Source organism: Lygodium microphyllum, chromosome 19, assembly GCF_053477565.2.
Source record: "Lygodium microphyllum isolate KBCC chromosome 19, Lygodium_microphyllum_v1.1.10, whole genome shotgun sequence".
NCBI lineage: Eukaryota > Viridiplantae > Streptophyta > Polypodiopsida > Schizaeales > Lygodiaceae > Lygodium > Lygodium microphyllum.
In genome coordinates, this window is record NC_141153.1 from 1,387,978 (window position 1) to 1,532,156 (window position 144,179).

General features: G+C 41.1%; 1 protein-coding gene across 2 annotated transcripts; it reads left to right on the forward strand.

Annotated features, from left to right (window-relative positions):
* The first annotated feature begins 4,531 nt into the window (after positions 1 to 4,531).
* RAD50 (DNA repair-recombination protein (RAD50)) lies at positions 4,532 to 100,682 on the forward strand. Of its 2 annotated transcripts, XM_087700970.1 has the most exons (26): positions 4,532 to 4,895; positions 30,564 to 30,818; positions 30,993 to 31,168; positions 33,589 to 33,703; positions 33,807 to 34,035; positions 34,147 to 34,325; positions 34,416 to 34,583; positions 34,686 to 34,790; positions 34,874 to 34,975; positions 35,083 to 35,294; positions 35,390 to 35,482; positions 35,995 to 36,122; positions 42,920 to 43,034; positions 43,523 to 43,652; positions 43,734 to 43,943; positions 45,832 to 46,040; positions 81,770 to 81,971; positions 82,211 to 82,380; positions 85,793 to 86,117; positions 97,808 to 97,933; positions 98,044 to 98,096; positions 98,301 to 98,451; positions 99,280 to 99,342; positions 99,437 to 99,570; positions 99,660 to 99,788; positions 99,865 to 100,682. In XM_087700970.1, the coding sequence occupies exons 1-26, from the start codon at positions 4,773 to 4,775 to the stop codon at positions 99,902 to 99,904; spliced, it is 3,942 nt and encodes a 1,313-aa protein (XP_087557096.1). In that variant the 5' UTR covers positions 4,532 to 4,772; the 3' UTR covers positions 99,905 to 100,682. The 2 variants fall into 2 exon arrangements, with proteins under 2 accessions (XP_087557096.1, XP_087557097.1); XM_087700971.1 differs by lacking the exons at positions 30,564 to 30,818; positions 30,993 to 31,168 and having other exon boundaries at positions 4,534 to 4,895; positions 99,865 to 100,679.
* Positions 100,683 to 144,179: the final 43,497 nt, after the last annotated feature.

A 144,179-nucleotide genomic window follows, 5' to 3' on the forward strand; every position in this document is an offset into this window, starting at 1 on the left:
TAGACTTGACTACTTGCTTCACAATGCGCTCTTCTTTAGTGGAAAAAACCCAAGGAGCACAAGGTAGCTCCACGCAACCATTAGTACTCGACTGCGGCCAAAGCGCCTCTATCTTGCCTACCTCCTTCAAATCCATTCGTGCCCCTATAGTGTCTCTCTTTCCTATGATGTGGTCCCATAGCAAGCTGCCCACATTCTTGAAAATATTCATGGGATCCAACAAAGTGGTTGATCTGTAAGTGGGTCCAATATGGTAACTCATAGAAAACTGAGAACCATCGCATTCCGTTTGGATGTGACTCCGCGTGGACCATTTTCAGCTCGTACGAGCTTGCGGCATTCATACGTGTTGGAGCTCGTCCGAGAAAACTTTTCCTGAGTTCATGACCCTCTAGTAGCAAGAAAGTGGTGTGTCCTTGATATACCATCTTCTTCATGGCTCGTGACCTTTGGGAGTCTAACTGTGGCTCCGCACAATGGACATGCATGATAACCTGAGGTAACTATACATGTTTCAACAACTCTATCCAGTGAATACAAACTTGAACAAGATAAAATTTAGATATTACCAACAAGAATGGAAGCCTATTTACATGAGTACTCTCTAAATCCCGGAAAGTCATGCATCGTCCACATGAGAATGGCTCGAATATTGGCGGACCGTCGACCATCGCACTTACTCATATCTTGCACGGTGACCCCCTCCTTCCACAAAATCTTAAGCTCATCGACTAATAGACAGATATACGTCCATATTTTTGACTTTGTAGCGGCTCGGGACGAGTAAGCTAAGAATGAGATGTCCTTTCTTCGTAGAAAGCCATGGAGGGATATTGTAGTTGATAAGGACTATAGGCCACACACTGTAAGAAGTTGAGCGTAGGCCGGCGAATGGGTTCACACCATCCATTGCAAGACCGAGCCGAAGATTCCTTGGCTCTTGGACAAAGCCTGGAAAGGTAGAGTCAATGTGGCTCCATGCGCGTGAATTCGCTAATATTCGTTGAACTCCATATGTGGACCTATTCTGCGCATGCGACGTTGTCAAGCTCGCCATGCTGGACGTACGAAACACGTGGTTTATGTGGGGATAAGCGAAAAGTGTCTAAGAACTTTTTGAGAGATGGTTTGTCCTTGCAAGTTCTGTCGATACCTGTGAGCACCACACTTTGGACATGTCTCCATAGTCTCGTATTCTCCTCGAAACAGTATGCAATTGTTGATACATGTATGGATGCTGTTGTAGTCCATGCCAAGCTTTCGTAAAATATGTCGTGCATTATCACGAGACTCAGGCATGGTATTTGCAGGTGGTAATATATGATATTTCTGTAACCTGAAAAAAAATCATAAAATACCTTAAAAAAGCACAAATGTTTTTAATGATAGTGCTGAAAAGAAATCAACGAAGCATACGTACAAGATACCTAAACAACTTGGTCACACTCGCATCGCTCCACCCATATTTTGCTTGCACACTTAGGAATGCAAGCAGTGTCTTCAGGCGAGATACTCGGTACCCATTATATAATGGTATGGATGCTTCCTCTGTAAGCGGATCAAAAGTCTCGACATCCATGGGAATCAATGCATCGATCATTGCCTCCATCTCAGGCTCCAAGATTGTAGGTAGGTCTGGAAGGTTGCTCGTCTCCTCTGGTATTGACAGTATAGATTGGGTAATACCTTCCAAATGGTGGATTGGCTCAGGCACTCCATCCATCGCACGCCCATGAACTCTTTAAATTGATCTCGCAAAGGGTGCACTTCTCCTTGGGATAAGACGTCACCTCCCTGGATAGAAAATTTGCCAGCTACACCCAATCTTCTTGTATATGGTATTCAATTAGCTTGCGAGTACAATGCATGATTGATATTAACTTTTCTTACTGTTTGCTGAAAATCCAAGATCGCATGATCAATGATCTCAAATTGAAAAGCGTCGTACATGTTCTATAAACAATTGACGTTTTCGTCTAATTGCCAGCTTGCATTAAGAGCAAGGACATGGGACACGCTGATTAAGATACGCCTCGCAATCTTGAACAACAAGACCTTCATCATTTTCCATTTTGTCTATATTACGACAAACAATTTGTTTTTATTATCATTCTTTTTTTCTTTCTTAAATTATTTGAGAAGGGATTTCTTCTCTTGTAACTTAGCAAAAATTAACGTATGTAAAGTCTCCACCCATCCACCCACAGATTAACATATATATGTCGGAGTGTTTTCCGTCTCGTGGTGTTGCACTGAACCTCGCCACCACTCTCTCTTTGTTTTTTATCAATTAATTATCTCCTCTCCTTCCACCTCTCTCTCTTTTTCTCTTTGATGTATGTTTATTCCCTCTCTCTCGTTCCTTCTTCTTTTTTCTCTTCCTCCCCCTCTCTCATTTTCTCACCCTTACCCTCTCTTTCTCTCTTTCCCTATCATGTTTAATGTTTTTTCTCTCTTTTTCTCTCTCCTCTCCCTCTCTCATTTCCTTTTCTCTCTTTCTCTCCCTCTCTCATTTCCTCTCCCTCCCTCTCTTTCTCTCTTTCCCTATTAGGTTTAATGTTTTTTCTTTCTTTTTCTCTTTCCTCTCCCTCTCTCATTTTTTTCTCTCTCCTCCCTCTCTCTCATTTGCTTTTCTCTCTTTCTCTCCCTCTCTCGTTTCCTCTCCCTCCCTCACCCTCTCCCTCTCTTTCTCTCTTTCCCTATTAAGTATATGGGTTTTTCTCTCTTTTCTCTCTCCTCTTCCTCTCTCTTTTTTTTTTTCTCTCTTTCTCTCATTTTTTTCTCTCTTTCTCTCCCTCCCTCACCCTCTCCCTCTCTTTCTCTCTTTCCCTATTGTATTTAATGTTTTTTCTCTCTCCTCTCCCTCTCTCATTTCCTTTTCTCTCTTTCTCTCCCTCTCTCACTTGCTCTCCCTGCCTCACTCTCACCCTCTCTTTCTCTCTTTCCCTATTAGGTTTAATGTTTTTTCTCTCTTTTTCTCTCTTTTTCTCTCTCCTCTCCCTCTCTCATTTCTTTTTCTCTCTTCCTCTCCCTCTCTCATTTCCTCTCTCTCCCTCACCCTCACCCTCACCCTCTCTTTCTCTCTTTCCCTATTATGTTTAACATATTTTCTCTCTCCTCTCCCTCTCTCATTTTTTCTCTCTCCTCTCCCTCCCTCACCCTCACCCTTTCTTTCTCTCTTTCCCTATTATGTTTAACATCTTTTCTCTCTTTTTCTCTCTCCTCTCCCTCTCTCATTTCCTTTTGCTCTCTTCCTCTCCCTCTCTCATTTCTTCTCCCTCCCTCACCCTCTCCCTCTCTTTCTCTCTTTCCCTATTATGTTTAATGTTTTTTCTCTCTTTTCCTCTCCCTCCCTCCCTCTCTCTTTCTCTCTCCCTCCCTCTCCCTCTCCCATTTCCCTATTATGTTTAATGTCTTCCTCCCTCTCCCTCTCCCTCTCCCTCTTCTCTCTCATTTCCTCTTCCTCTCTCAATACACACAAATTATACCAAAAATAAGTGAAAGAGAGAGAGAAAACTTACTCTCCCTCTCTTATTTTCTCTCCCTCCCCCTCCCCCTCTCCCTTTCTTTCTCTCTCCCTCCCTCTCCCTCTCCCTCCCCCTCCCATTTCCTCCATCTCCCTCTTCCTCTCTCATTTCCTCTCCCTCCCTCTCCCTCTCCCTCTCTCAATACATACGAATTATACAAAAAACAAGTAAAAGAGAGAGTGAAAACACAAAAGCAAAGCAAGAATGGACAATGCACTCACCGTAAAGGCTCGAAGAAGGGTTTGGCGGCTCCTCTTCACGATGGCGGCTCCTCTTCGCCCTTTGTACACCTCCTCCTCTTTTTCGCGAACGGCGGCGGCGGCGGCGGCGAGAAGCCTTCTTTCTCCTTCTTTCTCTCTTTCTTTCCCTCTCAGCAAGATGCTCGCTCTCCCTCTCGTTCCCCCTTTTACTCTCTCTTTCATGAATGGGCGAAAAATGACGCGCTCGGGTTTTGGCCGGCTTTTTTTTCCTCTGGGTACCGTCGCTATTTCTTGTCGCTAATGGACGTCACTATACCCTCATATCCTTGTAATGTAACACAATATATTTTGGGTTATTTGAGAAATTGCAAATGCAATGTGAATTTGCTTAAGATAACCTATGTGCTTTGAAGGTTGGTTACACACCATGTGATGGACAATAACTTTGTAAGATATTAACAAATCAAAGTGTTTAATTAGGGGCTAGGTACACGTTCTCCTTTACACATTGAAGAGGACATGACCTATTATGGACGTGCTAACCCAAAAAATTCCTTGCCTACTTTTGGATGGGGGAGTCTTCCTTGTGTCTATGTTTTGAAAAAGTGCATGCCCACAGTGTTGATAGGAGTTGTGCATTTGCACTTAAGGTGCAACTAGCCTAAGCAAAATCTATGTAACTCAAGTCAAATGATGTTCTTTTTGCTCTTTCATCCTACGAGGATGCATCTTTCCTTAACGGAGCTGTAAGTATCTTACCCTATGGTTGATCATACAAGTTCAGAATTTTACGTGCAAAGGAAGCCTTAGTAGTTGCCTTTCCTACATCCCTTACATTCATTCCTTGCATTTTCCATGCAAATGACCTTACGACTTGTCCTCTCTTACATTCCTTTACATTTATTTCGATGAGAACACTTAAAGCTCGAAGACTTTTGCTGGACCAAGCTTGGTGACGGTACTCTCTCTCTCTCTCTCGGGCGAGGAGTCCGGACCTTCTTCTCGGTGTCCGTCGTCGTCATCATCAGTGTCAGGAGCAGCCAAGATGAGCACGGTGGACAAGATGCTGATCAAGGGAATCCGGAGCTTCAGCCCCGACAACACGCATGTCATCACCTTCGACAAGCCGCTCACCCTCATCGTCGGTCCCAACGGTGCTGGCAAAACCGTAAGGAGAAATTAAAAAGTTTAGGTTTTAGTCTTGTGGCTCAATCAGAATACAGGTATTTTCATATTTTTGACAGTCGCCAATGGCAGGCTGAGCGGGATTCTCAAGACATCTTAGCAATCTAGCTAGGCTTTGTTAAACTTTATCCAGCCCATCAAACAAACAAGGCGTTACACTCAAGGTGGCTTGGCTTGTCTTGCCATTTCACATGCCTTGTTACTAGGAACGAGTGAAGTGACATCGTAATTACTGCATTTAATTGAATCAAGTAGCTGAACTTTGTCTTTATTGCCATTTCAAACAATTGTTTTCTTTAGAAACGAAGGGGCTGAAGAGCGAGTTCAATCCTTATATCTAACACTTCCAACCGGCACTTTTGATTGAAGCCGGAATACATGCAATCTTACAAAAGGATGTAAGAAGAAGGCCCAAGTTGTAAACCTGCTCCTAATTCCTATAAACCTCAAGCACACCCATGGTCTATCTAGCCAAGCTAATACTGATGGGCTGAGAGGGTCTTGTGTGCCAGCACCTTCTCCTATCCTACTCGTGGTTTCCTAGATGACACATTAGGTGCCTAGATGACTCACATGTAATGTGGTTTACGGACAGCTCTTGTAGTTAGCACCTTTCATTGCACCTTAAGGCATGGCTGACCAGTCTACCGAACCACATATGAACTTAGGCATCAAAGGTCATTTCACTGGTTCAATTTGTTTGATGACTTGGATGAGGAGTCTATTCATACTTTCTTAGATAGACGTTGTGATTGTTACAAGGATGAATGGGCACCATCTTCTAACAGGTCTCAAAGATCAAAGTAGCCTTCTCCTTTCTCCTCTCTCCATGTTTCACATAGAGTCTGTCTTGCTAGCCGTAGGCTACCTATGATGGCACCATATGTTCAAGTGCTTGTTCTTGTTAGTAGATTAGTGAGTTCATGGTTGAGTCTGTGCATGTGGTACTACAGGCTGGGCACCAGATATATTTTAGGCATTTTATTTGCCAGCATTTATTGTAAATTTGCATTAGTTGCAGCCAATTGGCCAGCATTTAATGCTGACCGACTTGTCATATTTAATGGTATTTATTTGGCCTATATATTCTTAGGCTCCCTCCTCCACATTCATTCATCAAGTGACAGTTCTTGAGGAGAGGGAGCAAGTTCCAATGTCCCCATAGCCGGTGACTCACATTGCTTCTGTACTGTCTTATGTCTTGGTATATGGATTCCATTTCCCGAGCATACATTTGAGTTCTCATCTATATTGTGTTTTTTCTTTCCCTTTCTCTTTTGTCTTGTGTTGAACAATTTATTTTAGCACATGTTTATGCTTCCATTGTTACACCACTTTTGACATGGTATCAGAGCTCAAGATCGGTGCTCTTGCTGTGTTTTCTTATTGATTTCACGATTGTTTTCACCCTTGTTGATCAGGTGATTGCTGCTCCAACCAGGCGACGTGTTTTACCTGCGTTTTTTGTTGACGTTAGCATCGTATAACTTGCGTGTCTATTTCAGCTTGTGTTTTGGTGCCTCTACATCTCCTCTTGCCTGGGCACTTGCATTATTAGGCTGTTTTTACTGTTTTTGTCAATTTTTGACTTTTTCCAGCAGCTTTTGTTTTATTTTGGTGAGATTTTGGGTTATATTGTATGTGAACTCTTGCTTTTTGCAATCTGTGCTTGTGTTTTGGCTGTGTTCCCTCTCCAAATACCTTATTTTCTCTTCTTCTCTTCTAAATTCTCTATAGATGGCTTCTCCATGCACATCCATTGATGACAAGCTCCATGGACTTGATTATGATATGTGAAGTGCGGTGATGAAGGCCCGGTTCATCCAGAAGCGGTTATGGTACGTGGTTTGCGGAGCTATTGCACATCCTCATCGACCTTCTTCTATTCTAGGTGATTTTGATGAAGACAACCATGAGAAAGTAGTGCTTACATGGGATTCAGATGATGCCCATGCTTACTCAGCCTTACTTCGGTGTATTTCCAAAGAAGTTCTATCGGCGGTAACCTCTTGCAAGATAGCTTTAGACGTATGGTCGAAGTTGCAGTTGATATATAAGGTTCCTTTCACCATGAGAGCAATTACAAGGTTCCTTTCACCATGAGTTGTGAATGCTTTACGGACGCAGACATCTATGACTTCTGTCGGTTTTCTTCACATGTGCTCGATGCTGTTTAAGCATGAGGCGACTTTGCGACTACAGGGGTGGCTTTTGTCACATTACGGAGGTTCAGGCGAGGCTCTTGTAGCTTCAGAGAGGGGTTTGAAGACGAAGAAGTTGAAGGCCTAGTATTACCATTGTGGCAAGAAGGGCCATTTGCGGAAGGACTGCAAAGAGTTAGTGGCTTCAAGGAAGCAAAAGGAGCAGAAGATGTCGGGGGATGTGGACTCCTTTGACAAGTCATCATCTGTCTCAGATTTCGACTCAGATTCTCTGGCCAAGGCGAAGTCTAAGGCGCGGAAGGGATTCTTTTCTTCGGATTGTGGGAAGGGCTTGGTGGCCCCTTTCTTAGCTACTTTCTAGTGGTTATGATGAGGTCATCTCTCACTTTTTCCTTGTGCTAGAGAGGGAGTGTGAGAGGGTGATGTGATGGGGCAATTTGGCCTTATCTATACTTCTATATAGTGCATAGGATCCAGAGAGGGTTTCCTTGATACATCGACCGAAGTCTGGCAGGTACAAATTAGATGGGATTGACATCCAGGTTCATGATGAGTTGTTCCTTTCTTGACAAAGTTGTGGTGGCTTTTGTTTGGAGCTCACATGAGGGGATACTTTGGTGGTTTGGCCAAAGGAGGGGAATTCATGGTCATTTATGTGTTGTGGCATTGGTGATAGGATGATCACGTGTGCTACATTAAAGGCATCGTTGATGGATATGAGAGCTACTATGATTCTTCTCTATTTTCAGGAGCTAGTACGATCAATATCAACATTAGGTTCTCTCCAAGGCACCTTGGTAGTGGCTTGCGCACCCACTACTTGGGTATCCATGGTTCTACTTTGATGGCCATTGTTGTATGTACTATGATGAGACATTATCATTGTATATTGTATTGTCTTAGATCACTCATGATCTGAGAGAGGGTATTACGAGACTGATAGTATTATGGGATTGTCTTTCTGCAGACGCCCCCTCTCACTCCTGTTGACTTCCTTGAGAGTATTACGAGACTGACAGTATTATGGGACTGTCTTTCTGCAGACGCCCCCTCTCACTCTTGTCAACTCCCTTGATGTGAAGCACGAGAACATCCATTCGCCACTCAGCCACGCTCAAGAAGATGCTGGAGAAACCCGACGTCTCTCTCGTGCCAGCCGCCGTTTTGTAGTGAGTTTTACTAATTTTATGACTCACTCACTTCCTAAGCTCCCCTTGTACGGGCTCCTAAGGCTCCCAGACGGTCATCTCTAGTGCTTGTTTTGCAATAAGTTACATTTATTGAGGTAACATTTCCTTCCCCTTAAGAATCGGTTTCGTTCTCGAAAACGATACTTGGAAGGTCCAACTGTAAATTGGGAAACCTTTTTCTTAAAGTGCTTACTCGCTCCCATGTTGAGCTTTCTTCTAAACAGTCTTTCCATTTTACCAGACATTCTTGATAAATAGTATACCTTGTTCGTCTATTACGAACATTTAAAATTCTTTTTGGTTCATGTGGAATAGATTGGTCATTGGATAGCTCCTCAATCTTATCATTTAAGACTAGATTATCCATATCACCCAACTTCTTTCTTAGCTTGCTTACATGGAAAACTGGATGTGTTTTACTACCAACAGGTAGTTGGAGCTTGTAAGTCTGTTTCCCTACCCTCTTAAGTATTGTGAAAGGACCACAATATTTTGGTGAAAGCTTTGGACATCGTCCCATTTTCATGGTTTTAATTTGTCTAGGCACTTTAAGATAGACCAATTCCCCTTCCTCAAAGGAGATGTCTCTTCGGTGAGGATCTGCATAAGCTCTAGCTCGGTCTTGAGCTCTCTTAATATTTTCTTGAGCAAATTTTAATATACTATTCATATCCTCCAAAAAATCCTTTGCTTCTTGAACCTTTTACTTATGTAGTCCTACTGCATGAGGAGCTCTGGGTTGAAACCCAACATTAGCATAAATGGACTATACCCAGTGGAAGAGTGTTTGGCACTATTATATGCAAAAACTATGCTATCGGTAAATACTCTTCCTAATTAGTTTGCCTTTTATTTACATATGCTCTCAACATATCTTCAAGGATTTGGTTAACCCTTTCAATTTTCCCATTTGTTTGCGGGTGCTCCGCCGTGCTCATGCTAAGTTTAGTATCCAACTTCCTAAATACAATACGCCAAAATTAACTATCAAATTTTCTATCCCGATCAAAAACTATATTTGCTGGAAGGCCATACAATCGGTATATGTTCTCTATGAACAATCTAGCCAATTCTGGTGTTTTAACATCAGTTGAAGTTGGAATAAACCTAGCCATTTTGGTTAACCTATCCATAATCACCCACACAGAGTCGTATCCCCTTTGTGTCCTGGGTAAAGCGACAATAAAGTCCATGGAGATACTCTCCCATTTTTCCGAAGGAATCTCTAATGGGTGGAGAAGTCCTCCCATTTTCGATCTTTCAGCTTTACTAACTTAACAGTTATTACATTTGACCACATAGTCAAGGACGTCCTTATTCATTCCAGGCCAATAGAACTGTCTTTTAATAAGACTATAAGTCTTATTAACTCCTGGATGTCCTGCACTAGGGGTATCATGACACTCAAAGAGTATCTGGCGTCTTATTCCTTCATCTTTCAGCACACATATCCTACCCTTGTAGAGTAAATAACCATTATCAATGGTAAAATTCTTCCACTTGAATCCCATTTGAGCAACCCTTGATGCTCCATTTCCTTGTTGAACATCCTCAGATGTTCCTTCCTTAGTGGAGGCTCTTCCATTTGGATCCCCATTTTCTATTGCCTCCCATATGTTGGAATATGCTGGATCAACTTGGCATTTCCCTTTTAAGGATTCAAGCAAATTGGAAGTGAACTGAGTAAAACTCAATTAATTTATGATGGGCATTCTGCTGAGCGCATTAGCCACTATATTGTACTTTCCTTTCTATACCTTATCTCATAGTCGAACTCTTGGAGGAGTTCGGTCCATCTGGCTTTACGCCCTTCTAGATCCGGTTGGTCATTAAGCCACTTAATGCTTTCATGATCCGACAAGATAAAAAATTTGGCACCATACAAATAGTGTCTCCATTTCTTCATTGAATGTACTATTGCATATGGCTCCCTCTCATAAACGGAATAATTCCGTTTTGCACGGTCTAATTTCTTGCTTTCAAAAGCAACCGGTCGACCCTATCTGGTGGAAGGCCACTAGGTAAGTCAGAAGGAAATACATCTTTGAATTCATCTAACAAACCACTTAATTCATTATTTACATTCAACTCACAAACATAAGAAAATTGTTGCTTTATATTACAAGAAGTAAAAGTGTCCTTTACAGGAAGGGACCATAACATATATACCTCACAAAGCTTCCTTCTTTATTAGCTTCTGAACTTCAAGGGAACACATCAAAGGGTTATCAGATACTTCGTGTTCACCTTGAATCACAAAAGTCTTACCATCCCTTTCAAATTCCAATGTATTATGATGATAACTACGCTTTAAGGATGGTTCCAATCCCCATAGCCACTTCCTCCCTAAAGCAATATCGGCTCTTTCCATATTCATAATCTGGAAATCAAGCTTATCTTTATATCCTTGGATCTCGATTTCCAAATTGGATACCATTGTATCCCATATTTTGTTATCGTGACCTTGCATCATGCGAACAATGTATTGATGCTTACTCTTTTGTTGGGGAAGTTTCAACTTTTTGACAAGTGCATAACTTATGAAATTGTGGGTGGCAGAGTTATCAATCATGACTCTAACTCTCTTTCCACCTATTAATCCATGCACTCTAACTAAATCATGTGGCCCGAAGGTAGGTTGCCACATAGAAGTTGACATACAACACCTGTGTTATACATCCTTGTGCAAGTCTCTCCGTCCCTTTTTTTTCTCTTGCCCTTTCTCCTAATTTTCCTTTTTTTATTCTCTCTCTCTCTCTCTCTCTTTTAAATTTTATCTTTACAGTGTGTGAGAGGTTGGAAACAAGCGCCAGACTGTTGTAGACAGCAATGGCCAGCTTGGACCGCAATGTCCTCTGTGTTTGGGGTGTGGGCAGCAAGCTGAAATACCTGAAATCTGCAAAAATGAGATTGTTTTCTGAATGGAGAGTGATCAACAACAGTCGCTCTGCTGTAAATAGCTGCAAACTGCGGGTGGAAGGCTAGAAATAGGTGCCAGACTGTAGATGACAGCAAGGGACAGCTGAGACTGCAATGTCCTCCGTGAAAGGGGTGTGGGCAGCAAGCTGAAAATACTTGAAACCTGCAAAAACGAGATGTTGGTGCAGCGGAAGAAGAAGAGAAGTGGATGCCGAACCCGCCCACCGGTCTTTGCCTTCACTGGAGCAGAGGATCTTTGTCGCTGTTTGAGCAGATCCAGCTCTGATACCATGTCAAAAGATGACGTACCAACGAGACAGTAGGGTTTGCGGGGAGGAACACGGAGTGAACTCGGCAAACACGGAGAAGAGAAGAGAAGAGAGAAGAAACTCTGATGAATGGAATGATGAAGATTTGAATCATGGAGTGAATGTGATACAAGGGAACAAGGGTGCCATAGCACAAGGAAGATGATGATGACAGCCACGAACCACGAACTGCAATATCCTCCTAAAGGGGTGTGAGGGTAGTGGAGAGGCTGGAGAGAAGAGGTGATGGACTGAATGAATCAGCCGTAAGGAATGGATGAGAGAGTGGCCTATAAATAGGCATAGTTAGTCTAGGATGGCACCCCTTTTTGGGGCTGCAAACCCTAAATGCAAAACGCAAAAACGCAAACTGCGAGTGAAGGGTTTCTCAATAGACCAGTCATATTTTATGGCATTTATTTGGCCTATATATTCTTAGGCTACCTCCTCCACATTCATTCATCATCTAACAATTCTTGGGGGGAGGGAGTAGGTGCTAGTGCCCCCACAGCCGGTGACTCACATTGCTTCTGTACTATCTCATGTCTTGGTATATGGATTCCATTTTCCGAGCATACATTTGAGTTCTCATCTGTATTGTGTTCTTCCTTTCCCTTTCTCTTTCGTCTTGTGTTCAACAGTTTATTTTAGCACATGTTTATGCTTCCATTGCTGCACCACTTCTGACAGTTTTGCCCTCCCTACCTAAAGAAGATTTGTTGGATGGATCTAATTACTCCCTTTAGTCATGTAAAGTGGATCGTATCCTTAACACGTTCGATTTTTGGGCCTTTGTTACTACCCCTATTCCTTGTCAATGGAGGATCCCACAGTTGGATTGACTATGGATCGTGCAACTCTTTGGGATTGGCTTAGCTTACGAGCTTAGCCCTTTTTCTTTATGAGACTATAGGATTTTGTCCTTGTCCATGTATGGGGTTGCAGACAACGACAAAAGTGTAGACAAAGCTTTCTTCCCTTTAGTATCAAAAGACTTTTTCCCACCATATGATCTTGAAGGAGAAGCTTTTGATGCTCTCCGTTGATGACTCTCCTTCTATGAAGGATCACATCAGCAAAATGAAGGATATGAGATATGAGCTTACATCCCTTGGTCAGATGATATTTTCAGAGGATATGGTGATGGTTTCTATACCCAATTGCCGTCTCCTAGGTATGATTTTTCTATAGTAGCCTTCTTATATTGAGAGTATGTGAGACTCTTCTTTGGGAGGAGCTACCGGCTTGTCTAGGAGCATGACAAAAGAGATGAGAGCTAGTGGATCCGGCTCTACCAAAGCATTTATTGTAGGTGCAGGAGGGGGAAACAGAAGGCAAACACCAACAAGAAATAGGATGACAAGAAGGATGAGAAGAAGGACAAGAAGAAGTTCAAAGCCCAAGTGTCCACAGTATGGGAAAGGTACTCATCAAGAGAAGTGTTGGCTGAAGTATCCCCATTTGGAGCCAAATGAAGGTTCGAAGGATTCAAAGGTCACCCTTGCTACTATAGAGTTTGTCTTTGTTTATTTGTTTGAGGTTGAAGCTACAACACTTGCTTCTTCCATCGAGGAGAAGCCATGGCTCATTGATAGTGGGGTCTCTTCACATGCGACTTACCGATAGGATTGGCTTTAGGATCTACATTTTGGAGGGGTTTTTGTCACAATTGATGATAACTCTTTTGTACCAGTTTGTGGAGTGGGGACTATTCCTCTTTTGCTAGGTAGATAGGCTTTATCCGCCAAAGTTCTTTATGTACCAGGTTTTAGCCTTTTTTTTTGTCCATGGTTTGACATAGTTAGGTACGCGTGTGGCCTTCACCTAGGATGCTATGACCACTGAGGACTCTTCTACAGGTTATATTCTTTGGACATGTACTTAGGAGGGTGGATCGTACAAGCTCACCGCCCTTGCTGTGTGGACTTCCCATGAGCTTGGGGCTCTTTTGCATGCCCGTTGTGCAAACCTATGGGTACAGTCTCCATTCAGAAGGCCAAATATCTAATGCTTATTGTTGATGACTTTAGTAGGTATGTGTGGTTGTATTTTTTGGAGTACAAGGGTGAGACATACTCTTAACTTTTGTGATCGAAAGGTGTTTGCAAAAACTTTAACTTATTTTAAAGTTTGTGGTGTAAGAGCAGATCATGGTAGAGAGTTTTACCCCAAGGTTTTTGACAGGTTTTCCAAAGAGCACAGTATTCGAATGTACTTTTATCCACTGAGGGGGAGTCCCTATCCTAGACCAGTGCATTATAGGTACGGAAGGCCTCTCGGTCCCCATTATAGCAAGATGAGCCCATTGTTATTCCTTGGTTGTACAGATAGCTTATGTAGGATGGGGGTGTTCCTCATTTTCCTGCAACATTGATGGGCCCATGTAGATCAGCCAGGATATATGCCCGGCAAGGTAGGACACTTTGTGTGAACTATGCCCTTATGTCTTGTATTTTATAGGATCATGAGCCTACTACTATTGATGAGGCTCTTGCATAGGATGTATAGCACGGGGTTGTGTAGGAGCTCGATTCCATGGAGCATAATCAAAATTGGGAGTTGGTTTCGCATCCACAGAAGTGGAAGGTGATAGGTGTGAAGTGGGTTTATAAGACCAAATATTTGGCCGATGACGCCCTAGACAAGTACAAAGCTTGGCTTATAGCCAAGGAATTTGCATAGAGGGCAGGCTTGGACTATTTTGAGACATTTTCACGTACTATTTGTATGTCTACTATTTGGGTTGTTTTGACTCTTATAGCCCATCACTGTTGGCTAGTTTACTAGATGGATGTAAAGTTTGCCTTCTTGAATGGGATCTTAAAGGGGGAGATTGATGTTGATCTACCTCTTCGTTTTTGTGTGCGGGGAAAGGAGGATCATACCTACAGGTTGGAAGGCCCTTTATTGCCTAAAGTAAGCTCCTAGGGCTTGGTATCAATGGATGGATCGGTTCTGTCTCTAGAGTGGCTTTCATCGTTCCAACGATGGCTCCTACCTTTATTATAAGGTTGAGGGTGACGTGTACTTTGTACATCTTATATGTGGACGACTTGATTATTACAAGGAGTGACTCACAGTAGGTGGATTGGACATGGGAGATTTTGCAGCAGGAGTTGACATGATGGACCTTGGTATCCTACATTTCTTCCTTGGTCTTGAGATTTATCAGCTGACACATGGCATTTTTATCTCCCATTGTGCTGTTTCTCTCCTCTTTCCTCTATGTACTCGTGTTTCTCTTCCGTTGTGCACTCTCACAAACTCTTGCTTGAAAGATATCCAAATTTTTGGTGCTTTTCCCTTGAAGGAAAATTTTTTTCCACCACTATTGCGAATTCCCTTTGAGGAAAGTAGATGCCTTGCATATCTTGGACTATTTAATACACTTTCCACTTGAATAAGCTACACCAAACTATTGGATGAAAGATGGCTTTCATCTTATCTTGCATTCATCAAAGATCTTGAATTTTACTAATTGTCAATATAGCAAAAGTAGGATTCTTCATAAGTTGGGCAAAAGTCTGTATTGCATTAAGCAGTTGTGCTTTGAATAGACTATCATCATTGCATTAGTCCTCCTAGGCTCCTTAGACTCTAAAGTAACATGGAGGGCCAAACTCCAATCTCTTCTATACGTCATTAGCATACTAAGATACATCTTGTCCAGGGTATCTTAAGTTGTGCGAAAAAAATCTTTGCTTCATTCCTTGTGAGAAATCCCTACTGAATGCTTTTTCTGTTTAGCTGAACTTAAGATTCAAGTGCTAATCATGGACTCACCCTCTTAGAGGAAGTTGGCAATGTCCCAGCAATGGACATGAAGTCAGCCTTTTGTGAATCAAACGGTAGTAATCTTTAACTTAATCTAAAGAACAAAAAATTTAGGAAATTTAGGAATGGAAAAATGAGAATGTGGAGCTAGAATGCTCCTATACCTGAAATAAAGAAAGATTGCCCCCAAAGCATTGCAAGATTGCCCCCAAAGCCTTGTGCCCCTTGCAATGCTTTTTTAATCATTACTAAATCACTTGTACAGCTATTACTACTGCAAAAAGCTTTGTTCACTGGCTTCCCAAACTCAGCCTTCAATAGCCCAATCTAGTATATTTACTTATGGATCTGCAGAGCGAAATTACCTATCTCCAGTTCCTCTCACCAGCCAAGACTAAGAAGAACAAAATTGAGTAAAACAACAATGTTTTCATGGAGGCATAAGAAGACGAATCTGTCTAACATAGAATCTTGCCAGAACAACCCAATTTGACAAAATTTGTAACGACAAATCTCTAGAATGCTCTGAACCACAACAGTTAAGCACAACACAGCTCCAAGACCACTTGGGAAGTTTCAGATTATCATCGCCCAGCCTGGAATAGCATCAAAATACTTAAATCAGCTTTTGCCTTGATTTGGACAGCCATTGGGCAGCTTTGGACTGCTTCTTTAGACATGGATTTGCCTGGAAACAGCAATATCAGGCTTGGGACAGCTCCGCTGTGCCTTGGAACAGCTTCACTAGCAGTTGTGGGAACAACATGATCAACAATAGAAACTCCATGATCAGCAATGGTAGGTGACTGACGTCTCCTCCCAGCTACGATCTGCCCATATATTGGCCGCATGGTGGAGAAAAGCTATGTTTTCATGGCTTTCATGCATTTCTCCTGCTTTCCCTGTGTTTTGTTAGCTTTTCACTGGAATAATTAACTTAATCTTAAAATTTAATTATCTGGGCATTAATTAAGTATCTCGCCTGAAATTTTGTCCACACCCAAATTTATCAATTAAATGAAACTTTAAGGAAGGTTTCATTCAAACTAAATTTCAAACTAAATTAAATGAATGTATGCCCAAACTTACACACGATTCAATTCATTTTTTAAAACCGATATTAATTAATGTCATATTAACTTAAATTAATTGAATGTGTGCAAAAACTTAGAAATGGTCCAACATCTATGAACTCCCAAGTTGAGATCTCCCACTAGTAACCTGCAAAAACTTGCTAAGGTCAGGCAGTCACAAGAAAGGTGGGGATTTTTCCCCAATGGGCAACATAGCAAGCAATCTCTAAGCTGATCTAGATGAACAACATGCTGCAGGAGTAATCCAAGTTGAAATGACAGTTATTCAGAAAATTACAGCCATGAACATATAAAAGAGATGGAGACAAGTTGAGGGTTGAAGATGGGCTAACAAAATAGAAGAGATGGAGGCATATGTACTACTAACAAATTAGGGGTCGCATCATGCATGTCTTTCCTTAGGACCGGAGTATTTTGGTCGGCCATGATTTTAAAGAATGATTTGTCCCCTAGGCCACCTTCTTTTTGAAAGAAGATAATATTTTATGCTTTGGGACCAATGGACTTTGGCAAGGGTGCATGAAAACTATTTAACACTTAATTGCACTAAATCAACAAACTAAAAGGAAAATATCTTCACAATAGAGACGTGAGAAGAAGGCCCTAAGGTTGGAAGGGTTCGAATTTCATCCCCCTCATTAGCAAGAGAATTTGATGAGAATGATCCTTTCCAGCAAGCTCTACTTCAGTGGTATATCCTTCTCAGAAGAAACCTCAGAATAAAAAATGCTAGAACAAATCAGGGTTAAGCAATCCCTGATGGCTGAGAATGCAGAAATCAGCCACACAATAGCTTTATGAAAATTTGTCTCAAAGAACTAAAGCTAAACAGCCTTGGCTTGAAGAAAGTGAAGATGGGAAAGCCTCTTCTGATTAAAAATAAAATAAAAATCAAGAATAGTCTTTGTTGGTAAAATGTGGAGTAGGCGGTCTTGATCGAAGAAATCAAGCTGTTGAAGAAGTTTCCAGCGATAAATAACAATGCAAAGGGTTTTTTCATGATGGTGATGGTAGCACAGGGCTTTGAGGAGATTTTGGAGCTTCAATTTTCCAGCAAACATGATGAATGCTTTTGGATGATTTACCCTCTTTTACGTTTCTTTATTCCCAACTTTCACCTTTCAGCTTTGGTCTTTGAGATTTTCAGCTTCTTGGCATTTTTTGTTGGGTATTTCACTTACGCCTACGCTCACATAGGAGTGTCGGTGATTAGTAGGACATTGGGGCACTTTTTACTCTCGGTAGGAGAGGTTTTTTCCCCTAGACTTATGGTATTATTTTGTATGTGCTTATGACACACACTTACGGGCACTTATTGTGTTCGGGTGTGAACACCCCCTACAACCCTAAGGTTTAAGGGTTGTACCTTGTACTTTCAGCTTACTCTTTCAGTCGATTGCATTGGGTGTCGTGCTTAACTCTCATACTGTCTATTGATTTTTGTGATGAGCTTCGATCCTGCCTTCTTCTCACATTTGGTATCAGAGCAGCATTGGCTCTATTCAGCTGAAGCTCAGGTTCTCCTCAGCTCCACTCAGCCTTTGGGAGCTTGTGGCTCAGTTCAACTCTGCCTCGTCAGATTCGCCACAACCTGCAGCAGCTCGACTTGCTTCTTGCGCCACACACCAGACTACCTCCTGTCCGCCCCTGTGCTGCACGCCGCGTCAGTTGCCTCGCCAGTCCAATCTAAAGCGCTAGCAGAACGTCTTGCCAGTCCCATCTAAAGTGCCAGCTCCCGCCAGTCTAGTCCAAAGCGCCTCTTGACTCCCGCCTGGTGAGCATTGCGCCGCTTGCATGTGGCCAATGCCACCCGTCTGTGTGCAACGCCGACTTTGTAGCTCCACGCTTGAGAATTGCCCATCAGTGCCCGCCCATCGTCAGAGTGTTGCCCGCTTACTGAGCGCTGTTCACCTGGCTGTCAGCCTGTGCCGCCCGTTAGCACCACAGTGACCACCCCTTTGACTTGACACCATCCACTTGTGGCCTATGAAGTCCAACTCGATTGCCTTGCTTGCCTGCGACCTGAGCAGCGTCTGCCCTCTCCATGTCAGGTATTTTAAAAAAATTTTCATTCTTTTATTCCAGAATAAATTTTTGGAAGAGGGGGTTCCTATGCAAGTAGGCACAAACTTTTGGATACGTGTCTAGGACACATAGATGCAAATTTTTGGCACATTCATAAATTTTTTTGGGGCTTTTATGTTTTTTGAGGACATTGGCACATGCACTGCAGTTACATTCATTGATAGACTGCTTTGAATAAATTTGGGGCAAGAAATTTTGGGGATTTTGCTGATACAGTGTTGCTGAATATTGATTGCACCTTGGATTGCATGCATTAAAGATAGTTTTGATAGAGTGCACCTCTATATAATAGTTGCAGAAAGTTATTTCCTACAATTTCTAGAGATTTCCAGTTTGGACCTGCTTCGACATTGCTCTTTTGCCTCTTTTGGTAATTGATTATCATGGCAAATCGGGGAGGAGATGTCTTCACCTATGTATCCAAGGAGGGCAGATTGGATGGAAATAACTATTCACTTTGGTCCTTCATGATGAAGAATGTACTTGTGGCGAAAAATCTTTGGGATTATGTTAGTGAAGAAGAAGCTAGACGTGGAGTTGTGGCTCCAGCTACTTCTTCTCCAGGAGGACGTGCACAACGGGCACCTCAGTTTGCTCCACTTCAACCACTTCCACAAAGATCAGCAGCTCAAAAAGCATGGGATACACGGGATGCACAGGTGTTGTTGCTGATTGCATTGGTAGTTCAGCGGTCAATCATCCCCCACATCCATTCAGCAGCTTCTTCACAAGAAGCTTGGCTAACTTTGGAGCAAATGTTTGCAGGCAAGAATGAGACTTGCATCTCTTTCTTAAAGAAAGAGCGAGACATTGAAAATGGATGAAGGTGATTCTATTTAGGATCACTTGAACAAAATTCACGACTTGTGTGAGCAACTCACGAATGTCGATGAGTACTATTCGGTTGCACAGATGATATCTACCACTTTGAACTCATTACCTCCTTCGTACTTGGCTTTTCATACGGCCTTAAATCTCACCATGAGGATTGCCGCACAGCCAATCACTTTTCTTCAGTTAGTCAGTTTGCTTCTAGAGGAGGAGCAAACAAGAAGAAATAGTGGTGTGGATGCCATAGCCTCTGAGTAGGCTTTATGGCTAGACAGAAAGGCAAAGGCAGTCAAGTAAAGAATGCTCCGCAAAGTTTTGGGCATAGTGACAGGAAATGGCCAGAACGCCCCCCCGGCACGTGGAATCGCCGTCCCCGGAATGTATCCGTCATGGACCGCGTTTCCAAATGATGGAACGTTCCCTCTCCCGTTTCAGATAGGCTGCGTCCCCTATCTGAAACGGGACAGGGAACGCCACGTGGCAAAACTTACCTGCGCCCGGTCGCGTCCTGCTCCCGCCTGCATCCTGCCCCCAGCCACCTTCATTCTCTTCCTTCTTCTTCTTTCTTCTCTTCCTTCTCTTCCCTCTCTTCCTTCTTCTTTCTCTTCTTTCTCCTCCCACCTCCAACCTCTTTCTTCTCTTCCTTCTTCTTCTTTCTCTTCTTTCTCTTTCTTCTCTTCCTTCTCTAGGTTTGGCGTTCCCGTTCCTACTTACTTCATGAATTTTGATTTTTTAAATGCCGTTCCCATTCCCACGTCCCCGTTCCCTAGCTTTGGCGTTCCCTTCCCCGTCCGCGTCCGCGTCCCCGTTCCCCGTTCCCGTTCCCCGTTTCATGTTTCTATGGTTTTGGGACTTTTGGCACATCACAGGCAAGTAAAAAACAAGGGGACATGCAAGCCAAAAAGGGCAAATGCCATTAATGCAAGAACCAATGCCACTACATCATTGAGTGCAGAAAGTGCATCGCCTAGGAGGAGGAGTCAGGATGTCTGTTTCTGATGCTCCTTCCATTGCTACTGAGTCTGCGTCCTTTGTTGCAGACAGGGACTATTGCTTTTACACATGCAGTTATGACACTTCTTGGGCTGATCGAGCATTTAGCTCTACTGAGGATGCAAGCACTTGGTTTTTTGACAGTGATGGTTTTAGACATATCACATATTGCAGAGATTTATTTGCTTCTGTTGGTGCAGCTCTAGTTGGCAAGTCTGTACAATGTGCCAAAAATGCATTATACCTTGTTAGAGTTATTGGGGAGATTGTGCTCACAGCCATTGATGGCTCCATTCTCCGCCTACAGGATGCTTTGTTTGTGTCAAGCATAAAGAAGAATTTGCTTTCTATTTCTTCTTTAGCACGTTGTGGATTGCAGATCACATTTGATAATGACAGATGCATGGTGAGAGACAAAGAACACATGACTTTGGTCTTGACAGGCACTTTATGTCATTGGTTATACGAGTTGGATGCTCTTTCAGTTGATCAGTCAGCGTACTTGGCATCCACTCTTACTCCTGCTATGATACAGGCGGAGTTATGCCATGCTAGGATAGGGCATGTGAACTTTGGTAGCTTGATGCTCTTACAGCGTACATAGATGCTAGATGAATTACCTCTACCGGAAAGACCTCTCGAGCACTTGTGCGAAGGATGTATTTTGGGAAAAATGCATCATTTTTTGTTTCCTTGTGATATTGCTTTTAAAGCAACAGCCAGATTGCAGTTAGTGCATTCAGATGTATGTGGGCATATGCAGACAAAGTCATTGGGAGGATGCTACTATTTTGTGACTTTTATTGATGACTTTACTCAAATTTTCTGGGTCTATTTTTTGGTCAAAAAGTCAGAAGTGTATGATGCATTCTTGGCTTTTATTGCACTTGTTGAAAACCAGTCTAGTTGTAAGATTAAGACTCTCCGTTCAGACCGAGGGGGGGAATACATATCCTCTATGCTGAATCATTTTTTAAAGCAAAAGGGCATTGTCCATCAGTACACTGCTACTTATACTCCACAACAGAATGGGGTTGCAGAGAGGAAGAATCGGTCACTCATGGAGATGGCCAGATGTATGCTGAAAGCAAAGAGCTTGCCACATAGTTTTTGAATGGAAGCCGTCGGGTGTGCTTGCCATGTTTTAAATAGATGCTCCACCAAAGCATTGAAGAAAATTACACCTTTTGAGGCTCGGAACAGTTGGAAACCTTTTGTTAGACACTTTCGTACCTTTGGGTGCCTTGCATATGCACACATTCCATAGGTACTCAGAAAAAAGTTGGATAACAAGGCTGTCAAATGCATTTTTGTGGGATATAGCAGTGAGAGCAAAGGCTATAGACTCTATGATCCTGTTTCTAAAAAGGTGTTTGTCAGTAGGGATGTACTATTTGATGAAAAATCAGAATTGTTCGTGACTGGTTTAGACACATATCAAGCTGCCCTTGATGTATTTGAAGGGCTGCTGCCCATTACATTTGGTGATTCAACTGGAGTTTCAGCAAGTGAACTCAATGTTCAGCTAGTTGCTCCTTTGGAAAATGCAGAAAATTAGCCATTGGCTGATTTGAATATTCAGCAAAGTGCTGAAACTGAAATTCAGCAAGAGCTTATGCACAGTTAGGAGGCAAGACAAATGCCTAGATGGTATTTACAGACTATGAAAGATAGTCATCTGGATGCACCCATGGCTGGTTGTACTAGAAGGCAAGCTCGTATGCATGCATAACAGAGTGTGTATTGGATGGCAGCAATGCAAGCTAAATTGGATTCTATCACTAAGAATCAAACATGGGATTTAATGTCTTTGCCATTTGGGAAGAAAGCCATTGGAACAAAATGGGTCTACAAACTGAAACGGAATGCAGATGGATCCATTGACAAATATAAGGCAAGGCTTGTAGCTAAAGGCTATGCACAGAAGAAAGGCATTGACTATGAGGAGACATTTGCTCCTACTTCCCGCATGACGATCATTAGGTCTATGGTTGCTTTGGCTGCTCATTATGCATGGACTGTGTATCGGTTGGATATTAAAACTGCATTTTTTACGCGGGGAACTTCATGAGGAAGTATATGTACAGCAGCCCGTTGGTTTTGCAGTTAAGGGATCGGAACATTTGGTTTGCAAGCGGAAAAAGCTTTATATGGTTTAAAACAAGCTCCTAAAGCTTGGTATGCAAAGATAGATGCTTTCTTGCTTAGCCAAGGGTTCATCAAGGATTCATAAACAGCTCATCTGAGTCTACCCTTTACGTATGTAAAGAGGGGGGATCCATGCTGATCATTTGTCAATATGTTGATGATCTCTTGTGTGACATTAATGTGACATTAAAAGTAATATTTAATGTTACATTAAGGTCATAAGTGTGAAATGTGACATTAATAGGGATATTTAATGTTACATTAAGGTAAATTTAGGGGAACATGCACGAGAATGACCGTCCGGGCTCTTGGGCGCCCGAACGGGGTCAAGGGGAGCCTAGAGAGTAAGGGAGTCCAGAAATAGTAGGACTCCAGCTAGTTGACGGCTGGCAAAGAGATAAGTTTGAAGGCCAGCACTTATCTAGGCGTGGCTGGGAGGTGAAGGAGACTCGTGCTTCCATGAGATTCAAGAAATCTGTTCCCGTAATCTAACGTTGGTATCAGAGCCTATGTTTCTGATCATTTAAAAAAACAAGAATCCGTCAGGTCGTCAGTTTTTGGTCATATCGCGTGAGCAGCCGGAATCAGGAACTGTGAAGACGTGAAGTGATTCATCACGGAAATAATTGCTGGGGTTTCTAGTCATCAAGACGTCGATAATAGTCGACGGATCGTCAGTCAGAAAACGGGCCGTGAAGAACCGTCTCGTCGCGTGGGAATCGACGGACCGTGAGGAAAACGGAGAAGACTTATTACATTAGTAATACAGCGCCACGTTACGTAAGTGACCTTTATCATTGGTCTAACGTTACGGGACCCGTGGCAGAAAACGTAACGGGCAGAATAAAAAAAAAAAACGTAAGGATCATGATCGTGAAGACCAGTGCGAAGACCAACTAGACCAAGCGTGGAGCTGTCAGCATTCGTGAAGACCAACCAGATCTGATGTGAAGCTGCCAGCATCCGCGAGAACTAGATCAGAGGGGAGCCGCCAGTATCAGATTGCTGAGTCAGATTGGACTGCGACTGCTGTGAGACAGGCAGAAAAACTTCATACATAACTGAAGCCACAGCTTGCCATAAAAAATCAGGGAAGTATTTTATCTTGTATGCAAATTTCTTATTTTTGCTTTCCAATTCCAGTGTATTAATGGCAGAAAAAGGGAAAGAAAGGGTAATGGAAAGTTCTAGCTCCGGGGATCAACCTATGGTAGATCCCCATGAACCAGACATACAAGAAGAACAATGGGAAGAATTTTTTGCCACGAGAGAGCAATTTGATGATCTTTCTGCTCGTGTGCAAACTCAAGGGGTTCAAATGGAGTTTTTAATTCAAACACTTACTGAAATAAAATCTCAGCTAACTTTATTGTTGGAAAAAGATAAAAATAAGATAGAAATCTCAGATGTCCCATCTTCATCGAAAGATTTAGATGCGACCATTCGAGATTCTAAAGAACCCCAAACCTATCATAAATTGAGGGATAATCTGGTTTTAAAAGATATGAAACCACCTCAATTTTACGGGGAGGAAAAAGATAGGAATAAAGATACAATCTTTAATTTCCTCCAAAAATGGGAAGATTTACATAAATTAAAAAATACACCACCACATCTCCAAGCATTGGAGGCCAGTTTAACTTTGGGACCCAAAGCATATAAGTGGTGGCGAACTTTAAAGGAGGCGAATAAAATACCTGAAACTTGGGCTCAATTTGAATCTTTCTTTTTAAAAGAATTTCTTCCTGAAAATGAAATGGAAAGAAATTGGGAAGATTGGGATTATGTTAGACAAAAAGGACGGCCCCTACTGACATATCTGGAGGAATATCGTGAGATAATCCTCAAACTAGAAGGAATTGATGAATTCCAAAAAACAAGAGGATTCATTAGGGGACTGGATAAAGCCTGTAAAAAGGAAGTAAAACGGAGTTTACCTAAGACGCTTGAAGAGGCAATTAAATTTGCATTAATTTATGAAGATAGTACGCGTCCAGGTACACTCACCAGTCTCACTGATATGGAGCCCAAGTCTAAGGAATTAGAAACCTCAAAATTTGTGGGCAAATTTAAAAGAAAAATGCAATTTTTCAAAGGTAAAAAACAACCCTTTGAAAAGAAACCATATATGAGGCCAAAGCTAAGTCCTGATGACTTTGATAAGGCCAAAAAACAAAAATTGTGTTTTAATTGCCTATCCCCTAACCATGCTGCTTGGAATTGCCCTCAAAAGAAAAAGGGGGAAGACAAAGAAAAGGACAAGGGCAAGGGAAAAGAAAAACAAATCCATGTAGTGCAGACCTTAGAATTAAAGGGCCATGAAAAATATAAATCTTTAAAGGTCTTGCACATGGATGTACAACATAAGTGTTGTATGTCAACTTCTTTGTGGCAGCCTACTTTTGGGCCACATGATTTACTTAGAGTACATGGATTGATAGCTGGAAAACGGGTTAGAGTCATGATTGATGACTCTGCCACACATAATTTTATAAATTATGCACTTGTCAAAAAATTAAAACTTCCCCAACAAAACAGTGAGCATCAATATGTTGTGCGTATGATGCAAGGTCAAGACAATAAAATATGGGATACAATGATATCCAATTTGGAAATCGAGATTCAAGGATATAAAGATAAGCTTGATTTCCAAATAATGAACATGGAAAGAGCTGACATTGCTCTAGGGAGGGAGTGGCTATGGGGATTGGAACCATCCTTAAAACGTAGTTATCACCATAATACACTGGAATTTGAAAGGGATGGTAAGACTTTTGTCATTCAAGGTGAACATGAAGTATCTGATAATCCTTTGCTGTGTTCTACTGAAGTTCAGAAGCTGATAAAGAAGGAAGTTTGTGAGGTATATATGCTATGGTCTCTTCCTGTACAGAATACTTTTACTTCCTGTAATATAAAGCAACAATTTTCTTATGTTTGCGAATTGAATGTAAATAATGAATTGAACAGTTTGTTAGATGATTTTAAAGATGTGTTTCCTTCTGATTTAGCTAGTGGCCTTCCACCAGATAGGGGTGAAATAAATCACCCAATTGATATAAATAAGGATACACACCCAATTTCAAAACCACCATATAGGTTAAGTGAAACACAGCATCAAGAAGTTGAGAGACAAATTAAGGATTACCTGGATAAAGGGTTTATTCAACCCAGTAATTCACCTTGGGCTTCACCAATTTTATTGGTAAAGAAAAAAGATGGTTCTATGCGACTTTGTGTTGACTATAGAGCACTTAATAAAATAACGGTGAAGAATAAATTTCCTATGCCCAGAATGGAAGATCTTTTTGATCAATTGCAAGGGGCAAAATTCTTCACAAAGATAGACTTAAGATCAGGTTATCACCAAATAAGAATTAAGGCACAAGATATTTCCAAAACGGCATTTCGTACTAGATACGGGCATTATGATTTCTTGGTGATGCCTTTTGGTCTCACTAATGCACCAGCTACCTTTATGAAGCTGATGAATAGTGTTTTACGACCCTATCTAGGACATTTTGTAGTAGTCTTTTTGGATGATATCTTGATCTTTAGTAAATCAAGAGAAGAACATTTGGAACACTTACAATTAGTATTCCAACTGTTAAGAACACATTCCCTTTATGCGAAGAAAACTAAATGTGAATTCTTTGCATAAGAGGTCAAATATTTAGGGCATATAATCTCGAAAGAGGGAATCAACATGGATCCAGAAAAAGTAAGGGCAATTATTGAATGGCCACCTCCACGGAACCTGGAAGAGCTGCAGATCTTCCTAGGTTTATCTGGATTTTATCGTAGATTCATTCGAGATTATGCCAAAATAGCTGTTCCAATGACAGACCAACTTAAAGGGAAAGGGAAAAGTTTTAATTGGGGAATAGACCAAAATGAAAGTTTTCAAAAACTTAAGGTAGCTATTGCTACAGCTCCAATATTATTAATAGTGGATCCCAATAAACCATTTGTGGTTGAAGCTGATGCCAGTGACAAGGCAATAGGCGCGGTCTTATTACAAGAAGGTCGACCAATTGCTTTTGAAAGCAAGAAATTAGATCGTGCAAAACAGAATTATTCTGTTTATGAGAGGGAGCTGTATGCAATAGTACATGCAATGAAGAAATGGAGGCACTATTTGTATGGTGCCAAACTTTTGATCTTATCGGATCATGAAAGCATTAAGTGACTTAATGATCAACCAGATTTACATGGGCGTAAAGCCAGATGGGCCGAACTCCTCCAAGAGTTCGACTATGAAATAAGATATAGGAAAGGAAAGTATAATATAGTAGCTGATGCACTCAGCAGAATGCCCATCATTAATGAATTGAGTTTTACTCAGTTCACTTCCAATTTGCTTGAATCTTTAAAAGGGAAATGTCAAGTTGATCCGGCATATTCCAACATATGGGAAGCAATAAAAAATGGGGATTCAAATGAAAGTGCTTCTACTGAGGAAGGAATATCTGAGGATGTTCAACTAGGAAATGGAGCATCAGGGGTTGCTCAAACTGGATTCAAGTGGAAGAATTTTACCATTGATAATGGTTATTTACTCTACAAGGGTAGGGTATGTGTCTCGAAAGATATAGAAATAAGGCGCCAGATACTCTTTGAGTGTCATGATACCCCTAGTGCGGGACATCCAGGAGTTAATAAGACTTATAGTCTTATTAAAAGGCAGTTCTATTGGCCTGGAATGAATACGGACGTCCTTGACTATATGGTCAAATGTAATAAATGCCAGGTTAATAAAGCTGAAAAATTAAAAATGGGAGGACTTTTCCATCCATTAGAAATTCCTTCGGGAAAATGGGAGAGTATCTCCATGGATTTTATTGTTGCTCTACCTAGAACACAGAGGGGGCACGACTCTGTGTGGGTAATTGTGGATAGGTTAACCAAAATGGCTAGGTTTATTCCAACTTCAACTGATGTTAAAACACCAGAATTGGCTAGATTGTTCGTAGAGAACATATACCGATTGTATGGCCTTCCGGCAAATATAGTTTCTGATCGGGATAGAAAATTTGATAGCCATTTTTGGCGTGCGGTATTTAGGAAATTGGATACTAAACTTAGCATGAGTACGGCGGATCACCCGCAAACAGATGGGCAAACTGAAAGGGTTAACCAAATTCTTGAAGATATGCTTAGGGCATATGTAAGTAAAAGGCAAACTAATTGGGAAGAGTATTTACCGATAGCAGAGTTTGCATATAACAGTGCCAAACACTCTTCCACTAGATATAGTCCATTTATGTTGATGTATGGGTTTCAGCCCTAAGGTTCAGGCAGCTAAAGACTTTTTGGAGGATATGAATAGTATGTTAAAATTTGCTCAAGAAAATATTAAAAAAGCTCAAAATCGAGCTAGAGCATATGCAGATCCTCACCGTAGAGACATCTCCTTTGAAGAAGGAGAATTGGTCTATCTTAAGGTGCCTGAACAAACTAAAACTATGAAAAAGGGACATTGTCCAAAGCTTTCACCAAGGTATTGTGGTCCTTTCATAATACTTAAAAGGGTGGGAGAATTGGCTTACAAGCTCCAACTACCTATTGGTAGTAAAATACATCCAGTTTTTCATGTAAGCAAATTAAGGAAGAAGCTGGGTGATTTGGATAATTTAGTTTTAAATGATGATATTGAGGAGTTATTCTATGACCAATCTAATCCACATGAACCAGAAAAAATATTAAATGTTCGTAATAGACGAACGAGGAATACTATTTATCAAGAATATTTGGTTAAGTGGAAAGATTGTTCAGAAGAAAGCTCAACATGGGAGCGAGTAAGTACTTTAAAGAAAAGGTTTCCCGATTTACAGTTAGACCTTCCAAATATCGTTTTCGAGGACGAAACCGATTCTTAAGGGGAAGGAAATGTGACATTAATGTGACATTAAAAGTAATATTTAATGTTACATTAAGGTCATAAGTGTGAAATGTGACATTAATAGGGATATTTAATGTTACATTAAGGTAAATTTAGGGGAACATGCACGAGAATGACCGTCCGGGCTCTTGGGCGCCCGAACGGGGTCAAGGGGAGCCTAGAGAGTAAGGGAGTCCAGAAATAGTAGGACTCCAGCTAGTTGACGGCTGGCAAAGAGATAAGTTTGAAGGCCAGCACTTATCTAGGCGTGGCTGGGAGGTGAAGGAGACTCGTGCTTCCATGAGATTCAAGAAATCTGTTCCCGTAATCTAACATCTTGCTTACAGGGACACATGCTGATCAGATTTCAGCATTTAAACAAAATTTGCAGCGAACTTTTAATATGTTAGACTTGGGGTCTTTGCATTATTACTTGGACATTCAGTTTATACATGATGCTAGAGGTATTGGTTTATCACAGTCAAGATACATCGGTAAACTTCTTGAGAAGTTTGGCTTACAGGATTACACCAATGGAACTTGGACTAAAGTTGTCATTGCATGATGAGAGTGATTTTTTTGATGTACAGACATATGCTCCAGCAGTTGGATGTCTTATTTACCTATGTAACACTAGGTTGGACATACAGTTTGCAGTTTCAACCCTAAGCATATATATGCATCAGCCACACATGTCACATTGGCAAGCTGTTAAGTGTGTCTTCCGTTACTTGCAGGGTACTAGATCTCTTTGATTGCTTTATGCCAAGGGGGGACCACTGCAGATTACATGCTTATAGTGATTCTGATTGGGCTGGTGATAATGATTCACGTCACTCCACTAGTGGCAATTGTTTCTTTCTTGGTTCATCTTGCATATCTTGGCTTAGCAAGAAACAGTCCACTGTTGCCACATCATCATGTGAAGCTGAATACAAGGCAGCGTTCACTACCACAGTTGAATGCGTATGGATTAGACGCTTGCTAGCTGATCTGGATGTATCTATTACGGAGCCTACTCCTTTGTTCATTGACAGTTAGAGTGCCATTGCAGTGGCACGGAACCCAATGTTTCATCATGTATGAAACACATTGAGATACATTATCACTTTGTCAGAGAGAGGCTACATGTAGGTGATATCAGCCTTGTCTATTGTCCTACCACCAGTAATGTGGCAAACATCTTCACCAAAGCTCTTCCTCATGACAAATTTGAAGCATTTCGCAATGTTTTAAAAGTTGATTTCCTTTGGTGGCGGATGATCCTTGGACTCTTGATCACTCTTCACTCCAGGGGGGTTTGTTGGGTATTTCACTTACGCCTACGCTCACATAGGAGTGTCTGTGATCAGCAAGACACTGGGGCACTTTTTACTCTCGGTAGGAGAGGTTTTTTTCCCCAGACTTATGGTATTATTTCGTATGTGCTAATGACACACACTTATGGGCACTTATTGTGTTCGGGTGTGAACACCCCCTACAACCCTAAGGTTTAAGGGTTGTACCTTGTACTTTCAGCTTACACTCTTTCAGTCTATTGCAGTGGGTGTCGTGCTTCACTCTCATACTGTCTACTGATTTTTGTGCTGAGCTTCGATCCTGCCTTCTTCTCACATTTTTCTTGGCATTTATGGTGTTTTTTCCAGCCTTTCATGAAACTAAACTGAAATATTTCTTAATGTTTGCAGGTACATATTAGGTTATGGTACAAGCACCTGCAATTTGTTGCTATGGGCTTAGATATCTGTATTTCTGTGATCTTGGTTTTGGCATGTCACTTTCTTGCCAATATAGAGACTTGGCACTTCCTTCCTCTAGTAATTTAGCTGTGTTAGGATGGATTGAAATTTCCAATTCTGAGTGAAAAAACACCGAGATTTAGATGTCAATCTCAATCTTCTTCCTCCAAAAGCTTTCATTGGCATGGCAGATTTTTTGAATAGCTTCATGGTTGTGAAAGAGCACTTCTGGCAGGACTCTTCCAATACAAAAATATCACATTTAAAAGTTTGGAACAAAAACTCTCACTTCATTACTCTGTTTGACAATATCCACTATGGTGATCTGGATGCATAGGACCTGTTGAAGGAACCACGTTCCTCCTGTAGGTTTGTCCATCCTGATTAGAAGAAGGCAAAGGTTTTTAATATACCTGATGAATCTTCTACTATGCATTTGCATTGGGTGATTCCAATATCTGATAAGCATGTGATGTATCTTGTCTTAGCACAGAATGCTTTCTAAAGTACACATTTCTTTGTTTCAGACAATTATTGAAGCATTGAAGCATGCATGCACGGGAGAATTACCACCAAATGCTCGGTCAGGCCAAAGCTTTGTACATGATCCAAAGGTTGCCGGAGAGACAGAGGTTAAAGGGCAGATTAAGCTCAGATTTAAAACTGCTGCTGGAAAGGATGTGGTTTGCATTCGTTCATTTCAGTTAACTCAAAAGGGGATCAAGCTAGAGTACAAAGCAATTGAGAGTGTGCTGCAGACAATCAATCCACACACAGGAGAAGTAAGATATTTCACGCTAAAATACTTCTTCATGGGATGAAGAGATTGTTATTATAGCAGCTTGTTTTTGTTGCATGCTCAAATGTTGGAAAAGGGGAGAAGCTTCTAGATGGTTTAGAGAAAATGCAATTTGAACACATTCAGAGCTTTTAACGAATGGCAGTTGCTGTTGCAGAAAGTTTGCTTGAGTTATAGATGTGCTGATATGGACAGGGAGGTTCCAGCTCTGATGGGAGTGTCAAAGGCTATTCTGGAAAATGTGATCTTTGTTCATCAGGATGAAGCAAACTGGCCCTTAGCAGAGGGTTCAATTCTGAAGAAAAAGTTTGACGACATATTTTCTGCCACCAAGTGCGTCCCATGTAGTCATCTCTGTTTCTGAGCTTTCATCCATATGTATCACACTGGATTGAATCAAGTAAAAAACAATCTAAATATCAAGTAGCTGTTCTCATATATGGCTTAGTTTGAGACTAACATGTTCCAGATTATGTTCCGGACTTCTGAGCTTTGCTGTATCACACTCTGCACTGAACGAAGATAAAAATAATCTAAAAATCAACTAGCTATTTTCAGATACGGCTTAGTTCAAGACTAACATGTTGCAGACTATGTTCTTGATGCTCAAATGGCATAGAGGACTGTAACATATCAGTCTTGAAGAGCCATGATGGAAGGAGAGGGGAATGATGGCAATGACTCAAAAGGTGAGACCTTGGTGATTCAGGCTGAGGAGATGTGGGTTGTGGAAGCCACTGTACCCGAAAGTGGGTAGGGGAAACCTCCACGCGGTGGGGTGGTTTCCAGGAGGGCTTATCGCCTCGTAAGGTCTTAGAGTCTTCGTGTGCTCGAAAGGACTTAGTGCGTGTTGGTTGCGGCTTATTGCCTTGAGCATAACACTCCGATAGTTGATGCAGAACGATCTTTGTGGCCCGGAAAGGAGAGGTGGCACTAGGAGTGCGTGGTGGAAGACGCATATACTTCGGAGGGGTGGGGGGGAGCAAAGGTCAATATTGACAGTCATCGGTGGAATGACCGTTCTTGCGGTAGTAGGAACACCCAGTAGATTGGTCATTTGTTGGGGAAGAAGCCATGGGTACCAGTGTGCCATCATTAGTTAGTCCAAGGTTGCTCTGATTAACCTAGTGTTGATGGTGAGTTGGGTGTCTTTAGGTCGTTGTTTTGATACCATGTGAAGAAACACTAGGGTTTACAGAGAAAACAGAGTGTGTACAGCAACTCATGACTAACAAATGAACTCAAACAGTGGGGTCAAGAGAGAAGTACCAACTCCTCAAAGAACAAACTGATAGTATAATGAATCAAGCACAACCAGTGAATTCAATGGAGCAGAAGGCTGTCCAACAGCCATTGTTTTGGGATCGGGCTGAAGGATGCTAAGGAGTGTGTTGTCCTGCGAATGGATCCCAAACTCAGCAGACCACCATCTCTCAATGCTGAGGAAGAAGGGTGATGTCTCCAAGGATGAGGGAATGCAGCAATGACTACAGAATGCAGCAAATCTTTAGGGATATGTGACTGAAAACCGCAACTGCAGCAACTTGAAAGCAGCCCATGAGCAGGAGGAGAGGCTCGGCTGCCAAATGCAGTGTCAAGGGGCTGTAGAAGAGGGCAGCTGTTGGTAATAATTACCTGTTATACAGCAACAACAACGATGTAACAGCAAAATGGAGATGACCTGCTGATAGAGAAAATGACTTGCTTTTAGTGAAAACAACCTGCTTTAGATGATGATGACAGCCTGGCTGAAGTGTTGGCAGGTAGTAGCCGGTAGTAACATGCTGTCACGATGGGCTGAAGGTGAAGCAACCAGCAGCCAGGCATGGACTGGAGATGGGCTGGAGTGTGACAATTGAAAGTTGAAAGCAAAGGAGGTGGATTTAAAGGATACGCATTATAGAGCCTTTTTAACGTCACAAATGTTGTATTGTGTTTTATTAATTAGTTGATCAAGATAATGTCTTGGGGCTGTTCAAGAACCAATTAAAATAAGCCAATAAAAATGTATTGCTAATGCTAATTATGTTGCTTAACAGAGTGTCCTGACATGTAACTTGAACTTCTCTTTCTCTACTGTCGTGCCTTGTTGTAGGCCCTTTATGGTTTTCTTTTTCCAAGGTATTATAAGAAATCGTAACGTGCAATGCATATGTGCACAAAGAAACCATGTCTTTTTTTGCATGTTAAAACAAGATCTTTAAAGGATGTCAACCAGGTACAATGATTTAGCCAGATCACTTTTGCAGAAACTAGATGCTTTAGTAGTCTCACAAAGGGCACAAGGTTGGCATCGTCCTGCAGCTGTTTATATATGTTGGTGTGGAAGCTTAAGGCCTCAAAATGTGAAGAAGGCATAACTATGGGTTTGCTACATTTAATTGATAACCATTTCTTTGCTACATCTAATGAGCAGGTATATTGTATCTCAATGAACTTTTAAATGTCAGTAAGTGGAGCATGATGTCTCATCCAAGAGCTTTTGGCAGGGGGTTAGGTGTTAACAAGACCTTATGCCTAAGGTTAAATCAATGATTTACAGGGCCTGCTCACATCTTAGCAGCGTTTTGTACTTTCCTGGGCATTTGCCGCCTTTCAGATGTGTGGATCCATATTAGGCACTTGGAGTTTGCATTTGTTTTCTATGTGTTTTAATGTGACAGTTTATACAAGACACCATTTGCTTTCTTTGTGTTAAACCTGTGCCTGTTTTTTGACATGACCATACTTCCTTTTGACCTTTTTGTTAACAGGTATACAAAAGCTTTGGAAGTGATTAAAAAACTCCATAAGGAACAGGCTCAGGAAATCAAGATGCAGAAACTCAAGTTGGAGAATCTACAAACTTTAAGAGATGCTGCTTACAAGGTACTTCTGTGGTATCTAAGGTCAGCTTGGTAGTGTCCACGTAATGAAGAAATAATGGTCTCTCCTTCTTACACTTGGGTTGTGTGTTCTTTTTTTTTTCCAGCTCCAAGAGAGCATAGATTCTGATAATGAAAGTTATAAAAAAGTAAAGTTCCAAATTCAAAAGCTGGAAAAGGATGTATCAGAAATTCAATATAGAATCAATGCACATGAGAAAACCATTGTTGAGTTAAGGAGATTGCATGAAGAAGTTCGGCTTTTGGATACCCGGAGAAGCACGCTGTTCACACTTCAAGAGCAGCAATATTCTAAGCTTACTGAGGAAAATGAAGGTTTCCTTCATTTTAATTTAGAATTTGGAAGCATGTTTCATTTGTGTAAAGATCGCCTGTCTGATTTGGCTTTGGCTTTTGTGCATCTGAAGACGTTTTGTGGCTGAACAGACACTGATGAGGAACTGAAGGAGTGGCAAGAGAAGTTTGAACAAAATCTTGGCGCTTTGAGGATCAAGATCAGCAAAGGAGAAAGGGAACTTGCAGATCATACAACACAAATAGACATACTTAACAAGAAATACAATCAAGAGTGTGTCAATATAGGCAAACAACAAGCGGAGGCGGATGTACTTGCCTTTATCTTTGATAGTGAGGAGTTTTGTCTGAGTTGTATTAAATCCATGAGGACACAAAGCCTGAGTGTCTCTTTTTTGTAGGCGCACAGACTGGTAGAAAGGGAACGGGATGCAAAAATTCAGACATTATTTCATGACTATAATCTTGGGAGTGTGGGAACTCCTTTGAGCCATGAAGGTGCAATACAAATGACAAATCGGGCAGAGCAGCGCTTGAAAGAGCTGGCAAAAGACATTGAAGAAAAAAAGGTGTTCTTTCTTGTGTTCACTTAAGATCTATGAACTAAAAAGATCCACAGCTTTATACAGAAGAAAACATCAAGGGTGGTTGTAACCAAGCTTGTCATGCAGCATGCAGGTGAGATGGAAGTCTCCAAAGTCTGGAAACTGGTGGAAGCAAATAGTAAAAGGCTCAGTGAGATGCAAGGCCAACTTGAGGCAAAACGCAAAACTCAGGTAAGGGTCATCAACATTAGTAAACTTTGTGGTTTTGAAAATACGTATTGTCAGAGCCTGAAGGAGATGAAATCATTGTGCAGGAAGAGAATGAAAAACGTATCGAGGAGATTGATGCAGAGCTTGAAGATCTTTCTCATGCCAATTTTGATGTTGCTGGGTTGGATGAAAAAGAGAAACAGATGGTACAGCTTTGATGCGATCTTCTAGTAGAATTGTTACTTGTACGAATGTCATAGTGCTGTATTTCTCATTGAAAGCTGTAGTGTTTGATAGGTGGTGAACTTTGCAGGAAGATGAAGTCAACAGACAAAGCAGCAAGCTCAATGAAAAAAATTTTGAAACTGAAATCGACAATCTGAGAGTAGAAATCTACCGTTTGGAGCAAAGAATGAAGACTCTTCACCGTGAGAAAGATGGAATTGCTAAGGAATCAGTGGACCGTGTGCAATTAAATCTCAAAAAGGAGGATCTAGCAGACAAAGAGAGAAAGCTGAAAAAAATGTGTGTCTTGCATAATGCAGGCCTTGGAAGTTAGAATATGCAGGTTGAACCGTTTAATCTGAAACTGATCTCAGTTCTTTCTTGCGATGTTTCAGTGTAGATGATAACAAGGAAAACATCAAGAAGATACTCAAGGGGCGCTTGCCAGCTGTTGAACATTGGAAGAAAGATGTTGGAGACATCCTAAGGTGATGGTTACTGTTGTGCTACATCACAATGTCTGTGTTTAGATGCTGATAAGATAAATTAGATTGATTTTGAAGGTACTGCAGTCGGCTATTACATATACAAGAGGTAGTGCCCAAACTCTCAAAACCTTGGAAAATAATCTGTGCGCATATTTGCAAGTTTAATACTAGTGAAAAAGGTTTCAGGGAGTTTGTAATGGCATTCCAAAGAGGTCATTTAGCTGTCTACATTACCATCATAATTGATCATTTAATGCTTCTAAAAATTCATGAAGTACTAGAAACAGCCAGATTGGATGGAGATGATACAGCTTCACATAGACAAGACATTACTGTACTAGTATAGTAACATGGTTATAAGAGCTTTAGAGCGATCTTGCTGTAATAAGTGTTTGTATAGTGTCTGTTCAACCTCCTGGAACCTCCTGGTCTCAAACTTTACTTTTGTCTTGTTAATGCTTCATTGTTTATGTTCCAAATTTTCTGATTTTGACTAGATCTGCTATGTCCAGGTCTACCTCAGATGAATACAAATCTCTGAGTGAGAAAGCCTTGGTAGCAAAACAAGAATTTGATTTGGTTGCACTAAAGTTGCAAGATGTGCGAGCTGAACTTTCATCTTCTCAAAGAGATAGAGATGGTTTGTGAGATTTCTGACCTTTCTATGAGGAAGTTACTCCTGTTATTTGAATGCTTAATTAGGAATATGCATAGGGAGCAAAGCTAACCAGAGATGTTATATACTTGCAGTTCATTCTTCTGCAGTTTTGAGACTTTTGTTTTCAATTTTAAGACAAGTAGAAGAGAAATCTTACCAGGTCTCTGACATACAGATTCTGAGAAGGATCATTGTTTCTTTCCTTTCTTGTTGAAGGAAGTCTAAACTTCCTACTTCCAATTGTTAAGTTGATCCAGACACTTGATTTAACATTCTATATGTACAATAGATCCCTCAAGAGTCCAAAATCTTTGCTTTGGGAGAGTATTCAGTGAAGTTGGGCCTTTGATGAGCATTTGACCTTACAGCAGTTGTATAAAGCATATTTCTCAGCTACCAAGGCATTACTGTAATGCAGATGCAGTAGGGCCTATTGGACAGGTGTTGTCTTTTCGTTGAGGGTCAGATGTGATGGAAACTGGGTTTGCATAACAGGCATGGGAGGTTTCCAGGATGATGTGCTTGCTAGTGGATGTCAGTATCAGCAGTTGTGGTTGATTTTTCAGTGGGCGTCCAGCCTTCTCCAGTAATGGTAGATAGTGGTGGGGCTATCTCATTATTGGACTTCAGATGCAGCCAGCTTCTTCGGGGGTCCTGTTCCAAACGCTAGGCTTGAGAGTTCACAGTTTTGTACTTGATTTGAGTGTTGATTGAGAACTGGGGCTTTTGCTTGAAATTTTGTGATTTGGACATTAATAATAGCCCTAGATAGTTGTTTCGATGGTTAATAAATTGTGAGATTTGGCTGATTGTGTAACTCAGGAGTTTTTGACCCATCAACCCACATATCTGTTCGTTCCAATGTGTTATTTGATTCATTTGGTTGGGTCTTTTCTATCTCTCTAGCCTTTCTTTGGTTGGTTGGAGGCCTGGTGCACTGTAGTTCCTCCATCCTTATATGCATAAGTGTGCCACGGCTGGGGGCCCCACTTAGAATTGAGCATTATCTTAGAATTCAATTTTGTGAGAAATTTTGTGAGCAAAAGATGAATTCTCCATGTAGTCATAGTCTTGTATATTCAAGCTTGTTGTACTTGGATCCCTTCTATATTTTGGGAGGCTTCTACCCACCCATAATTGGCAGAGTCTGTCTGGTCACTGGAGATTCCCATGAACCCAGGCCATGACTAGCATCCATTGACCAATCACTTACACATGCCATGCTGCCCATCATACTGTCATGCCTAGCCATGTGTCATGTGTATGCCATATACAAGTTGCACCACAGTTTGCTTCCCTTGTAAAGTGTTCTTGTCCACGAAAACAAAAGGAGGATACTACTATTGATCATGCTCATTGCATCAAAGTACAGCTGCCCTTCAGTTTTTGCTCATATGGTTCTTAAAACTCAAAAAATTGGTGTCATCTCCCAATTTGCATAGGTGAACCTTCTGGAAGCACCACCTTGTAAGCTACTGATTCAAACTGATTATGTACTGGAGTATTGCTGTAACTAAGTGTCCTATGCAACTCAATCACACCGCAACTTCATGATCATTGGATGCTACTTGACTGTCCTATTTCTAATGGTTTAGCACTCACTATTTGATTTACATCTCAAACCAAGAAATCTTCCAACAACTTGATAGTGTATTCCCTTCCATGGGCTCATGTGACGGTTTGATGCCGCCATCACTTAAAACTTAGGCTAATATTATGCTAGCTCCACATAGCATTGCCAATAATTAGAGTTTTTTAATTATAGGCCTCTTTAAATAATTTAGGCAAGAATGTGATAGCTCCAGATAGCAGAGTCAATCTCTAGAGCTTTCCTTACACGCCTCTTCATATCCCTGATGTGTTGCATGATACATTAGTGCTAGATTTTCTGGGGGTGTGGTTATTGCATTAAGTCATATAATCTATTATAGACTTAGAAGATATAGGGTAAATAAAACTAGGGGTTTTCCCCCTTCCTTCACAAACAGGGCCTCATAATCTGACCTAACTTTAATAACTTGCAAACTTTGGTTGTCTATGCCTAATGTCTAGTTGCCTTCAATCTTTCCCTTGACTTCTCTATTACCTTTTTTCTTTTGGAAAGACCTGTAACGTGCCCTCCTATGGACTATCCAGACACGTTTTTAGTGGTCCATCGAGAGGAGAATCTAAGCGATGCTGCCTGGGACTCCCATGGAATGTTACGGGGTTTGTCGCCTAGGGTTTCTCGAGTCCGTCTCGCAACGGAACGTTCGCGGCCGAACCCACTAGGATTGACGTGAAATTAGGGTTCTTAGTGGACAAGGTCTCCTGACAGCATTCTAGCGTCGGGACGTGGATATCCTACTTTACACAGAGATACCCAAGCCGAAGCAAACCCATGCCTCACTTGGTTCAAAGAGAATGGGAAACGAGAGGGATGCGTTGCTCAACCTCTGTGTCCGTAGGGCATAGTCCCATTCCGGTACCCTAAAATGGCATGAATCGGGTTCTAACCTAACAATACCTAAATGTCGTACGACTGTAGAACCTTGTGAGAAGTCTCCCAGTCCTTTGGGACCACCCTTCCGTAGGACGGACCCGTCGGGGGTTCTGCCTACTTGTTTCCCTTAATAGGCGTTTTTTAGTTATCTAATTAGGTCCTATCACATTTATGTGTGACATTTAAAATCAACTTCTTTAATTAAGCCTTTTAAGGAACAGGGTTCGTTCACGTAACTTGTGGCATTGACATGAAAACATTTCAGACAGGTTCCTTGGAAGTAAACTTTATATTAGCATTTTAACTGAGGTATAAGTCTTGTCCAAAAAGGACGATTCCCGCAATCTGAGAGGATATGTCTTATGTTCTCTAAGTTTCTGCCGTTACACTAGTAACAGGGCCTCGAGAATCCATCTCGAGTCATGTAAATCGTTTGAGTAGGACTTGGAGGTAGGGAATTTACAGCCAGAGCCCCTCCTGGCATCCAAGCGTCCTCCTACGTTCAAACTAATCCACAAAGAAACCTCTCGTGGCGGGTTTGGTCCACGTTCCCGTCATGGTTATTTAGAACCCCCTCGGATAGGGTTGGCGGCTAGCTGGGGGTGGTTTGGCGCGTCCTCCATGAATTTAACATGATTCATTGTTTCAATTTCTTTTGTGAGTTTGGGATCATACAATCCTTTCATAGACGGTGTTTCTAAATTTACAAGCACAAACAATAATGAAGGCGAGTGCTCGGCACATTTGCTAAGGTGGAGTTCCTGTTTTTGAACGCTTAGCATTCACCTTTCTTGGGTCTTTCTTGCCTTGATGTCACTTGCCATGACCTTCTGAGGACTAGAGAGCGCCCTCATTCCGACCTCATTCCTATGTGATGTTAATTCCTTTCGCAAGTCAAGAGTAAACTAAGCCCTTTTGCAATCCTTAAATAGTTATGAGCATCAAATGTCACGTGGCAAATGGTTATTCTTTCTTGTGGATACGACATTTGAGTTTTCTTGTATTGGCTTCGAGTTGTATCATAATTTAAAATGATATCTCCAAGGGAGTTTTGGACTTATCATGGCTAGTTGTTAGGATGGAGACCAATGAGCGTGTTTACTTGACAAGGCAACATATGATCGTAACAATAATTTGACTTATTTACAATTAAATCCTAATTGAGTCGAATTAAACCCTAGCCTTACTTATCATATAGGGTTTCATTTACCGAACTGCCTCTTGCAATTAAGTTTAGCAATTCACATGTGCATCTTAAATCTATCTTTTAAGATGAATCCCTATTATGTAGTGTAACCGAAACTGTCCATGATGCCACACAAATCTAGATATGTAAGTCTTTCCTGAGTTGATGATATGATGTGGGATTCCCATTCATGAAAATCCCTTCTAGTGAATTTATGCAAATCATCAAGTGTGACCTATGTATTTAAGTGCGAGTGTACATGAGTTCATCATACCTAATGTAAATGCGAGTTAATTCACTCTAATGGTTTATAGGATGTAATCGACTTACACAGTATATCTATATATATTGGCAACCTAAGATGCACTTGCAAAAATTCGTGCATAATAATTCAGCTTAGTGATGCAACAACGCATAGATGCCTAATTGATTCGAGGAAAATCATGATCATGATGAACTTGATTCAAGCCTTTACAACTACCTCTCCAGTTATGCAAATTGCGCATTGCAAAAGTATGATTTCTTCTATGATGATTATGCTTTATTGTTCCGTTCATAGGGCTAGACATTGTAACGGTCCCTAATTTTGGAGTGTTGAATGAGCGTTTACACCCGATAACCCATTCGTGTTAGTGGTGGCATCTTTGCCCGATCCTTCTTCCGTGGGTGCAGCCTTTTCAATTACTTGGGAGAGTTTGCACTTCGGGGCCATTTCGGAGCTTGGAAGGTGGGCCTCCTCTTCTCTTGGAGCACTCCTTTGTGCCGGAGTTTTCTACGCTTTGCCTTGACTTCTGCAATCTTTTTGCCAACTAGAGGTAGTTGATGGAGAGATCTCGGAAATAGCGATGGGGAGAGAGGGTACTTCAAACTCCTTCCAAGAGACAAAATTCCCTTGACGCTCTTCTCTCTCTCTCTTTCTGTCTTTCTCTCTTGTTGTGAGGTTCCCCTTCCCCCCTCTCTCTCTCTCTCTCCTTTTACAATTTGGCAGTTGGGGGGGGGGGGGGGGGGGAGAATAGGGTGCTCTCTCTTGTTTAAGGAGGGGGGATTTTTATAGGGAGGGGGATATAGTTATTATTGGGGGGAAAGGCATTGTGATAAGGAGGCCTTAGCTCCACTCCACGGCCATTGTGATTGTCGCCATGCGGCCCTACTAAGGGAAAAAGAAGGGATTGTGGGGGGGTGTCACATTTCCTTCCCCTTAAGAATCGGTTTCGTCCTCGAAAACGATACTTGGAAGGTCTAAATGACAGATGACTCTGAGAAGACCATAAAGCCAGAGAAAGTAGTTGGGATGAATGAGCACGAGTGATCCTTTTTTCCTCCCAGCCTTGCCTAGTATATTGCTGGCCAGACCATCGTGATCCGATTGCCAGCCGTCAAACCTTGGTGAGTCCTTAAATATCACATTAATGTCACAGGGGGTTACTAAGATTACTAAGAAAGTGATTGTCACAAAAATTACATAATCTAACAGCATAATCACTATGCAGAAAAAAGAAACCAGAAACTGTTCTAGCGAAAGGAATCGACTGGATAATACTCCATATGAAAAGTAGTAAAGAAAACTAGTTTCTTGTGTACGCCAGATAACACAATAGTGAATACACATATGGTATGCTATTTTGCATCAAGAACCTGAATACTCCAAATGAGCACTAACTCTTGCAGCTCCACCAAAGAAACAAGCGAGGAATTTAGTACACCATGTTCCTATGAAGTTGGTATTGTACACCCTTCATATGTCGAAATCACATGTGTCATGTTGATGACTACAAACCAGAGTTGGTCCTTGACCATCATCCACTTGCTTGATAAATAGTACATCACAGCTCCATATCCATTGGTTGAAAGGTCAGTCCTTGAATGGAGCCACGCAATGGGACTAAGTTATTTAGAGCAAAATTAGGCGCTTCTCCCCACACAGCTCAGTCTGGCAGATTGATGGTTGCTTAATGTTCTGATGTCTGCTGTCCATGCTAAAATAGAGAAGTCTGTTGTACAAGCACTCAAACTCTGAAGTTATGTGAAACAACATTTGGATGAATCACAGACTGATCAAAATCTTGGATGGAAAGAACAGGCACAATTTTTGCTCTAGATGCAAAAAGCAGCACTCTTTTTTGATATAGAACACTTTGCTGTCTGACAGCATAGCTTTGCATGCATTTTGGGGTATTCCATTGATAAACTACTTCCACCTGCACTCATCACTGCTATTTTTAACTTGGTTTTTTAGAGTGTGGTTCACCAACAACTTCAGAATAGCAAGAGCTGGTAGATGTCTGAACACTGTATGCAAACACTGCTCTTGGTGAAAAATGTAAGTAGATTTCAGCCCTTTTCAACTTAGCTGCATCAAGCTCCAAGTCCTTCAACAGGCTTCAAGTTGTCACACACCACTTGCTATACTTGGAACCCACTCCATCTGGGAGGCAGTTGCCCAAGTGGCACTGACTTTTTGGCAGCTAAGACTGCCCTGAATCCAGCTTGTGCCTGGTGGAATCATTTAATACAGGGAATTACAGGCAGTCTTCAAGCCGCATGTTGTGGTGTAATGGGTAAACAACACCATCTTTGAGCTCTCTAAGGCATTGGACACTGTGTGCTATACTTGGAACCCACTCCATCTCAGAGGTGTTGTCCACCCATTGGTGGTACTGGCCATTTGGTTACCTTAGACTGCCCTGAACTCAGCTCATACCTGGCCTGGACCACTCATCCAGTGTACGTTCCTTCATTGATCAATCACTCACACAGGCCATCTTGCCACGATTGGTCTCATCTATGTGTAGGCATGTGTCATCTATGTACACTGTGTTACAGACTATGTGAGGAGTTTATTCTCTGTTTTCTTCCTTTTGTAAGTTTCATGTACCGTTCTTCCTTAGGCATGTATAAAGTATTGTATTTTTGTAAGACTTGTTGTTATCTAGGTGCTATGTCAAGGAAGAAAGTCCTTTTTCTTGTATTCTGGTGAACACTTTGTGTCCATAGGTGCTCGAAGCCTTTCATGAAGAAAAGACAGTTCCAACACTAATTTACTGCTTAAGCTCACTAATTTCAATGTTTGTGTAATGAAATGTGGCTTATGGGTTGCATCTTCTTATACAGCCAAACAGAAGGTGCTTCTGTCAAGACTCAGCACTTTGTGGGATGTCCAAGTGGATATCAATGCATTTTCCTCAATCTTGCAAGATGCTGTTGAGAAAAAAGAGGTTCGCAAAAGGTAAGCCTTCTTGAGAAATTTAATAATGTATGAGTATGATTAGGTGAAATCTTAGCTTAAATAATATTCTGAAGAACATGCTTTTGCAAATAAGTGTTCAACACAGATTTGACAGGGTGCTAGGGTATAATTCTGGAGTACATTGAACATCTTAAATTGCTGGTTTTGTGGTACACATGATAAATTGACAGGTGGATTTGGAAATGTGTCTTTGCTATGGTGCTTTTGTTGATATGCAGTGCAAGACTTATGTCAAGCTGCAATTATATTTGGTGTGTATTTTAAGAGGATTAAAGTTCTTGTTAAGGACATCTTGTGATGAAAGCATACATGCATATTGTAAGAGAGTTGTCCTCTTGGCAAGTAAGGCTTTTGGGGTTCCTGTTTGTGTACCTGAGTTTGTCCAAAGTGCCTTGTTTTGTTTTTAAGCAAATGAGATCATCACATTGTCTACATTTCTGATTTTGGCTGATATGTTTTTTTGGCAGCCAGCATGATATGGCTGATGGAATGAGGCGCATGTTTGAACCATTTGAAAAAGTAGCAAGAGCAAATCATGTATGCCCCTGCTGTGAACGTCCATTTACACCTCAAGAGGAGGACGACTTTGTGAAAAAGGTATGCCTTTGGATTTTGTTATTCATGACCTTTTTGTAAACTGCAAAACTTGATGATGATGTAGCGTTTCCATACTTGCAGCAAAGAGTTAAAAGTTCAAGTACAGCAGAACGACTGCGAGAACTAGCTGCAAATTATTCTCAAGCAGAAGCTAAAGTGCAGCAGCTTGAGAAACTGCGGCCAGTCTATGAGGATTATGTGAAGTTGGTTGTGAGCTCTATACCTGCTACTGAAAAACAAATAGGAGAGCTCATGCAGGAACATGAAAGCAAAAGCCATGCTCTTGATGATGTATGATTTACTGGTAACATGATACATGCAATTGTGAGAAAAGTTACGTCCTAGTCCAGTTTTCAGTAGGTCTATAAATTTGGACAGTGAAATATTGTCTTTAACACTTTTGCCATGGCTAACTGATGCCTTCTTGAGTACAGAATCCTTTCCATGTGCACTTTCAGATGCATAAAACAAGACTGAACTGAGCTGCCCTATCACTACAATTAAATCTGCTGTCTGATGTTCAAAGCTGTCTGATGTCTGATGTTCAATTATGATACTTGGCTGGTTCTATTATGAACTGAGCTGCCCTATCACTACAATTAAATCTGCTGTCTGATGTTCAAAGCTGTCCTATGTTGGGCATGATACTCGACCAGTCTGTGATTACATACTAAGGCTGAAAGGGAAACATTGTCTTGGTTTAGTGTCCATGCATGCTAAACGCCTTTGTCAAGTGCGCTGCATAGTCCATTGCATGACCAGGTAACTTGAGATTTCGTCCTAACACTTATAAAGCAGCATGGGCTTTCAATTCAAGAGAGTGATAGAAATGAGTGCCTTCAAATGGATTGGAACACATGGAAGTCAACTTCTTTTTAAGCAGACATTTGAAGGTTCAATCATGTTATACTACTTGATCCTGGTCCGTTATGCCTCTGAATTGTCAAAGTGGGCAAACTGTCTGGTGGAACAGGTTTTTGAAAGCAGGAATGGGCTCTCAGACTGAGTACTTTACTTGACCAGGCTGTAGGGTAGAAAATGCAAGTTTCAAGAAAGGCAAAGCACTCAACTATTGTGTGTGCATATGCTTCAAGTGTGTTTATTCTGTGTGTATATGTTTTTAAATCAGCACACTAGTGTGTGGAAGCTTTGGTCATGCATATGTTTCAGACCAACTCTGGTGAAAGAAATGACCCATTCTATATTAAACATTTTGGAGCTCATGGTCTGTAAGCAATCATGGGGTTCTTGCAATGAAGGTTGATTTTATCCACAAGAAAGATCATCTGTGAGCTGTAGTGCTTATAGTTGGCAGTCTGCTAAGTCCTCAAAGAGTTAGAGAAGTTGTTTTATGTGTTGAGATAACTTTGAGAAGCTGCCGCTAGTCCAATCAATGGTATGCACAGAATTCATAATTTTGGTTGTAGGTGAGCCTGTAACCCTGATCCTCTGGGTTCTAGAGTTTTCATCCCTGTGGCAGGACAAGATGTTTATGTATAAACAGTCAATTGAATACTTTACCTTACCATCGGGATACATTCCTGCCAAAAGGTGGTTCTTAGATAATTTTCCTTCTGTCACATTTTCTGTTACACTTCTCAAAGTCACCTTTAATGTTATTACTGTGTTTGCTATATGTTACAATTTTTATTGCTTTCCTGGGTGTCACCTTGCAAAGATATTAGTGCATTTCCTGGTATAATGTCTTGAATAGGGTCTATCGGCAGACAATTTTTCCTAGCGAGTGTGTAGGGTAGCACTCCTTTTTATGGGTTTCCTAAAGTAGCTTTCTAAATTTTGTTTTGGTTGAGGCTGAGGCTCCTTTTATTGTGAAAAGATGGAAGAAGATAACTAGGAAGAATCTTTTAGCATTTGTGGATGTGTGGACCCAGTATTTTCATTCTTGTACATAGACTAGAATGTTCGAAGATGATGAAAGTATAACAATAACAGTTGGAATCTGCACCATCAATACTGCCTGCTTTGCCCTACCCTTCCCTCAAGAAGTTATTTAGTTTATCCTTCTTTGGAAGTTTTCTTGTCTAAGAACTATCTGCATGTTGTTCGTACCCATGCCATTAATGCACTGCTACAGCTAAGATTATTAGACACAACTGCTCGAAACTGTTTCTCAAGCTACTTTTAAGGACATCAATGTGGGCCTCTGTTTCTATTGCAGCTTAATGACTTGACAGTACATGCCAAGTCAGAGAGAGATCAAGTAGAGAAAATGCATCAAGCAGCAGAAGCAGCCGACAAAATGAGTCAGGAGGTTAAGGCTGTAAAGGTGCAGATTGGAGATCTGGAGTACAAGCTCAATGTCTCTTCTCAAGGATTGCGTTCTGTTGATGAGATTCAATCTGAACTAAGGAGTTCCGATGATCTGCGGTACTATATGGTTCTCTGTTCCACATTTACAGTTTTTGTTCTCACAGAGGCCCTTTCCCTGTATACTTTCTCAACAATAGATGGGCTGTCTCTGCATGTGCAACATGTAATAGTTCACATTTTTGAGATGCATGTTGTAAATGGATGATCAACCTGCAATATGCTATGAAATTACTTTTTTTCACATAATGAAAGGGCTGGCAATAACCCCAAAAATTTGTTTGTCCTTAGTTCCTTGTTATGGAACCACTTTCTCTATCTGAATGTTAGATGCATAAAGTAAAATTCTTGCCACAATCTACTCAAGCAGAAGGCATATCTAGATGTGTGATCTAGATTTACAAAGAGTTTGTGGCTCTCCTGCTATCCTTGAATCTCCAGCATTGTATTGTGATAGATAGATGTCAATATGTATCTGGTAGCATCTATTAAAGTGAGTCTCAAGAATATCTTATGGTGGCGGGTTGCAAGGGATCCTTGTGTAGTCACATAGATATCGCCTGGTGCTAAGCAGACAATTTTACTTGGCGCTGCAAAACTTTGTGGCTCTAAAATGATCAAGCCAAGTGCCCCAAGCATCTCTTGTGTGGGAATGCCATGATCCAGTTTGGGGGGGACCAAACAGGTGATGGTAGTGACCTTGTATTGCAAAGCAGGCAGGGAGGTGCTAATTTGCACAAGTTAGTACATGGTTTATGGAGTTGCATGTCGACCAAGATGGACATCATCACCAAGATAGACATTGGGATGACATTGCTTGAATTAGAGCACCACCAAGATGAACATGACATTAGATAAGGAACCTCTCCTCCAGCTTGAGGGTGGCCTCGTTATCTAGGATATATGGATGTGCATATGTCATTTGGGTGTGATCTGAGAGCACCACCAAGTTGAAGATGACATTGTAGAAGCAACCTCTTCTCCAGCTCAAGAAGGGTGGCCTCATTGTTGACTAAGATACATGGATGTGCACACATCATTTGGATGTGATGTGCCATAGAGATGTTCGATGGAGGTGCAAAAACAGTGTCTCCTTCAGTTAGGAATTGCAACATGCCAGATGTGTTGGCTTAACTCCTGTAGTCTACGGATAGAAGAGCATCAACCATCATAGTGGGGTATGTTTCAGCCTTGTGTACGTTTGGCAAGATATGTCTGGCTATGTGTTTGTAAACCCTAAACCTAACCCTAATGAATGTACATATGGCAAGATGTCTCTGGTTTTTGGCTTGTAAATCCTAAGCCCTAACTCTAATGGATCTGGGTGGTGAGAGTGGGTTCAATGAGCATTGTGCATGGTTAACAGTGTGGGTGACATTAGTTGGATGCAATTTTCTATGAACAAGTACTTAAGAATTTAGATCTGTGGGAATTTTATTACAGGTAAACACTTCATTGAGCTGTGTGCAGGTGTTGTGCAGCCCTGGTGCATAGAGTTTCACCTTGGTGGCCACATTTTGATTTTCCCTTTTTGTCAGGGAGTTAATTGTACAAGTTAATAAAGCCATGTTTTTGTATTTGTAAAATAGAAAGTGTAATAAATCTTTTGTATATCAATTGCTACCAAGACATATTGACTCAATGATTCCAAATTAATTTGAAGCTCATGTACTTTGAAAGAAGATTTATATTATTTGAGTGTTTCAAAATATGATTAAATGTTCTCATCTTTCTATTTAAGGGTGACAGATAGCCAAAACGCCCTATAATTATACTTGGGCTGTCATTGACGAGATGCTCAAGAGAATTTAAAAGTTTAGTCGGGTGGTTAGATTGACCAGAAAGCTCAGATGACTAATACTTTTACACTCAGATAGTCACATTGACTAGAAGTCCATATAATGAGTGAAACAGATGCCCATGATCGAAGAACAAACCATGAATTGCTGACCTATATAATGAAGCCCTCTAGAATCTAAATTTAGTATCTCCTAAAATTTAGGAGGTTACTATTTTTGAAAGTTGCTTAAATGGAAATTGTATTCACGACAAAGGCTCCGGAATTTTGTAAGAAACAAATTTGTCTTCAATAATTGTCTCAAATTCTTAACCATTTAAGAGATTTTTAGAGTAGAAGGTTTAGAAGCTTCTTTCTCTAGAAAGTAACATGTGGCATTTAAAAGAGAACATATGTCATTTTGAAGAGACAAGTGTTTTTATACTTGTCATTTTTAGCAAGCACTTGTCATTTGTAACCTCTACTTTTCACTTTTGAGCATCCAAGCCCATACCTATATATTGAAGATCTCTCTTTTTATTTGGAATAAGCTCTCATGTTGAAATTTCCACCACATGCTTTGTATTCTCCTATCTCTCTCTTATCCAAGAAGCATTTTCTACTTATTTTGATCTAACTAAGCATTAAATAAAAAAATCAGCTTGTGGGTGAAGTTTGCACAAATTAGGGTTTCTCTTCTATATTTTACTAACTGCTAATATGTTAGCTTCATTTTGGATGGCAAAGGTGTTCTACCTTCATTCTTATGCTTTGGTTCTTGTTTATTTGACTTAACAGCTCGTTGTACTATTGGATATAATCCATGGATAAAATTTCTCATCTCCATATTGGAAGGAACTTTATTAATAGATGTAAATTTGAGAGAAACAACTGCAAACCTATTAATATAGGTGTCAACATTATCTCCTTGGCTTTGCTTTAGCTCATCCCATTCTTATTGCATATCAGCTTCAAAGGATAAATACAAAAACTTCTTATTAAACATCTTCTTAAACTCTTTCCAAGACTTGGATTCCTTTTCCTTATGAACAACTTTGAGCCATCAATTTAAAGCAACATGTTTCAGATGCATTTTAACCATCCTAATTTTTTATTTTTCTATATAATCTTTACTATTAAAAGTAGCATCAAATTGTCTAATAAAAGACTACAGCTTTTTGAGAATCTCTCTTACCATAGAAAATGTCTAACTTAAAGCTTTTCTCTCTAGGCTTGAAGTCTCTTTTAGCATCGTTTTCCTTTGCTAAAAGCATCTTTCAAGATTCAGTTGCCATGGAAATAGCCAGTTCTTTGACTTTCTCATTACCCTTCTCCATGGAGGGATTCTTGGAATAAGAGGAGATAGCTTGCGAATGATGAGACTTTGAAGTTACCACTTAGGTGGATCCTTGAATGATAGGTGATATGTTACCTTTCATATACTTGGTTGCATAAATAACATTGATACTTTTCATGCTGAGGTAGGCCTTCGCAGCCATAATACCATTTGTCTCAAGAGCCTTTTCAGTAAGGAAATCTTGAAAGATCTTCGCTTCAACCCGTGCTTTAGCCCTTTTCTCCATCAAAGCTTAAATTTTTGGATTAGCTTCCAACTCCTTGTATCTTTGTATCTTTTCATAATCAGAGAAGCATACAGATACGAGTCTTCTGATTGTTCATCAAAATTCTCCTCTTCGCCTCTCGACACGGTGAGAAAGTTGGACCTAAAGATCTTGTCAGTTAGAAAAGTTCTCGTAAAGAAAAAGTCCTTGCTCTGATACAAATCTAAGCGTAGGGAAAAACATGAGAATGACAATACTTTGAACTTAACCAACTCGATAAATTATCACCATCAGAATTAGGAGAGAAAGAGAGAGAGAGAGAGAGGAGTCGACACCATGTTAAGAGGAAAATCAGCCCCTCCTTCTTTACTAAAATTTGTTGAAACAAAACCGCGGGTACTAAGTGCCTAAAGCATATACAAAAGACTGATTTGCTACAATTCTAAAAATTAAGATTTTTCTTGCGGAGAAAAATGACATATGATTGGTCAATATCCTAATAAGGCAAAGAAGAAAAACTAGCCTTAAAGGAGACCTCAAGTAAATGCTATACCTAAGGAATCCTTACAACAGGATGAAACTCTGTCAGAGAAAAGCAAGCTTTTTATGGGTTGGGGTAAGATTGCCAATCAACTTGTTCTCATTTATTTTGATACAGGGGCTACGTATCATTATATCCATCCTTGGATTTTTGAGGCTCTACATCTAACAAAGGAGAGGTTTGGAACATGAGAATGTCAAGTGCTGCTTTTTAAGGAATGGAGTCTGAAGTTACTATTATTCTTGGGAAACTACGAATTGAGATAGGAGGTTATGTAGATCATGAGAGTTTTGTTATGGGAGATTTTGGTCATTGTGATGTTGTATTAGAAATACCTTGGCATAGAATAATATTTTAAGAATCAAAATAAGTTTAGATTTCCTTTCAAGGGTAAAAATGTATATTGTGATGTGGGAGTGGAAGGAAACTCTATTTCTATTTTATCCCATGTACAAATTTGTAAAGTAATGAAAATGCTATTTTCTCGTATTTGGTTTTTGTCAAAAAGATTCTAACAAAGAGTCTAGAATTGAAGAGTCCATGTCAAATATGGATGAGAACCGGATAAGTTTTTTAAAGAAGTATGAAGATTGTTTCGTAGATACTTTACCTGATGAGTTACTTGATCTCATTTTTGGAAGCTCATCTCCAAATAGGCCACCTTCTCGTGTGAGTCCAACACAACAAGAGGAGATTATGAAGCAAGTGAATGAGCTCTTGGAGAAGGGTGTAATAAGACCTAGTTCCTCACGTTTGTGCTCTTCAGTCCTATTAGTGTAGAAGAAAGATGGATCTTGGCGCATGTGTGTGGACTACAAGGCCCTTAATAAAATTACAATTCGGAATAGATTGCCCATTCCATGAATTGATGATATCTTGAATAGATTGGATGGATCCAAAGGATTCTGTTGGATTAACTTGAAGAGTAGCTACCATCAGATATAAGGATTGCTCCTCAAGATATTCATGAAACAACATTCAGGACAACTTTTGGTTTGTATGAGTTTTTTGTATTACCATTTGGTCTCACCAATGCTATTGCAACATTTAATAGAATAATGGAAAGAATCTTTAGAGCAACCTTTAACAAAATATTGTATCCAAAGATGGGATTCGGATGGTTTTAAAAATAGTCAAGGCTATTGTAAAATGACCAGAATTGACTAGTGTTAATGAAGTTTCAAGTTTCTTGGGATTATGTTTTTATACAAGAGATTCATTAAATGATTTGCAGTGGTTGCTGAATCATTGCATGATTTAACGAAGAAAGCAATGACATTTTGATGGATCAAACTATAGAAGGAAGCTTTTGAAGCTCTAAAGTTCTTTATTAGTAAATGACTTGTTTTGATTATACCTAATTTGTAGAAACCTTTTTTCGTGGAATGTGATGCTTTAGGAGATTGCATTGATGCAATCTTCAACCAAGAAGGGCATGCAGTTACTTATACAAGCAAAATATTACAAAATGCAGAAAAAAATACTACTATCTATAAAAAGAAGTTAATGACTATCATTCAAGCTTTAAAAGATTGAAGACACTATCTTTTAGATGGAGAACTTCTCATCAGGATAGACCATGATAGTTTGCGATCTTTTCTTAACCAACCAAGGATTTCTAAAAGCCATATTTGATGGGCCAATTATTTAGCTCAATTTAACTTTCAAATATTGCATGTACTTGGAAAGCAAAACAAGGTAGTTGATGCCTTGTCAAGAATACCTTAGATTCATACAGTGTCCATGATTCATCATATAGATTTCACTAGAATAAGGGACATGTATATTTTTGATGAAGATTTTAAAATCATCTGGGAGAGTTTACAACTTGATAAAATGATAAACTCTTATGTTATCAAAGATGGATTTTTTTAATGGAGAATAAGTTATGTGTTACTAAAGATTTTAGGCCTATAATAATGGAAGAATGTCATACGGCTTCTTACATCACTCATCGTGGTATCTTGGCCACAACCAAGGTACTTGAAATGTATTTTTTTTGGCCAAGTCTTCAACGAGACATTGAACAATTTATCAAAGAATGTATTGTATGCCAAACGATTAAGCTTGATCGCTAAAAATCTGCAGGGTTTTTGCAATCATTATCAATTTCGAGCCAACCTTGGAAAACCATTTCTATGGATTTTATTTTTGACTTGTCTTAATTAGCAAACGACAATGGTGGCAAATGGACTTTTATTGACAAGTTTAGCAAATAAGCTAATTTTATTCTAGTTAAGAGGACTATAAAGTCTCAATATATAGCTATAATATTTATTCAATAAATCTTTAAGTATCATGGGTGATAGAGATCTACAAATCACTTGTCTCTTTTGGTGAGCTCTTTTTAAAAATTTAGGTACAAAGTTTACCTTTTCTTTTTTTATCATCCTCAAAGAGATGGTCAAAGTGAGATAGCCAATCTTACAATATTGGATATATTGAAGTGCTATTGCTATGAAGTCAACTAACAATGGGAAATGTATTTGGCTTTGGTAGAAATACCTATAACAACATAGTTCATATTTCTACAAGTAAAGCACCATCTGAGATCACATAAGAAAAACCACTCTTATTACCTATTCTCAAAACCAAGGAGGAGATATTTTATGCCGATGAGTTTGTGTGTGATATGGATACAACTTTCGGCTAAGTTAGATAAGCTATCCAAATATCTCAATAAAAATAAAAGAAAGAAATAGATAAGCATCAAAGGCAAATGATTTTACAAGGAGATTGGGTGTGGTTGAAATTTGACAAAGCTCATCTAAGAAGCTTTAACAAGTCTTCATCCCAAGTTACTAAGCTCGTAAGAAGAAATTATGGACTATTTCAAGTCATTGAAAAGATTAATGATGTTTGTTATAGATTACAACTTTCAGAGCATTGGAGAATTCACAATGCTTTTCATATCCATCTTTTGAAGCCTTATAAAGGATCTCCACCATTGGAACATGTAATAGAGTAACCACCTAAAGTAGATGAATAAGGAGAGATACTTCAACCAAAGCAAATAATCTTTCATATGATCAGAAAATGAGGAAGAAGCATATTTAGAAAATTTAATTTTAAATTTAAAAATTACTCACACTTAGATTCTAAATGGATGTCAGAAGAGTATTTTAAAGACTATTCAGAAATACTTGTAGCTTATAAAGAAGTTGTAGGATCATAAATACTTCAAGTAACGTCTTGAGGACAAGATGGATTTCAAGAGGAAGAGCTGTAATAAACGTTTTGTGTTACCAAGATATATTGGCTCAATGATTTGAATTTAATTTGATGCTCATGTACTTTGAAAGGCGATTTGTATTACTTAAGTGTTTTAAAATATGATTAAATATTCATATTTCTATTTAAGGGTAGCCAATGGCCAAAATGCCAAATAATTATACTTGGGCTGTCATTAACGAGATACCCAAGAGAATTTAAAAGTTTAGTCGGGCGGTTAGATTAACCAGAAAGCTCAGGTGACTAACACTTTTACACTTAGATAGTCACATTGACTAGAAGCCCATATGATGAGTGGTTTCAAAAGTGAAACTAGATGCCCATGATTGAAGAAACAAATTGTGAACTGTTGAACTATATAATGAAGCTCTCTAGAAGCTAAATATGGTGACTTCTAAAATTTAGGAGGTTACTATTTTTGAAAGTGGCTCAAATGGAAATTGTGTCTGTGACAAAGGCTTCGGAATTTTACCTGGAACAAATTTGTCAACCATTTGAGAGGATTTTAGAGTAGAAGGTTTGGAACTTCTTTCTCTAGAAAAGTGACATGTGGCATTTTGAAGATGACATGTGTCATTTTGAAGAGAGAAGTATTTCTATACTTGTCATTTTCAGCAAACACTTGTCATTTGTAGCCTCTACTTTTCACTGTTGAGCTCCTAAGCCCACACCTATATATTGGAGATCTCTCTTTTTATTTGAAATAAGCTCTCATGCTGAAGTTTCAGCGATATGCTTTGTATTCTCCTATCTCTCTCTCTCATTCAAGAAGCATTTTCTACTTAGTTTGATCACTAAGTACTAAAGAAGAAAATCAGCTTGCGGCCCGAGTTTGCAAAAATTAGGGTTTTCAAAACTCTAATTTTCGTTGGCATGGATCCTGTTTGTCCATTGTAGAGTCAAAGAAGCTTGAAGTTTCTATCCTTTGCTCTAGTGCATTCTGTGCTTGGCGATCAGATAGTTCAAACCCACCCTACTACCCTAAACTATCTCCTCCCCCCCACCACAAGAAGAAGAAGAAGAAGAAATCGGTATGCTTCGTAGGAGGAAGCACCCAGGGGTTTTGGATGTTCATGAGATTCTCAAGCAGAAACATACAAATTGGCATAGAAAAGGCATAGTGGAAAGTCTTTTTCATATTCTACGTTTGGGTCTCATCCCTTCACAATGAAGTATTGACTCAATGTGAGGATTTGTTGCCCAAGGTGCTTTCATCGCACCATTCTCATCTTCTAAGTCTAACTCTTCATCATCATCTTCATCATCAAAGGCATCCCGTGCCTCAAAGGAGGGCACCGCACTAGCATTACCTTGGATCTCAATGTGCAGAGGTGTTCCTTAATTAATGTAGCTAGGCACGACCTCCCTCTTCTCTTTCTTTACTTCTTCTAACACTAGTTCTTCAAATTGGGTTGCAACCTGTGGATGTGAGGGCTCATCCTTCTCACATGTCCACCTATCTCCATCTTCCTTGTTGTAGCCTTATTCCTTCATGGTGCCTTCTACCTTTGATCTAGCATCTATCTTCAATCCTTCTCCTTTCATATAGTGCCCTATCTCTTCTTCATTTTCTTGAACTTGGTGGGTTTTCCCTTTGGATTTTTATTCTTTTGGGTAGTCTTTGGGGTAGCATTCTTCTTCTTTAGGATAGTAGTCATGGTAGAGGTATTCTTCTTCCGGGTGGTAGTTGATGGGATAATCTTTGGGGTAGTAGCCTCTTTCTGTGGGGTAGTAGTCAATGGGATATTGATCTTGAATGTAGTCTTCTTCTGGATAGTCAGCTCCTTTGTAGTAGTCTTTAGGGTAGCAGTTTATATTTTTTCTGCTGGTACTCTTCTTTTTTTTGCTTCTGACTTAAACTCATCTTCCAGGGTCATCTTCTTTCCTTTGTCCTCTTGTGGATTTTCTTTGGCTTTCTGCTCTACTTTGGTTGACTTCACTTCCTGCTTTAGCTTTTGGACTTTGTCAGCTTTCATCTACTTCAGGTACGGTCTGGCCCACTCTTGTGCTTTTTCAGACCCAAAGGCAGTTTCACTGTTCTGCCTCAAGGCCATGTCTTCTTGTAGCTCCACATCAAGGTCTCATGCATTATTCACTTACCGCAACTTTGCGCTTTCATGCACCATGATAAGTTGGTAATGGACCTTGGCCAAGTCCTCATCTAGATCTTCAGCCTTTGACTTGAGATTCTTCACCAGCCTGATTCCTTTGTGGGCCTTTTTCATCCCTTTGATTGTTTTCCATGTTTGCTTGATTTGTTTAAGCAACATCACCTTCTTTTGTGTGAGGTGTCCTTCCATAGTTTGAGGTCTTTCCATGTGGTGGTCATCTTGGATGGTATGCCGTGCATGCCTATCATGCCATGGCTTCTTCATAGCTTGGTTGGCACATCAGCATTAGCTTTGTGTTTGTGCAAGATCTCCCTTGCAACCATGAGCCTGCTTCCCTATTGAGCTAGTTTGCTTCGAGATAGAGTCGATTTAATACGAAGTGTTATGCTTCTAGGAGGAAGCATCCACGTGTTTCGGACCTTCATGAGACTTTCAAGTGGAAACTTGTAAAATGGCACAAAAAAGGCATAGGGGAAAGAAACACAGAATCTATCAATAAGGAATCCATGCATTATGTGAAATAGAATGATACAATATGAACATGCTTCAGGGTTACACCCTAGTGACGCCACACATGTGAGGTTTCATCATTGAGTGTAGGGAATCACATGTAGAGTGTACACAAGCATTGCACTTCAGCCACCACCACTCCCTATATAGGTGCATTTGGCTCCAATGACAAGGTGCACCTACAAATCCCTAAATGGGGAGAAGGGGGATCTCGATCCCCACGCCCCCCTCCCCCCCCTTTCCCCTTTGTTCCCCCTTTTCTTCTCTTCTCTCTCTCTCTCTCTCTCTCTCTCTCAATTGGCTTGTGGTTGTTGTAGAGTGGACTTTGTTCCTTTGTAAGAGGAAGGATTTTGAAGTTTCAGAGTGGCTTCAAGAGAAGCTTTTTGGAGGAGTTTTAATCTTTTGGCTGTTTACATCTGAGTGTCATGGTTGGAGTCATGAGCATCAGATTGCCTGTTTAAGGACTCTTTTTTTGATCTCTTGGAAGAGAGGTTGTAGGCCTGTTTGGATTCCTTATGCAGGGCTGTTTCTCTCTTGCATCGTCCTAAGTTTGAAGTGCTCTTATAATCTTGTTTTGGGACATCTTTATTGCTGATTCGCATTTTTAAAAGATTGGAAAATAAATTAAACAATTGCAATGATGACATGGTTTGGGGCCAATCAATGTTGGTGTCTACTTTCATAAGCATTCAAGCTCCTTACTGTTCTATTCACTATTTATTTTTTCTTTGCAAACATATTGAACTATAGCTATGCATTAGTTTCTCTCAGCATCAGCTAATTTTATTGAAGGCCAGGCTTATTGGTTTCTTTGCCAGGATCGTCATCAACTTTCTGAAAAGGTGAGATCATAGTTGCCTTGTAAAGGTCGTAGTACGTTATGGAGCAAAGATTTGTGGATTAGTATGCATTAGGACAAGAGTCACCTCCATAATGAAGTGAACAAGAAGATCATCTCACACAGCTTGAGGATTTTGAGCTAACATAAACATTGCATGCTGAATTAGTCTCTTGAACGGCCCTGAAAATGCTTAATTAATGGAAAAATAAAGAGAGAGTGGTTCAAGAGAATTAAAATGGGGAGAGATTTGAGGTCCCAAAACTTTCTATAAATAGCTAGGCTGCCCTCCATGCAATTAAATCTCGTTTTTGTAGGTTTCATACTCTCTAGCTTCGCTACTCACCCCTTGTTCACAGAGAGGATCTTACCCAACGTTGCTTGACATTCTCTATACCCATTCGGCGCCTGTTTCTCTTCGCAGTTTTTAACCTCAGGAGTTGTCATTTCCCCTCAAGAGCTTGCATTTCAACTCGCGGCCTCATCATCTCCTTTTGGTGCTCTTATGTCATCTCTAGCTACTAGCAACGTCATGGGGGTGTGAAATTTTGAGATGCTCTAATCTTGCCTATAATATTTAATTAAGATATTAATCAAATGTGTAAGGTTGTTTAGCACATGTGATGCACATGGCAATTATTTTATGGTAACATGCCAAGGATCTTGAGGATGCAATGAGTATCAAAGGTAAAAGTTGTAATAAGTTATGTCTGACAGATACTAGGTGATACTTGGTGTCAGATTTTCATGTAGGCCAATTTATTGGTCACTAATATTGATGGTGACATTAGAGACTACACATTAATTAATTAATTAATAACAGTCTAAGGGAGCTAATAATTGCTCAGGGATACTTGGGAAACAAATGTTGATGGTGACATTAGAGACTACACATTAATTAATTAATTAATAACGGTCTAAGGGAGCTAATAATTGCTCAGGGATACTTGGGAGACAAATCGGTCTAGCCAATTTAATTAGTGGCTGGTGAAATTAATTTTTTGAGCACTAGAATAATGATTAAAATAAGTTGAATATTGCTGGTAAATGGGATTAGAAGGTGCCACTTGTCAAAACTTGCCTATGCAAGTGTGAAAAACGTTTTTAGGGGTTGGTGGAAGTTTATTTTAGCCATTGTGAGAGAGGAGGAGGTTGTTAGAGAGCAAGGAGAGGTTGCTGATGTGATTTGTAGCCACCAGGGATCAACCTACAGCATGTGAGAGTAGTTTGGAGCTCTCTAGGAGTAGATGATAGTAGTTCAAGGTCCTTTTGGTGTAGATGACAATATACAAGAGGGATTAATAATTTGTGGTGGTTCTAAGTTATAGGTGATGGCTTCTATGGGGGCTGTTTGAGTAGGGCAATAGCAGTTTTTTAGTGTTTCTCACGATGACACTCCGAAATTCTTCTCTCTACAGCATTCTCTCTCATCCCCCAGGCATCTCAAGTTATCTTAGCATTTTCCAGCAGTTTGAGTCATCAGAGGAAGAGATCTCAGTCAATCTTTGTTGTAGACCTTAATTTACAGCAGAAATTAGGGTTTTGACAACCGCCTCGAGATGCATGCTCAGAATTGAGGGCTTAGGACGTGAATTTTGCACCTAAAATTAGGGAATTTGAGGGAGATTCAATAGGCCAGCCAGCCAATATTAGATTTGGGGCTGAATTTGTCTTTCAAGGAGCAGGGTGAAGGCCAATCCCCAAGCAAACCTATTGACAAATTGGTTTGGAGGTTTGCTAGTTAATTTCGACAACAAGAGGCACTTGGATTAGTAGAGGAGGGTAGAGGATCTTAGTTGTATTCCATCCATTTGCAATAAAAGTTAAAGAAATACCGCAAGGGGTGTAAGTTTTAGGACCAACATTGTGTCCAATGTCTAGAATTAAAGTGGTAAAATGTGCATTTTCAATTTACGTGAATTTTGTGCTTGTTGTAATGAGTGCTTAATCAGGTTATTTACCACCCTATCCGAGGAGGAATGTTGGTTTTAGGCGACCTCTCTAGAAGGCTTCATTTTTCTCTAGAAGGCCGCGTTTGACACTTTTTGTCGCGCTCATCACTTTTGATGCTCTCTTGTATGTTGTCCAGTTCTTGGAGGCTATGTTTTGTAGATTTATCACTCTTTTACCTGTTCGACATTGATTTGATGTCTCGGTCTACTGTGTTTGCTATTGTCCAACATATGAAGGCTGCCTTGCTGTGTTTCAAGATCTGTGAGGAGTAGGACACACTCTCCAGCTCATTACCTTTGCCTTGGTCCTTAAGACACGAGAGTTTGGGGTATAGTTTTCACTCCTTGCGCAGTTTATTTGCTGCATAAGCATTGTATTATATTTATTCATTCATTCAAATCATCATTGCATTCATTGTCTTCAAGTTACTCTAACCCTATTTGTGCTCTATTAAGTTTATGCTTTGTTGTACGCTTTCATTTATGTTTTTGTGTTAGGGTATTCATTCACATAGGAGGCTCTAGGAAGTGAGGAAGATGATGTGTATCAGGCATGTATGCAAAGGAAGTGAATATGGAGTTATTCTCACCAAGAAGAAAAGTAAAAGATAGGTTAAAAGGGAAAACCTCAAGAGCTGAACGTCTATTTGTTTCCACTAAATACTCCTTTTGCTTAGTTTCCCAATTTGCAATAATCTTGTATTTGAGCTATTTTGGTAGAGGTTCTATGCTCAAGCCATGACTGGTGGTTTTTCTTTGGGAGCATGGGGATGATGAGGACTTAACAACAAAGTTTTCTTGGGATGAAAGAAGTCATGCATAGGAATCCAGAAGTAGGATTTGGAGTTGTGTATTACATGGATTGTATGGGTGTCAGAGATCTTGACCCTAGCTTGGGAATGAGCTCAACTGGCAATAATTTTCTTAAACCTTATTCGTATGATAAAATGGTGCCTATAGGCAGTGAAGGATTCTAAAGAAGGTGGATATGCAAACCTTCAATAGGCCATGGATAGTCTAAAAGTTCATATTTTGCTTCATCAGTTTGATGCAACTTTTTCTTAGGGGAATCTTATTAAATCTTCCGAGATCTGTGAGGTCATACCATTTCTGAAGGGCAAGGCTTCATAGTGCTGGTCTATTTATTCCACCAAAAAATTGTTCCTTCTATTACTGCAATTTAAAAAGGCGTCTTCTTCCTTATGGTTGACAATTGCTTTTGAGGTTAATGTTATGGCAAGAATGCTAAGGATTGTATAAACCTCGAAGAGTATAATAAATTATTTTGGGGTTCTTTTCTCCTAGTCACTTCCTATCATGCAGTGCCATTGTTAGGCCAAGTAGAGAAATATTGTTGTGGGCTGCCTGAGGAGTTTAGAGACTATTGTATCAAGAACCAATTGAGCAACTTACGTCATAGGTGATAAAACAATGTTTCAATAGTTTTGCTTTGCTCATAGAGCTTCTGTTGGGACTCGTGGACATTACTTCTGAAAGAAAGGTGTGAAAGTAACGAATGACACCGTGACTTGGAGTAGTAGATAAAAATCAACTGTGGTTATCTTCGCTTACAATAGTGACTCCCGAAGAAAGGCAAGAGTTAATGGCTGCAAATAAGTGCATTTGTGAAGAAGAGCTTAGGTACTACAGATGCCCCTAATGGACTTTTAGTATGACAGAGGAACCAAAGCTAGGAAGAAAAAGCCTATTGCTAGACTAGTATCAAATCTTGTTTGGAGGCAGTAAGGAGGAGCAAAGTTGGAGTTTTGCAGAGCCTGGGGCAAAGTTTTTGGGCGCTAGAACAAACTCCATCTCTCTGGATTTGGTTGCCAAGGTAGGGATCTGTCTACAAGAGTTAGGGCTTATTCTTCAGCATGTGAAGCCAATTATCCCAATCATTGGAAACTTAGGGCACATGTGCAATCCTATATGAACATTGAAGAGCATAGGTACTACAGATGCCCCTAATGGACTTCTAGTATGATAGAGGAACCAAAGCTAAGAAGAAAAAGCCTATTGCTAGACTGGTATCAAATCTTTTTTGGAGGCAGTAGGGAGGAGCAAAGTTGGAGTTTTGCAGAGCTTGGGGCAAAGTTTTTGGGTGCTATACTGAACTCCATCTCTCTGGATTTGGTTGCCAAGGTAGGGATCTGTCCACAAGAGTTAGGGCTTATCCTTCAGCATGTGAAGCCAATTATCCCAATCATTGGAAACTTAGGGCACATGTGCAATCCTATATGAACATTGAAGAGTTTTGTGTCATGCCTTTTGAGGGTGGGTGATCTTTTGTTGGGGATGCGATTGTTTCATAGAGTATGAGCTATGATAAATACTTACACTAGGAAGATAACCTTGATTGATAGGCAAGAAGAGTGTATTCTTGTTCTAAAGTTGACAATAGGGAGAGAACTTTGATTGATAGGCAAGAATAATGAGCAATGATGGGTGCTTATAATAGGAAGATAAACTTTGACTCATAGGGAAGAGGAGTATATTCTTGTTCTAAAAGGGAATCTATCTTTGTTGAATGTTGGATCTGCAATTGAGCCACTAATATTAGGGTTTGCTCTAATTGTATGTCAAAGTGCATTAATCCCTCAGTTAGTTCTCCTTAAAACAGCCCCAAAAAGCATTTACTGCTTATTACAAAAAATAAATGGCCTTTTTTAAAAATCCTAGGAAAAATGTACATGCATCCTTGATCTCTCATTTATTAAAGTTGGAACCTTAGCCATCAACCCTCTTCCTTGACATTGCTTGCTTGGAGGACATTGCCATCTTTGCCACAAGTCATGACCTATCTTGAGACAAAGATTAGAGAGAGCTCAACTTGGGGTAAGCCCTTATGCTCATGTTCCACCTCTAACATCACCTTCAGCATATCATTCCACTAATTGAGGCTACAATTCAAAGGAGCTTGCATGCCGATTAGCGATCTATGTTGGTGCGGAACTTGTTAGAGTGTAGTGAATGTGGAAGTGTATGGACAAGATTGAGAAAAGAGACAGTAGAACACAGAAATATGCAGTAAACAAAATCTGAAATGAAGAAGGCAGATGTACAAACGGGCTATCCAAGTATCTCCACGAGCTTTTCTCTCTCCCCACCTGAAACAAACAAGTGAAGTGAGCAATAGCAGACAGCCTATAAATAGGCCTCAAGAAATACAATATAATAATCAAACTGGCCAACTGCACCAAAACTGCAATCGCTGAATAAAATAATAATAAAAATGCCGCACAACGCTGCAGCTGCCAGGTGGCACTTTGTGCAACATCCTGTGCCTGCTGAGCTGCTTGGTTAAGCTGATAAACACTTGTAGATTGCATATAAATGTTTGATGTGATAAAGAAGAAATGCATAACTGTGCCTGAGAGAACCTACTATATAACAATAGTGTGACAATGTATGTCTAGGGGATGAATAAATCTCTATCGCCCCTTCTTAGATCCTGGACAAGGCGTAAGGCTTAGGGATGTGGAGTGCTGTTAAAGAATGACTTGAGAAAGAGCCGTTGTAAATAAATCTACCAAGTTATCCTCTGTCTTGTAGTAAATCAGATCAATGGTCTCATCCAAGATCATCTCCCAAATGAAATGGTATTGTATCTCAATGTGCTTTGACCTAGTATGGAATATGGGATTCCGTACCAAAGCAATGCAACAACAATTGTCACAATGTAGTGTAGTAGGACATGTCTGAGGGTAGCCAAGCTCTTCTAACAATCACTGAAGCCACATAGTCTCACATGTCATAGAAGATGCCACTTGGTATTTTGCCTCTGAAGAGTATAGGGCAATAGTGGGCTACTTCTTGCTACTCCAAGAGATGACACCTATGCCTAGAGTGAAGCAATATTTGGTAGTTGACCTACTGTGGTCAACATCTCCAGCCCAATCTGAATTAGTTCAGTTGTGGAGAACCAAAGTTGAATCTCTTGTACGTGTTAGATAATAAATATCCAAGCTGGGGGTCTGCCTTAGGAGTTGCAAAATTTTCATAGTGGCCTTTGAATGAACCAGCTTGGGTTCACTCATGAACCCTGTAAGTAGACCTACAGGAAAACACAAACAATCCTAGTATTAAGGAGCCATATCAATGACCCAATCAATTGCCTGTAGCAGATAGTATCTGCCATTGATGAATTTGTATGGGCCATAGCCTTCCAATTTGGATCCATAGGAGTAGAAACAGCATTACACCCCTCCATCTCAAAGGTAGTCAAAAGCTCTTGCACATACTACTATTGGGAGATGAAAATCACCCTCGGTGTCTACTAAATCTCATGATCTAGAAAGAAGTGGAGAAGGCCCATATCTGTCATCTTGAACATCTTGTCTAGTGGCTCCTTTGTTTGCTTGACCTTCTAGGCATGGTCACCTATCAGGATGAGGTCATCTATATAAAGCATGAACAATGCATGCCCTCCAGGTGAGGCGTGGATATATAATTGGGGATTGGAAGAGGAACGACGATATCTCAACTTTCTTGGGAGGAACGAGTCTGTCTTCTTGTTCTAAGTACGTGGAGCCTATTTGAGGCCGTAAAGGGTCTTCTTCAACTTGTACACTTTGCCATTGGATGAGGAAAAGCCAGGAGGTTGCTCAACATAGATCTCCTTTTTCAAATCTCCATTAAGGAAAGCAAGGTTCACATCAAGCTGATAAACCGGCCATTGCCTATGGCTGGCTAAGGCAAGGATAACCTTAATGGTAGCCATGTGAGTTGTAGGTGCAAAGGTGTCATGGAAATCAATTCTTAGATGCTATGCAAAGTGCTTTGCAACAAGCCGCACCTTGAGCTTATCTAGAGTAGTAATCACTATAGTACTTGGTCTTAAAGACCCATTTGACCTCAATCACCTTCCTATGAACGGACCGAGGCACAAGATTCCAAGTATCATTCTACTTAATCATATCCAACTCTTACTCCATAACCTTCTTTCAATATTGTGACTATAAAGCCTCCTTTTTGAAGGTGGGATCTCTATTCTTTATGGCATGAGACATCAAACAATAGTTAGTACAAAGAAGCTCGGTGGAGTGTGCTTGGTTGCTATGAGATTGCCGCGGGCCATCTTGTGGTTGCCACTCCTTAGGGACTTCCTCAATCCCTAAATCACAGAGTGTATCATGTGTCCAACAAGGAGGATGCCGATACTCCCCTTACCGCTCTGCCTTTGCCAAAGTCACTAGAATGTCCATCAGGGCTAGTACAATGAGTGAAGCTGGTGGTAAAGCAATCTTCTCTATGGATGGTGGAGCCTGAATAGGTAGAGTCTCCAAAGGCATTGGGTCAAGTGCCCAACGTACCTGGATCTCCAAGTATGGGATGTCCAAAATCCCCCTCTGCAGAGTTGGAAACTCCACGAACCGACCATCTTGACTCGTATATACCTTGTGTGAAATGGGATAAAAAAGCATGTATCCCTAGGATTGTGAGCTATAATCCATGAATACGAGGCTTTTGGAAGCTGGCTCAAACTTATCCCTCTTTTTCTTCGAGATGTGAACATGAGCATCATATCTAAACTCCGTGAAATAAGACACATCCGGCGTTTGACCAAAATAAGCCTCAAAAGTCATACCAACCATGGCTGATATAGGGGATATATTAAGGATGTGGATAACGATTGCTATTGCTTTGGCCCATAGATACTCTGCCAATGCTTCATCATAGTCCACACCATCTCAATCACTCTGCGATTCTTTTGGTCCAATATGCCATTCTCCTAAGGTATGTTCGTGTTAGCAAACTCTTGGTGCATGCCACAATCTGTACAGAACCGAGCTAGCTTATAGGAGACAAACTATCATGAGACTGTGACATTTTATTGATTTGGTTAGCAATTGCTTGAAAGTTAATGAAATGTACTAATGTGACTTGCACATATGACAAGTGCTAGATAGTAACCCAGTGTTAGATTTTAGGCTAGACCAATTAATTGGCCACTATTGTTAGTGGTGACATTAGAGACTAGACATTAATTAATCAATTAATGTTGATCTAAGGACTAATAATTGCTCAGGGATACTTGGAAGACAAATTGGCCTAGCCAATTTAATTATTGGCTTGCTGAATTATTTTTTTGGATACTAGAATAATTATTAAATTAATTTTTAAAATTAATATTTTTAATATTAATTTAATAAGTTGGATATTGCTGAAAAATGGGATTAGAAGGCTACCACTACATTTTTGGGGAATGGTGGAAGTCTATTCAAGCCATTGTGAGAGAGAAGAAGAGTAAGGAGATGCTGCCAATGTGATTTGCAGCCACTAGGGACTAGTTCCATAGCATGCAATAGCAGTTTGGAGTCCTCTAGGTGTAAGAGATAGCAGCTCAAGGTCCTTCTGGTGTAGATGATAGCATACAGGAGGGGGCAATAGCCTTTTTAGTGGTCCTAAGCTATAGGTGACAGCTTCCATGGTTGTCTGAGCAGAGCAACAACAGTTTTTAAGCCTTTCTCGCAATGAAACTCTGAAATTTCTCTCCCTATAGCATTCCCTCTCATCCTTCAATCGTCTCTCAAGTTATTTTAGCAAAATTCAACCATTTGAGTCATTAGAGGTGGAGATATTGGAAAATCTCTATTGTAAATCTTAATTTACAACAGAAATTAAGGTTTGACAACCACCTCGGGATGGTTGCTCAAAATTGAGGGTTTAGGACTTGAATTTTAGTAGTTGAAATCAAAGAATTTTAAAGAGATTCAAGAGGCTAGCCAGGCCATATTAGATTTGGGACTTAACTTGCCTTTCAAGGAAGTTTGGAGACTTGTTGGTTAGTTTTGACAACAAGAGACACTTGGATTAGCAAAGGAGATCAGAGAATTCGAGTTGTATTCCATCCATTTGCAATACAAGATAAAGAAATACCAAAAGAAGGGGCACTGGTTTTGGGGCCGACAGGCTGTCCATTGTCCAAGATTAAGGGGTAATATTTACATTTTTAGTTTATGTAGTTTGTGTGAATTTTATGCTTGTTGTAATTAGTATTAAATTAGATTATTTACCACCCTATATGAGGAGCAAGGCTGTTTTCAAAAACTCCCCTTCCTTGTTAGAATATAGGGTCTTGAGTTTTTTGCCAGATCAACCAATCCTTAAAGTCTGAGAAGGCTTTTGACTTCAGCTCCAAGAAACACACCTAAGTCATGTTGCTAAAATCATCAACAACTAGCATCAAGAATAAACTCCCTTTAAGGAACTCCGTCCTTATTGGTCCATATAAGTTTGTCGAAACAAGCTCTAAGGGCTTTTGAGCCCTACGTGAAGCCTTGTTGGAAATAGGATCTCTATGCTGCTTGTAATAAATGCAAGATGCATATGGTGGGTGGCTCATCCCAATCTTTGGCAATTTATGTATCAATTGACTACAAGTTGCCTTCCGAAGGTACTCGTAGTTGAGGTGGCCAAATTGAGCATGTTAGAGCTCTGTTTGAGTTTAAGAAGTAATAAGAAGAGAATAAAAGATTGATTAAATCCACATCTTGTAGTCTCCATTTTCCTCATGACTTGTACAATGAACTTGTTGAGAAGCTCCATAAAGAACTTGGAAGGAGTCCTTATCAAAATCGATTGTAAGGCTAAGAGCACAAATCTTGCCCATTGAAAGAAGATGATGCTCTAAACTTGGCACATCGAGAACCTCTGATGTGTGGGCACCATCTTGCCCATTTGAAATCAATTGCATATATTCTTTGCCTTTGATTGGGATCAAAGAGCCATTAACTAAGAGGATTTGCCCATACATCGGATGCATATGAGCAATACTATTTGAAGGAGTCATGTGGCAAGAAGTACCACTATCCACAATCCACTCTCGAGATTGGGGGGCCAACATCGCTGCATCAGTGGTCGTGAGAGGAGCGTCCTCAGTCATCTCCAAATGGAGGAAGGTAGTTGATGAAGGAGTAGCCACAACTCTTGAGTTCGTTGCAGTCTTCTCCTTCTTGGTGTTCTTCTTGTCCTTGTTGGGGCAATCTTTCTTCCAAATACCTGTCTTGCCACGGGTGTGGCAAGTAGAATCCTTGGCTTTATCTTGCTTAGTCTTCTCATCCTTCTTGTTGTTGTTGATGTTCTTCCTCGTTAGTTGGGAAGATTGGCCTGTCAATGTCTCCAACTTGGGAGCGTTCTGACCTTTGAGTTGTTCCTCTTGGTCTAAGACCATTGGAACCAACTCTTTCCACTTAAGGGTTTTTGTGTGGCTCGAAGCAATTAAGGCAGAATAGAATGCATTGAATCAGGGCAATAGCTACGAAAGAAGAGTTGTCACCATGGTCTTTGAGGTAATAACCTTCCATGTGTTCTAGACCTGCTTTTGCTATTGCTGAAGCTTATTGACATGCTCCTGCATAGAAGAAGGCTTGTTGGAACTTAAAAGTCCACATTTGAAGCTCCAAAGACACCCAGTTCATAATGGTCATCTGATTATACTTGTACATTTGATCGAGCTCTAGCCATATCTTCCAAGCCATGGTTAAGTGCTCGATGTGAGTAATAACTGCTAGTGTAAGAGAGAAAGAGGAAAGAGTGGATACGGGCATTTAGTTGATCCCAATGTGCCTATACCTTGAGTAAATTAGCTTTCTCATTAGCAGAAAGCTTGGAAGGATTACGAGATCTAGGACAGCCTATAGCCTTGATCATGAGCTCTGCCAAATGATAGGAATCTAGGATAGCAAGCATCATTACCCGCCATATGCGGTAATCCTCCCCATCGAGCTTTTGTTTTGAAGGAAGAATCGGTAACATAGGGACCTTACGGTCCATAATAGCTGAAACTCTGCGTTGATCTTCGAAGACATTGCCACTTGAATAACTTACATAAAACAAGGTACCCCCCTTTGACGCCGCAAACAGTGCTTGCTAGGGCTTCCTCTGCTTGTCCCAAATGTGTTTCAACCACTGAAGGCAATGAAAACTCAAAATCTACTCGAAAAGGCTGAAAGTGCAGCCTTTGCTTCTTCATGAACAGCAAAAACCTGCAAAAAGCAGCAACTTCGCTCCTTTCCCATGCTTCACTTGTTTGCCTCAGCCTCAGAATGCTGAAAATGCAAATTTTTGTTGCATTGAAATATTCATTCAGGTCTGCTCACGATTAGTCAGCCCTTCAACACTGCTCTGATACCATGTAAGAGTGCATCGAATGTGGAAGGGTATGGACAACACTGAAAGACAATTAAGAGAGAGAGGAGGGAGAGAGAAAAGAGACAATAGAATGCAGAAATTTGCAGTAAAAGAATGCTGAAATGAAGAAGGCAGATGTACAAATGGGTTGTTGAAATCTCCGTGAGCCCATCTCTCTCTCCATCTGAAACGGACAAGTGAAGTGACCAATAGCAGACAGCCTATAAATAGGCCTCAGGAAATACAATATAATAATCAGTTTTTCCAGTTTTAAACTGGCCAACTACACGAAAACTGCAAATGCTGAATAAATAGCAATAAAAATGCTGTGCAGAACTGCAGCTGCCATGTGGCACTTTGTGCAACACCTTGTGCCTGCCCGACTGCCCAGTAAAGTTGATAAACACCTGTAGACTGCACAGAAATGTCCAACCCGATAAAAAAGAAATGCATAACTATGCCCGAGAGAACTAACTGTACAATAGTAGCCTGAGGATGCCTATCTAGGGGATGATTAAATCTCCATCAGAACTTGAACCTTCAATTGAAAGAGGACATGCCGATTTGGGAAAGATGAGCTATCCAATGCCAACCTTTCCATTAAGCACGATGCAAGGTATATAAAATAGAAAGTTTGCAAGTCCTCCTTTCATTCTCCTTCCGAAATGTAGGTAATGAGTGTAAGTAATCATGAAGATCCAAACCCATACCTTTGTCACATGCTTATTCTAATGAATTTTCTTTCGGTGCTTCATCTCCACCTAATCAAAATCAACATTTACAATTTCAATTACCATCCATCCCACCTATTTCACAAATTCCATCTTCTTCCACTGCATATACACACTTGTCTGTTCCACACTTCACCACAATACGGGTACCATACCATTAGGTACCTATCTTATAGGTCTAAATCCTATCCCTTAGCTGGGTGGTGATAGTGCAATAGCGGTGGGAGTTCCACTTGTAAGCCAAGCACTGTATCAATCCCCTTTGATCCCTCCCATGTTTGAGGTGGCCACACAATTTGCCATTTTGTCAATGCCTAGTGGGCTATCCTACACCTTTTTGGCACATATATCACACTAGTCAATTCCTTCTTTGGGGCAAACACCTAAAGCCACCATATCACACTCTGGTGCTGCATGCAACACCCAATCACACACCGGTCTATTCAATGCCACCAACCTATCTGACACCTCACACATCCTTCTATGCATTTGCTATGGCCAATTTGCTCACCTCATTACTGGTCCCAGCGACATAGAACATTGAGTTTCTCCTTCATTGTATGAGCTTTAACCACGATTTGTTATAACATTCATTTTCTGTGTTCATCAGTTTGTGTCTTAGTGTTTGTCATTCACACTTTGTGTTCCTCCCACAAACCCTGCTGTTCCTTTAAAGCGTGAAGGGGCAGGGACGTACCTGCAGGCTGCAGAGTCAGGTGGTTTGCAGAAAGATAGATGGATAGCGGAAGCTGGCTGGTGGCATGGCTGCAACCAAGGTCAGTTGGTAGGGGGTAGTGTAGGCAGGGGAACTAGTGGCAATAGTAGTTTGACTTGGGGGGAGAGGGTATCAATGGTTTGAAAGGTGAGAAGGATGGAAGCTTACACGGGAGAGCTATAGCAGGAGAGTAAGAGCAAGAGCAAGAGAGAGAGAGACTCACAATGTGGGAACTCCAACAGTCACAATGTGTGACTGGCCTTTCCTTTAAAAGAATAAAGAATAAAGTGACGGTGATGGGTGCCTGCCGCCTGCATGTGTGGGTACTGTTAGTGTAGTAATACACGGGCGGCTAGACAGAGGCGCCTTTATCCCCAACAACCTCCCACTTAAAGGCGAATCTGGCCTAGTGAGGAGTGAAAAAGAAAAAGAAAAGACAATACAATATGTACACATATACAACAGGATGAGGAAAGATGTCATCTCATTCCACGCCCATCAATCTCCAGAGGAAGACAAAGTGCTTCGCAGAGAGGCTTTTGGTGAGCAGATCTGCAAGTATTTGGTCAGTCGAGATCTTGACAAGGCCAACAAACTTGTCCTCAACGACCTCACGTATGAAGTGATACCTCACCTTAATGTGTTTCATCTTCGCATGGAAGATTGGATTCTTGGCTAACTGAATAGCACTCATAGAATCCGAATGCAGTGTAGGGCTCGGCCTCAATGGTGGAAAGAGCCGTCCACTTTTGCACCTTGGACATCCAAGAGACAACACCTCTAGTATAGGTGAACACATAGCCAGAAGTGAACTTCCTACTATCTGCATGTTGTGCATAATCAGAGTCAGTGTACCCTAGGACTCTTGTATCCTAGCTGCCATAGCATATGCACATTTTTGCAGTGCTCTTCAGGTACCTCATGATACCCTTCACGGCATCCCAATGTTTCTTGCCAGGTGTAGCCATATAGCGTACCACAATACCAATTGCAAAGATAATATCTGGACGAGTGGCTATCATAGCATACATAAGACTGTCCACTGCGGATGTATAGGGAATCTTGGCCATCTCGACCCTCTGCTCATCTGTGTGTGGACAATCAGTCTGTGATACCTTCACATAAGAAGACAATGGACAGCCAATAGGCTTCACGCCTGTATGCGGAAGCACTCAAGGATCTTATAAATGTACTCCCTCTGTGACAAGTAGAGGAGTCCCTAATACTTGTCACATCTAATGCACATACCAAGTATGTGAGAGGCCTGTCTCAGATCCTTCATCTCAAAGCTCTTCTTGAGCTGAGCCTTAAGAGCATCTAGCTCATCATGAGCTTTCCCTGCTAATAGCATGTCATCCATATAGAGTACCAAAATAAGCAAAGATTAATCACGAGCTTTCTTTGTGTACAAGCACGGATCCAGAGCACTACGGATGTGGCCTTGTGATTGCATAAAAGCATCAAACTTATGGTACCGTTCCCTAGGTGCTTGCTTCAAGCCATAAAGGCTTTTCTTCAACCTGCACACTAGGTGCTCCTTGCCAGGCTCTACAAAGCCCTTAGGTTGCTCCATGTAAATCTCATCATGCAAATCCCTATGTAAAAATGCCGTCTTGATATCCATTTGATACAAGTCCAAGTCAAGCTGCGTGACTAAGGTCAAAACCAAGCGGAGGGTGGTCATCTTAACCACATGAGAAAAAACTTCATCAAAGTCAACTCCATGCACTTGTTTAAAACCCTTAGTAACAAGTCTTGCCTCGTAAGCTGGCTTGGGGTGTCCAGGGGTACTTTTCAACTTGTACACCCATTTGTATGGCAGAGCCTTTTTGCCACTAGGCAAGGAAACCAAATCCCAAGTCTCATTCTTATGCAAGGAGTCTATCTCAGACTGCATAGCCCTTTCCCAGGATTGACTGTCACCCTTGCGCATAGCCTCATCATAAGTGAAAGGCTCTCCTGCATCTGTAACCAAGACACAATGCATTGAGGGCTGAAATTTGTTGGGGGGGCGTCTATCTCTAGTAGAACGTTGCACTGCAGGCTCTGTTGCTTGCCCAATATTCTATCCAACATCGTGGCCGTGAGTACCTACTGTTGCTGTAGGTTGTACGGGAGCTTGTGGCTTCTTTTGAAATATAACCTTGCGTACTCTCGGTATTGTATCCACAAGTCGTGCGCACTCTCTCTCTGTGTCTCTCTGCTGCTAGCAAGCACTACATGTCTCGATTCTCGCGCACTTGAGCTCAACAAATTGGCATCAGAGCTTCGGCTAAGGTGTTCGCGCTCCTCGGAGCCCGTGTGAGACATCTCTAGTGTTTCGCTCGTGTGAAATCATCAGGTCGCCACTGATTTCAAGCACGTGTGTGTGCTGCACTGCTAGTCGATAGTCTAGAAACCCTAAATTTGCACGGGTGACAGGTCATTTTTGACTTGGCAGGTAGGCGACAGGTCGTTTTTTTGACCTGGTAGATAGGTGATAGGTTGTTATGAACCAGGCGACAGGTTTTCAGGTCAGCGACTGGTCATGACTGAAGGCGATTGGCTGGCGACAGCTTTCGTGGCATCAGGCGGCAGTTTTCTGCAAGGCGACAAGTCACGACAATAGGCGGCTGGTCAATGGGAGTAGATTTGTCACTTTCTAGGCATTTTTTCGTCATTTTTTTGTCAAATTCTTGCAAATTTTTCTCTTCCACTACCGAGGGTTCATGCGCGCAAGCACAGTGTGCAGATTTGTGCAGATTCTGGCCCAGAAATTTGGGGCTTTTTCAGATTGAGTGTTGTTCATGCGAAATTGAGGCATTTGCGTCAGAAATTGCAGACATTGTGCGCGTTTGAATTGGGGATTTCGCCAAATTTATTGAAATTTTACTCATTTGAGTGAAATTTCTCAACATTGGACCCATAAAATTTGAGGCTTTTACTGTATTGGTGAAATTTTGTTCAGTTGAGTCAGATTGGCTGACATTGGTGCACATTTTGCCCATTTTATGCTTTCGGGAACATGTAATAATGCAATCGGGACAGATTGGTCAGTGAAATTTGGGGGTTTTACTGAAACTGCTCCATTTTGGAAAAATTGGCCTGTTCTTTGCATGTCAGAGACAGTGCAGATGTATGGTTGATGCTTTGAGCACAAAATTTTGGGGCTTTTGACCGTGGGTGTCAAATTTTGTGCTCATGGATACATGTATAACAGAAATTGTAGCTAAAATTTGAGACTTCTCATGTAATGTGATGTATTTGCCCTTAGAACAGCTGTAATCAGCTGTGGAGTGCTATAGCACATGGTTTGGTACTTCTGAAAATTTACTTACATATTTGAAATTTCTGCTTCTACGTGGTCTTTTATTGCTAGTTGGTACTTTTTTGTACCTTGGTCACTTGTGTGACAGTTTACGCTTGCATTTGCTGAATTTTTTGGTCACATTTGGGCTGAAAATCATGGTTGGCGGCAGTGACAGTGGTAGTCTCATGCACATCAAGAAGCTTGAAGGAGCACATGACTTTGCTCTTTGGTAAAAACAGTGCTACAATATCGTGTTGCAGAAGAAGCAGGTAAAGCTGATTAAGACCAAAGGGGCAAAGCCCGCAAACATGGAACATGAAGATTGGGATGAGTTAAATGAGCTTGGACGCTCAACCATCGAGCTATCGACTTCTGATGCCTTGCTGTTTAACATTGAAGGTTTGGATTCTGCATATGCTATTTGGACTCGACTGGAAGAACTGTATGTACAGTAGAGTGCCATAAGCAAAGTGTATTGGCCGAAAAAGCTTATGGATTTGTGTATGAAAGAGAGTACAACAATGTCTACTCACTTGCGTGAGTTTAACTCCATTTTCAGCCAGCTGGTTGCCTTGAAGTTCTTGATTGATGAAGAATTTAAGGCTACATTCTTGCTTTGTACTTTGCCAAAGAGTTGGGATACATTTAGGATTGCTATGAGCAATTCTAATGTGATTCTTTTGTATGATGATGTAGAGAGTGCTCTACTCATGGAAAAAATGAATCGGCAGAACAATGCATCTACTAAGTTTTCCAATGCTTTGCATACTAGAGGTAGATCACAGCAAAAAGGCAAATCTGATAGCAAGAAACGTAGTAAATCACGTGGCAAAGATGTTGAATGCCACCATTGTGGCAAGAAGGATCACTTTAAACGTGACTGCTACAAATGGAAAAAAGAGAAAGGAAAAGGCAAGAAGACAGTCGATAGCAAGGAAGAGAAGAAAGAGAGTCAGCCTAAGAAGAGCTGTGTCAAAATTGAAGAGGTGAATGTAGTCACTCATGAGAGTGATAGTGGGAATGACGTACTCTTGGTCTCTTCACACTTTGGTGCACATGCTTTACTCGCAGATACAAATGATGACATGCATACTTGGATTCTAGATTCAGGTGCTTCCTTTCATGTCATCTCTCATCGTGAGTGGTTCTTTGATTATACAGGGGGTCGACATGGTGTTGTCCATCTTGGGGACAACTATGCATGTGACATTGCAAGTATTGGCAGTGTGTAGTTGCAGTTTCAGTATGGTTCTGTCTTCACACTCCAGCATGTACGGCATATACTTCAGCTCAAGAAAAGCTTGATTAGCACAAGGCAGCTAGATGATGATGGATTTTATACCACCTTTGGTGATGGGAAATGGAAGATCTGTAAGGGATCTAGAGTGATTGCCAGAGGTTATAAAAGTGATACCTTGTATCCTCTCCATGTATCTAGTGTCAGTGATCATGTTGTTGCCGTGACCGAGTAGCCAAGTGTTTCTTTGTGACATGGTTGGTTGGGACACATGAGTCAAACTAGAATGAAAGTGGTTTCTCGTTTGGGTTACTTGCCTTGTCTTCGTTATGTTGATTTTGAGCATTGTGATCATTGTGTTTATGGTAAACATGCACAAATGTCTCATAAAAAATCTATTTCGCTGAAATCTTCTTCTCTAGAGTTAGTACATTTCGATGTATGTCAGATGCCAGGATTATCTTTAGGGGAAAAGAAATATTTTGTCACCTTTGTTGATGATGCTACATGGAATGTATGGGTTTATCCTATTCGTAGCAAGGATGAAGTGCTTGACAAGTTTAAAAAATTCTTGGCATTGGTTGAAAATCAGACTGATAAGACACTTAAGTGTCTTCACTCTGACAATGGTGGAGAATATGTGTCCAAGGCCTTTCAGGCATTTTGTGACAGCAAAGGGATAAAGAGGGAGCTCACTGCCCCTCATAATCGATCCCAAAATGGAGTTGTAGAGTGTATGAATCGGACCATGCAGGATAAGGTCCGTACGATGTTGTCTCATGCTGCATTACCCCATGGTTTTTGGACAGAGGTTGTTATGACAGCCGTACACTTGATTAATAGGTCACCAAATAGGTCTTGGGGAGGGGGGGGAGGGGAGTTTTCCAAGAAGCGTGGTCGGGCAAGCCACCTTCATATGCTCACTTGAAAGTGTTTGGTTGCGAGGTCATGTAAATGCATTTTCCGAGGATATGGTGACGAGGGTGAAATGGGGTATAGATTATGGGATCCTGAGAAAATGAAAGTAGTACGCAGCAATGATGTTATCTTCCGGGAAGATCGCATGCATAAACAGCTCGAAAAGACTTAGGAGGTCCGTAGGGTTGTATTCCGAGAAGAAATACCTTTTGGACAGAAAAATGTGCTCGTTCTTGGTGCAAAAAATGTGGCTGATTACGTCATGTTGACAGACTGTGGTGAACTGTCTTGCTTAAAGGAAGCAATGGACAAATAGGACAGCAAGAAATGGTATAAAGCCATGTTGTCAGAGATGGAAGCTTTTGAGAAAAATGGCACTTGGGATCTGGTGCAGTTGCCTAAAGGGCAAAAAACCCTTCCATGTAAATGGGTTTACAAGATGAAGGTCACTTCTGGTTCCTCGCCAAAATATAAAGCAAGATTGGTTGTGAAGGGGTACAAGCAGGAACATGGAGTTGACTTCGATGAGATCTTCTCTCTTGTAGTCAAGATGACTACATTGAGAACCATTTTGGGCTTGGTTGCAGCTAAAGATATGGAGCTCGTACAGATAGATGTAAAGATTGCATTATTACATGGTGATCTGCATGAAGACATATATATGTAGCAGCCTGAAGGGTTTGTGGAAAAAGGGAAAGAGAAGATGGTATGTAAACTCAAAAGGAGTTTGTATGGGTTGAAACAAGCATCGAGAGAATGGTATCATAAGCTTCATATATTTATGCAGTCTCAGGGTTTCCATAAAAGTCAAGTGGATCATTGCTTGTACACCAAGAAGGCAGCAGATGGGAGCCTGATTATCTTGGTTCTGTATGTTGATGACGTGTTGATTGCTGGCAGGAATACTCATGCCTTGGACTTACTGAAGCAAAATCTTCATGACAGCTTTGACATGAAGCATCTTGGTGATGCAAATCACATTCTTGACATGCGAATACTCAGAGATAGGTCGAAAGGATTACTCTATCTATCTCAGCAGGAGTATATCTCCAAGGTTTTGCAACGTTTCAATATGGAGGGGGGAAAAACAATTGGGGTTCCATTGTCTCCATATGTGAAACTTAGTGCAGAGGACATCCCTACATCTGATGATAAGAAGGCTGAAATGGCCAAGATACCATATGCTTGAGCTGTTGGGAGTTTGATGTATACTATGGTTGCTACACGTCATGACATTGCCTTTGCAGTGGGAGTGGTTAGCAGATACATGGGAAACCCTAGTAAAAAGCATTGGGAAGCAAAGAAAGGTATTATGAGATACCTCAAAGGCACAAAGGAGTTGTGCATCTGCTTTGGAAAGTAGAAGGCATCTGTTGTTGGCTTTACGGATGCAGACTATGCGGGTAATGTGGATTGCAAAAAGTCCACTTTTGGGTATGTGTTTACCTTTACAAGAGGAGCAGTCTCTTGGATCTCCAGGCTACAAAAGTGTGTTGCATTGTCTACTATAGAGGCAGAGTATGTGGCTGCCACTAAGGTATGCAAGGAGGCTTTATGGCTTTCATGTCTGGTAGAAGAGCTTGGAATTACAGAGTTACTTCTTCTCCATTTTGATAGTCAGAGTGCTATCATGCTAGCACAGAATCCCATCTTTCATGCAAAGACGAAGCACATACAGGTGAAGTATCACTTCATTAGAGATGTACTTGACAACAAGAGCATTGAGCTTGTCAAAGTACATACAGATGATAATCCAGCAGATTTTCTCATAGTCTTCTAGCAAAGTAGTTTGCTCATTGCCGATAAATGATGGGAGTTGGATAGATATATTTATTTCAGCTTTGTATATACCTAGACTTAGTTGATTCTTTTCTCCTCTTAAGGCATATTGCCTTTAGGTGGGAGGTTGTTGGGAATAAAGAGCCCTCGTGCCTTTTATATGTGCTCGGGTGTGAATACACCCTTAGCACATTGTACTTTCATATATATCTCTATCCAAAAAGCCTAAAGAGGTACACTCTCGGTATTGTATCCACAAGTCGTGTGCATTCTCTCTCTGTATCTCTCTGCTGCTAGCAAGCACTGCGTGTCTCGATTCTCGCGCCTCTGAGCTCAACAGATCCCATAGATGGTAACCCATCTCTTATATATCTCCATAGCCAAGGAATATGCATTTAACACTCTTAGGATCTTGCTTGTTATGCTTGTCATTGGACACATGGCAAAATGCCTCACATTCAAAGATACGTAAACGAGCATAAGAGGGAGGCTTTCCTGTCCATACTTTCTTTGCAACCTGGAAATCAATGGCACTATAGGGCGATCTATTAATGATATGCACGACAGTTGTAACTGCCTCAGCCCAAAAGTGCTGGGGTAGGCTTGTATGGCTAAGCATAATGCGAACCCTCTCCTGGATGATTCCATTCATCTACTCAGCCCTACCATTCATGGGAGCGGTGTAGGGAGCGGTAAACTGCGCTTAATACCCCTCTCATCACATAACAACTCAAAAGGACGTGAGGCATACTCATCCCCATTATCAATCCTTAGGCATTTCAGCCTATGCCCAGACTGGTTTTTTGCCAAAGCAAGCCATCTTTGAAAAACTGCCAATACATCGGACTTTTGCTTTATGGGATAAAGCCCATACTTACGTGAAAAATCATTTATGAAAGCAACAAAATACTTTGCACTACCCATAGATTGACAAGGCATGGACTCACAGACATCAGAATGAACCAAAGCCAAGGGCTCACTTATGTGTGACATACTAGACTTCTTATGTGTAGACCTAGTCTACCTGCCATAAAGACAATGATCACAAGAATCAAAATGAGAATAGTCAAGGGGGGGTAAGTACTGCAAACCAGAAAGCATTTTCATTCCCTTAATGGACATGTGTTCCAAATGGGCATGCCAAAGAGAAACATGAGGTAAAAACCCCACAGACAAGGCATAATCAACTATAGATTCAAAAACAACCAAGGGGTAGAGACTGTCACCCTTGGCACCTCTCGCAAGTATAAGCCTGCCACGAGTAATCTTCCATGCAAAGTCTCCAAAAGATACATGATATCTTATGTCATCAAGCTGTTCAACGGACATGAGATTGCGTGTCAATGCAAGTACATGATGTATATCGTGCATAACAAAACTGCTGCCAGAAGGAAACTGCGGCCTAACATCACCAATGCCGACAATCTCAAGAGACGTGTCATCACCCAAGCACACAGAATCCGAAATAGAACGGTATGAATGGAATCACTTTCGGCAAGGTGTCACATGAAAGGACGCACTTGAGTCCAAGAGCCAACATTGTGTATACATAGAGTGTATCTTTGTCATTTGCGAAGCACTAGATGAAGTTGCTGCAAGGATATAATTTCCATCACTATCCTCGGGCTGCATAACATTGATCTCTGCAATTTTAACACTTGACTTAGTAAGTACTATGCTATGATCAGAAGACTTTTCCTATACTTTCTCTTTCCCCTTGTCTTTGTGTCTTTCATTGCTTAATTCATGACACTGTGGCCTTTCTTCCCTCAATGATGACAAGTGAGATTTGCATTTCTCCCACGAGACTTACTGCGCGACTTGCCACGCGACTTCTGCAAATCCTGTCCACGTCCGTTACCACAATTATTCTTTGCATTTCCTTCATGTCGGCCTTTAACTATCAAAGCATGAGATACATGAGAGGCATTCAAATTCTTACGATTTATCTCTTCTTGTAGAAGAGAGCGCTCAACATCAGATAGCTTTATAAGGCATTGCGAAATACATCCTAAGACTCATTAAGAGTTCCAAGCAAGAACAATGGAGTGACATCCTCTTTGAAATCAATGCCTTGCGAAACCAAGTTCTTAAGAATAGCATAAAACTGGCTCAGATAAGCTGACATGGTTACATTCTCTTTGATGCGGAGATCCATAAGCTATTTCAACCAATATATTTGACTTGTAGGACTTTGCTTTTCATAGAGGTTCTTAATCTTATCCCAAAGCTGCCAAGCACTCTGTACTTCCTTAACCACATTGTAATGTACCTGTTCAGTGAGAGACAAGATGAGGGTGGACTTGCATAACTAATCAAGCTCCATCCATTCGTCATTAGTCATAGTTGCAGGCTGTGGCTCACTCAACCTTAGTGGCTTTATCCGCGATTTCTGCACCAATACTTTCCAAACTTGGCTCTTGCAATAGGCATAATTCGTACCATCAAGCTTAATGATGTTGAAGATCGCACTGTCAGTGGAAAAAGATGCCATACTACAAGCTGAAACAGTGCAGATAATTCAAAACTGCTCGTTGCAAACTGTAGAAAATGATAAAAAACCATCAAAAATCAAGGCAAAATGGTGAGTAACGAGTATTTAATGATGTTGCCCACCAAGTACCATCAAAAGTACATCAAACGAGGATGATTCAGCATGAAAAATACATGACAGTTTGGAGGTATATGCTTGCTGTAATTTATGACAGTAGTGTACAATGAGAGCTGACAGTAGGCAAAACCCAAAATTCAAAGTCAATCAGTGATTGTCAATGCAAAACCAGTATCAAGCGGGCATAAACAAGCATGTAACAGTCAAACTGACATGAGCCAATGCCCAAGCATGTCAGACAAAGTCCGTCAGTAAAGTCGGTACACCTCCCAATCAATAGGGAAAAATACCATTGCCAAGACCTGACACAAGTCGGTGTCTGCTCATTGAATACAAAGCCAAATCAGCCCAAGTACATCTACACGGACTAAGGTATATAAACCATACATCGTCCATGAGGAGATCCCAGTCTTAAAGATCCAAAAGCTCAATATGCATAACCCGCACTGCTCAATGTTTGATAAGCGTACAAAGGCACTCCCATTGGCACAAAAGACGTAAATGTTAAGTAAATAAGCTCAAATAAAGCATATAAGAGCACCTGTGTGACGGAGTATCCAAGATCATACATCAGTAAGATATCTAGAGCATATGAGCGGTCAAGTGTCCAATGATAGCATCCAATCTCATGAAGACAATCCCAATCAATGTTTGGCGAGCCAAAGCAAGACCAAAATAAGCTCCAAAATATCCAAAGTCAAGCCCAAACGAAGCTCCAATAGCATTTAAGCCCAAACAATGTAACTAGTATGTGTAGGTAACATAAGCATCAAGCATGTACCAATGGTTCATACATAGACCATAGGTATAACCTCTGTCACAAAGCATGCCAATGCAAATTAATGTTAAGTAAATGCCAACCAATACGGAGCTCAAACAAGGCTCAAAATACATTCTAGAACCATCCAAAGCATTTGCCAACCTTCATTTGCATCCCAATAGTCATATGAAACACTCGGGGAGCACCCGTGACCAATAGGTAAATCATGAAAAAACTAAATAAGCTTCAGCTCTAGAGTATACAGCAGTGATTTATTGTGTAAAACCGAGTATTTCAGGCTACTAAATCAGCTCAAAATGATGGCCAATCTATAGGCATACATTCCCTTAACATTTGGGGACCATTCGGTACCAACTGGGCATCAAATGTCAATGCCAACCAAGTTGTAGCATCAAATGTTAGTGAAACACTGTTTATAACAGCTTGTGGACTGTTATGATAGTTCCAAAACAGTGCTAAATCAGACCCAAACCAATACCAATGCTCAATGTTTCAATGTTAGGCTCTAAGTATGCTTCTAGGCACCAAATGAGACCTATCTAAGTGCCCAATGGCTGGAGTAGTTGGGAAAGATCAATGTCAAGCTGAGGAAGATACTCTTGCAGGTCACGTGATGGTGCAAACTGATCTGGGGCTTGTGGAAGGGCTCGGCAAGGTCGAGGCAAGGTTGGGGGGATAGTCAAGGATCCCCAAGAGCTCCCTCTTGAAGGGCAAAGTCATTGGTAGAGTGTAGGTGTCATAAGAAGCAAGAGGACATGATTGCCCTGCTTCACAAAACCTGTGGACTGAAGTGAAATAACAAAAGGGAGCTCCAATACCTTTGAAGGAATGCCTTGAGGGTGCCCAAATGGGCCGAGTAGGTGATCGTGAAGCCGGGGAGTGATCAGAGCTTGAAGGAGTCAGATATGGCTGCCAAGAGTGAGAACCAATGATGTAGGGATTCGAATGAATGTTGAAGAGTCACGGACCAAGCTCAAATGCTTAAGCAACCATGCTCTGATACTAGTTGAAAGGTGAGAAGGATCGAAGCTTGCACGGGAGAGCTATGGCGGGAGAGCAAGAGCAAGAGAGAGAGAGACTCACAATGTGGGAACTCCAATAGTCACAATGTGTGACTAGCCTTCCCTTTATTCATCTGTTACTAAAAGAATAAAGAATAAAGTGACAGTGACGGGCGCTTGTCGCCTGCAGTGTGGAGGTGTGGGTATTGTTAGTGTAGTAATACATGGGTGGCTAGGCGGAGGCGCCTTTACTCCCAACATGGTCAGATGAGTTCAGACGGATTTGTGAAGATTATTTTTCTTGCTATTGGTGATGGCATATGTGGAAGGCCGTTTCCCGACATTTTCCCTATCACCAGCTATAAAAGAAGAAGCTTTGCTACATAGGATACCTCATTTTCACTTGCTTCCAGCAATTTGGATTGCTATTGGTGCTTCTAAATGTATGTGAAGTAATCAAGAGTGTGTTTGCTTGTTTTACATTAGCTAAGGTGCTGTTTTAAATGTACAAAAAAAATTATGTATGTCTTTGCTTGCATTATATATTGGCACTACGCAAGAGGAAACGATCTTATTAATGATTGGATTATGTGCAACAAAATTAATTTTATTTCTTTAGTACATGAACTAACCAAGAGTGCGTTTGATTAATTCATATTGGCCAAGTTACTAACTCATTGCACAAGAAATAATCAAGCATATTGCTTGCCTTTAAATTTTAATAGTGGCTGAGCCACTAGGCAAGAGGATGTGCATTATCATAAAACTTATTTTCATGTACATTCTAAACTATTTTTGTTTAAATAGAAAAGAGTCTTGTTTGAGAAGGGGATGGTGTTTAAATGTCTCTGGTCTAGTTGCTGGAATCACCTTTTCATGGTCATGTGATCCACCATCTGGCCCCTCCGTTTTGTCCTTTGTGTTGGGCTTTTTAAAAAGCTTGCATTACAGCATCTTAGTTTGTGTGGATTGATGTTTCTCATACTAATGTAGTTGATGCCTGGTTTTTTGTCGGACATCTGTAATATAATGACTTGGGTTTGTGTTTATCTTTTTGTTTTCTTTTCTTTCAGGGACAAGCTGAACAAAAATCTAGATAGATTAGTTGCAGAGCAAATGCATCTTAAAGATGATTTTAACACTGCGTCAAATCGCTTGCGTGATGTGAGAGAAGAGAAGCTTAAAGTGTTGGCTGAGCTAAATAAAGTGAAAGGATTGAAAATGGAACGTAGCCGCTTGTTGGAACAGATCTCTCTTGCTCAACTAGATTATCAGGTAGCTTTCACTTCTTGATACTGTTGTGATCTGTACATTGGAAATATAGCAGACACTAAGCCATTCGTGGAAGGTTTTTAATATCATACCAAGGACAGGCTGTCTATTTGCTTATTACTTCTTTCATAGATGTGCAAATGAACCTAGAGGAGTCTTAGTAACTGGATGTTCATATAGGTTCTGAGATGATTCTTGAAATTTCTCCATCTACTGTGTAAATTATATCTTGAATTGTGCAGCTAAAGTCTGAAGAACTTCCACCACTAGCTCGGGAAAATGAAAGACTGAAAAGAGACCATGCAAGATTGGTTGAAAAAGTGAAGATGGAAAACTTGGACCAATCCAAAAGTGTTACTGCTTTTGAAAGTGGGATACAAGCAATCAATGCAATAAACTTTAAAGTCAAGGAGTATGCAACTATCAAACATTCTCGTTAACATTTTTCATGGTGTTGACCTATTAAGTGCTTCAGTGCATGGTTTAGATTTAGTTTTGTGTTTAAAAAATGTGTGTGTGTGTGTGTGTTTGGGGTGGTTTTTGTTTTTTTGACTAGATGCAGTTGTAGTTTGCAGGTCTGGTTTTGGTTGTCTTATAAACACCCCTTGATTTGATCAGTAGGAAGTGCCAATATTCGATTTAAACTTTGGATACTTGGTAGCTTCTGGTTTTGGAAGCTCCCTTCATAGTCAAACTCAATTATTCCTCAGCCAGCTACCAAAATATGACAGAATTGGCAGATTGGTGCTCCAGGCTGGTCACTGCAATGGATAGCCATACATATGGGCATACATGCATTGAATTCAACCTGCTCTTTCTATCCAGTTCCTTTTGTTAGGGGAAGGGGGCACATGGTTTGCAATGCAAGTTGTTGGGTAATCAAAAGTAGCTGTGTGTATTGGAAGATCTTGCGAATCAGTGGTTAATATATACGCTGTATGCGTGGCCTAGTGGTTTGAGGCAGGATGTGGGTCTAGGAGTGGCAGGTTGGGCTGGACAGAGAGACAGAGAGGGGAAATGTCCTCCTACTGCCACTATGCATTACATTACAATAGGTTCAGCCCCTGTGCCAAGTGCTGGCTTGCATCAGAGCTATTTAAGACTTGCCTGCATCTCCAACAGCCAGCATGTCACAGTAATTACTAGTCCCACAGAGCTATGCCACTTTGAAAATAATCACCCTGTTAGCATTGCTATCAAAGTTTGCAGTGGTTATGTGCTTTTTGTTCAATGTGATGGATCTTAGTGTCGATCATGGACTAGTACCATGGATTCTTCATAGATGGAACTTTTAGGTTTATTCTCAGTGAAAGTGATCGTAGGCTTCATGTTAAATTTTGGATCATCCATTCCAGTTGTTTAGCTATTCTTAATTTTGTGTATGAAGTGAGTTTGCATGTTCTGTACATGCATGTTTTTTGTGCCTTAACATTTTTGTTCCTCTGTGATATTATGAAAGAATTAGGGTGATGTCTTTGTGGCTTCCCTATGTGCTCTTCTTTCAATCTCACTACTCTGTACTGACATGTTTTTGTGCCTGGCAGTTCTGTTCCTGTGTGATTATATGTACAAATTAGAGTGAATTCTTTGTGGCTTCCCTATGTGTCCTCTTCCAATCTCAGCACTGTGTCTGAAACCAGTGTCTGAAACCAGCCTTCCTTTCAAGGAAAGGGTGGTAATGACCTGATTTACACCAATTACAGCAATAATAAGATTCATGTGAATTGCAATGCTACCCCAAAATTGGCACCCTTCTCTGTATTTCTTTATCTTATATTGCAATCTGGATGGAATACACTAAGATTCCTTGAATTGCCATCACTCTTGGATTGCCTCTTGCTGTCGCAAATGACCAGCAAGCCTTCAAACCAATTTTCTCCTTGGTTTTCTCGGGGAGGTCTTTATCGTGCTCCTTGGGTGACAAATTCAGCCCCAAATCATTGTTGCCTGGTTGGCCTCTTGAATCTCTTGAAATTCCTCAATTTCACTTGCTGAAATCTAAGCCGTAGTCTCGAACAGACTTCCAGAGGTGGCTGTCAAACCCTAATTCATGCTGCAAGTTAGGGTTTACAGCAGAAATTCTTCAAAACCTCCACCTTCAATGGCCGGAACTGCTGGAACTTATTGTGACAAGATGAGAGATGGCTGGGGGATGAAAGAGAATGCCGTAGAGAGAAATTCTAGAGTTTCATTGTGAGTAACTGATGAAAACAGTTGCTGGCTTGTTTCCTAGTGCATTTACTACTATAGCCTGCTGTTTGGGACCCAAAAATGGGCTGTTGCTTGTCCTCTTGGGCACATTGCCAGCTCCTATTGGGTCTTCTTGTAGCTGCAATTGGCCTAGAATGCCTTGTTGCTGCTATGATAGCCTCTTCTTCCTCTCTCTCGGCTTGTACCAAGCTCGAATGACCCTCTCTCAGCCTCCAACAGCCTTCTTTGCCCTTCAAAGGGCAAGTTTTGCCAAGTGGCAGCCTTTCTAATCCATTTTCCAACATTTTTTAACAATTATTTTTTGCTTAGAGAAATAATGTAACCAACCAACAATTATGTTGGGTAGGCCAATTTATCACCCAAGTATTCTTGAGCACTCATTAACCTCTTGATTGGCATTAATTAATTAATGCTAAGTCCCTAGTGTTACCACTGACACTTATTGGCTAATAAAGTGATCTAAGCCAATTTTTGACATTGGGTACCACCTAGTACTTGGTAAGTATAATTTATCACAACTTTTGCCCTTGGTGCCAACAATTGATAACTTGGGGTCCCAGGTCCCATATTGTGAAATACCTAACTTGCACGTTAGAGCAAAGTATCACAATTTCATGTCCTTCTGATAGTGTTTCCTTCCTTTTTCACTCAGCACCACTTCAAATTTCTAGCATGTGATTGGTTTTTTAAGTTATGCCCATTTTTGGGTATTTTTTCTTGAATCTTTAGCCAATCTCAGGGATTGTTGGAAGGGTTTATAACATCAACTAGATATTTTCTCATCAATGAGATGTTTTGTTGGCAAGGTGATAATCTACAAGGTGACTGCAAGGATGTAGAGGCCAAAACCTTTATAAGCCCCCAAAAGGTTTATTGCCTGAAGGAAAATGACATTTAGATGTTTAAAGTTAGATAGTATGAGATTAATATTGACATAAGAAGCTCAGTAATATACCCGCAGTCTTCAAATTCCTCTTTAGTCTTATTGCTTTTGCACCATGAAATATTCTTAAAAGATCCCTACTGCATTTTACTAGGAATAGAAGGGAAGGGGAATTGGTTATTAGTACAATACCATGGGACATCAACATGAACAGACCAAAAGTCTTGCCAAGTCAAAGCATCATAGCAACAGTAGTTACAATGAGATATAAGGAAAGGTATGCAAGTGGGTAGAGGTGCAGCAGTAAGAGTAGGCAATTTTTGCAGCGAAATTCAGATGGTGAACAAGTGTGTACTTACTCTCTGATAGTGAAAAACTGGCCTTGATCTACAGAGTCAAGATGAGTGGCAATACTTCCAACATACTCTACTGATGACTTCCTATCCTTTAGTCACAAGTTGAATGCTGTATGCATGGGAAGATTGGAACTGTACTTGAGCTCATAAGCAATGACAGTTATGCCTCCATAAATGTCGCCATATACCATACAGATCATTTGGAAAATATTTTAGTAGAAACATGTGACTGTAAATTGTAGTTGAGGCCATTCAATCCAAGAACAAATCCAATACCTGGCTAGCTTTGTACATTTTCTGTGAAGTAAATGATCATTATATTTGCCTACCCAAAAATCAGCCAACTTTATAAAGGTCTTTTCTCTTTCTCACAGATATGTTGAATCAAGCAAGGAGCAGAAGCTGCAGGAGTCTCAAGAAAGGCTCATACAAATTGATGCACAGCGGCAGCAGTCTGAAAAACGCAAAACTGAGCTCACAGCTGAATTGAACAAAAGTCGTGAACTTCTTCAGAGTCAAGCCCAAGTCAAAAGAAACATTGATGACAATATTGAGTACAGAGGTACCAAAGCAAAAGTGGAAGGTCTGGCTGCTGACATTGAAAGGATAGAGGAAAAGATTATGCAGATTGGAGATTTATCAGCTTTGGAAGTGGAGATGAAGAAAGTCTCAGAGGAAAAGCAAGTTTCATTATCTGAGGTACAAATTACATGCAGTTTTGCTTGAGAATTATACATCTGAACAATGAATTTGCAAACAGGAAAGGACTTCATTGTGCGTTTTCTTTGTGGAAAGTTATCAAACAAACTCGCTTTCTTGGGGTAATCAATAATTCTTTTAGGAACAAGAAGACTTAACCTGAATGGGTGTACATTATTCATATTCAGCACAACAATGTTTTTTGAATGTGAACTCCTATGTTTCATCTGGTTAGATATGCTGGAAGTATGTTTGGTCTGATTGGAAATTCTTACTAGAGACTTGGTGCTGCGTGACATGTATGTTGAGCATATCAAGGAAAAGGACTGTAGCTGCATGTGGAAGCATGCAGTGAAAAAATTTATCCCATATGTTTACCTGTGAAGCTCTTATGTTTCAGCTATATGCTGTACCAGGAAGATAAATAGTGTTCTTGTTCTGAATGTGAATTTCTGCAGCAGAACCGGTGCTTGCATAAATAAGGATTTAGTCCTTAATACAAGTGCAATTTTTTCAAATGATTAAGCTGCTAAGTGAGCCACTGGCTGCTCATTAAGTGTTGTTACTGCCACCTTTGACTCTTGCCTTTAGGTTCCTTGGGACCACTTCTCTTCTTTTGTACCCAGATCTTACTTTCACTAGCCTTACTGTGTTCTTGGAAGGAGCTACCCATGTCATACTCACCACAGATTGTTTGCTGTTTCTATCAAAGCAAAAGCATGACAGTGGTTTTTGGCTACAAAGATGCTCATGAAGTTCTGCAGTCTCAACAGTTGCTGGAATAGAAATTTATTTTGAAAATAAGGAATGCTTTCCTCTTACTTTGGCTTTATTTCACATGGAAATAATATACTGTTTTTTTTTGTTTCTCTGCTACATGTCTCCTAGGGTGATTCCACTATGCTTCTGCTTGAGTTCCAAATCCTCTCTTTTTATGAGCTCTGCTATTAGTGTATCATTGAAGTTGTTCATGTAATGACTTCACTTGGCCAAATCCTTCACATGGAGCTACTGAGCACATGTGCATGCTTTTTTGTAGGAGTGTGGAACTATCAACATCACCAACTGAAATACAATCTACAGTAGTTGTAAAGATTCTTTTTTTCTGAGAGAGAGAGAGAGAGAGAGAGAGAGAGAGAGAGAGAGAGTATATTAACGTCTCTAAAAGGCCAATGTGGCCTATGAGACCAAAGCAATACATACAATGATGGTGTGTTTCTCATCTGGAACGAGAAAAGATGAAAAACATGCCTATAAGACTGAAAAAATGAAATAGTGTCCTATAAAAGGGAAACATGTCAATGATCTAAAAGTGAAAGTAGAAAAAGGAAAACTCTCCATCAATGAGATGTTTGTCCTCTAAGGAGGTGTATCTCTGCATGGCTGAGGCGTCTCGGCATCTATCTCCTGTGGCGCTCAATGATGGCTTTAATTTGTATGTGGTGTGGATGTCTAGGCCTTCGTCCGGGTGGACGTGGGCGCCTAAACCGGCTAAGTGCCACTGCTCTATCCAAAGGGACACCTACAAGAGATGAGGTCCAATGATGATGTACTCTTGTAGGCTGTGTGTCAGTAGTAGTGGTATCTGCCATACTCTGTCATGTATCAGTGAAAAAGTCAGTGACTGCTCTCTGTCCATGTGAGCCGAGATGTGGGGGCCTCCTACTCCGTAGAATTGTTGCTCTGCGGCTCTGGAGCTCCAAGAGGAAGAATCCCAAGTATCTCTGATCCTCAAACTGCATGATCCGTCTCAGGGGTCCAAAACCCTCTCGAAACAGACAGTGGTATCTACCTCGTATATCATAATATACAGTGCATCGACAGATGTAGTGTTCCTCTGTCTCTGGCTCTCTATCGCATAGTGGGCATATGCGTTCCTCTGTCTGTATACCCTCCCATCTGCCTGTCTCAATCCTCAGGTGGTGGGATGAGGTGCGGATCTGACCAATAACTGTGCGTAGTCCATGAGGCAGCTGTGTGTCCATGTAATTGGGTCGGGTGATGAAACCATCCTCAGATACTTGAAGTGGGTCTGGTAGTGTGCCATCCTCGTGCCATGGGGGGAGGGGGGTCGGATTCAAGTCTTCTCCGTATTTGACTTCAATATGTCTTCTCCGTACTAGGTCAGAGAGAGAGAGAGAGAGAGTGAGAGGAGAAGCGATGGCGGGAGCGGGACCAAAACCCTGACAGCCGTCGTCGCGTCTGTAGCCGCCGTCGCCTGACACGCCATCGCGTCTGTCGCAGCCGTTGCCTGACACGCCATCGCCAGTCTGTGCCGCCTCAGTCGCCTGTCTGCGATGCGACAGTCGCCGTCGCCCGTGCTCATCCGCCTGCGCTCGTCAGTCGCCTGCTCGCCCGCCTGTGCCCGTGCGCGTCAGTCGCCGTCGCCGTTGTCCGTGCCCGTCTCAGAGAGAGAGCGCGAGGATCTGACGTGCCTCTCCTGACCCGCCGATGTGCTCCTCTGCCTCGCGCGCTGCCTGCGTTCGCCCTTCGGACCCGCGTGGGGTCTGTTTGACCCTGCGGCTCGACTCCTGCCCCTGCCTGTCTGCGAACAGCTGGTCGCTCTACAGTGCGCACCGCACAGAGAGAGAGAGAGAGAGAGAGAGAGAGAGAGAGAGAGAGAGAGAGAGAGAGAGAGAGAGAGAGAGAGAGAGAGAGAGAGAGAGAGAGAGAGAGAGAGAGCTCGCCCTCTGCCTGGACGTTCCGGCGCCCCCTGCCTGCTGCCCGCCCTGATCTGCCCGTTTTGCCACCAAGGGCCAGCAGCTAGTCACACCCAGGTTGCCACATAGAGCGCGCGACAGCGTGAGCCAGCAAAGGGAACGAGCCCGTCTCTGCCTGCGAAGAGGAAGAACGGCCTGTGCATTCCTGCCTCCCGTGAGATCTTCGTTCGGCCTCTGACCGGTATACGCAGTGATACACCATTGCTGGCTTGGACCTGGATTTTATAGACCAAACGGTGGCAGCGCTTGGTCCGGACTCTGATACCGAGGAACCCGATGATATGATTCCGTGCAATGAAGAGATGCCCACTGCTCCTGACTTTCAGCCTGCAGGCAAACGCACCAAGCACACTTCGGAGGAGTCAATGGATCATCAGGATCGTTCCTATGCTCAGGTTGCTTCGGACTCTGCAGACTCTCAGGATGTTGACTGGGAGCATTTGCTAGAGTTTGCCAACACTCTACTTGGCGATTATGTTCAACATAATCAGGAAGCCTTTTCTGACTCTGCACCGGAAGATGTTTTGGAAGCCACTGTTGACCCCAAATCTGTCTTGCGCTCCTTTTCAGTATTCTATGATCGCGCGGTGATACTCTTCTTCACTGGTAGAATCCCCCAGCTTTCCCATATTCGCCAGTGGCTGCACAATCTGCTACAAGGGGAATGTGTTGAAGAGATTTTTGTGGGGCCCCGAGGTTTTTTTGAGGTGTTGTTAAAATCTGAGACACACCGTGTTGCTCTTCTGTCTAAACTGCCTCTGTTTCTTGATCGTCGTTTGGTCCATGTTGTACCATGGCGCCCAATGGCAGATTTTCAGCGCCTGCTACAACGGGAGTGCCCTGTATGGGTTGAAGTGGAAAATTGCCCGGCTGTTTATTGGCCACTGTTGAAGGACGCCATGGCTGCTGTGGGCACGGTTCTGGTCCCTCCAAGTTTAAGGGCAGTGAATCGTAATCGCTTGTGTATGTTATGGGACACTACCAGGAAAAGGCCTGCGTGGTTACATCTCAATTGCTCTGGCATGCATCCCTTACACTTTCGTTTGAAATGGGGCAATTTTGCAGGACACTGCTTTTCCTGTGGCAAATTAGGGCATTTCATGGCCGAATGCCCAGAACAGCAACACACTTCAGATGCAGGGCATGTTGCGCTACCCATGGAAGATATGGTATGTGATGTCCCATCGCAGGATGCTATTCACCCACCTAAAGCTCTGGATAAAGGTAAACAATAGGTTTCGGTTTTAGACTCCCATGGCATAGACTAGGTTGAAGTTCGCGCAAAAAAAGGTAACAGGGTGGTTGCTGGCATGGAGAATTCTGTGCCTTCTGCGTCACAAGATTCCATGCGTACTTATATGCGCAGGAAAGAAATGTTGCCGTCGGAGCACTCTCCTCCTGCGATGGCTTCCTCTGCCCCCCGTCCTCAGCCCACTCAGCGCCCAATTTCTTTAATGGGTTCTATGTACAAAATCTTTTCCAAAGTAATGGCGAATCGGCTCCACAAGCATCTCCCTGCCATTGTGCATCCTCTTCAATATGGTTTCATTAAGGGCCGAAACATTCTGCACAATGTATTAAATGCGCAACTGGCGATTGATTATGGACGGCATTCTAATCAGGAGGTCGTACTGATGCAATTGGACCTGGAAAAGGCTTTCGACTATCTGGACTGGTCTTTTGTTGCAGAGCTTATGTCTGCTATGGGCTTTGGTGATCGGATGTCTCGACTGATCTACATCATCAGTGCAGCGGCGTCTTCGTGAGTCATGTTGAATGGAGGCGTTACCGAGCCATTTGCCCTTGCTCGGTCTGTCAGACAGGGGTGCCCATTGAGCCCGCTCTTCTTTGCCCTTGCGACTCATCCGGTTCTTTCGATGTTATCTCATATGGCAGCTTCCACTCAGTTGGCTGGATTGTCGCTTCCTTCTGGACAACATTTCATTAGTCAATCCTTGGCTGATGACAGTTTTATGATTCTGCGGGCGGATAAGGATAACCTTCGCAAAGCATTGGATGTTTGGGCTCTCTTTGGTCAGGCTTCCGGCCTTCGCATCAATGCGTTGAAATCAGCCATTCTCAGCTGCACGGAGTCGGATTTGCAGTCATTGAATTGGCAGGGTATTGTTGTGCCTCGTGGTTCCATTGTCAGGCAACTTGGCTACCCCTTGGGCGTTGATGTTCCCCCAAAGCAGCTTCTACAGTGGACTTCTCAGAAACTGGCAGCTAAGTTCCTGTATTGGAAGTCTCAGGCTTGGCCATTCCATGTTCGCCTCAAAGTAGCCCAGACAATTATGTTGCTGATGCTCACATATTTCTTGCCCTTGCTGCCCTGGACTACTACTACTCTGAATGCTCTGACTCAGTTTATTCGTTTCATGTTATGGAAGAAAGATTCCTTGCATGCAGGCATTTCCTGGATTTCTTGGTCGCATGCGTGCACCCCTAAACGCATGGGTGGAGGAGCTATTTTGGATGCCCAAACTCACATGTTGGCCCTCCGTTGGTCTCTTTTCCGCGCTATGTGCTCAGATCATCATCCGTGGGTCGTTATAGCCCATTATTTCCTTGAGGAGCAGGGGCTTCGGCATGGCAATACCCAAATCCAGAGTTCGTGGTGGCATGTCCTTAATGCCGATTCCCGATTCTCTTGTTCCTCTTCATCACTGCTTACCCATTTGGTATGTTCCTGGAAACTGGTCCTCCAGAAGGCTCAGTGGTATCCAGCGGAGGATCGCTTAGTTGCTAATTCTTTTCAAGTGGAATTGCTGGCAGTCTCGCGGTTACTTTCATGGGAAGGTAAACAAGAGCTTCGACCACAATTCAACCGTATGGCACGTTTGGGCTTAACTTCAGTTGCGGATGCCACCCTTGCCAGTCGCAATGTGTTAATATCATTTCGTACAGCCAGGAGGATCTTTAGGATCCCTCGTGGATACAGGCATTTATGGGAACAGCTTTTGATGGTGCTCCAGAGCAGACAACCCTTTCCTGCCCTTGCTTCGGATCGTCCTTGGCAGGATTGGGACTTTGAGGCGGGCTGAGTTTAGGCAAAGCTTCCGCTAACCAGGTCTATCATCTTCTGATTAAAGATCATCACTGGCTGGTCACTAAAGCTAATGCTCTATGGGGATTGCGTAAATCCTGGTCATGGTGGAGGGCAACTGTGATGGAAGGGTGGCTGAACAAGACACCCTTCAAATATAAGGTCTTTCTTTGGAGGGTGATGATTGGGGGTCTTCCGCTTGCTTCGGCTCTTTCCAAGCGACGAATATCCAATGGCAATTGTTTCTTTTGCACCACCAGTGTCGAATCTGCCCGTCACCGATTTATTTCTTGCCCTATCGCTAAGAAAATATGGTCGTTCTTGTCAGCCGTTAGGAGAGCAGTGGTCGGTTTCTCGCTAAGGCCCTTTGATTGGGTCTTTGTGCAGCCCAAATACCCAACACCGGCATAGCCACATATGAAGCTCGTGTTTCACTTTCTTCGATATTGGGGCTATTGGCATAACTGGACCATTCGGAATGCTTTTCTTTTTGATTCCGCCTGTAATGTTCAGCGGCATATTGCTAGGCTTAAGAGTCTCTTGTATTGGCAGATAGATCTTCTTCAACATTCTGACTTACTTTCCCGGGAGGACTTGCGTCCCTGGCATATGGCAGTTTCCTCTATATCTTTGCCATGACCTTGTAACTCTTAGAACTAGAACCGTTTCACATGATGGCTTAGTGCCATCATGTATCTTGTAATCAAGTAAACTTGTACTTTTTTTCGTAATTAATACAATTACCCTTTACGAAAAAAAAAAAAGAGAGAGAGAGAAGAAGAACAAAAGGCCAAATGGGCTTATGAGACCAAAATGTTACATTTGAGAAGTTTGGGAATTTCCCATGTCCCAAGAAAGCTGTCATCTAGTGCTATGGCTAACTAAATGGAAAAAAGAAACACGAAACAATACATAGCTTATAAGTACAAAATGATGTAGAAACCTTTTCCTATTACCTAAATAACTTTCCTCATATATAGTATGTAACCGGGAACTCTTTATCGCCCAATCAGACCTTTGCCTGAGCAATTTTGTGCGTAAAATTCAACTGTCCAGTGGTTAGCGATATGAATGAAGATTGAAGAAGCCAAGAAAAATGATTGCTTCGTCTGCCTTGCTATCCATACCGGCACAAATGGATGTTATAGCTTTGCCATTTGAGTGTGGGATTTAAGGTATTTTTTCTTTGTCACCGAGCCTGACTTGTTCTGATACATGAGGCACTCATCCCAGGATGTGTCTCATGGGTCTATCTAGCATAGAGAGGCTGAAGGGGTGGGGTATGGTCCCTTGGTGGTGGTGTAGTATCCTTTGTATTTGTAGATGATGCCTCCCGCGAGGGCATGGACTAGTTGGGCGTGGGCGACGGGTTTTGCATCTCTTTGTGGTTGTGTCTAGGGTGGTCCCCCATGGTGGGGATGTCGGTCGGATTGATGAGGGCTCTGTAATGGAGGGGTTAGTTGATGCTTTGTAGAACTCCGTTAGCGCACACTGGTGTGTGTCTCTGTCTTTGTTGCTAGGTCCGTAAGAGGTGCTCTCTGTGGCGGCAAAGCTCTAGTAAGAAGAGCTTGAGATTGTATCAATCTTTATAATATCTGCCTTGATAACTTGATTTTGCTCTATATGCATGAGATCAAAGTATAGGCAATCCAAACTATACTAGAGTTATGGGAGTGCATCCATCTCTAATCTATGTGACTTGAACCATGACTAGATCTGTCCATACCAACGAAGTTCTCTATAAGCAAGTTAGGCCTTGAAATAATGCCTGTGTGACCATATGTACTACTCTAATCCTTGTTCTAATAATCTCATGAGGTATTGATGGCTTGCTTTGTATCATGTGAGCAATCATCATCACGAGTGGCCTCTCAATACTCTTCTAGCTCTTCTTGCAAAGACTTGGTTTCCATATTGGGGATCCCTATAGCAAGACTAGGGTAACCAATGTATCAAATAGTCATAAATTAGACTGGGGTTCTTGGAATCGAGCCTAATCTATCAACATAAACACCAAAGATAGTAGGTTATAGTGGGCATCCTTGGTTCACCCCAATGATACTGTCCATCATATTAAAAGCCCTCTTGGAGCACATACCCTCTCTGTCATTGACTCATACAAGCCATAACTTTCCCAATGTAGATATTTTGGAGTGCCAATAACATGTCATTGCATGAGCTTGGCTTGGGGCACCATGTTGAATGCTTTGTAAAAATCCTCAAAGTAGCAATAAGTCCTCTTCCCATGTGCTCTATTGTAAGCACGGGGAAGAAAGTGAGAATGACAACACCTTGAACTTTAACCAACTTGATTAATTATCACCATGAAAATCAGAGGACAAAGGAGAGAGAGAGAGAGAGAGAGAGAGAGAGAGAGAGAGAGAGAGAGAGAGTTGATACTAGTTGAGAGGGAAACGGGCACCTTTCTCTTTATTGAAATAAACCATAGGCACCAAGTGCTTGAATCATATACAAAAGGTTGAGCTGTTGTAATTTTGAAAATTAGGGTTTTGAAACCCTAATTTCTATATACTCCGGGCAACAAGCTGATTTTCTTCTTTAGTGCTTAGACTAGATTAAACTAAGCAGAAAGTGCTTCTTGGATGAGTATTAGATAGGAGAGTACAAATACAAAGCATGTGGCTGAAATTTCAGTACAAGAGCTTATTTAAAATGAAAAGAGACTTGAGAGATCTCCAATCTATTGATGTGAGGCTTGGGTGCTCAAAAGTGGAGAGTAGAAGTTGCAAATGACGAGAGTGTGTTGAAAATGATAAGTTTAGGGACACTTGTCTCTTCAAAATGACACATGTCCTACTCTAGATGCCACATGTTACTTTTTTAGAGAAAGAAGTTTCTAAATATCTATTCTAAAAATTTCTCAAATGGTTAAGAATTTGAGATAGCCATTGCAGACAAATTGTTTCTTGCGAAATTTTGGAGCTTCTGATGCGAAGAGAATTTCCATTTGAGTAACTTATAAAAATAGTAACATCCTAAATTTTAAGAGTCACTAAATTTAGATTCTAGAGAGATTAATTGTATTGGTTCACCGGTTCATGGTTTATTTCTTTTATCATGAGCATTTGATTTCACTTTTTGAAACCACTCATTGTATGGGCTTCTGTTCAATGTGAGTACTCCAGTGAAAAAGTCTCAGTCATATGAGCATTTTGATCAATCCGACTGCTCGATTCGTCAACAACGATCAAAGTATGATTCTAGGCCATTGGCAATCCTTGAATAGAAAGATAAACAATTTAAGTATATTTTGAAACACTCAAATAATATAAATTGCCTTTCAAAGTAAATGAGCATTAAATTAATTTGAATCATCGAGCCAATATGTCTTGGTAACTGTTGATATACAAAAGGTTGGTTACACTTATCTTCTTCTATAATAGGGTACCATAGGGTTCCTACTCTTAAAGAGCGGTACAATGGTAGGCTTTGTCCAACTTGCAAGAAGCATTTACACACGGTTCAATTGAAAATGTGCATTAACAAGGGAGCAAGAAATTCACATGCATGTATAAAATGTTCCCCAACAAGGCTATCATGATCTTGTGCCTTTCCATTCTACAATCCACGAATTGCGTCTATCACCATTCCTATAGTAAAGTAAGAAGTGCAAATGGATGGGGCCTTTGCGGGGGACGTAGAGGCCTAGCCTTCTACATCATATTACATAAAGGCTCTTTGCATATTTCTATCATGCCTCGGGTGTTGTGATTGGGATGCCTGGTTGCCTTTCTTGAAACATCCTCATGCTCTCTTGCTGTCTTGCCCCAAAACAAGTGGTATATCTTTGCCTCTAGTTTAGCCAAATATGGTCGTTTCTTTCTTCGTACTAGGCATCAAAAGATCAGTCGAGCTTGCATATGTGTAGTATCTTTAGTAGCTATCTCATGCTTTGACTTTGTTCGTGTCTCATGACACTCTTTATCGGACTAATTGTTTTGTGGATTAGTAATTTGTGCCAAGGTGGAGGAAGCTGCAGTATGAAGAAAGGCATGTGCTGTGGATGCATGCAAAACTTCTCCCATCCTTCTTGTGATTTCATCCAAAGAGCAATATGGGTCCATAGAAAACAATCCATCATATACTATAGTTCTATATACATGAGCCGTCTCCTGTAGAAACTAGTATCTAGGATATCTAGGAACTGGAGTGAAAAGTGAGCTCTTGGTGGAATCTCCTATCATTATAAAACTCAAATATGCATGATCCACTGCTAAACCAATAGGTCTGCTTGAAAGGGTAAAGTCAATGATGTCTGGAATCAAAGAGGGTGACCTCATTAAATACTTGATCCCCCCTTGGGGTTCCAACATTTGAATCCTCTTGAACATGGCCATTGTGACATGCTGTTAAAGATGACCATCCTGGGTGCACTCCCCAATGTGACAAATTGTCTACCATACTCTGTTCTCTCCTTGGTGTCACATGATCTTTGCATGAGAGAGAGAGAGAGAGAGAGAGAGCTCAGTTTGGTTAAGTTGGACACATGGTGACCAGATGGTCTTGTGTTCAATTTCTGCATCTATATAGTCATTTAGTATAGGAATGAGTCATGATGCCGATGATTTCATATTACTTGATGCTGTTGCTGCCTTGATTGAAGACCAGCTTGCGGGAAATCACATAGTCTATTTGTTTCGTGCTCTACTTAAAGAAAAAAAATCTACACATTCTGGCATTACTTGGATTTCTTGTGATTGTATGTGTACACCTAAATGAATGGGGAAGAAGCAATTTTAGATGTGTCTCCACATATGAGAGCACTCTGATGGTCTTTATTCAAAGATGCGTGTTGGTCAGCAGCTTTGGATTTCCATAGCATGATTCTTTTTAGAAGACATGAGTATTTTGCATGCCATTATTGGAATTCAGGCCACATGGTGGCATGTTAGCAATGCTGATTAGCCTTAAGTCACAAATTTTCGATGTTATGGAGTCATCTAGTCCGTTCAGAGCCAAAAGAAACACTTCTATTAAGTTTGGACCCCAATTTTTGCAACCCAAAAGAAGTCAAGTATGTTATGATTTTCCATACAAGTATGACTTTTGTTCATACATATAGTTCACTGAACCATACACATTGGAACCCAACTATGGTAGATACAGAGCAATATACATACAAATGCTGAGCTTATTATGATATTTTAGGCCACTTGTATTGTAGTTTCTAAGAGAGATTTGGTTCCATTCGTGAGGTTATGGCATCCCTTGATTAGAGATGCACAGGACTACCTTTTGGAGATTCACTTACACCAAGATTCATTGGCTTGGACCCGAGCAACAGCAAATGCAAGCGTGCAGGACATCTGACAGTGGACACTGACAACTTCTTTATGGTGATAGCACCACCATCACAGAATAAACCACCAATACTGGCTTTGCCTCAAGTAGCAGCAGTCGTGGGTGTGTGGTGGCCACCAAAAAAAACCACAAAGAAATAAAAACCAGGAACAACCACAAAACCCTCCACAAAATTCCCTTTAAAAGCGCTTATTTATCCACAAAATTACATTTAAAAGCCCCTCTTTACCCTTTCCCATTTACCCATAGAAATTTGTATATTTCAATCTAATGATTACTGCATAAAGGATGAAAATGGTCTCGTGGTTATGCATAAGCCTACTCTTACCTTTATTTGCAGTAACACTTATTGGGCACATATGATGCCCTTGCCTTGGCATGTTGTATCAGGGCTTTTAATCTAAGAATATTCAAGCCAATCATTTGGCAGGAATCAGGAAAATCTTTTGAGTAAATTCTTGTTACTATATTTGTCAGTTTTCTGCTCAGTACTAGTCTAGAATTGCTTAGCAGTGGAAATGGTTTAACCTTTTTTCCCCGGAGAGTTCAGTATGCTACTTTGTATGCCAATCATCTATAGCTTGATACATTAAATGTAACAGCTTGACAGAAGCAAGGGTACCCTGTCAGTCTACCAGAGTAGCATTGCAAGAAATACCACAGAACTTAAACAACCGCAATATAAGGATATTGAAAAGCGTTACTGCAGTCAACTTATACAACTAAAGGTGCGCTATTAGTTTAGGATGAAAAGATGGATCGTTCTTAAACATAGAATTCTTTCTGACCATCGTTGTTCTCTGTATGTTTTTTCCTGTGGATTTGCTCGTGAGCACAGACTACAGAAATGGCCAATAAAGATCTTGACAAGTATTATAACGCACTTGACAGGTTGTGCTTATGCCCTTGGTCCCTATATTTATTTCCAAAGATAAAGTTGGCTCCTTAAACTGGATGTCTTAGTATTGACTTGTTCGTCAACTATTTATCTGAAATGGGTAAATAGTTTATAACCCAATGAACAGCTTCCATGTTCTGTCAGGGGCTTCTGCATTTGCTCACTTATGTCTAGTCATTGGGTTCTATGCTTCACAGGGCCTTAATGAGATTTCATACAATGAAGATGGAGGAGATCAATAAGATTATTAAGGAGTTATGGCAGCAAACCTATAGGGGGCAAGACATTGATTACATAGCCATTCGCTCAGATGCAGAGGGCGCTGGAACTAGATCGTATAGTTACAGGGTATGTTTTTCAACCATGGTCTAAAAGTAAAATCTGTCAAAATAAAACAGGCAACAGTGAACCTTGTAGGAAGTTTCAACAGCAACTGTGTTACTGCATTGTATATCTACCTCCTTCCTGAAAGAGATGTTAACCATGGGAACCAGTTTAGAGCTGTGAAAAAATTGCATTTTGTCTCTGGCTAGCTCGTGAAAGATGAATGTGTTTATGTCTCTTTTGAAAGAAAAGTTAAGCCATCAAATTAGTTTAGAGCTGTCTCAATAAAATTTGTTTGAGTCTGCAAATAGCTAGCTCATCAGAAGGTGAATGTGTTGATGTAGACAATGAGTGGGCGAACTTGAATGTTTGGTATGTGCTTTGTTGTCCTTAGATTCCCTTTTCGGTAAACTGACCGGGTTATAGCTTAACACAGAAAATAGAGGTGGTTAGACATTTCAATTTCATTTTTAAGTTCTTTAAAGAGAAAGTTTGAGAGGCATTTCAATTTCAGACAAACTGCTTCAACCAACATATTTTACTGCCTTTAGATGCCCCTTTGTTATTTGCTTTGCTATTAACTCACAGAGGTACCGAGTTTTTTTTGTGAGGCCTTTCAACTTCTGACAAACTGCTTCAACCAACATTTTTCTTGCCCTTGGATGCCCCTTTTGTTGATTGTTTTGCTACGAACTTACCTAAGTACTGAATCCTGTAAAATATTTCCTCTAGTACGGCTAGCCAAGAACAGGTAATGCACTGTTGAGGATAGCATGCCAGATTTGTAGGCTCCATTGTTGATGACACTGTCAACTTGGGATTCAGCTGAGTGCTGCATGTTTTTTTTACAAGGTGGTTATGCAAAGTGGAGATGCAGAATTGGAGATGCGTGGCCGTTGCAGTGCAGGGCAGAAGGTAGTGACTTCATATGTTTCTTACCCTTGATGCGCCTATGAAGCACGATGGTTCATGAGACTCAAATGTTGATGATGATGTGATTCTTTGTAAGGTTTTGGCCTCATTGATTATTCGGCTAGCTTTGGCGGAGACTTTCTGCCTAAGCTGTGGCATCTTAGCTCTTGATGAGCCAACAACAAACCTGGATGCACGGAATGCAGAAAGCCTTGCTGCAGCTCTTCTAAGGTGAGATATTTGCAGGTTTTAGATGGAAGCATTCCTCCGAAGTCTCTTTGGAAAAAAAATGTGACGGTTTTGGTTCACCCTTCCTGAAGGATCATGGAGGATCGCAAGGGACAGGAGAATTTTCAGTTGATAGTAATCACGCATGATGAAAGATTTGCTCAACTAATTGGACAACGCCAGCATGCTCAGAGATACTATAGGATCTCCAAAGATGACCAGTAAGTTGCATTCCAAAGCTTCTCTTGTGTTATTTGGATTTATTGCTTATGTGAATATTTCTGGCTATCCCTGCAGTCAACACAGCATCATCGAGGCACAGGAGATTTTTGATTGAGCTGTGAAACAGAATCACCCTCACAATCACATCGTTCACGAAGCTTTCCTTCAGCACTTGGTCACTGCACTATACAAGAGTGTGCACTGGAGATGGCTATTGAGCATTGCATGTGCACTGGATTAAGCAGTGCAACATCTTTGTACAGTAACTGTACAGAATGTTTTGTACATTTGTCGAATGTATATTCAATATATAACCCCCTCCCTCCAAACCCATCTCTCCCTCCCTGGGAAAAAGGAAAAAACTGAACCAACGAGGGATGATGCCACATCTCAAGGATGCTCAATACATCTTGAAGACTAACTCAGAAAGGAGCCTTTGTGTTGTAAGAGCCTTCACTAACAGATGATGCTAGGTATTTAGTCCGAACAAACAATTCTATAAAGGAGCTTTCGAAATATAATGTGATAAGGAAATCACCTCTCAACCCAAGACCTTTTCCTTACATTATTGTACACACATTGTCTCTTAAGTGGTCTTTTAGTATGTGTTTCTGCCTAGATTTCAAAATACCCATTCAAATGTTCATTTGCCTTGTATGCTAAAAGGCTGAAAATTATACTAGTGCTAACAAGAATGCGCAACGTGGTGACGGCTACAGTATGGCCATTGATCGACAGTGGGCAACAGAGTGGCCCAGTATTTGAGAATCCACTATTTGACAACACAATTTAGCATCCCAGAGGCTATGTCAAGACTGATTTTGTTGTTCAGCATAAATTTGCTTTTGATAATTGATCTTATTATATGGAGGCTTTGTCCATGGTCTAATTTGGATAATGTATGAGCATCTGTCAAAGTATGCTTCTACAATGGGATTCTTTGGTTGCCTGCCAATCATGTGCCTACTCCAAAGGCAACATCTATTTATCGACATACAAGCCTTGTAAATTATCATAGGAAAGTTTAGTGTGGCAACTTATCGACATACAATGCTCATACTTAACATAATATTCACGAGGAGCTTAGGCTATATAGTCTTGTATTTGTTGTGCATTTTGTGTCTAAACAATTGAGGGTGATAATTACGGAGACGTGAAATTCAATCATAGACTATTGAGTACAATTGCTTAAAACCTATCAAGCACTAAAACTTGTCGTCCTACATCTCACGAGTCAAAAGCCAACCCTGATTATTTGTTGTATTTAAGTAGCACATAACCTTATGGGCAATGAGGAAGTGAATATTGTGTTGAGTGCTATGGTCGCAATATTGGTTAAAACCTAATGGCACCTACATCAAGGTTTTTGTTGGGTTGAGTGATTGAACTTAAAGGCTAATCATAGGAGATTTAGGCTACACCCTTTGTTAGGCAAAGAGAGCCAACATACATCGGTGTCTCTAGTGAAGTTAATGCATGGAACAATAAGAGCCATTGAGCCTTACACTACTAGAAGATCCAACAAAGAGAATCCATAAAACTTATTGCAGCTCAAATTCAACAAAGATTTGAGTTGTAAAGCCACCACCAAATTGGGTGAATCACGTACTAGTCTTGGTCTATGGCTTATATCTATGCCCTTAGCGGCTTGCTTTTAGGTGTCGTTCTACAAGCACATCCAGTCCCATAAAAATTATAAAAAAACAAGAAGAAAATCGTGTGAAGATTTTACAATTTTAGTTACATTGGCACTTGTTTTCTTTCTTTTTGCTCGTAAAAGGTAAAATGCCTAGGGGCTTCATCCACTTGATTGAAGAGAGAGGAAAGATAATACAATATTTTTATTTTACCTTTAAAGCATCTTAGATTCACATAAACCTTCTAGAAGCTAAGTCAACAAAGACTTGAGACAATCACACACTCCCATAAGGCCTTATAAATTAATGGTGAAGCCACATAAAAACTTCCAAGGGCCTTCATATAAGAACTATACGTATAAAGTGAAAATAGTCTACCTTTGGCCCTAATTATGGCGAACATCAAATATTGGTACAAAATTTGCACAATATTATGCGTGAGGGTTTTTGAGTCATCTTAACAATGGGGTTCTTGTTAATGTAATCTAATTATTCCTCTCCAGAAGTTGCACTTTGTCGGTTGTACAATAAATTTTGCTTAGCAAAAAATTCAAATCTCATCAAATCCATACCAAAGTATTATGCATACCAAATTTGATCCTCATATGTCAACAAACTTTCCATTTGATCACGTCGCATGAAGCCTTGTTATGCACATTTTCTCAACTAAAACCCTTGAGCTAAAACCCATAACCTCATAGCCTCTCCAAGTACTTTCGGTATGAAGTTAGATATTGATAAAATATCTACTATGCAAATTTTGTGTGTGAGCTTGTATAGCTTGATGTATATTAGTTCTTCCTTAGGTACTTTTTCCATCATTTCTAAATGTGATGTCTTTCACATCCAAGGTACAAAAGAAAAGCAAACCTCAATTGAAAATCCACATGTCCTATCTTTTAAGGTTTTCCCTTTTCTATAAGAAGTTCAAGCATTAAATCTGATGGGTGAGAGCACTTCAAATATAGTTTTAATGAGAGTGGGCATGCTTATTGAAAATTCTTTTATGGGTTTCTAGCCTTTCTTGGCATTTGAAATTGTGGAATTTCAATGTTTCTTCTTCATGATGATGTTGTGCATTTCAAAAACAGTGTTGTGGCATTCATCCTTATCAAAGCAATCATATTCATGCGTGTTAGAAATAAAGAAAAAGAAAAGTGATAAATGAGAGTGGTTGAGGAATTGCATAAATGATCCACTAAAGTGTAAAAGAAAAGAAAGAAGGCAAGCGAAAGTTTCTTGAAGCTAAGTATAGAAGAGCTCCGTGGTTAGTTGGTCATGAGTTTTTTATATTCCATTCATATATTTGTTCTCCATTATAAAATGCTTGGGTTGGAACTATAAAAGCCGTTGCACATGTCTCTCATTTTTAGAACCTTAGGACCCTTGCACTAAAATACACACAACATAAAAAAGCTTTCATCCTTTGCTTTTAGATGGTCATATATTTGAGTTTAATATGGAGTCCAAAGGGTACATTTTAGAGGTTCTTGGGAAAAGGTGGTTGAAGAGGTCAGAACACATTTGATTGTGGTGCCTCTTTAACTTCTCTCTTCCTTATTTCTCAAAATTGCTTTGTCCATCTTCTTTTTTCTCTCACACATGCTGCAACTATGGATTTGTTGAGTTGAAAGGATTGTATTTTTGGCTATTTTTTGTTGGTTTTTTGGTGTCCATTGGTTGTTTTGGTGCTTGATTTGGTGTGTTGGTTTGGTTTGGAAGTGTTTTGGATATTTTTGGTTGTGGTTGAGTATGTTTGATTAGCTTATGTTGATTTTGGGTTGGGTTGTCATGTGCTGATAGGTTTTGTTAATGGTCTAATTGGTTCTGATGTCTTATGTATGTGTCAATTTGGGTCTATTTTTGGTAGTGCTAGGAGGTTGAGGTTGTGAATGATTGGTTTTCAGTATGGTTGGATATGCGTTGGGTGGTTTTTGATAGGTTGGAGTGGATTTGGTTATATCTACATGGTTTTGTTGTATTTTGCTAGCTTCTATGCGCTTCTATATGTCTCTATAAATGGTATATATGCTTCTATATGTATTCTACTAGATGGGTTTTTATGTTGGGCATATGTTCCTTCTCTAGAAAGATAAGAATGGAAGCTCTTTGTATATTGTTTAAAGGAAGAAGTAGTAGTTGAGCACTAAAGCTGAAGACTAGGAGTAATTCCATGTGATGGTTTCCATTCCAATTTGGGCATTCTTGTATTCATTTCTTTCTTGGTTCGTTGATATGAAGATGTGATGTGTTGAATTGAAGATAAATTTGTGGGAGGTACTATACATGATACTGTGTGAAGACATTATTGTTGTTCCTATTGTTTTCTTTTGGCGGTGCTATAAAGAGAAGAATAACATGCTAGTTAGTGAGACAATATAGATTTTCTTGCAGTTCTTTTCGCGTATCTTTGGTGTTCTCTAGGGAGCTCCATGTTTTGGTGTACAACCAATAAATACTGCCATCATCAATAAGCACCTAAAGAGGCTAAAAATGGAAGGAATGACACTATTGAAGAGAAAGAGAAGCAATGGAAGATTGTAAAATTTCAAGAATCCCAAAAGAATTGAAAGAATTCAGAGCTAAAGCCACTTTCTTCAAAAGATTCATTCTCCAATGGTGGAAGCACAATGCTATTTTGATTCTAGCCTTATGTGATGAATTGTTCCCTCAATTTACAAAAGCAACGTAGACTTGCATCTTGGTGTCAAATTCTTTGGGAGAAAGTTGAAGAATCAGATGCATAGAGATTGGTTAAAGATGGTAGATATGGATTTTATTGAGGGGTTTCTAGACAATATCAAATGGGGAATAATAAGAAGCTTCAAGAGTCTTGGTTGGTGGAAGTCCATCATAATAAGAAGGAGAAAAGATTGAAATTGCTCATAGACGCACAACAATAGGATACATGGGATGCTTGGTGCACTGATAATCTTTTGCATGTTCAATTAGCAACCCACTAGAAGTTGGTGGATTGTGTCTTCCTTACACTATTGAAACCCTTAGAAGCTAGTATTATTTGAATGATTACACCATGGCTATCCTTAGATGGATGAGCTTTTAGGCCTTCAGAACCAAATTCCTTCCCCTCTATAGTGGCATGAAGGTTGAATTTATAGTGTGAGAAAGAAGAAGTAGAAGAAATGCTACCAAGAGAGTCTTTTAGAGACTAAAATAAGCAAAATACCCTATGTTCCCTTCTGTGGAGCATTGAAAAGCTGGGTGGAGTCAACTTTTTGATGAATGAGTTAATAAACAAACAAGCATTATAGGGTCTTGAGAGGAACATGAGAAGGTAGAAAACAAAGGCTAGAGTAGAGAATGAAAATTAGGAGAAGAATCCTTTGTTGACGCCCTTGTAGCACTCTTTACAGAAGTCCCAATGGAACAGCCAAATCAAGGTCCCATTCCTAGCCAAATAAGCATCAAGTACTTTTGGCACATGGAATGATGTGAAGCAGACATTATCCACCAAGTTTAGGCATGGAAGTATTGAAGAGAGGATGCGAGAAGAATTCATGAATCTAAGTCACTTCCTTGGAGGACAAATTGAAGCTTATGTCTCAAGGATGGAGTCTATACTAAAGAGATGGTCCAACCATAATCTCGACAATGGAATTCAAAAGGGAGTCTTCATAAGAGGAATATAACCAAAAGTATGAATGATGAAGCCTAAAGATGTTCAGAAATTGACACTCTACCATATCTACATAAACAATGTTATGCACCAATATAGCTTCATTATGTTTCATAAAATATCGAATTTGCATAAGAAGGGCATAAGGTTTGAAGGTCATGCGACATCTTAAACATATGGTGACTAAGGCCTCTGTATAATAAAATGTTATTATTAATGAATTATTAGATGAAGGGGTGCATGTGCGTGATGCGGGGGTGTGCTCCTTTAAACATCCCTTCTCTCTCTTGCATGCATAGTTTCACGTGCAGTTTGCTGAGAAGGTGCTCTCTCTCTCTCTCTCTCTCTCTCTCGTGTGTTTTCCTAAGGATAATTATGGAGAGGGATGAAGAAGGAAAGGACGATGATGCATATGTATATTTTTTTGTTTATGTTCCTTGGATGAGAGATCAAGTTAAGCAAATTGTGGAGGTCCTTCAAAAGGAAACTTCTACACACTTGACTCCAAGCAAAGTCATAAGCAATTCAAGTGTGTTTAGGGATGCCATTTCTTCTCCCTTATGGAGCAACTCAACCAGTTCCTACACAATACCATTTTATGTCTAGCAAACCAGTGCCTTAATGCCTATCCAAGGAACTCTTCACTGCTTTTGTCAAAATTCTTAGTGGCAAAAAGTTTAATTGGGCCTAGCTTCTATTTACTAAAATGGATCAACATTTCCAAAAGGTCTAGAAAGGACAGCCGAGTAATATATCTTAAAGAGTTTATCTTATAGAGTTTTCCTTTAGAGGGTGATTACTTTTGTACCTCCTCCTAATCCTCCTAATGGAGTGCCTATCCTTGATCATGTTACTCTTTCTACACAAGCTCCACATTCAATTCCTTCTCCTTTTCCAATGCAAAAAGACTTTGATAATGATGATTCTCCTATAAGGTTTATTTGTAAGAAGTGCTCATGTACATAGGGACACTCCTATCATGTTCTTGCCCCTTCTCCTATACAGTCTCTTGTGCCTATTGTTTTAGTCAATTCCTCATTCCTCTTCTACACACACTTGTTTGTAGCACAATGGGAAGGTAAACTTGATTCTTCAATCCCTTCACCCTTAGATCTATGCTATTGTAGATGGTCTCCAATGTCCAATCTACTTTGGAAACAACAATCACTTCCTATCTTCAATCCATGTACACAGGAGTTTACACATCCTTGTAGGACAAGGTGGATTCTTTAACCAACCAACTCAGTAAAGCCGTGGAGGATTTAGACTCATAGCGAGCCACTCTTAGTGATATCCATAAATAAATGATAGAGCCTATGGTTTTGATGGATTCATAGAAAGTACTAGGATCTTGATAGAGAAGATAATTGCTTCACTGGATGCTCAAGTTTCACTTACCAAGGAGCTAGATTTTACCCTTTTAGAGATGGTAATTTTGGCTATTAAACTTAGTACATGTGAAAATGAATTGCAGTACTCTCAAGATACTATTGATTCACAGAAGAAAACCATTGAGGAGTTACAGAAATGAGTAGCCAAATTTTCTATTTCTCCCCTTGCTCATGTGGTTCCTTATGTTACATCTTCTTAGGAGGATGTTGAAAACATACGATAGCAAGCTAAGTTGTGTGATGTCTTTTCTACTAATGTGGAGTGTGTTTAGTAGCATATGGATTGCCTCCATGAAGTTTTCATTTGATATGGTGATATTGTGTTGCCTCCCCCAACTTTTTGGATTAAGTACCACTAGCACCATTTGGCCCTGTACATGTCTTTGAGTACTATTGATTTAAGAACCTCTAGAAGATGGATGGCATAATCCTTGGCCAGATCATTTTCTCAAACTAGTTTTTGATTGAGCTATGGAGGATATTGTCTACCATGAGGCACACTTGCTTCAGTTTATGTATCTCAGGGGTGATTTATAGATACCTATGAAGAGAACATGAACACATATGTAGGGGATGTTATCTTACAAGCAATACTCTTTGTTCATTCTTGAGATGAATCTATCAGATGGCTTGTAGACATATCTTCAAAGGGCTTCATGGTGTAAAGGTCATTCATGGCACCCACCCTTGGAAGAGGATGTGATGGTCTAACACCGTCGATAGAGTACCTTCTATAAATATGATATCTAGCATTTGCATGCCATAGATCTTTCCCATATTTCTCATAATCTTTACTTACTATTGTGTTATTTCAAGTCTTTGATTATCGATCTTCCATGTATCTAATTGATCATGCTGATCTTATTTCTTATTAGCTTTCCCATCGCCTTCCTATTTATATTTTCATTCTTAATATTAGTCCAAATATCATTTTTATTTTAACCTTTAATCTTTCCACATCTCCTTAAATTTCTATTTTTACTACTTGCCCTTTTATTTCTAATTCTACCTCTCTTCTCCTACTCCTAATTCTCCTGTTGTTGTCCCACTTATTCCATCCACCTTTTCAATAGAACCCCTTCAAATATTTTTTTTCTCTCTTCCCCCCTTTTTCAGTATCCCTATCACTTCAACTTCCCACTTTTTATGATTTATTATATCTGCCCCTTCACTGTTCTACTTTGATACCATTAGCCCAACCTATCGAATATATAGATCTCCCCCCAATCAGTTCTAGATACTAGTGGATTTGACTATGATATACTCCGTCAAAGGTCGTGAACTTTGTAAGACTCATTATGACTTGTTTTTAATTGACTTGTCATTTCAGGGTCTTGGGAGAATTCATCAACATGTTTGAACTCTTACTGTAGTTTGCTCGAGTGCATGCTCAATCAAAAAAATGTATATGTACAACTTGCTACACACTTTTGTTGTAATTAGGCTTTATGCAATATCATTCACACCTAAATACTCAAAAGTATATCCCTCCTTTGACTATCAATCCTAATGAGGATGTGATTATAGCCTGAATGGATGTGTTATACTATTTTATACATGCATTTCCTACTAGATTTATCATTTTGATAGAGAGGATGTATTGCTTGTACTTCCTTCAGGATGCTTTGAGAATAGAGCAATGAAGAAACTAAAATTTACTATGAGGTTTAAGAAGAAACATTTACATCCTGGCAAGTTAGCGGATTAACCTTTGTTGTATCTTGAATTTTAGTGATACTACCTTTTTGCTCTCTATTTTTGGGGGCTTTTGCCATCCATACTATAGTACTATTTTTTGTGAATGTGAGTTTCAGGGTTTATGTGAATGCCTTGTATGTGTATAAGTATGTGTATTATCCTTGTCATGCAATCAAAGAGGATGTACTCAAGATGATATAGTTAAAGAGATGACTCAAATGGATGATGATTCAAGCTCAAGTCATCATTGATAATTGAAAAATGGATGTGTAAACATGAGAAAAACTCTTATATCCTTTGCAAGTTTGTCTAACTGGTTTGAAGGGAGAAGCTTGAGTGGGAGCATGAGCAAGTGGAAGTAAGGGAGGTGTAACCTATGGTGGATGGTGGAGCAAGAGAGTAAGAGAGCAAGAGAGAGAGACATAGGGTGTGGAAACTCCAATGGCCACCATGTGTGACTAGCGTTCCCTTATTCATTAGTCATTGAAAGAATAAAGAATGAAGTGATAGTGATGGGCACTTGCCACTTGAAGTGTATAGGTGTGTGGGTACTATAAGTGTAGTGAATGTATGGGCGGCATAGGTACATATGCCTTTATCCACAACAACCTCCCCCTCAAAGACAATTGCACATCTAATAAGGAGAGAACAACAAAAAAAGCAACAAAGTACAAATGTACATAAAGTACAAAAGGATGATAAATATACATAATCTCATCTAACACCCATAATCTTCCTAAGAAAGGTAAAATGCTCAGTTGAGAGACATTTGGTTAGCAAATTTGCAAGATTTTGGTAATTAAGATCTTGACAAGCTTAATGGACTTGTCCTCAACAAACTCTTTGATAAAGTGGTAATGCACCTCAATGTGCTTTGTCTTCACATGGAACATCGAATTCTTGGCCAATTGAATAGTACCCATAGAATCCGAATGCAATGTAGGGACCATATTAGTAAGACCAAGGTCTACCACTAGACGGCCTAGCTAGGTAGTCTCCTTGCAAGCCTCAATGTGGCTGCAACATACTTTACTTCTATAGTAGATAGGGCCATGCATTTCTACATCATCCTAGACATCCAAGAAACAACAACTCCAGCAAAGGTGAAGACATAGCTAGAGGTGGACTTTTTGCAATTTGCATGTCTTGCATAATTCGTGATTTATGGGCTTGATTGAAGGGTTGATGCAACCTATGTAGCCTTTTTTTGCACTTGACAAGCTTGGGATCTTGCTAGCCATCTTTGTCTTTAAAAGGCTTCACCTAACTAGGTGCATTTTCCCTTCATTAAGGACAAGCATTGGATGGTTACTAAAGCTAATGTGATTTGGGGCATGCATTAGGTGCATTTTCCCTTCATTAAGTACAAGCATTGGATGGTTACTAAAGCTAATGCGATTTGGGGCATGCATTAATCCAAGGCTTGGTGGAAAACCACACTAATGGAAGGATGGTTGAACAAGACCATGTTCAAATGCAAGGCCTTTCTTTGGAGAGTGATCATTGGTGGGCTTCCTTTTACTTTTGCCCTTTCAAAGTGCAGAATCTCAAATGGCAGCTGCTTTTTTGTACAATGAGTGGAATCTTTGCATCATAGATTTATTTCTTGCCCTTTGGCTAGGAAATTTTGGGCTCTTTTGACAAATATTTGGCAAGTTGTTGTTGGTCTATCATTGTGCCCTTTTGATTAGGGTTTTGCTAGGGTGAAATATCCCACCCAAGTGTGGCCACATATGAAGGTATTGTTTCAGTTTTTCAAACTTTGACGTTGTTGGCATAATTGCATCACTTGAAATGCTTTCATCTTTGACTTTGTTGTGGGTGTCCAGGGAAATAGACAAACTCAAGGGTCTTTTGTAGTGGCAGTTAGATCTTGTGTAGCATGTTAATCTTCTCTCTAGGGAGGATTTAGCCCCTTGGGATACAACAATATCTTTTGCTTCTTGCAGTGACTTTGCATCTTTCATGTCATTTGACTTTAGTATGGGTTTTGTGATTTGATATCATATAAATTACCCATTATGAGAGAGAGAGAGAGAGAGAGAGAGAGAGAGAGAGAGAGAGAGAGAGAGAGAGAGAGAGAGAGAGAGAGAGAGAGAGAGAGAGAGAGAGAGAGAGAGAGAGAGAGAGAGAGAGAGAGAGAGAGAGAGAGAGAGAGAGAGACGGGTAGATCAGATCAAAGCAAAGTAGAGGAGATGATTTAGGGAAGACTAGCATGATCAAAAGGCCGAACATAACTTGTGTACTTTGCTGGTATATGAGAGTCATGTCTGAATTGAACAACACTTTTATTGATTAGGTGGCGGAGGCTGTGTGTGTCTACTAGCTATAAAGACAATAATCACAAGAATCAAACCATTTATAATCAAGGGGTGGAAGATACTAAAAACGGGTAAGTATTTTTATTCCCTTTAATGACATATGCCTAAGGTGACGATGCCATGATGATACATGTGGTACTACAACCACAACCAAAACATGGTCAATAAACCTAGATGCAAGTAAGGGATAAAAAGTGCTAGACTTGGAACCTCATGCAAGGAGGATAAGATTCCCTTGGGTAATCTTCCATGAGAAATCACCAAAAGATACAAAATAACATGCATCATCCAACTGTCTTTTGGTCAAAGTTGAAACATGGCATATATCATGCAAAGTAAATATGTTCCTTGAAGAAAATTGCAGTCATACATCTCCAATACCAATAATATCCAATGCCAAGCCAAGTCATTATCCAATTTGATAGATCCTATTGTGCTATGATAGGAGTGAAATCATTCTGGATGAGGGATAACATGAAATGAAGCCCCTGAATTGATTAGTCAACATTGAGTATCAGCATATAAGGAATGGGTCAATCATGAAACATCAACATAAGAAGCTACAAGTATATAATCATCATCCAAATCAGTCAAGTGTGACGGTCCACCGGCCCTTGGAATCCCCCACAGGGCATGCCTTCGACCCCTAGGAGGAGGGATCTTACAAGACTGTGACATGTCATGTGACAATACCGTTTCCCAACTTGACAACACACTCGTCACACACTCAACATGCACTCCTCAACAAGACACGACACCAAAGTTTGTAGAATGGCCCATCTTGAGGGCAAAGCTCATAGTCATCAAAGGGGACTATGTACATGACAAGCCAAAGGCACATAGCACCTTAGTTGGTGCTAGCAATATACATCCAAGCACGACTCGACACTCTGGGAGGGTGAGCGAGCTAGACTGCACTACACTAATCTCTTCAATCTTGACATTGGACTTACTGGAAACAATGTTGCAATCATCATTTTTTTCCTATACTTTTCCCTTTTCCTTTTCCTTGCACTTCTCATCACACTTTTTATGGCCATGTGGCCAAATATAACCTAGCTTTCCATAATAATGGCAAGTCAATGCAGACTTACGGCCAGGAGACTTATTGTAAGATTGTCCATATGACTGAGAATGAGACTTCCAAGAGTCTCTCCCATGGTGGTCATGACCACTCTTAGCATTATTGCCTTTGACTGTCAAAGCATGAGAGCTACGTGGAGCCCCAAGAGAGACACCAAGGAAAAGGGGGATTCTCCTGCAAGAAAATCTATCTTGTAACATCAACAAGCTTTTATTTCATTATTTTGATGACCAAAACAAAGAAAACAACAAATCTTCATGCAACATCATAGTAGATATCTCCCACGGATTTGATAGAATCAACCATAATCTTCAACATCTTCATAAAATCCATCAATAGAACAAGGAACATAAAAGAATACACCATTTTTTAATGGAAATCATTTACATATTATTCATCTTCATTGTCTTTATAGTTTTCTCTCTCAATCTCTCATAGTAGATACATTGTTTTGATAAAATTGGCTATCTCTGGCTCTCTCTCTCTCTCTCTCTCTCTCTCTCTCTCTCTCTCTCTCTCTCTCTCTCTCTCTCTCTCTCTCAATAATACATCATCACCTCACTACAATACTCTATAATGACCCTCAATAATCCTTCTTAGGTCATGGATGCACCTCCCAAGAGGTATGTCTGTGTCAAAGAGGCATCGGAGCCACTACAGTGTCTCTTCATAGCTCACTACTGTCATTGTCACTTCAGTCTTCTTTTCAGTCTTTAGTAGCTGTTTCTTTCATTTGTTTTAACTCTTTTGAACTTAGATTCATCCTTTCCAAAAGTTAGAAAAATTTTCAAAAGTCACACATACATTCTACAGAACACTTACAGAAGATCTACAAAACAGTACGGAGCAGGAACAGAGTAGAGACACAGGCTCTATAGAAGGTTTACAGAGGGTTACTGAAGGTCATCAAAGAACAACAAAACCTCATAAATCATACTAAAACCATTCCAAACTATTAAAAATTATTCAATAAGCTTTCAAAAGATTTCAACCTTCATCAATCATCAATCCATGCTTCATATAGAAGAAAATCCGAACAAAACAGAAGCTATACAGAAGGTATCGAAACCAATCAGAACCTCAACAGAACCTATCAGAATATCACAGAGCCTCATATTTCTACTAAGAATCATCATGATCTTCCAAAACATAATCAATATTATCCAAAACACTCTTAAACACTTCCATTAACAACCATACATCACTCTAATTCCATAAAAAATCAACCATTCAGACCTCAAAAACAACAAGAATTAGTTAAAAATTCAATCTTTTTCCACTTTCAACATATCCCCACACTTAGAAAGGAAGTGTCCTTGCGACTTAAGGAAAAGAAGAATGTACGTTCAGTAAAGAGCTCAATTTGATCTTCTGTAGTATCTTCAACAATCACTCCACCACGACCCCTTATCACCTGTATATTTGATAATACTACAACGAAAGGAAAACACCCGTTTGGATATTATTTTCATTAAAAAAAAATATTAGCAACACAAAGTCATAAAGGATATAAGAGTTTTCTTTGAATCAACATAATCCTCTGCTAGCTTGTAGTCCAACATCTTGTTCATCAATCCAGCTTCAACTTCAGCTCCATCCAACAAAGATAAACAATATATACATACTACATATATACAACTCACACAGGCACAACACTAGGTAATCTGAATGGCACATGCCCCCAAAAAATGGAGAGCACAAAAAAAGATTTCCATTAAAGAAAAATAACTGATACATCCAATAAGAACTCCACTGCTAAGCAAGATGCATACACTTCCTCTTAAACTTCATGCTAGACTTGAGACGCTCTAGAGTTTTACTCTCATCTACAAAATGCAAAGGCATATTCTAGAGGAATTGTATACAACACATCCTTTCCAGCAAAATAAGAAACCTGGTAGGGAAATCTTGTGCGAAGTAATACAGAATATCCATCCAAGTAGCAGTCACATCCACATTTGGATTGATGATCAAATTGGGGATACACTTGCGAGTGTTCAAATTAGACTGCTGATGCATTAAAGCAAGGTACCAACAAAAATGAACCGCAAGACGTACAGAGGTATCCTCAAAATGAGCATGCACCCGAGCAAAATGAAGGTAAGAGTTCGAACATGTTGCAGAGGTATCCCAGGACCCTGGAATGAAAGGCCAGTTAAACACCGGTCCTATCACAGAATCATGCAGTGTCCATTGTCATCGACGAAGTATGTCACTATCATACCCTGCTGTATCTAGCACTGAGTGAGGAGGAAGGTTAATGTAATCGGAAGGAGAGGGGAATGGAATAAGAGGAGAGCATTGTAAAGGAGGATAGGATAGATCATAAAAAGAAGGGAAATGAAGAGATAAGGAAGATGGAAGAGATGGAAAATTTAGCAAAAACTTATGAAGGGAATCTGTTGAGAAAACATAAGGAATAGGAGGAACTACAAGAGGAGGTTCAGAAGGGGTAGGCGATGATGTCGAATCGGCAACGAAAGGACAAAAAGTAAAAACAGGAATGTGAGGGGAATTCGAAGGAGTAAAAGACAATAGAGGAATAGTGTCAGGGTTGGAAGTGAGGAGGGAAATATACAACGAAAAACGATAGGACATAAGAGAATAAGACAAAAGATCAGTGGCTGGATATCAGATTTGTGGAATAAACCCCTGAGACGAGAGGGGTCCAAAGCAACATCCTCCAAAGGTAGATGCCAAGCATGTCCTCTACACCAAGACGTTTGCTCATGATAATGCTTCAAAATATCTGCTAGTAGGAGCTCAACTGAGTGCACATACATCACTACTTGTAAAATCACATCTCCCACATAAACATTCAAATCCTCCTCATCAAGAATCTGCAAATGCCTTGTAAGATACATGAAGGACAACAACTGTACTTCATGCGAAATCATCTCATCAACAAATCTGTCAAACACAGACTTTAGCAAATTTGCAGGCCACAAATTCTGCCACCCATCCTCTGGAGGTTCTAAATCCACATTGCTCAAATAGATATACAAGGAAAAACACTGATGATTATACTTGATCTAGAAAGACGGTGGGGGTGACACCAGCCCAGGATAACTAGTAAAATCATCCTGCACACAATTCATACGTTGTTGAAGGCGTTGGACCTTAGCAGAAAAACCATTACACAACTTCGCCTTCTGCTGTAACTGGTCAAGCTCCTCGTTGGAAGTTACTACAGAAGAAACCACAAGAAGTGGAGGAACATAAAGAGTAAAAATCTTCTGATTAAGCTCTGCAATCATCTTCTTCTGTGACTCAACAATTTCCTGAGAGCTGACCCTCACAAGTACCCAACCTACTGGCTAAGTTGATCATCTCCTCAAGGGCAGAATTCTTCTCTTTAGTCAAAGACGCATTCTCTGCTTCCAAGGTAACTACTTGAGCTTCTAACTGCTGAATGGTGGCCTTCTAGGAATCCATTAGGGTAGTAGCTTCAGTCATTTTATTATGAATATCTGTGAGGGCGGCTTTCTCAAATGCTAGATCCTCCAAAGCCTTACTCAATTGACTAGTCAGATAATCCACTTTGTCCTGCAAGGAAGTATACACCCTTGTGTAAATGGACTGAAGACAAGTCGTCAGTGAGTCTCCAATGTAGCCTCGATACCAGAAACTAACTGAGGAAGCAAAGGTCCAGCTAACATTGTTTGTAAGGAAGCAGGAATCTGTTTATCAAACTACCCATCCCTTTGTGCTGCAAGTAGATTAGGACATGACAAGAATGAAGGGAGAGAATTGGTAGAAACAAGAGGAATGGAGTCCTATGCAAGAGAATCAGAAAACTGAAATAGAAACAGGACCAAGGGGCCCTTTAGTACGTAATCTTTTACTGTGAGAGAATCTGCCAGGGGGCTCATCCTCCGAATTAGAATTGGGTTGTAATGGAGGAGGAGTTGGAATAGAAGGTGGCAGCAACTTTGAAAGAGGAGCAGGATCAGGAACTGGCACATCACCAGGAGGAGGTGCAAGGGAGATAATCTTCTGAAGAAAAACACTGTAGGAGACATTACTGCCTTGACCTTTCTGAACTCTCTGAAAATGATGATCCATCTTCATGAGCATGAATGCTGCCCAATTGAACTTGGCTCCCTCCAGGATCCTAAAGTAAACAGTGAACAACTTCTTGGATAGACATTTGGAAGCAAGCTTCCATGACATGAACATGTCCAAACACAATGCATCACTGATATTGGCTGTGGATAAGCAAAAGCGTCGGTTATAAACCAAGCCAGACTGGTTCTTGTAGGATGCCAGGAAGGAGTAGCAAATCGTGTTGTCCACTGGCAAAAACTTCAAAGCCACAAAAGGATGAAGACCAGCACGACGAATGCAATCCGCCTCCAGGAGAAGAGCATAGTCATGCACCGGTAATGGCACATGCTGGATGACAATAGGAGGAATAGAGGTAGATGCCATTCAGACTACACAGGAGACCCACACACACAACCAAGGAAAAAGACGAAAAATTTCCTGCAAAACCCAGACAAATCAACACTGAGAAGAATATCAAAACAAAGGACAAATGACGAGACCAAATTGGACCAGACTTCCCCAAACAATTCACATCCTACGGAAAAATTTTGACATGACCTACAAACTCGTGCGACTGAAAGATTCATGCTATGCAACAAGCAGGCACCCAAGACCCCGTGGAATCAAGCAATCAAAAATAAAAATGCAAACACATCGTACCCCAGATAATGACCAGACTTAAACAAAATCCAGGACTTGGACCAATAGAATAAAGAGAGATGAACAAGATCGACATCTCTGACTTAACAAATCACAATTTTCGTAAATGCATTGCATAAACCTATGGTGTAGTAAACGTGGATGGGTGAACACTATCGAATTCATTTTGGCCATGTACAAATTAGATTGCAGTTCGTTATTAATTAATCATTAATGCATAGTGAATCGATTCCGCAATCCCAACCCCTACTTGGAGTGACGACTAATTGGGGGTCTCTAATAATGCAAATTATTGTTACAATTTATGTGATTTGTGACGCAGAGTGCATGCATGCATGACGGCAAGGGGTTCATTTTAATTACAAATAAATTGTGTCTGTAACACATGTGTGTGTGCACTGTGGATTTATTTTAGAAAATTATGTGGGTTATTGTGCCATGTGCTCGTGCAACGACATGTTTTCTTTTACAATTAACAGTTGAGTTTCTTTTAAATTAAAAACTAATGAAGTGCATTCTGTTTATTTGGTGGGTGCAACAATCGGTTGATTTTATTACAATTATATGTGTGTTATGGTGCAACTTGAGAGAGGGACAAAGAGAAAAAACCTGGCAATGGGTGGGGTTGTCTGCAAAGTCTGATACCACATCCTCAAAAAAAAGGAAAGACGCAATCCACAAATATTCCACACAACGGACAAAAGGTCAACTATAACTAGTCGTCTTGTCGTACAAAAAAACGAAAAAACAACTAACACATTGACAAAAAAGAATAAAACAAATGATACATATGACCAAAATAAAATAAAATGATGGATATGTTGGGATTTTGTTTTGATTGGGTTTTATTGTTATGGTTTTGGTATTTGTTTGTTTTTTCATTTTTTTTCATTTTTAATTTTTATTTAAAGGACAAAAATGCAAAAAATAAAATGAAGGACAATATGGTGGTTCATGTTGATGTGTATCGAAACAACAAACCAAATGAGAAAACATGTCGCAGTTGAAATATCAATGTGCAGAAAGTTTGTGGTTTTGTTTTGTTTTGTTTTTTGTTTTTTGTTTTTATAGTGTGTTTTGTTTTTTTATAAAATTTACATAATGTAAAAAAGAGATTTCAGCAAATTAAACATAATCATCCAGTGTCAATAAGGTAATTAGATTTGATTCACATTTTTCAGCTCATTGTTGATATTGAAAATGAATTTTGCATGATTTTGGGCAAAAAATTAGGGTTTTGTCTTCAAATAATACTTCGACCAATTAGGGAAGCATTTTCAATTGAGAAATGATTGATAAAAGGGACAATGAAGCTTGTAGAATTTTTTGAAATTTTTCTAAAATTATGTTGGTATTTTTTTATCAAATTTTAATGAATTTTGACATGTTTTTTAATGTTTTTGAAAAGAATTTTCAATTTTCAAAATTTTTGCAAATTTTTATGAGATTTCGAGTTTAAAAAATATTTCAATTGTTTGCAAAAATATTGGAGAATTTTTAGGAAATTTTATGTAATTTTTTAGATTTTAATTAAATTTTAATGATTTTTTTGGATTTGTTAATGTGTTTTTAGAGTTTTCGGGATTTAAAGTATCTGTGACTACATATGAATGGCTGCTAATGACTGTGACAGTGTACGAATGGCTGCAAGACCATACTGCATGAACAAGTTGGACGAGTGTCTTCGCGCGTGAATGCACGTGAACAACCACTGACACCAAAATATCAACCGCAGCGTGTGAAGGGGGGCTTAACAGGGGGTGGAGGAAAGGGGTTAGTGAGGGGGTTTAAAGAAGGGGTGTGGGAAATGGGTTTAAGGGGGGGTTATGAAAGGGGTGGGAAAAGGGTTAAGTTGGCAGGGAAGGGGTAAATGTAGTAGGGGAGGAAAAATTAAAGGTAAGTTTAGAGGGGGGGGGGGGTAAAGTTAGAGGTGGGGGATTAATTTAGGGGTGGGGGGTTAAAATAGGGGGGGGGGGGAATTTGGGGGTGGGCAGGGTGGGTGGCAGATTTTTCTAGCCCATTCGAGGTCCATACCGACGCTTCAGGATACGCCATTTGGGGCGTGCTTATGCAAGATGGACACCCATTTTGTTATGAATCTAAGAAGTTGGATTCTACAGAAAGGAGATGGGCGACGCATGAGCAAGAGATGTTCGCAGTGGTTTATTGCTTAAGGAAGTGGAGACACTATGTTCAAGATAAGCCCACAAAAGTATATATAGACAATATCTCTCTTAAATATTTCCAAACTCAACCCAAGCTCTCTCCCAAGCAAGCTAGATGGTAGGATTTCCTAGCAGAGTTTGATATAGAAATTTTGCACAAACCTGGGTCTTCCAATAAGATGCCAGATGCCCTTAGTAGGCAGGCAGAGTTGCAAGCTATAACGGTAGCTGAAAGTAGATTTGGGGCTCAAGTCAGAGAGCATATGCAGGCAAATGAAGAAGCTCAACAGTTAATCAAAGATATAGAATCCAGCAAAACACCATGGGGGATGTATGAAATCAAGGATGGTCTCATTTATCATCAGTCAGCATCACATGTTCCGAAGGTTGCCGATCTCCGCAACCAGATACTCTGGGAGTGTCACGACAGTTACATTGGTGGTCATTCCGGTCAGATACGCACCTTTGATTGGCTTAAAAGATTTTTCTACTGGCCGCAGATGCGGGAGGATGTTACACAATATTTTCACACATGTCCTACTTGTCAGATGGTCAAAACACAGCGCATGAAGCCAGCAGGAGAGCTTCAGGAAATGCCAGTACCTTCGCGTCCCTGGGACGTTGTAAGTATGGACTTCATCACAGATCTGCCAAAGTCTCATGGTTGTACAACGATCTTTGTGGTAGTTGATTATTTTTCAAAGCAAGCCCATTTTATTCCAACAGATCCTCCCATCACAGCTCCTAAGGTGGCCAAATTGTTCTTTTCACAGGTATTCAAGTATCATGGCCTACCTTTGGCTATTATTTCAGATCGGGATCCCCGTTTTCTAAGTAACATGTGGAGAGAGTTATTCAAGCTATTGGATACTCAATTAAGGTTTTCTTCAGCATATCATCCACAAACAGATGGGCAGACAGAGAGGCTAAATTAGGGCATTCAAGACTACATTCGAAGTTATGTTCGAGCAGATCAGAAGGATTGGGCTCAATTTCTAGATATCCTTGAATTTCATTACAATGCCACATTACATAGCTCCACAGGGTTTACACCTTTTGAAGTGGCTACTGGTAAAGAAGTCATAACTCCCATGGCCTTAGCAGCAGGTAAGCAATATGTCTCAAATCCAGATGCCGAAGAGTTCTTGCTCAATTGGAAATAATGCATGCAAGTCGCCCAAGATACTCTTCGTCAAAACAAGATTTTGGTAGCAAAGAGATACAACATCAATCACCACAAACATGTATAGTTCTTTCTGGGTGATTTGGTGTTGGTCAGTTCCAAAAACATAGATTTGCCCAAAAACCTAACTCCTAAGTTCAACAACAGATATTATGGCCCGTACAAGGTGGTGACCAGTATCAATGATGTGACCTACAAACTACAGTTGCCACCCAATGTTTTGATTCATGATGCCTTTCATGTACAATTGCTTCAGAGGTTTCATGCCGATACCAGATTCGGTCGTCAATGTCCTTTGCCAGATCAACTTCAGCATCTGCCCTTCGAACCTGAAATCATTTTGGCAACTCGCTTCACCAGCAAACATCCTGAATTCCACATCAAATAGAAGAATCGCCCAATCAAAGAAGCTGCATGGGTGATTGAACCACTAGTCATTGAGCATGCCCGTGACTTACTCCTTTAGTTCTACAATGAAAGAGATAATCCTGATCTATATCATCCGTCTTTACCTCATGAGTAATTTTTCTGTCTCACAAGTTGTACAGTGAGAAGTGGGTAGAACAATCCTACTTCAAATTTTGGCAAAGTCCTTTGTTCCACAATTGTAATTGAGTCAGTGGGCAAGGCACACTACTTCAATCCTACTATTAACCATCTTTATCTCACACTTGTATATTTCTGTGGATAAGATGTCAGCTTGTAAATACGTCTTCTTTTTCTAGCGGGCTAAGACACTGATCTACTCTCTAGGAGTGGATTAAGACCCCCGAACTTTTTTGAGTCAAAAATGGTCCCTCTCTCACCCAATGAGGACATTGAGCTTTCTCGTGGGGGGGAGTGTATAAGGGAGCATCCTCTTGCTTCCTTACCAAACGGTGTTGAGACGATATTGGTAGCGTGTTGCGCCATCTTCGAATTGCCCGTTCCTTTGTAAAGCTTTCTCAATCTAATACATCTTCTCACTTTCATTCTCAAAACTCTCTTCACTCTCTTTCCTTGCAATCGTGTTGTGTCGTGCCATGATGTGTCGTGTCGTGCCGTGTCGTGCTGTGATGTGTTGTGTTATGTTGTGCCAAAGGAAAAGGGGAGGAGGGGGAGGGAAGAAGAGGGAGGGAGGAGGAGGAGGGAGAAGAAGAAGGGAGGGAGGGAGAAGAGCAGGGGAAGAGGAGGAGGAGGGAAGAAGACGGGGAGATAGAAAGAGAAGGAGAGAGAAGGAAGAAGAGAGAGAGAAGAAGGGAAAAAAACCGTCGGATGGGGGGGAGAATTTAAAAAGAAAGAAAGAAAGAAAGAAAGAAATGTTATTGTTTTGTTTTGTTTTTTTTCTCTTTTTTTTGTTTTTTTGGTTTGTTTTGTGTGTGTGTGTTTTTTGTGTGTTTGTTTTTTTGGGTTTGTTTTTGATAATGGTTTTGTTGGTGTTTTATTTATTTATTTGTTTGGTTTGGTTGTTTGTTTTTTGTTTTTAAAAAAAATATTTTTGTTAAAATAAAGAAAAAGAAAGAATGGGGAGCCGGTCCAGTCCCGCGCACATGCGTGGGGCGGGGTTGAAAAATTTTGCAGGGATGGGAAGCAATAGGGGCCAGGATTTTGGGACGAAAGGGCGCAAAGAGAACGGGGCATGTCGAGGCGCGTAAAGTCAAAAACGCGCACGTTCATGCGCAAGGCAAGGCGCACGGAGACATGGCAAAACCAAGAAAAATTAATAACTCGTAAATTGTTCGTCGAAACACAATGCGGTAAAAAGGAAAAATGGGCTGAAAGGTAAGGGCGAGACTGCAAAAAAGTACAATGGGGTGGCCGGGATCAAATCAGGGCGTTCCCTTATGAAAAACACGAAAAAGGACTCCAAAAATACATACCGGGATTAATATTGGAAAATCAGCACGCCGGAATGCGGGATGGAAAGAAGAAAAATTGTGCAAATAATGTGCTCGTCAAACCTATCACATCCAAACACAGTTCCATTCAAGAGAGGATGCGTTCACCTAGGAAAAACCCAAAAAACGGACCCGAAATTGGGCTCAAAGATGAATACGAAAAGAACCAAGCAGCGAAATGAAGGGCAATAAAAAGAGAAAATGTCTATGGGAAGGGGATGCATAGGTCTGTCATGTCAAAACTCACTTCCGATGGAGTTAGAAGGGGTTCAGATGCGAAAAACACAAAAAATGGAACCAGAAATATATTGAAAAATTAATAACGAAAAATAGAACAGTCGAAATAGGGTGGAGAAAAAAGGAAAAATGTAGGGAAAGATTGGCAAGACACAACAATCAAATGAAACGGGAATTCTGGTGAAAATAGGGCATGTTCACATGGAAAAATGTTAAAAATATACATGAAAACGCAAAAATTAATATCAGATGAACCGTGCATCGGAAGGACAGGGAGCAAACATTAAAAATTTCAGGAGGAAGATAGAGGAGAGGGATATTATGTCAGATTGGTGTGTGGAAGAAATAAAGGTACGTTCACATGGAAAACCGTCCAATGTACGAGAAATGCTTCAAAAATTAATAACTCAAGAACCGTCAACCGGAATAGGGGTTGGTAAAAATGAAAAATGGTCAAGTCAAAGGGACAAACATGGCTATAAGGGGGATGGGGGTTTCAGTGAACATAAGATGCGTTCACATGAAAAAACGTTACAACAAGGGATAAAGGGAAAAAGAGAAGGAACAACCCCAAGGGTGGGTTGAACATGGATGAGTGGGTCCTCCTCATCAGGGTAAAATCAGGTCTCAGGGCATTTATGCAGGATTAAAGTGAGGCATATGTAGGGGGTATGCATCATAGATGCGCAGGGACTCGTCCCCACACTAAAACCTTAACGAACAGGGTTAAAGGCAGCAACACAACCTAAGACTCGTCAACCGACTGGACTCTGGCATCCCCACACGTAAAACATAACATACACTTGCAAATATAAGGATAAGGTTAGAAAGACTTGGCCCGGTTCGCGTATGGTTGAAGAAACCGTCAGTGTTATAGAAGGATTAGAGTCGGCTTGCAGGAGCTACCACGACTCGCTCCAGCGTTCAGCCAGCATGGCAGGGACCATGCATCAACATCTAGGGAGGTAGCTGGTTGATGAAGCCTGTCGGTGGAGGTGTCATTGACGAAGGATAGTCACTCAACTCACGGCACTCAAGAGGATGATAGAATAGTCGCTCACCCCATGACGCACATCGCTCAATGAATAAGCATGAAATCCCATAACTCACAGCCGATGTAGAATTGAATAAGGGGAAACTGATTTGGAGGGAGTATGCCAGTGTGCGCAATTAATGGTGCTTTCATGTGTTCCACCCATCTGGCATATGTGCAAGGAGGAAGGCCAGGGAGCCTTGTAGTGCAGTGCACAAAATAGAGTGGCGTGTCCTGTGATGATGGCAGAGACCCATCCCATGTGTGCATAGGGAAATGAGAACGTACCTAACTCCAATTGTCATAGCGTCCCTCAATCCTCACCGCTCAATACTTGATTGAAGAAACACCAGTCACACTCAACCCACCCTTTGTCTCACTCTCTGTTGAAAGATACAGGAGGGCAACCCGTTCTTGAAACCCATTGATGTAATCCTCACTGTCACTTGTGCAGAGATTATATGCCTTGTGCACAGTTGATGGTGCAACTGTGCATCCCGCCCTGTGCCGGCATACAGTGCAAGAAGGAAGGCGAGGGAGACTTATGGTGCAGTGCACATGAACAGATCGTGCATTGTGCATTGAGAGGCCCATCCCTGCATACAACACTTCGTTCACACATCTCGCCTCTCATTTGATTTGAAGGGAAAGACTGGTCACTTACCCCACCCTCTGTCTCACACTCTGTTAATAGAAACAAAGGGCAACCCATACTCACATCCCCATCTTGTTAGGATTGAAGCTTACGTCACTTAGGGGGTTGGCGATGAAGATCGCTTTATCTGTTGTTGTCATCAAGATATTGAAGACGAGGTGTACCTAGGGAGGCAGCCAACAAGTCTCGTACTTCAATGATTTGTAAGAAAGGTCATCTGTTAAGAAGGGCAGATGGACTGATATTGCAGAGACAACGCACCAAGGGAGGTGGCTTCAAATTACTTGCTAGAAAGGTTTTGCTAATGAATCAGCTATCCTGAACTACGGGGTGTTACCACCTTTTCCACAGTCAGCTTCTCGCCCAAGGGTGTTTCCACCTTTTCTTGGAACGAGGCCTGTTATGACACGGAATTTCTTCCTTTTCTCCCATAATAGTTTTGTCTGTTTTGTTTTTTTTGTTTGTTTTGTTTTGTTTTGTTTTTTTTTCGTTAATAAAGATAATGGTAGAAATATCGTGTGTTAGGACCAACTTCGCCACTGTTATTGGATCAAACGAGAAGAGAACAAGGTAAGGTTGAGAGATATCTGTGAGAGGCTAGCAGAACGAGACCACCTCATGAGGAAGAACATAAGGGCTATCAAAAGCACGAAGAGAATGATAGTGCGACACCCAAAAGGGAGAGGGTAGTGTTGAGAATCAGCAATCACACTCACTAAACAGCCTCTTTATATGGAGATTCAGGGTCAAGGATATGCAAGCTAACTTATCCCATATGCACAATGGTGCCTACTGCAGTTTCCTACTTTCCTATAAAGCATTGTACTTGCTTCCTTTCTTAATGCAATGATAGTACTCTTTTCTTTTCAGTGAAGTGTCAATGTCATTGTCCACATACACAAGATTGTGTTTATGAGTCCAAGTCTTAATCTTGGAACCTAATTCACTTGTGTAACAAACAGTGTCTTTGTCTTCTCCATCATGAGTCCACACTTCTCATTTCATCCTCCATAGCTTCCGGTTTTGCCATGCTCTAGATCCCGCATTTGTCACATGGTATCAGAGCCCAGTTGGGCATGGCACTACTTCTCTAGCCTCTCTTGATTCCTCTCAACCTCAGTCTAGCTCAATGTCAGCTCATGACTTCATCTCCCAACTCTACTCTCATTGAAGCTTCCATGGCAACCATAGCCAGACAGGACCTACCTTACTTGGAGCTTCAATAACTCCTCAACCAGGCCATTTCAGCCCACGATTTCTTCTAGGGAGTTGTTCCTCTACTCAAGGCGATTCATCCTGGCACAAAAATCGACTGCATTACTGCGCCCTGACTCCAGCATTGCAAAAATCGCGGAAATCTGTCAGAATTGCGCCTGCTTATGTTCGAGCTGCCTGCGTGCTGCATACAGTCCATGATGTTGACGATTATCATGGGGCTTTGATAGCCCATGAAGTCAGCTTCCTAGGCATATAAAATTTTTTGAAAATGATCCACTATAGCTCCTGCAATCAGCAAAAAACCAGGCTGCCCCCAGAAACCCTAATGCAAAAGCCATAGCCAAAGCTTCAAAATTCTGGCATTTCTCATTGTTTCTCTCACTGAAGTTATCAACAGTGATTTTAATCACTGAGCAATACTCTCTGAAGTTCATTAAAGTACTGTCACTCAGATTTGAAGGTATTAGCATCAAATCAAGAAGGGAAAGATCACTTGGATCTAAAAGAGTAAAGGACTTTGCAGATTTGGTATTCATTGACACTCAGTTAGTGTTTTTTAGCACTTGTGTCTCTCAATCAACTCTTCTGCTGCTCAAATCTAATAAGTCTGAAGTTGATTTGCTACTGTTCCCGTAAGTCTAACATGGGAAAAGACTCTCCAAATGCTCGATTCAAAGGAGTCGGGTTCCACACCTGGCAAACCCGCATCAAGCTCATCTTGATGAAAAAGGGTCTCTGGGCCATCACAAATGGCAAAGAGAAGAAACCTCGGGACGCGGACCTTGCAACTACTTGGCAAAAGAATGATGACAGAGCCTAGGCCATTATCAAACTGGAGCTAGACGACAGTTATATCCACCATGTGGATAACTGTGAGACCTCACAGGATACATGGAAAAGACTTGACACCCTGTTTGGTGCACAATCTAAATCATCAAAGTATGGTCTCCTGATTGAGTTCTTCAGGCTTGAAATGAAGTCCAGCACATCACTTGCCACACATCTCAATTACATGGAAGGACTCCTAACCCAACTTGCAGGAATCAATATTAAAATGGATGAAGATGTTTGCATCGATGTTCTACTTAAGAGCTTGCCACCTGAATATAATAATGTATCAACAACTTTAATCAACATGCCAAATCCTAAACTTGTTGATATCTAGGCATCAGTGTTAGAAGAAGAAAAGAAGCTAAAAACTAAGGAAGAACCAAGTACCTCTAGAGATGAGCATGCATTATATGTTGGCAACAGGTACAAAGGCAAGAAGGATCAGCTCTTCTGCGACTTCTGCAAAAGGACCGGACACACCGAGAAGTTTTGCCACGCAAGAAAGAGATCCCAAAAGGCCTATCTAGTCGCAGTCAAAGAAGAAGAAGAAAATGGAGCAAAGAAAGAAGAAGATGAAGATGAAGACCACCAGGATCGGAAGGACAAGACTCATCAGTCCTTGTACTCTCATAATTCTGATAGACTGTTTTAATAGCCTTGTATTTTCCTTGCCCTAATGCTTCCTGCCATAAGCTTTGTAAACTCCTTATGTAACTTGGCATTACAGTCCCTGTACACTTTGTGAGGCCCCTGTTACAGCCTCTGGATGTCCACCATGTTTATGGTACCCACACTTAGCCTTTTCTGCGACAGCCTCTGGTGTTTTGCCATGTTTGTGGTATGCCCACACTTTGCAGGTGGTTCTCATTACAGCCTCTACACACTTTGTGCCTTTCTAGTTGTGATTAAGGAGGGGTGTTGAGAATCAGCAATCACACTCACTAAACAGCCTCTTTGTATGGAGATTCAGGGCAAGGATATGCAGGCTAACTTGTCCCATATGCACAATGGTGCCTACTGCAGTTTCCTACTTTCCTATAAAGCATTGTACTTGCTTCCTTTCTTAATGCAATGATAGTACTCTTTTCTTTTCAGTGAAGTGTCAATGTCATTGTCCACATACACAAGATTGTGTTTATGAGTCCAAGTCTCAATCTTGGAACCTAATTCACTTGTGTAACAAACAGTGTCTTTGTCTTCTCCATCATGAGTCCACACTTCTCATTTCATCCTCCATAGCTTTGGGTTTTGCCATGCTCTAGATCCCGCATTTGTCACAGGTAGGTCAATTGTGATTGTCAAGATCCCCAAGGAGGGAAGTACTTCTTCAGATGATAGCCATTGATCAGAAAAGAATCATCAGAGGCATCAATGGTCTGCACCTGAACCGAGCCATTAGAATTGACAGCAAGTACCTTGTACGGGCCCATCCACTATTGTTGAAGCTTGCAAGGAAACTTGCCAAATCTCGAATCATAGGCCAGGACAAGATCACCTTCTTTGAACTCCTTGTGCTTGATGAAACTGTCATGATAGGCCTTGCGTCGCACTTGAGTGGTTTCCATACAATGTAGGGCCATCTGCCGAATCTCATCCAAACATTCCAAGTGTAGGAGGCGGTGTTGCAGTGACTCATCATCTCCCAAGCATTCTTTAACTGCCACACGCAAAGAGGGCAATTCCAGTTTAATAGGGAAGACGGCTTCTGTACCATACACTAGCTGGAAAGGGGTCTGTCATGTAGCTGCCTTATGGGAGGTTCTGTATGCCCAGAGGGCCTCTATAAGTCGATCATCCCAGTCGCGACGATGTATGGCAATCATTCTTGTCAGGATCGAGCAGAGGATGCGATTGGTGACTTCAACTTGGCCGTTGGCTCTGGGGTAGTAAGGAGTGGACTTGCGATGGCAGATCTTATACAACTCTGTCAGCTCCTCCATGATTTTGTTAAGGAAATTAGTATCTCTATCACTTACCAGCTCGAGGGGACTACCAAAACAAGTGATAATATTTTCGTACATGAACATAGCTACGTTGTTACCATCGTCCCGCTTCAGAGCTTTAGCTTCACACAACTTTGTGACATAATCCGTACATACTAAGATGTATCTGTTCTGCTTTCATCTGGTGGGTGGATCAATGGAATCCACAAAATCAATCCCCCACTTCTCGAATGGCTTAAGGGGAAGAACAAGTTGCAATGGCATGGCACTTGTTTTGGTGGGTTTCCCCATTCGCTGACAAGCATCACATCTCTTGTAGTAGTCATGTGCATCCTTGTGGAGGGTCAGCTACTACCAGTATCCTGCTAATAGAGCCTTTCTGGCTGTTGCTTCTCCTGCGAAGTGTCCACCACATGGTTCGTCATGGCATGCTTTCAATACTATGCGGATTTCATCTCCTACAACACATCTTCTCATCACTTCATCTTTGCCTCTCTTGTACAGTGCACTGCCTAGCAAAGTGTAGCGGGATGATTCTAACAGAAGCTTCTTCTTCTCACGGCTTGAGATGCCAGGAGGATACTATTGAGTTTCCAGGAGGTTGGCTATGTCTGCATACCAGGGAGTAACTGTTTCAACTAGAAACAAGGAAGAATCAGGAGGATCTGGATCATCTTTTTCCTCTCTTGCAGTTTGAGGGATCCGTGATAGATGATTGGCTAGGACAAGGGAACGGCCAGGCTTAGTGACCACTTCAAAATCAAACTCCTGGAATAGGAGCAACCATCTCATCAGCCACCCTTTCACATCTGCTTTGTTCATCAGGAAGGACAAGGCTTCATGATCCACATAGAACTTGAAATGCGTTGACAATAAATAGTGTCGAAATTTCTCCAGTGCAAACACCATTGCCAAGCATTCAAACTCTGTCACTGTATAGTTCCATTTCCTATCAGTGACCTTTCGGCTTGTATAATATATCGGTTGATCTAATTTAGAGGGGCCCTTTTGACATTAGACAGCACCTAACCCTTCAACTGATGTATCTATGGGCACATGAAACTCCTTCGTCCAATCAGGAGGTTGCAAAATAGGTGCTTGGATAAGGCACTATTTTAGGATATTACAGTCATCAGTCCAAAGGACATCTGCATCTTTCCTTAGGAGCTTGTGCAGAGGGGATGCCTTGGTTGCAAAATGTGCAATAAATCTTCTGTAGTAGCCCACATGGCCAAGAAATCCTCTAAATTGCTTGAGGTTTGTTGATGCTGCTAAGGTGGCAATCTTCTCAATCTTCACCGGGTCTATTGCAATCCCTTGTGTAGAGACAATATGGCCCAAAAGAACTCCCGATGAGACGCCAAAGACACATTTGTCGGGGTTGAGAGAAATCCCATACTCTCGGCATCTGTGAAAGCATTGCTCTACGTGTCCCCAATGCTCTCGTATTAAGCTATAGACACAGAATTCATCAAGATACACCTCAATGAAATCATGCAGATGATTCTGGAAGGTAGCCATCATTACTCATTAGAAGGTAGCAGGAGCATTACAAAGCCCAAATGGCATCACTTTGTAAGCATAGGTTCCCCATTCTGTGGTGAAGGTTGTTTTGGATTGGTCCTCTTCTATGATTTGGACCAGGTTATATCCGCTGAATCCATCCAAGAGGGAATACAGCTCATGGCCTGCCATTGTGTCCAACGGTTGGTTTGTAAAAGGGATAGGGAGATGATCCTTCTTCATCTTCGAGTTCAGCTTTCAAAAGTCCACACATATTTGAAGTTTCCCATTCTTCTTAGGTACTACCACAATGGGCAAAATCTATTCACTGTTAGCAAGGGGATAAATGAACTCGGCTTCAAGAAATTTCAATAATTCAGCCTTCACCAGAGTAGAATAATTAGGATTCATACACCTTTATCTTTGCCTTACAGGTTTGGCATCAGGATCTAGGTCAATGTGATGTTGACATACTGTGGGATGAATCCCCTTTAGGTCTTTGTACGACCAAGCAAACACATCTAAGTTCTCCTTTAGTAGATCTCGCAGGATCACTAGTTCTTCTTCTAGAAGATTGAGATCTACTTTCAGGTGTGACGTTCAATACAGTCATTATCCAAGAACGTCACTTGCCTTTCACCTTCCACTTCGCGGATAAATGTCCCACATAGTGCTTCTGGATATAGGTCTAACTCTTTCAAGGAAATATTGTCATCATCTGATGTTCCATTAGAACTAATGTCCTCCTTCTAAACAGATGATCATTTGTCTATTTAGATTGCTGGAAGGGTATCAGAGCTTTGTTTGCTTCTGTGTGACTGGTGATTTCTTCTGAACTTAGGGATTCATCTTTAGAGGATGCGTCCAGGAATGTCACATAGCACGGACCTTCTAGAAGCCTGGCTCTAATAGCTCTGGCTTCTATCGAAAAGAGGCATCATCATAATCTTTTCTCGAGAATGAATGGTTAGGCGACAGGAGCCATTGGTGAACTTTATTTTTATGCCTTTAATCCATTGCTTATGCAGATTCTGCATACTTTGTGATCCATTGGTCAACCCAAATGGAACCATGGTCATTCCATCCAATACCCTGAGATCTTCGGCCTCTGTAGGGACATCAACAAGATCGTCTGCTATCAGAGGAACTTCTTCATTTGCACTTTCATATCCTGTTTCGTTTTCTTCCTCATCATTTTCATCCTCTTCCTCTGGAGGCTTTGTCTCTACTTCTGTAGAGGCTATGTAGGAGAAGAACAGATCTTCCATCTCTGCTTCTGCTTCTATCTCTGGCTCTGTCTCTGCTTCTGACTCTGCTTCTAACTTTGCAAATGCCATGTAATAGGGAGAACAATACATTTGACTCTGCTTCTGACTCTACTTCTGACTCTGCGAATGCCATGTAATAGGGAGAACAATACATCCATGCTTCTATCTCGCTGTCAGAGGTGATTTTAGAAGTTAATTCGAGTTGAGGCAGTAGGTATTCTCCCATGGACAAGGACTTTACTTCCTTCGGTAGTTGGCTTATAGTGCCCACTGTTAGGGACTGTGCCTCTATTTTCTTGGAAAAGATCTATTTAATAGCCTCTTCATCTCCTGATGTACCATCTGTTACTTCGTTGGAGGAGTTAGTTGTTATGACTTCGATGGATGTGGATCCATTACCTTTTTGTGATCCATACAATTTCAACATCACCTTGTTGGATCCTCTGCCTAGGGTTAGGGTTTCTTTGAACCAGTCCATCTTGGCTGTCACTTCAAAAAGATAAGGTCTTCCCAACAGCAGAGGGTATGAGGTCCCATAAGAATTTGGTTTAACCACTAGATAGGTTAGCCAATAATCTTTTCCTGCATATGGGAGGATGCCCAATGATTTAATTCTACTTTGGTCTGCCAATTTCCTTGCAATCCTAAGTCCTTCTTTGTCACATCTATCATTATGTTTACTGATGAGCTTCCATCAATCAATGCATTTGAAATAAAGCATCCTTCTATCCATACACTAATCTCTGGGGTTCTAGGATCTAGGAAGGCGTTAGCCACATCTACTTCCTTTATAGGCTCCGGGGCCTTATTGGTCTTGGCTGTTGTTGAAGGAGCAATCCTTAGTCCACGTCTTCTTGTCAAGATACTTTTGAATTTCTTTCGATAGCTGGGAGATAGCATCAACAACTGTTAGAATATTAAGTTTGGTTTAAAAGTGTCTAGGTCTTTTACCAAGTCATATTCTTTGATAGGATCCACGGGCTTCTCCAGCCTGCTAGGGAATGGGGCTACACCTATTTTCATCTTTCCTTTTTCTTCTAGCAATGGCAGCATCGACACTTCCTCTGTTTCTGGAGGTGCTTCTGTATCGTCTATCTCCTAGACCTCTGGTCCTGTTTTTAGGACTGTCTCTATGACTCTCTGTGGCACTACAGTGCTCTGTACTGCATTGTTATGTCCTGTACTGCTCTGTCCCTCTATTGGCAGGTTGAACTTCATAGTCTTGGCAAGGGATTTGTTCTCTTTCTGGACAATTGGTTCCTTCTTCTTGGTGTGCGTGATAACGGAAACTTCCAACTCCACCAAATTGGAGGCAGGCTCTTGTGCCTTCTGTTGGCTATCAGTGGCATTGGCCTTTTGACAAGGGCTGGACTTGGATAGTCCTTTGCATTGGCTGCATAAGGGCTTGTAATCCATATATCTTCTAGGGTTTGGACAATTCGAGGAGATATGATCCTTTTCTCCACACCTATAACATTCCACCTCTGATCTCAAACTGTCGTCCTTTGTAACTTTGAGAGGGAAACCTCCTTGGACTGAAATTAGGACCAAACTCCCTAGGCTGTGTTTCAATATCCCGTGTCATCATTTTGGATTCTAGCAAGTTGAATCTTGAATTTTCATCCTTCTGTCTTTTTTTGTGCATCTCTTTCAGGGAGTAAATATCCTCTGTATGGTTCTTCCGCAAACAACAGGAACAAAAGGCTCTAGGAATGGTTGGTTTTCGGGTACATTCAATTGCTAAATGTCCCGCTTGATGTAACTTTCCACACCATGTATTAGAATGCATCACATCTCTCCCAGCTCCCGCAGGAGTAGATATATTAGCGGTATTCACCTTTAGCGTCTGTAGCTGCTCTGTAATCACATCCATAAGCTCTTTCTTGATACGTGCAATTGAGTTGGATAAGTAGTCCTTTAGATTTTCACCTCCTGAAGTCCTTGTAGTAGGGTTTTGGGAAGCTTTTGTAATTACTGTATACACTAGTTGGGTTGATCCAGAAGATCCTCTATTCTGGTTTTGATTCAGAGCTCCTGTTGAGACTTGTTGGAGCCTTCTCTCAACCGCCAAGACCCACGGACCGCTTATTGTTTCAAGCGTTCCAAGCGAGCTCTAATGGCTATCTCTCACCTAGCCGACACACCATCGATCCTATGAGTGTAGTGAGCTTACCTTGATGTCGATATGAGTTGCCTCCTCTCTCACACTCCCCGGTAGCTCCACGATCCTAGATGCAAGCTCAAGCATCCTCAAGCCTCCTCCATCTCCAAGCTCCATCCTCCATAGCCACGCACGCAAGAAAAGAGAAGAGAAGAGAAGAAGAGAAGAAGAGAAGAGGAGATGGTGAGGAGCTTCACCCTCTTGATCCCTCACTCTCACACACTCACTCCCTCACTCCCTCACACTCTCACCCTCCCTCTCTCAAGAGCACACACAAGCAAGAAGAAGATGAGGAGAAGAGAAGAAGAAGAAGACTCTTGTTAGCCACACACCAAAGAATGAGCTCTCATTCACTTTTTGAACTTTATATATACAAACCCTAAAATCCCATGGGCACCCATCCCTTTTTTACATGACCGGCCCTTGTGGTAAGGTCTTTTTTTCCATTTTCCTCTTCTAGCCTTATGCCTCTAGCCTACACCCATCTAGCATTTTACAATTGGCATAGGAGGGAGCTTGGTGATCTTTTACAAGAGTTTTCCGAGTTTTTTGAGACACCCTTCATTTAAAATTGCGCTTTTTGCCCTGGCTTAGTTTTGGAGGTCGCCTGTGTATCTTTGCTCTTTTTTCATGTTTTTTTCTGCTTTTTCCTTCCTTTTTCTGCCATCTCGACTTGGGGTTAGCATTACCCCCCTCCTAGATGGGTGCCAGTCCCATGGCACTTCTGTGTTGTTGTAGGTTGGCAGGCAATTGGCCAAGTGGTGCAATGGTGAGGGCCACTTGGAGACTTAGGTGCTTGTAGGAGCTGTGAAATTTTTGTCGGAAGAGCCAAATGGGTATTGCGTGGTTGACAGGGCCTTCGAAGTCGATGGTTTGTTGCTCTCCGATGTTTGGAAGGAGAAGGTGTGGTGCTGTTCCTAAGGGGAGTGCTTACCTCATTGTGTTAGTGCATTGTGCTCATGCTAGTGGAATGGGGAGGTGGGTCTAACCGCAGGCAAGCCTAGGTGATGTCCCACCCTTGAGGATCCCATTTGTGCCAAGGGGGGTGCGGTGCAAGTGGCTTAGGGTGACAGGTCTAACCATAGGCGAGTGTTACCTCCCTAGGTATGTCCTACCCTTGATGTGCCCTAAGCGTGAAGTGGGGGAGAAAAAGGGCTAGGGGGTTGGGAGTGGAGCCGGCCGACAGAAGCCACTAGACATGCCTAACTTAAGAACCCCTAGGTAGTGATCGTGCTTTATGTGGTGGTAAGTGCTTCTGCAAGTGGGTGATGTTGTCCAGTCAGTGTTTTTATTGCTGCTGTTTTCTCCGCTTTTTAAAAAATAATAATAGTAGTGGAATGGATGATAGCCAGGCCTAATCCTCTTCATCTGAATGAGGGGGGAAAGGAGGGCGGATGGATTTGTGCAAAAATTGGTGGCTTTGCATGTACCCTTTCAGGTTCATGTGGACATGGAGAGAGGTGGTGGAGAGGAAGGGGTGATTACACCTAGTAAATTGGCTGTCACTCATGTCCTCTAGGAGAGCTAGGCAAAAAGAGGGGAGTAGGCTAGCTCTCATCATTAAGCGTGCCATAGAGCAACTATCAATAGCATTGGGATCAAAAAAGAGGGAGGGCAAGCCATTCTCTTGCGGTGTCGGATCTTGCTTGAGTAATAGCTTAAGAAGCCTAAGGTAATTACATGTAGTTATAAAGGCAGGATCTGGACAGGAGGAGAAGTCTGTGAGAAAGCGCGTCATGGAGTCACTTAGGCTTCCTAAATAAAAGAGGAGGGCATTCGCGAAGGAGGTGGCATTGGAGTTGTAGATGATGGGGAAGTCATGCCGCCCATGGAGGGTGGCAACAAAGTCCACGCCTAACCTACGAGGATATGCCATGAATGTGGAGTCGTTCCTTTCGTAGGGTAGGGTGTTGCAAAATGCCATCCAGGCAAGCATGTTAATGTCGCATATTCGCCTTCTCCAGAGAGGTTGGCAGTTGTAAACCCTTACAATGTGTGGCACCTCGAACACTTTGTCTTGCCAAAACTCTGATTCCTTCGTGCCCCACAGAGTGGGGGTCTTTGCCCTGTCTTCCAGCCATTTTTGGCCCAGTTGGCTGCCAGCCGCGATCACCTCCTCCATTACTTTAATCGACAGGATCCTTCTCAGGCTGTTAGGCATGAAGAAACTGAAAGAAAAAGGGTCCTTTTCAATTTCCTGCCGTTCCCAGATCACCAGCTCCACGTGGAATTGCGTTGGGAGGTCATCGGGGCATGGTGGGAGGGATGTGGATGGCTGCATGACTGGCTTGGCTTGCAGCTGCCTTCTAGCTTCTTCCACTAATTTTCTCCATCGCTCCTTGAGCGTGGTTTGTCTGTCCAGGGGCGGGTCGAGTTGTTGTTGTTTCTGATCGTGCGGTGAGGGGGGTTGTGGGATTATTTCTTTGTTGGTTCTTATGACGAATTCAATATCAGTGTCCTCCCCCCACCGGTCATCTAGCTGCGCCCCTTCCTCAAAGCCGAGTGCATCTGCCTCCTGGGGGGTTAGGCCAGCCAATAGTAGGTACTTTCGTTGTTTTTCTAAGCCTAGCCTAACCTCCGTAGGTTGGGGTGGCATCTGTAGCCCCGCATGCAGGGTTCTGCGTGCGATACTCAGTTTCTTCTGCACCATCTCCAACGACTCCTTTCCTCTGGCCGGGTTGTGTCCAGTAGTGTGTTGAGGAAGGCCTTTTGCTGGGCAGTGAAGGCTATTTGGGTGGCGTCCGCTTTGCTTTCTGCCAATATTTTTTCTTTCTCCACCAAGGTGAGGCGCCACGCCAGTGCCTTCACCCATTTCTCATTCTGCGTGGCCCATTCCTCCTCGGCCCTTTTGCTCATTCCTTCCATGCTCTCCACCTGCTTTTGTGCTAGGGTTATGAGCATTTGCTCATGGGCTCTGAGTCCTTTACTCATGTTCTCGTGCTCTTTCCTTCCGAGGTGTAGCTGATCGGTCATGGACTCGATCTCTTTTCGTTGTTGCTCCCTCTCTTGTCTTCTCTCCTCTTCTTGGGCGTTTAGTTCCTCCATCATTTGCTCAATGGTGGCGGTTTTTGCCTCTAGTTCCTTATGTTGCATGAGGAGGAGCTTGTATTCCTACTACATTTGCACAAGTTCTTGATTCTTGTCCTCAAGCATTTGTTTGTAGCTTTCTTCCATGTCTTCTTTTGCTTTCAATTCTTGCTTGAGTTCAAATATTTGACGTTGTTGCATGGCTATGATGCGGGTTTTCTCCAGTTGGAAGGCCGCCACTGATTCTTTCTTTGCCACCAACTCAGCCCACCGCCATTCCTTTTTCCTCCTTTGCCCTCTCCAGTTGGGAGAGCAGCTCGGCGATGTATTTGTCGTAACTGGCTGGTGGCATCATTGTTGCGGGGGTGGGGGTGGTTGAGGCCTCCACACGCGAACGCTTCTGGTCCTGCCTCGATTCTGCATCTGCAGCTGGCCTTTTTGGCCCCGTGGTCATGGTTTCTGTACTCTTCCCTTGGGCCATTTCTTTACTGATGAAGTATTGCATCGAGGCCATTAGGTTGGAAACTTCCAAGCTGGTGGGGATGCTAAGGGTGAGCATAGTGGGTTTAGTGGAGGGTGCCATGAGGGTGGGGATAGGATGGAGGGGTGCTTTGCCCTTTCCTTCCAGGACTGCGGGTGGCGCGGCTTTTGGTGCTTGCATGCTGGAGCTAGGCCCTTCTTCCCTCGACTGGTTCCAAGCTTCTGGATCATCCGCCCTGCATTGCTGCTCGATGGACCGACGTGTGGCCTTGGCCAAGTCCTCCTCTTCCTTTCTTCTTAATTCCTCTTCCTCCTCCACAACTCTTCTTTTTCTTTCCTTTTCGGTCTTTTTGTATTCTTCCTCTAGTTTCTCTTTTTCTTCCTGCTCTTCTCTTCTTCTCCTTTCAACCTCTTGCTTTGATGCCTATTTAGCCCGCTTGACTTGCTCTGTTGTTTCTTCTTCTTCCTGCTTCCTCTTCCTTTCTCTCTCCTCGGCTTCCCTGAGGGATTGTCTCTTTGCTCTTTCAAGTCTTCCTTCTTCTTCCTGTGGCCTTCATCCGATTTCTTTTTCTTCTGCGCTGCCTTCCTCTTGGTTTCCTTGACCTGATTTTTACTTTTCTATTCTTCTCCTTCTTCCTCGGTCTCAGTCTTATCACTAGACCTTTCCTGGTGTTGATGAGGGGGTGACCTGTCAGGCATTTCCCCTTCCCCCTCTTCTGCATCTTGTGTCTCTTTCACGGCCTCCTGGATGAGCGCTGTTAAGATACTCCCATAAGCGATGAATGAGGCTTTGGAGGAGGCCTTCTTTCTTTCTGCAGCCTTAGATGCTGGGGATTCTCCTCCTGGGGCATGCTTCCTAAGGCCAACGCTTTAGCTGCTTGGTCGATGGTTTTGCGCACGTAGCCGTTCCAATTGACTTCATGCAAGGTATGAGCCACCACATTCTCTAGTACCGGCACATTGATTCAGTGCATCAATGCATTGTAGCGTTGGCTGGAAAAGAGTGCATGTATCAGTTTTGCTTGCAGTCTGGTTTTTGCATTGGGGATATCCTGGATGTTGATGCCGTCATTTGTCAGCACGTCCTCCTTTCTTATCCCCAGCATGGTGTACACGTCTCTCTTCTGCTTCTTTTCCATTTTTGGTTCTAGTCTCAGCACCTTTTTCACCAAGGCCGGGGTTAAGCGAACCAATACTTGCTTGGCATTCTGTCCCCTTGCTATTGTGACGGTGCCGCATTCGTTGTTAGGGTCGTAAGACCTGAGAAATTTCACACAGCTTGTGTGGTTGGGTTCTTGTGCGAATCTTTCCAGGTACTTGTTGAAATTGCAGCTTTCAATGACTCTCCTGGCCGCCTCTTCCTTGGCCACTAATCCTTCTATATTATGAATAGTTTGGAATTTTAATTGGGTGTAGGCGCTGCTCTCCAGGGTGATCCAGTACTGTGCTCTCTCCACTTCCGTGAATGGAAGCCGATGGGCACGGTCTTGTTGCGACATTTTTTGTTCCTGTCATAAACCGAAATTTTCATTAGTGCTTTCCACATAGTAATTTGCTGATTCCTGAAAAAGAGAAACTCTATGCTTTTTGAATGAATTCATTAAGAACCAGTGTAGATTTTCCTTTTCAACCTTTGACTTTTTGCCCGTTTTCCATAATATATGTTTATGTGTTTCACTAATTTTGATTTGGTTGGCCTGATTTGATTCACCTCACTCACTCCCTCCCCTTCCAGCTTGAGAAGAATCCTTCCTAGGATTTAGGGTCAGAAGGGCAAGGGCGTTTGGTATGGTGGCGTAGGAGTTACTTGTGAAGGAGCCAATCATAGAACTGGGGGTTGTACTCTAAGTGAGTGTCACGGTCCAGATTAGAGGGTTGAATCCCCAGTTGCATGATGTATGTGAGAACATCTGTTAGGAAGTCACCAGAGTTGACACGACTAGCAATGTGTAACTCTTCCTTAGTCAACAAGCGGTTGAGATAGGGGTATCCTTTGATGTGTTCTTCCATGGGACGGCCCCCGAAGAGTGGTTAACACTCGATACGAGGTTGGCGTGACATATGTGGGGTCATATTCCGCTGTTTTGATAGCGCGGTGCTGCTCAGCGTTGGTCATTATGCGACACCCTTCGACTTCCCATTGCAGCCTAAGAGTGTACCAATGCTTCAAGAATGGGGAGTTAGTATCAACGAGCATTGATAACACTGTGATTTCTTGATCAGTGATAGCAGAAGTGGTTCGCTGATCGTATGACGTGATGAGGTGCTGCTTGATGGCTTGCTCCCTGGAGATTTTGCTGTTGAGCAATTCAGCAGCAGAGTGAGAAGTGTTTGCGAATGCGAATTCAAAGGTCTCCCAGGAGCAGGGCATGGTTTGAACTTTAGTTGCAAAGGGTTCCTCCAATAATCCTAAGTCCAAACGGTCGTAGCTTAGTGCTAACAACATGAAGGTGGTGTCTAGTCGTTTAATGCATTCCACCACATCATCCCTGATGTCCTCAGTGAGGTCGGCGGCCAGCGCTAAAAAGGATTTTCATTCATAGGAGGGCGTAAGGTCGATGGGTGGTCACGGTTTGCTAGAACTAGTGCTAGTGGCAACGAAGAGTTGTGATTGGGTGTGTGCTTGAGTCTGTGGTTGAGTTGCTTGGATTATGGGTGGGTTAGGAGCAACCACGACAGATGGGCTGCTGCATTTAGGGTGGATTTGGGGAGTCGGGTTGACTTGGTCGGGTGATGACTCATGTGACAGAGTCTGTTGTTTGGGCCGATAGGCTTGTGTGACTTCCTTGGGTTTAGGCGTGGATGAGTCGGATGGCTGTGGTTTTGAAGGGCGTTGCAGCGAATGGTTTGGAGGGTTTTTGGGACTTGGGTTGATCAAGCTTGAGGGCAGTGTATGAGTAGTGCCTTTGGCAGTGTAGGCCTTAGGGATCCACAGCCAGGTGTTGCCCATGTAGTGGCCTTGCGCGTGCAAGAGGGTTTTAGGGATCCATCTTTGCTTGATCATGCGGCCCTTGTTGTGACTGCATCCTGGCCTCTTAGATTTAGTGTTTTTGGTTTTATGAGGATAGGAGCGGCAATTCCTAGGCGGCGGTTGCAGCTGCGTAGGCTGCCATTGAGATCTAGGCTGTTGGGCTTTAGGTTTTGCTGTTGCGGGTTGTGATTCATGAAATCTGGGCGGTGGGGGTCGCATACTACCCCCCTCCTTGGAGTTGGTTATAGATATTTCTACCGGTGGTGTTGCGGACAGTGATGAGGTCGCGCAGCCCTTATTGAAGGCTGTGATAATGCGAACGTTGCCTATTGCGAGGTGGATGCACTGCGACTGATAATCAACATTGCAGTGAGTTTGCTTTTTGAAAGTTCACCCCAGTAGCAACTCCGTGCCTGCGTGTTTAGCATTGGGCAATGCGAAAAAAACCATTGGGACAGTCTCAAACTCGATAGAAACGGCTGCTCTGCACTTGCAGAGAAGTACGTAGGAATGGGCCCCATATGGGCTTAATTTCGCATTAGTGGGTTGAATGGTGGCTTGCCAAGTTGAGTCCAATGATTGTGAGTTAAGACATTGAAGTCTGCTCTCTCGTTGATCAAGGCATCGAAAGCTATCCTCAATGGCGATCCTCTTTTCTTCTTCGTATTCTTTCATAAGAAACCATCTTTTAGGAAGAAGCCATAAGCCTTTCTTCTAATCCTCTTGAACTCTATCTTTGTTGATCAATATACTCAGTTGCTAACCAATCTGTAGTCATTCACCCTCATACAATTCCTCTATAAAAGAGTCTGTAGAAAATAGCTAGCATTCACGATCCACTATGGTGATTGAAATCTCAACCTCATCATGCTTTGCACAAAGTATCCTCAATGGTTATCCTATTTTCTTCTTTGGATGATTCCATAAGAAACTATATTTCCATAAGTAGCCATAAGCCAGCCAATCTATAGCCATTCACCCTCATACAATTCCTCTACAAAAGAGTCTGTAGAAAATACTTAGCATTCATGATCCACTATGGTGATTGAAATATCGGCCTCATCATCCTTTGCTACAATATCCTCTTCCTCCTCATATCTAGCTCTAGATAGCATTATGCTACTAGGTTATCTTTACCTACAATATGTCTAAATTTTGGGTTCCTTGACTTTATATAAGTAATCAATCTTAACATGGCTATATATGGAGTAGAGCAACCAGTAATCATGACTAGCATATGCAAAGTCTATTTCTCCTATCACTGGAGTAGCAATAAGGTACTCTTTATCACAATTTAATGTAGTCACAACACCCCATTTCTCTCTCTTGATCTTTCATTTAAAAATTTTGCACCAAACCTCATTGCATATACTCCCTTCTTCATTGTCTTGAGAAGCCAACAAGGAGAAACTTGAAGTGCATGGAAGGGAGAAGAACAAAGTGTGTTTGGAAAAAAATGGTATTTGAACATGTGTTTAGTTGTTAGAATTGGTTGTTGACTAATGATGATAGTGGAGCAAAGAAGGGAACTCTAGACTTCAATGCATGATCCTACATATGTATCTCTTACTTCTCCTAGAGTGCTCGGAACTTTGCAAGAACTTAAGCTCCACATATTGGTCCAAGGCCACCCTCTACTAGATAAACTCCTCATAGAGAAAGAGCTATGTGTTGTCATTAGAATAGACCTAGAGAATGCTGTACTTGGTATTATTACATATGCATTTTTTTTGCTCACAATGCCACCACTCCTTGGTGACTATGATCCACTTCAATCAAGACTTCAATAAAATTCCAACTTCTTTGACCGGTTTCTTCCAAGGATAAGTGACACAAACTTAGATCTTTCCTTTGCTTTGACTACCATATGAAATGAATCATCCTTAAATGACATGACATAGTGGTTAAGATAAAACTTCTATTAAGAAGGATACAATAGCAGAAAGCAGTGTGCTCAAGATCCTGAATCCTAATTTCAAAGATATTATAATCCTTACAAATCCAACCCATCAGTTAGACCAAGCTATAAAGGTTGAATTCCAAAATACTTTAGAGAAGGTTGCTCAGACTCACCTGTAGATTAGTGCCACAAAATCTAATTCACCTACTCATATGAATTCTTTACTAGTTTGTTTATCTTTGAGTAGCATGGTTACTAATTTGTCCCCAAAAAAGACAACTCCTTTAAAATATAATGGCAACTCCAATTTGACTCCATATTTACTAATGCCAATGTTGAGGGTTGAAGTGAATGTTTTTTTGGCTATTTTATGTTGTATTTTTGAGTGATTTTTGTATGATTTGAATGATGATTGATTGATTTGGAAGTGTTTGTGAGAGTTTTGGATAAGGTTGAATTGGTTTGAGAAGCTGATGATGTTTTTCAATGGAGATATGATGTGCTGAAATGATGAGTGCCTGATTGGTTCTGTTTAGCTTCTGCTTTGTTTTGATTTCTTTCTAAATGAGAGGTTGGAATGATGATTGATGGAGTTTAAGATTTTTTGGAAGCTTATGGAATGATTTTTGATGGTTTTGAATGGTTTTAGTTGAGCTGAATGCTTTTTGTTGAGCTTCTATAGAGCCTCTGTCTCTGTTTTAATTTTGCTATGTATGCCTCTATAAGTGTTTTGTGGGATAAATGTGTATCTTGGGGAATTTTTCTATTTTGGGGAGAGATGAATACAAGTTCAAAATATCTCAAAGAAGTGGAAGAAGTAGCTGATTAGGACTCAAGTGAAGAATGATGTGACAATGACATTGTTGAGCTACAAAAGGACACTGTAGTGGCTCTGGTGACCCTTCATATTAGACTTACCTCTTGGGAGGGGTATCCACGACCAAATATGGATTATAGATGATTATTATTCATTATTTCAATGTACTATTGAGAGAGTGTGTGAGTGAGTGAGTGAGAGATAACCAATTTTTTATGTAAAACAATATATCTATGAGTGAAAGATCATGAGAGAGACTATGAAGACTATGAAACTATTGAAGATGAATTCTATGTTATGATTTCCATTCAAATTGGAGAATTCCTTTGTATTCTCTTGTAATTTTGACGAAGAATGTGTTGAAATTTTGTTGTGATAAATTTGTGGAAGAATTGTTATATGATGCTGCATGAAGATTTGAGAAGATTGGTGTTGTTTTTCTTCTTGTGGTTGATTAAAATATAAAAAACATACTTGTTGATGATAAAAGATAGAATTTATTGTAGTAGATTCCCTGTTTTCTTGGTGATCCTCTTGGGGCTCAATGTTTTTGGTGCACATTGCGTTGGGGAAAACTGCCATCAATAAGCACCAACAAAGGTTGAAAATGGAAGAAGTGGCATTGTTGAAGAGGAAGAAAAGCAATGCAAGATTGGAGAATCCCTACAAAAACTATTGAAGAATTGGAGATTTTCATTTCCAAAGCCACTTTCTACAAGATGTGCATCCTTCAATGGTGCAAGCATGTCACTATCTTGTTGCGGGCCCCTATGTGACAGATTGATTCCACTATCCTCTTTGAAGCTACAGAAAGTTATATCACAATAGCCAATTTTTTTCCACAAAACTAAAAAGAGAAGCAGCAATAGAGAGAATGACCAATCATGGAGATTTGGCCTTCATTGAAGAATTTCTAGACATCATCAAGTGGGAGATTGTGCAGAAGCTTAAGGAATTGTGGTCAATTGAAGTTCACAAAAATAAGAAGGAAAAGAGTTGGAATTTGTTCGTGGATGCTCAACAACAAGTTACATGGGATGCTTGGTGTACGGATAACCTTCTCTTTGTCCAATTGGCAACTCACTGGAAGCTAGTAGACAAAGTGTTCTTTAGAACCTATGCTATTGAAATTCTCCAAAGTTGTTATTATCAAGACAATGGTACTATGCCAATCCTTAGAAGAATGAATTTTGATACCTCTAGAACTGAATATCTTCCTCTTTGTAGTTGAATGAAAGTTAAATTCAGAGACGTTGAAAAGAAGGAACTAGAAGAAATGTTGGCAAGAGAGTCATCTGGAGACTAAAGCCCTTATGATTCTGCTCTGTTGAGTATAGAAAAATTGGGTGGAGCTAACTCCTTGATGAATGATGCAATCAAGAGGCAACCACTAGAATGAATCCAGAGGTACATGAGAAGAGAGGAGGCAAAAATCAAAGTCGAGAATAAGCTAGTATATTAGAAGCCTCCTTTGACACCCTTGTGGAACTCTTTACAAAAGTCCCCATGGCAACTCAAGGTCCCCTTCCTAGTCTGATCTGCCTTGGAAATATTGATGAAAGTCCAGAAAATGTAGTCTCATTGCCCATCTTTAAGGGGGGAGAGTACAATTGAGACCCTGATCTTCATGTAGTTGAGTTCATGGTAGCATGTATAGTAAACAATGCCGGAACCCTCGAGCATTGGTTGGCGATATGTGAAAGATGCAGGATCTAGAGCATGGCAGAGGCGGAAGCTATGGAGGATGGAAGATGAAGTTACTACTCATGTTGACATTGACAAAGAAGACAACTGTTACACAAGTGAATTAGGTTTCAAGATTGAGACTTGAACTCATAAACACAATCTTGTGTAGGACTGACAATGACACAGACACTTGACACAAAGAGACAAGTACTATTGCATTATCATCATATGAAAGTGATAGTCAAGTACATCATTATATAGGATTGCTTGGTAGCACACTACATCACTGTGCCTATGGGATCTATCTCTCTTCCTAGAATGAACTGCACCATCCTAGCCTAGTTGTTCCATACAAAGGGGCATACATACAGTGTGATTGGCAGATTCTCAACACCCCTCCTCAATCACAACCTGAAAGTACAAAGTGTGTAGAGGCTTTAGAATCCAGAGGCTGTAATAGGGGCCTCACAAAGTGTACAGAGGCTGTAGTAGAAGGCTACATGAGGAGTTTCTACAAGCTTATGAAAGGAACATTAAGGCAGGTACAATGCTTTTAAAATAGAAAATGAGAGACAAGGACCGATAGGCCCTTGTGGCCTTTTTCAGCATATGCTTTCTCTTTGTCAGCATGGAAAATCTTCTTGTCTTTCATCTTTGGTTCTTCAGCTTTGAATGATGTGATCATTTGGTCTTCATGGCAGATCTTCTTCTTGTCCTTCTTCTCTTCTTCATTGTCTGTTTGGTCTAACTTTTCTTTGACTTTGCTTGCAGCTTTAGTCTTCATGTCCATGTCCCCCTCAAGCAAAGATATCATCTTTGAGGTGGTGGAAATGTCTTCAAAATCTTCTGATGGATTCATTGATTGAACTTTGATGTAGACAGCTCCATGTCTTTCTGCAAGTAAGATAGCCAAGTCTTGCATGCAATGTAAATGGGCAACAAGAGTAATGTTACTCTCTA

Excerpts from the sequence above, each read along its gene's own strand:
- RAD50 (XM_087700970.1), top strand. The coding sequence starts at position 4,773 with ATGAGCACGGTGGACAAGATGCTGATCAAGGGAATCCGGAGCTTCAGC. Across the intron at positions 36,123-42,919 it reads TTCTCAAAGAGATAGAGATG|CCAAACAGAAGGTGCTTCTG; the intron begins GTTTGTGAGATT and ends CTTCTTATACAG. Across the intron at positions 43,035-43,522 it reads AAAAAAGAGGTTCGCAAAAG|CCAGCATGATATGGCTGATG; the intron begins GTAAGCCTTCTT and ends TTTTTTTGGCAG.